At 31.9% G+C, this 131198-nt stretch overlaps 2 protein-coding genes, 1 long non-coding RNA gene and 1 pseudogene across 3 annotated transcripts; 3 read left to right on the forward strand and 1 right to left on the reverse strand.

Annotated features, from left to right (window-relative positions):
* The first annotated feature begins 53454 nt into the window (after nucleotides 1-53454).
* On the forward strand, nucleotides 53455-83167 carry LOC136982103 (glucose dehydrogenase [FAD, quinone]-like; annotated as a pseudogene).
* Nucleotides 83168-96305: 13138 nt separating this feature from the next.
* LOC136982111 (protein toll-like) lies at nucleotides 96306-98384 on the forward strand. Its single transcript, XM_067278532.1, has one exon. It carries the CDS (start codon nucleotides 96337-96339, stop codon nucleotides 98155-98157), a length of 1821 nt encoding a protein of 606 aa, XP_067134633.1. The 5' UTR covers nucleotides 96306-96336; the 3' UTR covers nucleotides 98158-98384.
* An 8111-nt stretch (nucleotides 98385-106495) lies between these two features.
* LOC136982112 (uncharacterized) lies at nucleotides 106496-106747 on the forward strand. The gene is made up of 3 exons (XR_010881850.1): nucleotides 106496-106509; nucleotides 106577-106630; nucleotides 106696-106747. It is a non-coding gene; the product is annotated as an uncharacterized lncRNA (long non-coding RNA).
* A 1566-nt stretch (nucleotides 106748-108313) lies between these two features.
* Nucleotides 108314-109360, reverse strand: LOC136982104 (uncharacterized protein F54H12.2-like). The gene has a single exon (XM_067278525.1). It carries the CDS (start codon nucleotides 109358-109360, stop codon nucleotides 108314-108316), a length of 1047 nt encoding a protein of 348 aa, XP_067134626.1.
* Between the last annotated feature and the right edge of the window lie 21838 nt (nucleotides 109361-131198).

Below are 131198 nucleotides of genomic sequence, written 5' to 3' on the forward strand. Positions count from 1 at the left end.
CGTACGATTTGCAAACTTCAATATTTGCTTTTCGGGCTTAGAAAACATCAAAACAGTAAAAGCAAATACTGACGCTGTTCCAGGTAAGGGAAGCAGTGTTAATTTTAGTGAACAATATCCCAGCGAGTGAAAAATACATTTGGTCAGTTGACTTATATAGACGTATAAATAAATCATAATCCCTTATGTCTTTTTACAATATGTGTCTTATGAGATAATACGACACAGTATTTTTAGTCTCTGGGTGTGCTAGCCTTCAACACCAACTGAAAGAAACTGATGGATGTATATACGGCATTCGATTTGCAATTCAAAGCAATGTTCAATCTCATGTTGAGTGGTACCAATTGCTCGGTGAGCTTGACACTTTAACACGTGACACTGGCATTTTCCAGTGTCACATGTGACGATCGGGATATTGTGAACTTTATCATTTATATGTACCTTTATAATCTTTTAACTATATTTTATACAAAAACGGAACGAAATAGACCAAAAAGGGTTAGTTAAACGGGAAATCAACTGATAAATTCTGTTGATAAGAACAGTTTAAACTCGATTCCCACGAGTTGAGTTCCTTGTTAAGATGAGTCAAATTTCGGTGACACGACTACGTCACCAATAATTTTATTGGTCCAAGAAGATCATCTCTTCTGACGAAATCAAAGAAGGGCCTGCAAACTCCCTCCCCATATAAAAAGGGAGTACGATGAGTAAGACGAAGAAGTTGTTACTGACCGTGTGTTTGTGCGCTCAAAAGGATAGTTACCTGTCGCCGCCGATCCTCCCTCATCATCTATATTCAAGTCGAACTGTCATCGTTACACTTCCTACCTGAACAACTATTACCTGTTAGTGGACAGAGTCATTACCGACGATCTACTACAAGATCATCTATTCTTAGCCCGAACGCCTACAACGGTCTACAAGGATATCATCGATTATTACATCGACATCCGACTACATATCTTGAGGTATTTATCCTACACGCGAATATTTGTAAGCTCTCTCTCTCTCTCTAATCCGCGTAGAATTTATGTTCGCGGATCGTGAGCCATGTACCTTATCACGTGTCTCTCTGTAAAGTAATCGTTTGTACCTAATTAGTCCTATGGAAAAAATAAACGGGTATATTTTTATATATAAATCTCTGGGTGCGTTCTTTTCGTCATCCTCTCCACTCGCTTCATTCCGGGTCTAACCCATACGTAACCGCTCGCGCAATTGATTTTCTGTATCAATCTAAGGATACAGTGGTGTCATCCTGACGTGGTATCAAAGAGATACCGGCCCTATGGTCACACACATATTGACGAAATTGAAGGTATTTGTTAACAAAATACTGTAGCTGATAATAAAACACAAACAGATACAATGAAAAGAAACAACTCTCGTATTAATTATTATTTATTTCATAATCTCCTCCAAATAATACATTGATTTAACCACTACATTTTATTTTCTTGTGAGCAATACATTTTGTAAATAAAGTGTTTGGGTGTTTGATTCGTATATTCAATATATATAGGTGTATGTATTAAGTAATTAAAATTAAATATAATATCGAATAATGCAATACAATTAGTATCAAAGTACAACATCAATGACTATATCTAATACAGAGTATCTAATTTTAAAACATTTTTATTTTCAATTAGAATGATTGTTGAGCTTTCGATGAAAACATGTATGAGATAAGACAACAAATCTGTAAATAGAGTGCCTCCCGGGAGGACTTTCGATGAGAAACTGGCCCCTATTTAGGTATTAGACACGTGAAGAAAACCCAGAAAACTCCACGTGGCCAGCTCGTTGGTCAAGTGCGGACTGACCAAAGATTAAGAACCTGACTCCTATTTAATCTATGGTAGTTGTTGTTGTATTGATGTTGGACTTGGCTATATCATCCCCCTAGATTCGCTGGTTATGTAGTGCTTTCCCTAGTAGTCGTAATATTTTAAATATTTGTATTACGTATATCTTAGTATTACTTGCTTCGAACTGAATGCAGTGACTGATTTTCGTAATGTCGGCATTCGTAATCTACTTGTCATGTATGAATCTATGACAGTCGTTTTTAGGATCATAGTGCCCTCACCAGTAACTGGCGGAATCAGGCTACTCCATTAAAAGAGTTCACTTCCTTCAAAATAACAATTCTATTAATTTTTAAACATTAAATCGATATTAAATTAGCCTTTAAATTTGATAACGTTAATAGTTAAACTGATGTGTTTTAAGCAATCTGATAAATAATAATATTTTACTAAATAATTCACGATTTTGTTATTTTTAGGCTCCAATTTAAAAAAAATTATATACCTATAAATTTCGTCTATCTGTCTGTCGTCCCTTAATCTTGAGAACAGAGTAATACAGATGAAAGCCGACAGAAGGAATGGAAAGCTTCGTGTACAAAGTCTCGATAAAGTTTACAAGAATTTCGGATACAAACAGGAAGTGATGTTGAATAAATTTAGTTTCCTTACTGTTCTTAATCGTACTGTATTATAAATTGTCTACGTGGTCTTAACGCAGACATGGCATGCGGCTTTTTTTGAGTTACATGTGGCTCTTGCCGAAAGTGTTAATTTCTGTTTTTTATTATTATTTTTACAATTTTATATGTATAATTTTGTGAAAATATGTTTATTAAAAAAATTCAATATTTCTTTTACTGTATATTATATTTATATTATATAATAAAATCGCGCGCCTTACCATACTATCCGCCACGACAGTACAGAACTGCGGCTCCCATGCATTTTGCAAAACCTACATTTCGGCTCCCACTGAACTCTTGCTTGCCCACCCTTGTCTTAACGTATTAATAGGACTTTACACCGGTGTATTAGTTATCAACACAAGGAAGAGTTCATAATCAGAAAAATCAAAAAACCTTCTTTTTATCACATGTAGTAGTTTTTCCTTCATTGCAATAATAACGGATGAGAAGTAAATTTAAACACAATCAAAATTAAGAAAAAAGAAACCAATAATTTAAAACGACAATTATTTGAACACAGCTATATGAAAATGCAATGCAACAGAATTAATAATAATTTAGGACGTGAAATCCACCAATCACGAAAGAGCATAATGAATGGAAGAGCATAATGAATGGCGTAAAATTTTAGAATTTCGTGGTAGTAATACTTCTGAAGAGAGGCCAGTTAACCCGAAACCCGTATGTTATGTATACAGGAAAAACTACTACAGGTGATAAAATAAAGATTTTTTGGTTTTTCTGATTATGAACTCTTTCTTGTGTTGATAACGAATACATCGGTGTAAAGTCCTATTAATAAGTTAAGTTCACGTAGACAATTTTATAATAAATGAAATGATGTTTTTCAATTAACAAATTTTCCCCTGTCAGGTGTTAGATAGATGACCGGCACGACTTTATTGTTAGAGGAAAAGCGTAATGTACAGGAACAAGCCACTATTAACTTGAGACGGAGAGCATATATTTTAAATTAAATTAAAAATATGATTACAAACTGAAACCCGGCATTGTAATGATGTTACAATATATAATTTCTTTTTATACAATGTAATAACTTTGATTCTGTAATAGTCAATAATGAAACAAGCAAACCAGTATCATTAATTAATTTGGAAATATTATATACTGTGAGAAAAATAGTGTACATATTATTTTCTGTTAATAAGCTATAAGTAAAAGATATTGTTAATACTAATCACGTTTTCTTTAGCGTTTATAATACTAAGCAACTGTAATTAGTCCGTTTCTATTATTAAATGAACTATCAAAATGTCAATTATAATTATGTAATTTAATTTTATTAAATTTCGATATCCTAAATATATACTTTAATTATTAACAATAAAAGTTTATTAGAACTTAAAAAAAGCATTTTTAAAATCGACATGGCGGATTTCACTAGTCGCTAGGTTCCAGAAGATGACCACATGAAAACCGATTATAAAATCATACAATTTGATTACTATCAGATTTTATATGTTTAAATATAGAAAGTTCTCTAACGAGTAAGCTATAAATTTCAATAAATTTTATATACTAATTTAAAGTTAAAACGGATTAGTTATTTGTGTTTTATCTGCTATAGATCGTTGAATCGTTCTAAAATTTTATAAATGTTAAGGTCAATATCATATTTGTTAACAATACCTTCTATATATAGCCTGTTAACAAAAAACATATATCCTATCTTACATTATTGAAAATGTATTTATTTATTAATAATAAAAATAGATTATATATATAGTTAAATGTAATCGTCTACGATCCTTACTGAATAAATTCTGCAAAGAAATAAATTGTTCTATCTGTTACGGTAATGGCACTACGAACACTTTTCAAGAGCCTGAAATCTGGTCCTTAATCGTTGGAACCAACTGCCAAAGTTAAGATGTTTTGCCACAGGGTCATTGTTAGACGCGAATACTTAAAACTCTGCAAAACCATGCAAAGATGAAAATGAACACAAATTATTTTACAATTTATAAATAGACTGAAGTAACTGCAATGTGCAAAAATCGTTTTTAACTTTATTCTATAAGTGTTAATGTGTGAAAAATTCTTTATCCTGTATTGTGTCATACGCTATTTCTACTCTGATTTAAATTGCTGCTGTAATTTCTTTTTCGCTTGAAATTATATACAGGGTGGGCCAACGAAAACGAAACGGCAGAGTGTTCGTGTTCGTCCAAGCAAATCGCTCGGACAGGTCGATTTTATTCTCGAGGAGACATCTTTTGCAATAAAGTTTTTGCGATTCTGAATACAACAGACAACAAAAAATTTTAAAAACTCATTTATTTTGTATTAACTAAACAAACATTTATTTCGAAAAAAAATGTTTGTTTAGTTAATATTCAGATTCGCAAAAACTTTATTGCATAAGATGTCCCCTCGAGAATAAAATCGATCTGTCCGAGCGATTTGCTTGGACGAACACGAACACTGTGCCGTTTCGTTTTCGTTGGCCCACCCTGTATATACAATGGTGATATTCAGCGAGTTCGCACAGGTTCGGCCAAACCCGTTGTTAAAATTTTCAGTTTTCCGAACCTTGTTAAACACACGGAACATTTTTCAGTCGTTTTGTTTTTATTTAAAAATATATTAAAATATACGTACAGGTAGGCCTCCTACAACGCGGTAGATACGTTCCTTGAAAATACCGCGTTGTGGGAAATCACGTTATAAGAGACACCAACTTAATACAAAAACTGAGATTCGGTTCTAAAAAGAGGAAAACTGCCTTTTATGGTGTAACATTTTCGTCATTTTTTAAATTTATGTACATAAAAAGCTTAAATAAAATTCAACATCATATAAAAACTAAAAAGATTATGATTTCAAGTCAAAATCAAAAAGAAACATAATGTTATGCTCAAATTCAGTTCTCATCGTCACTTATTATAGTTGTTCGAGAATGTTTGACTGGCCTTATTTCAAGATTTGAGTTTGTTCCATCAAGTTCCACTGCACTTACGTGATCCGTTGCGATTTTTCTGTTATGTGAAAGATAATTCGTTTCTAAATACCCTAAACCGCGTTGTAAAAGTACCGCGTTGTAAGAAAATTTCCGCATTTTTCCAACCGCGTTGGAGCGAAAACGCGTTGTAAAGGTACCACGTTGTAGGAGGCCTATCTGTATTATACTCTGTAATACTACTAAACTAGAGCCTTATACCCCGTTCGCACCGAGCATTTCAATCTAGATTGTGAGCAAGGTCGGGGACTATGTCTTGGTGTGATCTCTCTCGACTGTTTTAATCTCGACCGAAACGAGGTTTAATCGCGATCGATTCAAGAGAGTTCTTGAAACTAGATCCAGCCATAAGAGAGATCTCACACTCTCACGCGCGCGAGATAATACAAGATGGCTGTGGAACACGTGTCGGGCTATGGACAGCGAAATAAAAAAGGATATTGTATTTCGAGAGATGATGACATCTGTCTATTATCAGCAGTGCCATTCGGGGTGAAAAATTTCTCTGTCTAAAAAAAAAAGGTCGACAGCAATAATATACTATTGTTACCTGGTCTTCGCCCAGGGCCCCTTACGTTCCAAATACGCCACTGATTATTAGATATATCGCAAGAAAAGGTATTGTATTTATTTCTAGCCAAAACTTCCATTTTGTTTGTCGGTGATTGTCAGGGAAAAATTTTCTGCTAGCGAACCCTTTGTTAACTATTTCGAATATCACCACTGTATATATATTAATATTGTATATAACCCCAATCAATGACGCATTTATTATTTCATAAATATATGTAATATAATCATGAAGACTTTGAAAGGATATTTTTCTTGTGATGTACGAATCGCAAAGACATCAGGCACATTTTCGTTTGTTTTGTTCCACGCTTCTCAAATTCAAAAGGTTCGAATATATCGAATATATACAATTAGCCATCTGTAAATAGACATAACATTTATTTTGACATCAGTTTAAAAAATTAATGTATCGCTTTTATTAACGTTGCTAGAAATAGAATAGAATATACGGGCCTAGAACATTGCCAGACCTTCAATGAGAGTCTCACCAGCTGCCGTTCTCTAATTATCAGATTAGATTTGATATTAAATGATAGAAAACGTCAGATCTAAAAATAAATATATATAAATGTACAGAAATATTTAAATTAGTATTAAATAATTTAATTATTCAAATATTTCTAGAAACAAAATCTACTGTATTATTTTACCTAGGTAAAAAATTTTAGAAAATTCAAAGTTATAATTAAATCCTTAATAAGTTTGTTTACGTAATAAGCCCAGGGCCGGATTAACCCACTTTGGGCCCGTTGACATTTTCTTCTTACCAGGCCCCCTCCCTCTCCCACAAATCTTAAATATTTTTTATTAATAAAAATTTAATATACAACAATAAATTTTAGTTTTTTTAGAAAAGTTTGAACAGTTTGTTTATAAATTTAAAAAAATTGAAATTTATTTTATTGAATGTCTAACAAAAGTTGTTATACAATAACAATATTATCTTAAAATATTGTTTAATTTAACCTTTTTGGTTAATATTTAAATAATATAATATTTTACCCATGAAAGATAAATTGAATAATGAAAAAGATAATTTAAATAAACGCCAAGACAGTTTAAAAAAAGTAAGTATATAAATATGGAAAACCTTTATTTAAAAATTCAGAAAAGTAAACTATCTTATTTACAAATCGTTTCAAAATAGACAGTTTGACCGGGCCCTTCAAAAAACCGGGTCCTAGACATTTATCTCATTTGTCTATGCGATGATCCGGCCCTGAGTAAGCCAGATTGATTTCAGCAGTTTTTCTGTATGTACAGTACATTCTATTTATATTCTACATTGAATATGTATATGTTATCGATCTAATATTATAGGATGATAAGTATTTATAATATATTATTGACTCCTGATTTCTAATGTGATGTAGATTTCAGAATTTATCAAAGTATTTTAAATTAACCGCAATTACTTGCTTTTAAGCAAATTATTAGACCAGATTAAGCAAATGGCGTCGACAAAATTCCCATAGTAGTTCAAACAACAAAGACAATTACATAAGTAGAAAGACGAAATTCGTAAACTTATGTGAACTACTAACTCGAAAAAAATTTTGTAGAACGAAATAACAATATTAATTAATCAGCAGCTTAGTTTAAGTACAGTTTATAATCAATTCTCTCGAGTATTGGAAATATATATCCAATGATTACTAAGCTATAGAAAAAATAGTATTTATCACATCGCGGATATTTCTGTGAGATTTCGACCTCTTTTTGCTTTCTACTGTTGTTTTGATCAACGTTAGTTGAATATTCAAGGTTATAATTAAATATTTAAAGTAATATTCTAATCTAATTCTAATATTATACCCGAGAAAAGGGCGACCGAAAGGTCAAGCGGTAAAAAGATGACGAAGTGGAAAAACCCACACATCCTTTCTGTTGCGATTCTCTGATAGATAAAACCGATCAAATATTCCTCCAAGACAACAATCACTACGATGTTTAGACTTGAGTTACATCCTTAATCAAAACATTCGATTACTAATGATAGCAACCTGTCAAACCGACGGAATTATGAGATAAGACAAGTAACAATTACAATTAATTCGTCAAAACAGCCGATTCTTGACAGCCCGTTTCAGCAAAACCCGGACCCAACTCGAACTTAAAATGCATTTAAATCAAAATAATTTGAGATCATTCTCACGCGGGACGCTTATAAAAAGGGCTCGCACCCGATCATCGGGGCAATCGTCGATAGAAATTTCTACTACGAAACCTCTACCGCAAGCCTTAACCTCTCTGTCTCGGAACTTCGTCGTACAAACAAGAGCAATTAGAGGTATTAATTAAAGTTTTATGTAAACTCTCCGTCTTGGTCAACTTAGATTTTAAATTAGACTTAGGTTTAAGGAACTAGCTATTTTCTTCGTATGCGGACGTGGCTTTGACCGCTCGAGTAGGGTACGGAACCTCTGTTATTGTTATGTTTCCTTACAAAAGTAACGTAGTTACATTGGGTTGTAATTTTTCCTTTTCTTTTGTAATCCATTTCTGTATTAAATGTGTTACGTTTATTTTGAATGAGTGTCATCCTTCGTGCGTTGATGAGATGTCGCTAACTCTCCCATCCTCCGATACCGTGAGCGGGACTCACCGTCCCGAAGTCGGAGAACGGGTTAGGTATCGCGCCTTAACTCCCGACTTCTAATATTTCTATACAATTATATCTATATCTCTTTTCCAGAATGTTTTTCGACAGATATCAAATTTTATAATGTACAAGGCCTAACGAATACACGGCTGATGCAGTCTAAACAACAGTCGAAATTTTGCAGTGTTGTTTCTATTGTTTGCAAGCTTTTCAATTTTAAAATAATTTTGCACTTAATCACACCACTATTTGTTCTATTCGAATAACACTATATATCAATACTGTATCTATAAATTTCGAAACGAAATTATACACTAAAATTGTTAAATTGATTTAATTTTTGTAAAAATTTTTATGAATTCTATTTTTATATAAATTAGGTGCACCCAGTAAAACATTGTTAAATTACAAACAAATAAAAAAAATATAAAGAGAGAAAAACAATTATTCATATAAAACTAATTAACGTAAAAGATATAAAATTTTACGTATGCAACATTTTTTGTGTAAATAATTTACAGTTCGGTCTCCAATTTTTGTGTGCAAATTTAGTTGATGGTCTTCAATCGAGCGTTTAAACGACATTCACGTTTCTTTTCTCCCAGTTATAATAGTTTATATTTTTTTTAGAGGTAATTTAGTCGTAAACCAAGAAATATCGAAAAGAAATTACGTTAGTCCTCCTTTACTAAAATCTAATTTACAATAACGATTAAGTTAAATACGCAGAATCAAAGATAATAATAGTAATAATCGAAAATTAAAGAAAGAGCCTGATCGTGAAAAGCGATTCTGAAGGAAATAAATTCAATAGCGCGAACGGCAGCAGGGATTAGACTGACAAGAGCGAAATTGGGCACATATTCTCTTCTATCTATTTTAAATATAACTGAACAACACAATAAATGTAATAAGCGAGGATTTTTAAATTAAAAAAATAAATATTATAATGATGTTATGTTACATTAAAACGTTTTTACCTTGATTGGAAATTTCTTAGTTATATAGAAATAGTCCTTCATAGAAATAAGTAACGAAGCTTTCCCGAATCTCTTCATAAAATTTAAAATCTGTAATGAAAAAATTTATCCGGATATTGCTACTACAGGTGATATAATAAAGCAAATTTTCCTGAATTAACTCTCATTACTGTGCCAATCCTAAAACACCAGTATAATGTCCTATTAATAAATAACGTCCACGTAGACGACTACAAATAATAATAAATGTTAAGGACAGTAAGGCATTTCTAATTAATAAAAAATTTATATATTTAAGAGGAGTATTTTAGTCATTACTGGCATGATTTTTGCAAAACTTAATTAATTTATGCATTTAACAGAAGAAAATATTTTTATCCGAATTCTTACTTTCAGCTTTTGTTCTAATGTCAAGTTACAATCAGCAAATCTTCGTATATCTTAGAAATTGTTCTGCATCTAAAAATGAAATAATTAATAAAGAATAATTATTAATGAAGCAAAATGTAATGATTTAATACTTACAGCAGCAGTAAATCGGGACAATAAATAAGCAGCAACGAAGCAAGCCATACATAATATATAAGTAGTAAATAAGAAGATAATTATTATTGCAAAATTACTTTTTATGAATAATAAAGTGTATGTTGATAAACATGTATTTAGTAACAGAAAATAATAATTAAGAATATGCGATAAACCGTAAGTGTTGTTTATATAGTTAGAATAAGTCCAGAGTTGATCATGACAAATTATTATGGAGTCTATTTCATAAGATAATTGTCTATTATTTCTTTGTAGTAATAAATGTTCTTTTGATAAATTAATAAATGCAGTCTTTACAATGTAAAGGATTATTGCAAAAATTAAAGAATTGTGATACAATCCTCCCATTAAATAATTTACAGTAATTTCCCATACTGTGGAGCAATAAAAAACTTCGCAAGAAGAATAATATCCTTTTTCAAATGAAGAAAATATTATGAGTGCTAAAAGAGGTTGCATTGCTATAATCAAATAGAAGTAAACAACAATCTCAAGAATGCAAATAATATTTATCATGCGATCGAAATGCTGTTTTTCGGAATTAGAAAAATTTCTTAATCTAATTATTGGATTAAGTTTATTTCTTTTCGCAGAACTGTTCAGCGACACATACATGAATTGAAAAATAATGAAACATACTTTTACAAAAATAACTTCGTCTCCGAATACGTTGAATGCACCAAGGCAAGGGACAATCTCATTGATAATCGGTATTACAGAACTAATCAGTATAGAGAGATAGGTCCAGGAAATATATTCGACTAACCCACAATAAAAAGTTTTAAAATACTTCTTTACAAAGATGGACCTACTTCGATATTGACAGTTGCATTCAAAGAAAGGATCCACACCAAACACTAAAGCAATCGATAGACACGGTTGAAGTAAACATCTCAAGCACACTTCAGTTAATTCTTCCATTTTCTTTTCGTTTTTTTTTCCTTTTCTTTACTTTTTTTGCTGTCGGGATTTAACAAAAATTAGTTATTTCTGTAAATTAGATGACTGACAAACCTTTCGCAAAATTTCGTTCAAAGGAACTTCGTCGTTGTGTCTAGGAACAAATGCGAAACAAACGCGATTTTATAATGCTATTATTAGAAATGTGCGTTTTCTGTAACAATACTCAATGCGGCACGCATGCACATATTGAATTTATAGATATTTGTAGATATATACAAATATTTATAAATTCAATATGTGCATGATTGTTGCATTGAGTATTGTTACAGAAAACGCACATTTCTAATAATAGCGTTATAAAATCGCATTTGTTTCGCAATTGTATATATCTACAAATATCGTCTTGATTAGATCTACAAATATTGTCTTGATTAGATCTACAAAATAACATCAAGTTATTAATAATGCTAATTTGTATTGTGGCAATATATTTTGATAAATCTGACTCTAATTGGAAAAATATTATTGAAGATAAAATTACATCCAAGTATGAATACAAACTGCTTGATATTCTGGAAAATTAAAACATTTATGGTATGTATAGAATACGAAATTGACATATTTATTATGACAGCTGTAATACGTATCAAGATGTATGTTGCTTTATATCTTGTCTTAATTGAGACATTTAATAAGAATAGATAGATAGGCGTAGTATTTGTTTCGTAAACTACACGAGATTTTGAATCAAAATTAACGAAGAATTTGACATAATATTTATTCTGTTCATTTATTTATCACGAGAAGTTTAATTAATCTTTTCCGTTTTATTTTATACTAGCAGATAATCCTGGAGTTGTTCGGGCAAAAAGTAACGGTACAGAAGATTAAAATTATTACATTATAGCCAATCTTACCCGTTTTCACAGAATGCAAGAATTAGGTCCCCCTGTTTCCAGACTAATTAGAAAATTTTTAGATGGGTTTAAAAACATGATCGATTTCCCGCAAAAAACAGCATCTGCGCCTGTAAATCTTACACACCGCTTTCTCTTAACACTTCCATTGTTAAGGAATAAACTTCTTTCATCCCCACGTGGTATTCTAGTAAAATGCAGTCAAAAACAAAAAATTGCATCTAAAACAGTACAGTAGAAGCTGAGTTCTTCAGGATAAGCTATAATCCTGTCCCTCTCCCCCGTGGAGAGGAATTTCGAAAAATCCCTTCTTAGTGTGCGTTCTCGTGACGTACCTCTGTGTACCAAATTTCAACTTTCAACTCTTAACCGTTTGGGCTCTGCGCTGGGTCCAGAACATTCGAGAGTGTTTTGGAATGTTCCACAATTATCTGGGATGTTCCGGAATGTTCCCGAACGTTTCAGAACATCCCGGAACACTCTGGAAGTTGTGGATTGCTCTCGAATATTCTCGAATGTTCTGGACTGTTCTAGAAATTTCTAGAGAGCGAAACTTCCAGCTTTTATATCTTCAACAGCCCTCCCTTTAGGTAAAAACGGGAACCTTCTTTATGGATGGGGGATAGAGGGCTACCACACCATATAACTCCATTGATCGTACTAGGACTCGTTTTTGAGTTTTAGCGGCACGCACATTGTACACTTACTTTTATAATATATATTGATTTTGTAACCTTACATTTAGAATAAATGAAACGGATCACTTAAATATTAAGAATAGCAAAGTATTAGAGTAATTAATACTTAATTCTGTTCTATTAACATGGTTGAATTGAAATTTGCCTGCCTAAAGTTAGCATGCTTTTGTATGATGATACGATAGTATACGTTAATATGTCGTATGCACCATTTATTCAACGACAGCTAGATAATGAGACCTGTGCTCAGGGAAGTAGAGCTAACAAGAGTGGTCATAACAATTCGATGCCGATAGGGAAGCACGGGGCAACTTACTTGTTAGATAATTTCTTTCTGTTTATTATTTAGTGGTATCGTAACGTTGTGTAATAACGAAAAGTACAATTTAATTTCTTTTTTGAGATTTTAAGTTTTAAAAATATTGTTGAATAATTACTGTATTAAACGTTCGATTGTAGACACGTAAATTATAAGTTTTATTTGCACTTCTCATTTTATATAGCAAGGTAGAAGTTTGTACAAAAAACTCACAATTTACAATTTTTTAACATTTAACTCTTTAAAATTCTCTCTGGATAATGACATAGATGTATGCAGAAAAGCTTTGGCTGATTTATGGATTTGATATAGAATAAAAAGAAGAGAGATATGAAACTCACAAAATGTTTGTATTTGATATATTTAATCAAAATGTACCAAATATTAACTTTGAAATTATTAACATAAAAAAATATCATATTGCTGTTGTTCAAAAATATAACTGATGTCATCCTTCGAATAATTTTGTTTTGTTTTTTTTTACAATTTTCGTTCACATTGAAAAGAATTTTAGGCATAATTTTAGGCATATATTCAATTGTCACTAGCATACAGCATTAGTTGGTAGAATGCTTCAATTTTACAAACTTTACTTACATTTACTGAAAATCTTATGATTGATTCTAAATTGGTACTGTATCAGAACAACTACAATATGATTTTTATTAATTTTTTGTAATCTTTACGTTTTGTCCTTTCTTTTGGAATTAGTATAGTTTTTTTAAACACCGTTTTTTATTATCTTCAGCCATACGACAAAGTTCGTGTGATTTTCATTTTTGTTTTGTATCTTACTTTGTATATTCTCTATTGTTTTTATATATTAAAAGTTTTGATCATCTATTTGTTGTTTTTATTACATTATCCATTCAAATGCTGCAATTTTGTTCCAAAGTGGTGTAAGTCTATGAATTGAAGTACCAAAAGTACTATTTTCTTTGTCTCAGGATTTTTTTACTGTTAAATCTATATTCAGAATATAAAAATAAAGCTCTGTACTAATAATTAAGTTTTTACCTTAACGTTTAAAGCAATTATTTTATTGAACATAAACGTACTCTGCAAAAATATATATACTCCAATAACCACCACCTTATAAGTTGCTGAGGGAATTTTAATTAAGAAAACTAACGTTTTTGATCTATTCCATAGATCATCCTCAGGTTCGAACTGACGAACAAAAACAAAAATAATTCCAAAGAATGGAACACAAAATATTTAAATTCAAAAAAACCGACAACGAAGCAACTAATTAAAATTAGAATTAAAGCGCAAAAAATACATAAATGTAAACTAACAAACATAAAACAATACCAAGGTTATTAGTACACGCTAACATCATTTAACAGATAATAAAATATTAAAGTCCTCCAAATATGAAACACATCGCAAGTCATGAGCCATTTGTAAGTCTCTTAATTGCAAACTTCCAAGCCGACGGTAATCCCTCAGCGTCCCTGGCGTTAATGCATCTGTTGTCGAGTCTACTCTTATATATTTCTATTTTTTCCGCCATCCTTGCTAAAGTTGGAGAATATATTTGCTTGACGATTTCCGCTTCTTCCCATCCAACGACGGATCCTTCGGCCTGGGCCATCTGGGCCAGAACAGTTGCGTTAGAACTTTTCCTTACATCATATTTATGCTCTTTGATTCTTACACCTAGGTTTCTCGTTGTAACCTCTATATACTCCTGTTTTAGACCTAATTGCTGGTTTTCATAAGGGATCCTATAGACCCCAGCTTTATCCTCTTTCTTCATTTCTTCTTTATCAGTTCTCAGAATTTTTGAAGGAGATAGCGGACATTAAAAAATCAACATTAATCTTAAAACGAGCCCCGAACCTCTACAAAATTCTGAGAACTGATAAAGAAGAAATGAAGAAAGAGGATAAAGCTGGGGTCTATAGGATCCCTTATGAAAACCAGCAATTAGGTCTAAAACAGGAGTATATAGAGGTTACAACGAGAAACCTAGGTGTAAGAATCAAAGAGCATAAATATGATGTAAGGAAAAGTTCTAACGCAACTGTTCTGGCCCAGATGGCCCAGGCCGAAGGATCCGTCGTTGGATGGGAAGAAGCGGAAATCGTCAAGCAAATATATTCTCCAACTTTAGCAAGGATGGCGGAAAAAATAGAAATATATAAGAGTAGACTCGACAACAGATGCATTAACGCCAGGAACGCTGAGGGATTACCGTCGGCTTGGAAGTTTGCAATTAAGAGACTTACAAATGGCTCATGACTTGCGATGTGTTTCATATTTGGAGGACTTTAATATTTTATTATCTGTTAAATGATGTTAGCGTGTACTAATAACCTTGGTATTGTTTTATGTTTGTTAGTTTACATTTATGTATTTTTTGCGCTTTAATTCTAATTTTAATTAGTTGCTTCGTTGTCGATTTTTTTGAATTTAAATATTTTGTGTTCCATTCTTTGGAATTATTTTTGTTTTTGTTCGTCAGTTCGAACCTGAGGATGATCTATGGAATAGATCGAAAACGTTAGTTTTCTTAATTAAAATTCTCTCAGCAACTTATAAGGTGGTGGTTATTGGAGCAATTATTTTAATTTTACGGTTTTTGGATATTTGTATTTCCTGGAGATATTTTACTTTGGGTATAAACTCTTAAATTGTCCGGTCTCCAAGAAACGAAAAATAATTGAAATAGAAGACTTTATTGAATCTGTTCGACTACATTAGTGTTTTTACGACAAAAAATGTCATGTATAAAGATAGTGTATTTAAACAAAGTTTATGTGCGGCCATAGGTGCTGAATTTCAAATAACAAGTAGGTCTAGTAGAATCGATATATAGTATTTAGATTACACGTTTTTTATTTCAATTCGGAATACAAGTCTATTAATTTAAATTTTTTAAATTATAGCAGAGGCAGCAGGGAAAAATAGAAGGTACAAAGGGATAGATATATGAGAAAAAATAAAATAAAATGTAACACTATTAGTAGCAGTGGTAGTGCAGTTGTAGTTCCGGAATCAAGAATTAAATCACGTTCTCGAACTAGTTTTCTGACTTGCCAGCGTCTCTTTTGGCTTTTTTTTTTTTAAATAAAATCATTTCTTAAAATCATCAATGTTTGAGTGAAATAAAACCATTAACAAATAACAACATCATATACTGATGCTGCCATTTTAGTAAACTTACATGACGTTGTTACATTTCTGTTTCCTATTTGGCGAGAATTTTTACGCATTTGTGTCTGGCATAAAAGCATAAAACAGAAACTGAACCGAAAGATGATTTCTGATTCAGTTTTCTGTCACACAATTTTACACATGTAAATTCTTGGCCTTACATGTTTATGAAGCTTATAAACAGGTTGAGAACTGAGCCATTTTTTAACAACAGCTCTAGGTAAATTTGAAAGTCTAACTAATCTACTTACTCCTCCCAATACAGCAGAAGATTTTGTATTGTAATATAAAGATTTTAAAAATCTTTCTATCCTGGTGGAGTCTTTTTCTTTCTTTTCTTTTCTGGCCATTGAAAAAATACACGTGGCGAAATCGTAGAAAATATTTCCTCAGGACTCGATACAAGTGTTGGTTGATACTTTCATCCTTCACCAATATCAAGTAAAGCTGATAAACTTTTGTCGTCGATCCATTCTTTAGGAACATTTATATTCTTCAAACCTTCCTAAAATTCATTAAAACCAGTAGGAAGGAGTGCGGTTTTTCTATTTCTCATTAAATATGAAAATAAATCCACTATGTTACATCCAGAAATCAGCTTACCATTAATTTTTAATTCACCTTTATAATTCCGTCTATAGTGATTTTCTTTCAATTTTGAAATTAAATGCGGAATACACTTTTGATATAATTGTGCAACTGAAACAGTTATTTGTTTTATTAACGAATCTTTTCTTTCTCCTTCTTCTCCTCCTTCCTTTTTACATGGCATTTGTTCTTTTTCATCTTTTACTACAGAGACTCTAACAGGTTCCTTAGGTGAATTGTTTTCTGGTATCTTAAAATTAGTTGACTTAATAACTTAACTTTACTGTCATCCGATAAATCATTGTTTTCCAATAAACTTTCGATATTATTATCAATTTTATTTTCAGATTTTCGATAAGCAGCTAGTAATTTGGCAGGAATTAATGCCATTTGTTTATCCATTAAATTGCTTTACCAGTTGCTTTATTAATTAATCCTCCTGTCATGACAAAAATGGTTCAATCAAAAGAGATAAAAATCCATCAGATTGATTTAACAAAATGTTATTCTTTGTATTTTTAGGTGTATGTTTGTCATTCAATTTCCTAATAATCTTATATTTTCTTAACTTTTTATTGTTAACAGGAACATTTACTCTTAATATGTTATCACATATTTCACATAAAAGTTTAATTTGATCGAATGATGCTTCTTTTAAAATAGCTCTTCTTTTCGTTGGTTTCGCTGTAGTTAAAAATGCTAACATATGATAATTTTTTAAAAAAAATGTTTCTCATTTTAAAAGCCTATATATCCAATAAATACCTTGTTTATCTGGAAAACACGAATCTCTCACAGAATACTTCCTATTCGTTTTAGGATGAAAATCCAGTAACAAATAACCAAAATCTTCTTAGTAGCTTCCTTATATGCATCCAAAACTAAGAAACATTTCCGGTAAAAGCATGCTGTTCAAAACTAGGGTTTCTCAAATGGGATCCCGGGATCCCGGTTGTTTTTTAACCCGGCAAATACCCCGGGAAATCCTGCAAATTTCTTAAAAATTCACTTTTTTCTTTTGTGTTAAAGTTTAGGAAATTTTGCAAATAGAAAGTATAATTAAGTCATAAACTGTCCGAATAAATTTGTATTTATTAATTTTAAACCGACTTATTAGTTTTTAAAATTTTTGCTTGTTATGGCATGTTACAAATGGTGAATAATCAATGCGTAGCTTATTTGTGGCAGGACTCTGAAAATTCTTTACTTGTCAGAACCTGTAATATCTGGAATAATTGCGCTTACGCTGTTTTAGTTTTTAACCATGCCCAGTAGTTTCAATAAGTGTGTAACGCCAGGTTGTGCAAATTGGGCAATGATACAAACGAGTACGAAGTCTGAAAGTATGAAGTTTTTCTTCATAAACCTAATTATTAAAGACAAACAAACTGTCGAATTATCGGGCTACAAGCTTAATACCGCTATTAAAGCATCCAAAGTAGACAAATCAAGAATATTAGAGAGCAAAAGAAGTACTACAATCTCGAAAACGAACTAAAAATCTTCCAGGCTACAGGTGAAAAACACATAACGTCTGTTTTCTCTTAAATGCATTAAACACGATTCCAATCACATCAATTGAATCGGAAAGGGCATTCTCGGTAGCAAGACTTTTCATTACTAAAATAAAAATTAGATTGAGTGATCGGAGTATCGACCATCTTTGCTTCTTAAAATCTTATAAAAATTTACAATAATATTTTTTATTATGTTTTATTTAAAAAACGAAAATTACCTTCTAAGTTAGAATTTTGATCTAAATTCATTTTTTCTTTACATTTTCAACTCAATTCAAAGTCACATTTGTTTATTGTTGTATGCAGTTTCCAGCAAACTTTAATAAATTTTTTCTATTGGTGAACATTTCTACGTAATTGAAAGATAATTTTTAATACATATCTTACACATCATTATTAATATGTTTTCGAAGGTTGCAGAACGTATTAAATTACTTTAAAAAATGAAAAATAATTATATCATTTGATTTCAAGATATTTTGTATATCTTAAAAATAATTAATTTTATCCCGGGATTTTCCGTGAGCCCGGGAAACAGTTCACTTTTATCCCGGAATCCCGGGACAAGCAAAAAACCGAGAAACGAGAAACTCTTTCAAGACAATTCACTTGACTTTTATTTCGATTATTTTTAATGAAAATGGAAGAATTACTACTTCAAGTAAGGAATTGTATGATTCGTTTGATAATTGCGCTTAAAATATGGAAGAAATTTATTTGCAAAAGAACTCCGAAGTATTAATGAAATATCCATCAGAAAAAAATTATTGAAGAAGTTTAACAAAAATTATTAAAAAATGAATTTTAAACATTCAAGTACTTGTACAATTGTTGGACCATCACAGATTGGAAAAATTATTTATGGTAATGTACACGAGAGAAACCATTGAATAAAATTTTTTAATGCTATTCTGTTTTTCAGACTTTTTTTAATATAGAAAAGGATATTACTTTTATTTATAGTCTACCTAATTGTGTACGTATATGGGATTTAATAACAATTGATGATTTAATACATGAATTATCTGTGAAAACTGCATTTTTATTTACAACTGAATCTCATCATTATAACGTAAGTGCAAAATTTATTTCCTAAAAATAAGGTTATGAGAGATATTAATTTAAATACACATTATTTAATATTATTGGACCATCACAGATTGGAAAAATTATTTATGGTAATGTACACGAGAAACCATTGAATAAAATTTTTTAATGCTAGGTAACCCATTAGGAACATGGGTTGAAAATTATTTGCAGTATTGATACAATTATGTAAAGACTTATAAAAATTGTGTGTCAGTCTGTTAAGAGTTTACACTAGTCATAACGACTAGAGTAATTGCATTTTTGCGTTTCGTATTATTCGTTTTTAATTTTGTTTTCTTATTAAAGATAATAACTTTTAATTTTCGTTTAGGGAAAAGTTGGGGAATGAGGCCCAGTGGGTAACGGGGCCCACTTGTTTTTGGTTAAACGGATCAGAATTTTCAGTCCCGACAGATACTTGCAACTAGCAGCTTCAGAGCAAACTTTGAATTTTGAATATGGTGGCTGTTCTGTGCACATGCTTGATTGTGTAATGAAAAAACAGTTTTGTGCATCTTTCTTCTAATTAAAACACTATCATTTGTTCGAATGTAAGTACCCTTGTATATATCTTATTGTTTTAATAATATATATTAACCCTAACTATTCCCTCAACTATTAAAATACATATGAAGAAAGAATTTCACTATATCCCTTTGTGTCTAGTCAATGTTGGAAACATAAAGTGGTATAAAGGGGTAATGGGGCTCAACCAGAATCAAATGATAATGAAGACGATGACATATATGCAAGCAATGCTAATAATACCTGCATCACCTGAAGAGAATTTGGGCGAAACAAAGAATTGTGGATTTGATTTGCCAGATCATTACATTTGTGAAAACTGTATTGAATAACAAAAGATATTTAGTTTTTTCATATAATTATTAATTTTATATATATACAGTAGAACCTCTATTATTTGGACTAATTGTGGATGAAGGTAGTCCGGATAAGGAAAAATCCGGATAATCGAAAAAATAATAATTGACAGTGCATATAGTATGAATAATTTTTATTTGTCTAGATTTACATATGGCTTCAATATTAAATTATTTTTTATTAAGAAATTCAATTAACGATTTTTGTTTAAAGCTAACTGTTCTTTTTGAAGCTGCTAAATCGCGAATACTTTTAAGCTTTAAGACATATAAGTTGTTCTGGGTTACACTCTTAGCTCTCAAACCACTTCATGGCGACATCTACGCACTGAAAAGCTTCAGAATATGTAGGACCAATATCTCTTTGTCTTCTCGGTCTTGTTCATCTAAGGCAGATATTTCTTTAATTATTTCCTCATCATTCAAAATTTGGAATCCAGGATCGTTCGCATCGCAATTTAACCACTCGGTTGCATCTTCTTCGTCACATTCGGCCCATATTGAAATTTGTGCTATTACTTCCGCAATGTCTCCTATACTACTTTCTACTGTGTTACTGGAATTTACTAATGGTCTTTTCAAAATTTTGTTCCATGCATTCGATCGCGTACGTACAACAGTGTCGCAATTCGCCAAGTGCAAATCAGCAAATTCGTACAATTTTTGTTTATTTTGAACAATCCGGATAATCGAAAATCCGGATAATAGAAGTCCGGATAATCGAGGTTCTACTGTATATATATTGCTTTTAGCATAGTTTGTGCTATAAATGCTAAGTACGAGCACTTTAAATAAAAGTTTTCTAGTTTTTGAACAATCATTTCTAACATTTCAGTCTTTTTTTTATTGTTTTTATATGATGGTTCCTATTACCTATTACCTACATGGTTAGGTAATGAGGCTCAAAGTAATGTTTTTTTTTGTTTTTTATAATTAAAACAATATGGAGAGGAATACTAACGTTTTTACACATGCACTTTTTTTGTACGCTGTTTGTACCATTAAAAAACTTCTTACAATATTGTTAAGTTTTCTTTAAAATATGTAAAATACCTTAGATGAGTCTCATTACCCTATGCAGTAGAAGGAAAGAGTCCGAAACATTTTAAAAACACTGGCTTTAGATTCATAAGAATATAAGAAAAACTAACCAAAATTATTCATAAAACACATCGCAATGAATACTATAATAATAATTTGAAAAACTACGAAATAGCGCTATCTAACAGCTGAGTCCTTAGTGAGTAAATATACATATGAAATCACTGAACAGTAGGAGTTGGTGGTAGTTTGGAGTTTTCCAGGTTTAATTCGCGTGTTTAACACACAAACAGGGAACACTACTGGAGTTTTCCTTTTGTCAAATCTGACAAGGAGATGACTCCATGTATTATGTTACTTTACTTCATCAATTTAGTTTAATCTGCCAGCCGACAACATCGATCTCACTCAAGCATTTCGTATCAAAACGTTAAACTGTCTTTATCGGTTGTTTCATGATTTTTGGTGTTTGTTAAAATGGTTAAAATAACGAATTTCGAATAAAAATTATGTGAATAACTGGCATTAAAATCTTATTTCGATACAATTACTTTATAAATTATTCAAATTCCGAACTATACAGTCCGATTTGAAATAGGTTATATATTTTAAGTTAATTATTTGAATTAATTTAAATGAACTAAAATTTTCCAGATACATTAAATAATTATTCGATAGTTTCTATTCCTAGAAACAGTTGTGGTTATAACATAGTAAATGCTTTTTACTGTCAAATATAAATAAATCAAATAATTGTCAAGAATAATAATAATTTTATAGATAATAATAAAAAGAAATTTATGATACTGTTTTATTTAATATATAGCCCATAAATATAATTGCATAAACAACACGTGCAGTTGCTTAAAAAGTGAAGAAAAATTCATTTCTAGAGTCTAGGTCCTCAAATTTTGAAACTCAATGTAATCCACTTTTAATTAGATAACGTTCTCAAAGTTCTATCTTAAGTTCTATGACAATACATTTTAACGATGTTTTAGGGTTGGCTCTACCCGAAACTGAAGAAACATAATCAAAATGTGAACTTAATCTGTAATTTCATATTTTATATTTGTGTATGTAAATGCATTGTAGTGATGATCATGCAGGAAGTAGTTCCAACCTCACCATATCTTTTCAATCTCTAAAGACATGACGAAAATATAATTTAATCAGCAATCATATTTGTAAATAATATTTCGCGTTTGTTTAATTACATTGTAATGATGCAATTTAGTTTCTGGTTTAATTTATATCAAAACTAGCTGACCCGGCAAACGTTGTTTTGCCATATAAATTATTTCTAGGTAATTTCTAACTGACCCGGCCACGCGTTGTTGTGGCCAGTGGCGTAGTGTAGTGGGGGCGGCAGGGGCGGCCCGCCCCGGGCGGAACTTTTAGGGGGCGGCAAAATTTCACAATAAATAATAATAATATCTTGTAAAAATTTTTGTAATAAATGTGATTATTATGTTGTAAAACATATATACATGATTTTTTTATTTGTAACATGTACAATACACAATAATGATGATTGTTCTTGCCGAAAAGTTCTTTAGAATTACTGTATATTTTAGTCTTTTAAATTGAGATACCTAAATAAGGGGGACGGCGAAATTTTCCTCCGCCCCGGGCGGCTGACACCCACGCTACGCCACTGGTTGTGGCTCAAAATGTATCTATTATAAATGTATAACACTTCCCCCGTGGGGGAATTTCAAAAAATCCCTTCTTAGTGTACATTCTCTTGACGTATCCTATTAAAACGCAATCAAAAACGCATCTAAAATAGTATAATAAAAGCCGAGTTCTTCACAGTAAGCCTTAATCCCGTCACTTTTCCCGCTTGGGAATATCGAAAAATCCCTTTTTAGTGTATATTCTGTTGACGTAGCCTATTAAAACGCAATTAAAAACGCAAAAAACCGCATGTAAAATAGAATAAATAGAAGCCGAGTTCTTCACGGTAAGCCTTAATCCCGTCCATCTCCCCCAGTATGGAGAATTTCGACATGTATATTATATAGAAACACGTGCGTATTCGAATGCAACGTTGTGTCAAAATTTCAAAGGAATCGATAGGAACAAACGAACGTTATATTTTATTTATACTTATATTATACGTTATACTTATATTATACGTATTATACGTTATATTAAATATTTTATTTATATAGATAGATAGAAAATGATCTGCTTCAGTCCATTCTCACAGAAAAGCAGAATGCCTCACAGAAAAGCAAACTTAGGTCGTCGGAAGGTAGCGCCATCTGTTGGACATAAAAGCCGTAATCCATATATAAATATATTTTTGAAAGGGGGGAAATGGTGTAGGGGTATGAAAAATAGATAGTAGCCGATTCTCAGACCTACTGAGTATGCATATAAAATTTGGTAAAAATCGGTAAAGCCGTTTCGGAGGAGTACGGTAACAAAAATTGTGACACGAGAATTTTATATATAAGATTATTATCGTATCATCATTTTCTTGCATACAGGAACTGATTATAAATGATAAGGAAAGAGAAATGGTTGTAAAATGTTAATTCGGATATTTAGATTAACTTTTTTTATGCAATTTTTAAATGTATATCACAATATAAATTTCTTTTTATTTATTGATATTTTCATTCAACAAATGAATCTGAGAAAAAACAATCATAAAAGTCTACTTTCAAAACTATTGCCGATCAATTTTTAACGGTTTTTTAATTTAATTCGAGGTTACTACTAAGTGAAAATCGTTATTAATATAGACAATAAGTAAGTGAAAGGAAAACTCTATTAATAGGCGCTTTTCAAAGTCAATGCTTATGGTACGTAGGTCCCGTTTCGTCTATCATACAGTGTTTACGTTGTTTAAAATTGCCTTTTTACTTATTTGGATAATATTGAAATGCCGGTTTAATTATTGTGTGCATTAGTGTAATGCCAATAATAAAAATATCTTCTATGTTCACAAGTTTCCGAATGAATCAATAAGAAAAAAACGGGAGTAAAGACAAAAACTCGAAAGAAAATCAATCAATACACTTGTATTAGGCATTTCGATAATGATTACGAAATTTTAGGTATGGGCAAGTTTATAGAACACTTTCTAATTTATACGTTTTATGAAGTGTTACTTCGTATAAGTAGAATGACTTATTTGATAAAAAGTATATGATGTATTGTACATTTACTGGTAAGTGCTTCTTACTTATAATTATTTATTATGTATGTCGTCAAATCTACGTCTAAAAGTGCAAAAGTTCTTGTCAAAATTCTAGTTAAACATACGGACTACTGACAGTATTTTGTATTTTATATTTTTTTGTTATTAATTACTTTTGTAGCCTATTAATACCTCAATCTTAATATCAAGCAGATTTTATAATGGATTTTTATCGCATTTTAATAACGTTTTTTTTTTTTTATTAATTATGTTACGCGTTGCTTGCATTCAGGTATAGGACGACTAGAGCAAGATCAAAAACTAAAAGCGTTAGTGTAATACTTTAAGGTTGTGTACCGTTTTGAAAGTTCTGCTTTGGTTCTTGTCTTGATAGTTATTCGAAAGAGTCTAGTGGAATAAAAAACAACAATTGTGTATATTACAAAATAATGTTTCCCGCTTTCAAGAAAACCTTCGATTGTATACAAGACATCTAATTGCATCATTCTCGGATGTAATGTCGCGAATATATTTACAACTTCATCAATGTTAATATAAACTTCGTTAATATATTTACAATTCCCCTACGTTTTAGCTCTCTAGTTCTTTCATCGAAATAAATCGCTCGGGACTGAGCGAGTTAATGAGCCCTCTCAGGGATGCTAGTCGCAATTTTTAAAAATTCATTAAAAATTTAATTTTCATCAAAATAACTTCAAAATACCGCAATAATACATTATCTTACGAATTGTATAATACTGTGAAAAGTTTTAATTTTATATACGAGTATAGGTATGTATAGAGAACTCTCTAACTTATACTTGTATCACCATTCATCGAGTTAGTAATCAATGTTTTTTACACAATAAAAACAAAATTCAAGCTTTAAAATATCATATTTTATTTTATCGTTATACTGTATAAATATCAATCTGTCGAGTGAGCCCAACTTTGTGATCCTACACGGCGGTTAAGGTCTACAGACCCATTCAATCTCCCACTGACGAAGCGCATGTCTTTGCCCCTAATCCTTTTAATTTCATTCTTAATTCAGCAACTGTTACGTTCTGAAGATATTCAAAGACATATTATCATTAATATATTATAGTAATATATGTATCAAAGTTTAGAGTATTGTTCTGTAATTGGAAGAATGGCGACGAATTTCAACTCGTCTAATTAAAGATTGTAGTTTACTTTCTCTTTTAGAAAACCTTTGTTTTATTTTCCGAATTGTTACTATCTCAGTCACTTTAAAGTTTCAAAAAATATATTAATAAATAACGGTTAAAAAGAATAATAATCAATTTTTAAAATAACAGGAATAAACTAGACACATCAGGATTTTAAATATTTTTTACAGATTAATTCTCTCATGTGTAGTTCGAAAACTATTAATGTTTAAAGGTAAACAGGGACTTTACAGATACTCTGTATAATGATTACTAAACGTATTATTTTATATATTCAGGCAGGAAATGATATTGACGACTGAGACCAAGTGCGTATTATCAATTAAATCATTTTATGTCATTATTTTTAATGAAGGCAAAATATAAAATTTGGTTCTTTTATGATCTTAACAAATAGATTATCTTCACTAAAATTGCATATAATAATAATTGTACAGATTTATTGTAAGGCTTGTTCTTAAAGTTAATTAATAAATCTACATTAGAAGAAATTTAGATTCCTCGTAAACTAGAATTATTTTCTTAACAAAGTAATTACTGAGAATTTGTTAGTAGACTCAATTCTTTACATTTCGATTTTTAATTTTGTAATTTTGTAAATTTTTAATACGTTTTGTACTTGAAAGTAATCGTATTGAATTTGACGTGATTTCCGCATTTTTATAATGCCAAAATATATAGCTGATGTTGATAATTAAAACAGCTGAGTGATGATTGATTTAAACAAATTAATTTTAGATACTGGTAAATAGAACAGAGTTATTAGTTATTTAAAAGTAGTTTAAATATTAGGGTAAACCTAACTCGTACTTGCGCCTAAATCGTACTACTACTGTTTCTTAAAATTTATGGCATTTAGGGACGGCATAAAAGAAGTATAAAGTATAAAAAAAAATACTCAGCCATTCTGTTTGAAAGCAAAATTGTCGTCAAAAAATGACTTTTTAAAAATTATTTAAAAAGTGAGGTTTTTCTCACATTTTAGTAAAAGTTTTACTTGTTTCTTAAGAGTTTTGATCAAATAAACGAAAATTAAAAGTTATTATCTTTAATGATAATAACACAATTAACAAAATTGTAGTTTATTATTAATACAATTGTGTTAAAATACAATTTTTCGTATTGTGCTTATGTTTACGTTTTTATAAATAAATTTTATTTTTAAATAATTAAAAATTAATACAACAAGTAATATATAAAAAATTTTTTTTAAAGTCAATTCCTACTTACGTCAACAAAGAAAATTTTATTTTATTTTAGTTACTTTTTATTGAATAATTACAAAGTTCGCTTTTCTTCTCCTCGCGCCCTCTGTCGGTCCGAATCGGCATATTGCTGACGGGCGTCACAGTTTAAAATAAATTAATTAATGAATTAATATTTGAAAAAACTGCATTAACATCACGTGTCATCCATTACAAGTTTTAAAAAATGTATTTGAACTTGAGTGGATGAATAAAAAGAATTTTATTAACGATTGAAAATTTGAACAAGATATATAAATAAATAAATATATATACGGAGAGTGTGAACTAATAGTAGGAATTTAAAAAAAGATATTTTATTGAATTATTTTGTCAATTTTGAATAAATTATTGTATTTTTCGGCACATGAGACACGACTTATATTCAAAAATTAACAAGTTGCAACCACCCATAGACTAATGAATTGCCCAAAACAGCCTTTAGTAGGCTACAAGTAACCTCTATGTGGCCCAACTCTTCAATACAAAAGCTATTGTTTAATTAAATATATTATTCTTTGCTATAAATAAGCAGGTTTCGTGTTAAATATTTGAATGGAAAATTTTCATTGTAAATTACGATGTTTTATAATTTATTCTTTACACCGATAAATAAGTGCCGGATGACCGGATGGCCGAGTGGAAAGATGACAGCCTACCTCTCTTGGAACCCAAGAACGACCTTGGACGGGTCGAAAAATCTGCAGGAATTTTTCAGGAGTTTTGCAACCGGATATGTCGGACTCCCTGTCCTTCACCACCCAGACCCCATTGTGGGTTTGGCAAACCATTAATGGGCTTTCTATAAAAGACCTTCTTAGTGCTCACAGAGCAAAAAATAAATAAAAGTGTATATTCTATTTTTTTTTTGTAACCAGAATACAGTAAAAAGAAAATTTGAAGCCGAAGGAGTGGGATGGCTTACATTCACATTGTTTTACCCTCTTAAATACTCTGTGCTGAAATAGGGGTTCGTGTTATAAGCAGTAAAATTCGGAATAACTAATTTACTATTTTCTATAATAATAAAATTTTTATCGGTTTAAAATAATGTCATTCTTTTCTTATGAAAATTCTTTTCGAATAGAAATTATTCAGAAACGCCAATAATCATCTTCACTGAAAAATAGAATTATTCTTAGTACAATATTTTGAATACGTTTCCACATTGTGTCATTAAAGATGAATTGCTATATCCTCTTATTTCAGTCGCGGGATCTCTTCTAGTTTAATATTTAATTAAATATTACACTTTGATAAACTTTCAATTTTAACAAAGTTAATTTAATTACTAAGCAATTATTTACTTACCAATACGAATTGATTGATTTCTCAGCTGGCCTGTCGTACTTTAAATATATAATAATAGCTTTTAGCTATAAATTTAGTGGATAATTATTGCAATAATACTTTACTTGTTCAAATCGAATCACTTTTATTATCTGATATAAATTAATCGCACATCTGTGTTTTATGTATTCACTTTGTATAAATAGAGTTAAAAAGATCAATTCGAAGACGCCATCTTCGAAGAATCATACTTCATCAGAAGACTCAAAATGAATTATTTTATATTGATTTTGGTTGCAGCTCTATTAATATTGGGTAAAAATTTTCTTTATATTTATATTTATTTATTAAAAATAAATACGGAGTGCTATTAATTAATTAATAGTTTTATAAAATGAGTCAGAAAAATGATCACACAATTGATCACACTGTATGCTGACGCTATTTGATATATTTTACTGGAGAGCAGTTTGGAGCAATAAAAGAAATTTTATTTTTAATATATTTAATTACGCTAGTCTTGCAAATACTTTTATTCCTTCATCCGTAAATCAAATAGTGTTAGAGCACCATGAGATCAAACGTGCAGATACTTATCTGATTCAACCCGTATAATTAAGGTAAAAGCAATGATTATACTTTAAATGTAAAAAATCGTTATATATTTATTCAGATGTAAATTGTAAGAAAGACGGATATCCAGTTGAACACAGTGGTTGCAAATATATTTGTTGGAAAAACGAATACTGTGACAAAGTCTGCAAAGACCTGAAAGGGGAAGGTGGATATTGTTATATAAATCTGACATGTTGGTGTACAGGTCTTCCTGATAACGTACCTTTAAAAACAAACCAAAGATGTAACGGTAAAAGGAAGTAAACAAAATCAACTTTTGAAAGAATATTACGTTGTAATTTTACTAATATAGAAAAATAAATCTTATGAGAACATAATTACCGGTGCTTGTTATTTATTTGTTGAATTATAGTTTGAAATATATACTGTATATTTTGTAAAACTTTCGCTCTGTGGGCACTAAGAGCACTGTTTTTTTTTTTTTTTTTTTTATAAAAAGAGCATTATGGGTTTTGTCGATCCAGTTTTTCGCCACGCGATCAGACTCACAATGGAGCGGTTGATTTGTGAGAAAAGGGACCCGATATATTCGAATGGATCACTCTTTGAAAAATTCCTAAGATGATTTCGAGGCTGCCATCGTAATCGCTCGCCATGCGAATGTCGCTAGTTATAAGAGTCTGTCTATGGGAAGAATCCACTTGACAGAAAAGTCACGTATGTTAAACGAATCACCACATTCCCTGATAATATCAGATTTTTTCGCTTAATATGTCAGGCAATGCGTGAATTTCATTTTATTTTCTCTCACTATATGGCAGAACTACTTTTCCATTAATTGTGTTCATTTTTGTAGCTTGCATTAATAGTGAAGAGTCATGCGTTTTTAGCGAAAATCCTTGAATTTTAATACCAGAACGTGAGGCTTACGTAAAACTGTTTATAATGGCAGTGACATGTTTTACAAATGAGGAAGAAACCGGATGTAACTTGCCACAAGATCAAAGGCTGATGGTCATTGGTTCATACCCAAGTTGATTCTTTCCAGAAACAGACTGTAATAAAAGCATAATAAACAAATGTGCTATTTGCGTTCAAAACACGTTTTTCATATAAAATACGCACAAACACGAAATTTTCTTATCTGACCAGTTCACTCCATGTTGTCAAACTTTCACCTTTTACGAAGTTAATTTTATTTATAATTGTCAGAAAACGTTTTTCGGCTGACGTAAACTCCCAAATAAGACCGAAAAATATGCGATAAAAATTTAAATAGTAAATAGACGTTATAGCAACTTTTTCATATACTTTTATTTTACTAACAGTCGCTAATAGTATTGTTTTTATTATTATTATTAGCTGTAGAACCCTGATTATACTTGGTGCTACTTCGGGTAATATTGTAATAAACCGGGGTAATACCGTGGACCAATGCTATCTCGAATAACTGAAGATTAGGATAAAACAAGTTTAAATACTTCACGACGTAATATTTTATTTAAAATGACAAAAAAATAAATACACCAATTGTTTTTTTATGATAAAAAAGCATGCACTTCGATGCTTTCTGTCCGGTCCCAGTGCAGAAAGGAACACTGATTTTTATTACTTAAAAATAACCTAAGATAACAGTAGATTGTTGTGTAACTTATTTTGCTTTATGGAAGTATTATTTGAATTCAGTTATGCAAAAGGTACCAAACCTCAACAGTCCTAAACTGAGTAAATCGGTTAGTTTCTTATTTTTAAAAATCACAGCTCAGAAAAATTTTCACATATTTTTCCATACAGTAATTTCGAATGATGTTTTTAATGTGAAGCGATACTACTTTTTCTCCGAAAGAAATTGTATAAATTTTGGGGATTGGTAGGATTCCATTTTGAGGAATTAATAATAATAAAAAAAAAAAAACAGTTGAATCGACAATACTAGCATACCTAAACAATTTATTTATTTTTATTTCAGAAAGGTGGAGAATAAATTAAGCCTTAATACTGTCCCTTCCCCCGTGCAGAGGAATTTCGAAAAATCCCTTCTTAGTGTGCATTCTCGTGACGTACCCTAACTGTGTAACAAATTTCAACTTTCAACTCCTAAGTGTTTGGGCTCTGCGCTGATTATTATTATTATGTGTTCGGTTAAGTGAGATATACTCGGTTAACACCGGTGGCTGTGTACTATGCCGGACCAAAATCAAAGCATAGTAACCAAAACAGAAATTAAAGAAGTGTATCAGTGTGTGTGTCTGTATTCAGGAATTTTCTCACAATATGACATGTATTCAATATAGTGGCCTTGTGTAGTGTGATGTACGTGTTTCTATTCAATTGTAATGTGCCCAGGCTTTTGTGTAGTGTGTGTGGTATGACACCTGTAGAGGAGAGAACAACAGGTACAATAAGCACCCTATCCATCCTCCACAGATGCCTTATTTCCTGGGCTAGTTCTGTGTACTTGCTAATTTTTTCAGTGCATGCGTTTTTGTATATGTGAAGCTTCGGAAGTGGCCTACTATTTGTGCAAATAAGAACATTTTTTGTAATTTTTGTATAGAAGCAAATAATAATAATTGTTGTTATTATAAATTAACATTGTAAAAAGAAACCGTCAGACAAGAAAAAAATAGTTAAACGAAAAGTGAATATTACATGTCCATAAAAGGACATGTCTGTAGAAATTTCTGAGAAAGTTATTCTTCTCAGGTTGAAACAATAGATGAATTTGAGTACTTAGATCGAACATCTTCGGTAGGAATCGAATTGTCAGTCGATGTTGACTCATCCGACGACCGGGGTTCCGATCTCGTTACAATGCGTAACGAGGGGGGACCAATTAGAGAGCGGAGGCAAATCGACATCGACCTATCGGAATGTTCGATCTGGGACTCAAAAGAAAGTTATAAAAACCCTGAGAAAAAGGGATGTGACGTTCTCTCGGTCATTAGTTCTCTCGGTTCTTGGCTCTTAGAGCTTTGTCTCGCGATTTTACGACGGGGTATTTTTTCCCGTGATCTTCGGCAGTTGGATTACATCTCTTTTGGAAGGTCACCCACTCCCTTGGATTTGTCATCTGTAATCGGAATCGTCCCTACGTCCGGAACTTTCCCTCGAGAAGCTGAACAGTGCGCCCGGGGCCATCATACTCCTGCGAAACATCGGAGGACTTTTCTTGTGGACTTTCGATTCCGAGAGAAGGCCCAGAAGACTCGAACGCCGCCGCTGATAAAAGTGTATCGTAGTTGTAAGCACCTTTTGTTATATAAACGGGTTACGAATGAAAACCTGTCTCTTGAGAGTTTCTTTCACTCCCACACGTGGATCGTGACCGCGCGACATTCTGACTAACGCAGTCGTTCGGCAAACCTCACATATATTATGAGTGTTTGGAATGGACATGTCTATAATGTATGTGATTTTATTGTGTTTGTCAATGAGTGTGATGTCTGGTCTGTTGTGGTGAATTGTTTTATCTGTGATTATGTCTCTGTCGTAGTACATTTTGTGCGTGTTGTTTTACAATACTGTCTGTGGAATGTATTTGTAGTATGGTTTATGGATGTCTACTAATTTGTGTTTCTTCGCAAGCTCTTGGTATATTATATTTGCTACTTGATTACGTCTGTGTAAATAATCTGTCTGTGCCAAGAGCTTGCAACCAGAGGTGATGTGTTGTATAGTTTCTGGCATGATGTGACATTTTCTGCATGTGTCATTTGTGAGTGTTGCATCTTTGAGTATGTGTTTTCTGTAGTTTTTAGTATTTATGACCTGATCCTGTATGGCGATCATGAATCCTTCTCTCTCCCCAAAGAAGCATCCCCGAGCTAACCTTCCCTTTACTCTCCGACTTTTATTCTTCGCTCCTTTCATTTCTCTAGGGCTAAGTCTGTCAGCAAGACAGACAGCTCTCTTAAACTTTACTCTAATAATAATAATAATAATAACTTAAAATATAAACATGTTTAGATTAAAATATTATCATAAATTTTTACACAATTTTAAAAATATTGTCACAAGTTTTGAAGAAACTTCATAGAAACACGTCATAATATGTAGAACATATTTTCATAATGTAAAGATTGTTTTTTTACCTTACAAAGCTTTTTAAATGAAAAGTAAATCTTTGATCGTAGTTAAACAAATAAAATTACAAATTGTTTTACATTTTGTTGTACGATTACTTTGCTAGTCATCCATTATCATACAGCTTATTGAGTAATCCCCTTTCTTAATCTAGTTTCCGCAATCGGTCTCTACAGTCTCAAAGAGTACATATTTCGTTTATAAATTTGTACTTTATTGTGTGTAATTTCATTTGAAGGATTCGATGAACAGATAGTCTTTTTACGAATGAACTTTAAATTTTTGGTACATTATTTCTATAATTTTTGCTGATTTTATTTCAATGTTCTATAATATGAAAGAGATGAAAATTCAAACAAGTTGTCAAATTTGAGTTTCCTTTACATCTTTTCTTTATACAGGGTGCATAAGAAAGTTTCTTTAACCGGAAATTTTTTTTGAACGGAGAGAGCTACAGCTATCAAGTGAGATAACGGCATAGTAAAGCGACTACGCCCTACCTAATTCAAACGACAGCAGCACCCTTAGTGGCGAACTTTCAAGATAGGCAGTGCAAATCGAAAACGAAAACAGATAGAGCAAACTTTCCAATTAGAAAGTTTCAGAGCATCAATTAGTTAGTACGAAACGACATGTGGTTCACACGATAAGAGAAATTGTCGACTGTATACCCAAAAATGTCCGAAAGCGATGCACGCCATTTTGTGTAACGTTTGAAAGGAATAGCTATAACTATGAAGAAATACGCACAATTTATTGCATAAAATACGTACTCATGTCAATACAATTTGATAACATCACACAAAAAACAATGGAAAGGCAAACTGTCACACAGTGATAACAAGTTAATGTCGACTAAGTTCAAAAAATTGATTTGCACTCGATTTGCAATTCAAAGGAATGTTCAACCTCATGTTGAATCGTAACAATTGGTCGGTGAGCTTGACACTTTAACACGTGACACTGGCATTTACCAGTGTCACATGTTGGTCAAATTGAATGTATTTGTTCACAAAACAGTCTAGCTGACAATAAATCACAAACAGATAAAACGAAAACAAACCACTCTTGTATTACTTATTCTTTATTTCACAATCTCATCTAAATAATACATTGATTTAACCGCTACATTTTATTTTCTTGTGAGCAATACATTTTGTAAATAAAGTGTTTGGGTGTTTGATTCGTATATTTAATATATACAGATATTATATTTAATTTTATTTAATTAATACATATATCAAATAATGCAATACAGTTAATATCAAAATACAACATCAATGACTATATCTAATACAGAGTATCTAATTTTAAAACGTTTTGATTTTCAAAGAAAATGATTGTTGAGCTTTTGATGGAAACATATATGAGATAAGACAACCAATCTGTAAATAGAGTGCCTCCCGGGAGGATTTTCATTAAGAAACTGGCCCCTATTTAGGTATTAGACACGTGAAGAAAACCCGGAAAACTCCACGTGGCCAGCTCATTGGTGAAGTGCGAACTGACCAAAGATTAAGAAACTGACTCCTATTGAATCTATGGTAGTTGTTGTTGTATTGACGTTGGACTTGGCTATATCATCCGTGTAGGTTCGCTGGTTGAGCAGTCCTTTCCCTGGTAGTCGTAATACTTTAAATATTACCGAAAAAATGTTCGTATTATGTATATCTTAGTATTACTTGCTTCGAACTGAATGCAGTGACTGATTTTCGTAATGTCGGCATTCGTAGTCTTCTTGTCATGTATGACAGTTAGTTTTAGGATCATAGCGCCCTCACCGGTAACTGGCAGAATCAGGATATTCTATTAAACGAGTTCACTTCCTTCAAAATTACAATTCTATTAATTTTTTAAACATTAAATTGATATTAAATTAGCCTTTAAATTTCATACTGTTAATTGTTAAACTAGTGTGTTTTAAGAAATCTGATACATAATCATATTTTGCTAAATAATTCACAACTTTGTTATTTTTTGGGCTTCAATTTTGAAAATTTGTAAACGTATAAATTTCCACTGTCGCGTGTCTGTCTGCCACCCCTTAATCTCGAGAACGTAATAATACAGATGAAAGCGGACAGCAAACATGGAAACGTCGCGTAGAAGGCCACGATTAACCTCCGACCCGACAGGATGTGGTGTTATTTCAATTGAAAAATTTTCCCCAGTCTGGTTTTAGATGGATGACCGGCATGACTCTATTGGTAAAGGAAAAGCATGATGTACAGCAGTGGTTCCCAACCACTGGTCCGCGGACCACCAGTGGTCCGCAAGAGCTAAAATATGGTCCGCGAAAAATTTAAAACTTTTATTAATTTTGAGTTATTATTCCCACATTGATACAAATTGAATTTAATTTTTACTAAAAATGATATGTTTTCTATTATAATAGTACTGTTAAAGCATGTTACTCTTGAGTTTAACGATTACTTATGTTAAGTTTTGATTAAAGTTTATTTTTAGATTGACACAGTTTATTTTTCTTAAACCTTGTGGTCCCTGCTAGCAACAATGAAATCAAAGTGGTCCCTGGTCCAGAAAAGGTTGGGAACCGCTGATGTACAGGGTCAAGCCACTACTATATTGACACGGAGAGCACATATTTTAAATTAAATTAAAAATTTGATTAAAAACTGCAACCCAGAATAGTGACAATGTCACAATATATAATTGCATATTATACAATGTAATAACATTGATTTTGTAATAGTCAATAGCAAAACAAGCAAACTAGTATAATTAATTAATTTGAAAATATTATATACTGTGGGAAAGATGGTGTACACATTATTTTCTGTTAATAAGCTATAAGTAAAAGATGTTAATACTAATCACATTTACTTTAGCTTTTATAAAACTAAAACTAAAACTTTTATAAACCAACTGTAATTAGTTTGTATCTATCTATTAATATAAGCCATTGATTGCTCTGTTTATAGGTTTGTCTCGGTATGCCTAGAATGCCCGCTAGGGCACCCCTAGCTATTATTTAAATTAAAAATAAATTATTTTTTATTTGTAATTGGAATTTATTATTTATATTACGGTATGACACCGCTGCTGCTAGAACACCCTTCCCGTGAGGGGAAGGGGTAAACCTAACCTCTTTCCTCACGGGGGAAAATAAATTATCCTCCCCCGAGGAGAGAAGAATTTCCCCCACGAGAAAGGAAAAAATTAGATATAATCTATAAGGACATGTTTCTTCTTCCCGTGGGGAGGGGAATTTCCTCCACGGGATACGGAAAAAATTTCCCTTTGATATGAATTTATTATTTATGCCACGGAATGACACCGTTGCTGCTAGAATGCCTACTAGAGGGTGGGTCGGGCTACTAATTATTATATAATCTATCAAAACGTCAATTATAATTATGTATTTTAATTTCATTAAATTTCGAAATCCTAAATATATGCTTTACTTTTTAATAATAAAAGTGTATTAAATTTAAAAAGGGTATTTTTAACATCGACATAGCAGATTTCACTAGTCGCAGATTTTATACGTCTAAATACGGAAAGTTCTCTAAGGAATAATATATAAATTTCAATAAATTTTATATACTAATTTAAATTTAAAACGGATTAGTTATTTGTGTTATATCTGCAATGGATCGTTGAATCTTTCTAAAATGTTATAAAAGTTAAAGTCAATATCATATTTGTTAACAATATCTTCTATTTGTAGCCAGCCTATTAAGAAAAAATATGTACCTATTTAATATTCTTGAAAACGGATTTATTTATTAGTAATAATGATGGAAGATTATATATAAATAAATATAGAGTTAAATATAATCGTCTACGATCCTTAATGAATAAATCCTGCAAACAAATAAATTGTTCTATTTGTTACGGTGATGGCGCTACGAACACTTTACAAGAGCCTGCAATCTGGTCCTTAATCATTGGAACCAACTGCCAATGTTAGATGTTTTGTCCACAAGGTCATTGTTGGACCGGAGTAAAACCCGAATACTTAAAACACAGAAAAAACCTTGCAAAGATTAGAATAAACACAAGTTATTTTACAATTTATAAATGGACAGGAGTAACTGCAATGTGCGAAAATCATTTCTAACTTTTTATTAGATAAGTATTATCGTAAAAATTTCTTCGTCCTGTATTGTGTCATACTCTATTTCTACTCTGATTTAAATTGTTGCTATAATTCCTTTTTTGTTTGAAATTATACATATAATATTGAATCCTATACAATTACGCATTTATTATTTTATAAGTATATTTAATATAATCATGAAACATTTGAAAGGATATTTTTCTTGTGATGTACCATACAAATCGCAAAGACATCAGGCACATTTTGGTTTGTTTTGTTCCACGCTTCTCAAATTCAAAAGGTTCGAATATATCGAATATATACAATTGGCCATCTGTAAATAAACATAACATTTATTTTACACATGTTTTATTGAAGCTTTGCAAAATGTAAGTGAAATTTGTATTTTATTTTCACATTAGTTAAAAAATTAATTAATGTATTTCTTGTATTAACGTTGCTGGGAATACAATTAATATACGAGCCTAAAACACTGCCAGCCTTCAAAGAGTCTCACCAGCTGCCGTTCTCTGATTATCAGATAATCGTTTGATTTAGAAAACGTCAGCTTTAAAAATAAATATATATATAAATTAACAGAAATACTTAAATTAGTAATAAATAATTACAGTATTTAAATCCAGCTGATGAGCCCGGCGTTGCTCGGGCAAAAAGCAACGATAGCAAAGATTCAGATTATTAGATTATAGCTTATCTTCCCCGTTTTCAACGAGTGCAAGAATGAGGCCCCCTCTTCCGAGACTAATTAGAGAATTTTTAAATATCTGCTTACCACACAGGAATAACAATAATTAAGACTCACTGCAACCACTAATTGGTGCGTAGTGCCACTAAATGATGAATAACGAACGTTTTCGTAACCCTTTCTGAGTTATTTTTAAGTTTACTTTATATAATAAGTCAGATTCATTTCAGAAGTTTTTGTATATGTATACTTTACATATATTCTACATTGTATAGCGACTTAATACTGTAGGATGGTAAGCCTTCATGATAAATTATTGGCTTGCGATTTTTAATCTCAGGTAGGTTTCAGAATTTCTTAAAATACTTTAAATTAACCACAATTACGTTTTTATTACAATTAGCTTTTACGCAAATTATTAGACCTCCTTAAGCAAATGTCGTCGACAAAATTCTTACGGCATTCAAACAGCGTGTATCGTATACTTCACGTAGCATTTCAAATATCAAAACAATTACATAATTAGAAAGATAAAATTTATGAACTTGTATGACCTATTAACCGAGAAAAATTTTGTGGAACGAATTAACAATATTAATTAATCGGCCTCTTAGTTAAATATCTAATTACCGTATTTTACGGACTATAAGACGCACCTTAATTTTTAAGCGATTTTAAAAAAAATACGTATAAGACTCTACGGACTATAAGACGCACCTGAATTTTGGAGGCAATTTTTCGAAGAAAAAAAATGCGTTTATAGTCCGTAAAATACGGTAGTTCTCTTAAGTATTAAAAATATGTAACTAATCTATAGAAAGACAGTATTCAATTATATCGCGAATTTTTCTATGAAATTATTGTATATGTATATTTCATTTTCTGTAGGCCAAAATGAGTTTTTCGACAGATGGCAAACTTTATATTGTCTAGGATCTACCGAATACATCGCTGCTGCAGCCGAAATTTTGTAGGGTTCTATTGTATATAATTTTCTATTGTTTCCAAGCTTTACAATTTTAAAATAATCTTCCACTTAATTATACCACTATTTGTGTTATTTTATAGCACTATATAACAATATCTATAAATTTCGAAATTAAGCCATGCACTAATATTGTTAAATTGATTTAATTTGTATGAAAATTTTCATGAATTTTATCTTGTTTTTATGTAAATTAGTTGCACTTAGCAAAGTAATTGTTATTAAGTTACAAATGAATAACAGTATAAAGAAGAAAAAAATATATTTATATGAAACTAATTAACATAAGAATTATAAATTTTCTCGGATGCAACATTTTTTGGGTATATAATTTACAGTTCGCCTTTTGCAGGCTGATTTAGCTGATGATGTTCACTCGAGAGTTTAAATGACATTCTCGTTACTTTTCGCCCACTTATGAGTTAATCTTTTGTTAGCAGTTATTTATTCTTCAGCCATGAAAATTTCAGAGAGAAATTACCTTAACCTTAGTCCTCCTTACTAAAATCTAATTTACAATAATGTTTCTCTTACAAACGCGAAATGCAAAAAATAATCGAAAATTAGAAAAATATGCCTGCGAAATGGGTTTCTATATTAAAGGAAATAAATTAAAAGCACGAATGGCAGCAAGGATTGGGGTGACCAGAGCAAAAGTGGAAACATTTTCTTTTTCGACTATTTCGAGTATAACTGAATAACAGAATAAATGTAATAATTAACGATTTTTAAATCAATAAAATAAATATTATAATAATGTTACAGTTAAATGTTTGTACTGTACCTTGATTGGAAATTTCTTCGTTATACAGAAATAGTCGTCCATAGAAATAAGCAACGAAGCTTTGCCGAATCTCTTCATAAAATTCAAAATCTGTAATGACATGTATTTTAGTCATTAATTGCATGAATTATGCAAAAATTAATTAATTTATGCATTTCATTGAACGAATTCTTACTTTCAGCTTTTGTTCTAATGTCAAATTACAATCAGCAAATCTTCGTATATCTTGGAAATTGTTTTGCATCTAAAAATGAAATAATTAATGAAAAATTCAGCATAACGTAACGATTTTATACTTACAGCAGCAGTAAATCGGGACAAAAAATAGGCAGTAATGAGGCAGGACCAACATAAAATATAGGTAGTAAATAAGAAAACAACTTTTATTGCAGGATTCATTTTCATAAATAATAAATTGTATATTGACAAACATGTATTTAGCAACATAACAAAATAATTAACAATAAACGATAAACCGTGAGCGTTATTCAAATCACTAACATAAATCCAAAGTTGATCATGAGAAATTATTATAAAGTCTATTTCATAAGATAATTGTCTATTATTTCTTTTTAGTAATAAATGTTGTTTTGATAAATCAATAAACGCAGTCATTCCAATGTAAATGAGTATTGCAAAAATCATACAATTGTTAAATAATCCTCCCATTAAATAATTTACAGTAATTTCCCATACTGTGGAACAATAAGATACTTCAAAAGAAGAATAATATCCTTTTTCAAATGCAGAAAATATTATGAAAGCTAAAAGAGGTTGCATTGTTACAATCAAAAAGAAGTAAACAACAATCTCAAGAATGCAAATAATATTTATTATGCGATCGAAATGCTGTTTTTCGGAATTAAAAAAATTTCTTAATTTAATTATTGGATTAAGTTTATTTCTTCTCAGAGAACTGTTTATCGTCACATATATAAATACAAAAATAACAAAACATAATTTTATTATAATAACTTCGTCTCCTAATACGTTGTATGCACTAAAGCAAGGAATAATCTCATTGAGAGTCGGGATGAAAGAAATAATCAATGCAGAGACACAAGCCCAGGAAATATATTCCACTAACCCACAATAAAAAGTTTTAAAATACTTCTTTACAAAGATGGACCTACTTCGATATTGACAGTTGCATTCAAAGAAAGGATCCACACCAAACACTAAAGCAATCGATAGACACGGTTGAAGTAAACATCTCAAGCACTCTTCAGTTAATTCTTCCATTTTCTTTTCCTTTTATTTTTTCTTTAATTTTTTGCTGTCGAAGTTTAACAAAAAGTCTGTTATTTTTGTTAATTTTTGTCTGTCTGACAAATCTTTCAGTAAATTATGTTCAAAGGAACAATGTAAGAGAAATGTTTTGCGAAACGAATGCGATTCTATAATGCTATTATTAGAAATGTGTGCTTTCTGTCAAAATACTCAGTGCGACCACGCATAAACATATTGAATTTATAGATGTATACAAATAACGTCTATTGATTCTTAATAAATATCTACTGTATTAAGAGCAATATATAAAACAACATAAACCATTACAACCGTCGTAATAAATATGACAAATTCGTATTCTGTACGAATTTGTCATATTTATTACGACGGTTGTTATATATTGCTCTTAATACAGTAGATATTTATTAAGAATCAATAGACGTTATTTATATACATCTATAAATTCAATATGTTTATGCGTAGTTGCACTGAGTATTTTCACAGAAAGCACACATTTCTAATAATAGCATTATAGAATCGCATTCGTTTCGCAAAACATTTCTCTTACATTGTTCCTTTGAACAAAATTTACTGAAAGATTTGTCAGACAGACAAAAATTAACAAAAATATATATAAATAATAATAAATATGACAAATTCGTACAGAATACGAATTTGTCATATTTATTACGATTGTATATTAGAGAATTGATGAATTATTAAAATGTGTCAGAGTGGAAACTTGGTATGATAAACTTTTACGTAAGATGGCCTTTGTAAATATAAATCAAATGCTTTAATATAATATAATGGAAGCAATAGAAGTACGAAATAATTTTAATCTTTGCTCTTTTTATTTATTGCCAGATCAACTCCGGGCTCATCTGCTAGTAATTATTATTTTACTTGCTCTTTAGTTTATATTGTTATAAGTAAGTAGCAAGATATTGTTTAATTAAAGCTTAAAACTCAGAATTACTAATATTAATTAAATAACACAATGTTGTATAAAAGCAACATTTTTACGCTTTGTTGCTTATTTCTATGAACGAGTATTTCTGTATAACTAAGAAACAGTGTTACATTTGACAGTAACGGACATACAACTTCCACTCAAAAACAACTTTTTTATATACTACTTTTGGTCATTGAAACTCGGGAACAATCGTAAACTAATAGAAAGAAGCGATTATTTAAGTGTTTCTACAAACAATTTAAATGAAAAATTTTCATGTTGATCTAGTAATAGTCTCTTTAATCCGAAAACTATTGACGGTAGATTGCCCCACAGCTTAGGCAGTCTAACGGCAGACAGCTCACAGCAGTCTACCGTTAATATTTTTCGGATTGAAGAGACTATTACTAGATCAACATATAATACGTCTACCATAGGAAATTTAATAATAAAAATTTCCACGTGATTTCTAAATAAATATAAATACAAATTCAAACGAACACCAAACAAAAACTGGAGGAATATATAATTCATCCAACACAACCTTAATTACTCCAGTTAATCGCGTTCATAAATTTTAAACGTTTTCGACCCATTCTGGGTTTTCCTCAGGATATCGTTGTAATAAATACACCAATGTGTGAAATGGAACATTCAAACCGAATCCAGTCCGATTCAAATTACGTGAAAACGGTTGAGCTTGATAATGGAACGATTCTCTTGTGTTACGATGACGGTTTCGCGCGTGAGAAGATTTTGCTGCAATTTGCTGCATAACCGTTTACTCTATCTCTTAAGACGCAATTACCGGGTGTTCTCCCCCTCATAACAGTACTTCCACGCTTGTGAAACGTTAGCTGCATCTTTATAATTAATGCATGTGCTCCTTAATCCCGCTTTGTATATTTCGAGCATCGAAAAATGTTATGCATGGCCAAATAAAGTCAGAGTTTCATCTGTAATTAGTAGAATGCAAATCGTGATCTGTATTCTGTTAATTATACAAGTCTATTATTTAATCTATCAAACCGAAATTGCGCCCGTTATTTTCTTTGGCTTTGAAGATCGAGGATTTCAAAACATTTTGTTTTAAAAATTTGTTTTAATCTGTATATGTTGTGATAGCAATTAAATATTTATTAAATAATTTTTAAATTACTTTTGTGTTTATGGTTGTTTCCGATGAAAATGATTCCTATTTCGGTGGATGATAATTAATGGCGGCGTATTTAGTTCCGTTACAGTGGGATTTTATTTTACCTGTATTCGCTGATTTATTTAATTTCTGTTCTGATTTAAGTAATTGATAAGTTTAATCAACTTTTGTATCTTAATCCTTAGTAATTTCGAAGCATGTCGTGTTAGGAGCGGGCTTATCCGAAATTATTTCTGAATCTCGTCGATATAAATTCCGACAAATCGCATGTTTTTCATTTAAGTTTAACAAAGGTTATAATGCTAATATAATGCTTAAAATATCATGGAAATAAGGTACGTTGATATAGAAATTATTTATCGCACATGTACTATATATGAGCTTCAAAAATAAAAACAAAAATAAATAATAATAATAAAAATAAAAATAAAATAAATAAATAAATAAATTAATAATAATAATAAAATAAAAATAAAATAAAATAAAATAAATAAATAATAATAATAAAAAATAAAAATAAAATAAATAAATAAATAAAATAAATTTTATCAAACGATGAGATCAGATTTGTATCTTGTACAATACTTTAGCCTATATCCCTAAGAAAAATACTGTAGATCTACGGTAAAATAAATTTCGTTTTCCCACAGTTAAATTTCGCAGCTAAATTGCCGTTCTGATAAACTATTTTCACTTTTTCTGATAAGTTTAACACGATCTTCTAACGACAACACTTTGCATTTCTTTCAGTTTCCGACAATTTAGAACAAACTGAAATGAATTTTCTTTGTTCCTAGACTAATTCATTAATAGCTGCACCTAGCTTCAAGGGTGGGAGAAGTGTCCGAGGTGGGTTCGAACAAGAGTTTAGACTAATTCATTATATTAAGAGGGGGGAAACGTTGTTGAGATGGGTTCGAACAATAGTTTAGACCAGATATATTCGCGGAAGTGGTCGCTTATTACAGTTGTTGTATGTTGTTTCGGACCAAAAATCGATGTCCGCGGTCGCATTACGCCGGTAGTCGTTTAATACGGCTAACTTATACGAAGACTATGTATAAACTATTCCGTGCCAGAAGTTTTTTCCCGTTTTGACAAGTGCCTGTCGAATGCTGGCGGTCATCTAGGCAATTTTCACTGTACTTAGAAATATAAATATATATACTAGAAACTGTACAACCTATTTCTATCTACTTATTTAAAAATAAACATATCAGGAAGTGAGTCAAAATATTAATGAAAAACAAAAATTAACTTTAATGTAAGTTAACAGAAATTTTCTTTTGTACTCACTCTATTTATTTTCGACACATTTCTTCTAACTTAAAATATAGAAATTTTTGAATTAAAAGATTATCATAAATTTTTACACAATTTAAAAATATTGTCAAAATTTATGAAGACACTTCATAATATGTAGAGCATATTTATTGTATTCATACCTGTTACCGTTTGATACGGTATTAAAATCATTGTATTCACATTCAGGTAGAAATACTTAATACTACGTTTGATTATTTAAATAAAACATCAAAATAACGTTTGATTTCTACTTTAATGGGCAAAAGTTACAGAAATATTCCGACATTAAACTTTTCATGAAAGTTATTTCGTATGATCTGCAATATGACCTAAATATGTAACTCAGACAGAAAATAATTTTCGAAATAATCTAATATTAGAAACGGAAGTTTTTAACTTTCTATTTTTGCCTGAATTAATCTTCATTTTAATATAACAATTACACTAAAAGATATTAAAAATCGTATAAACGAAAAATCTATTCGAGAAATACAGTAGAGCGTCGTTAATCGGAACATCGATAATTGAAATGGCCGGAAATCGGAACGATTTTCAGTCGGACTGTGTCGTGCTGAATCGAACGTTTTTGATACTAGATTTACTTCTAAAGTATAATTTTCATGTTTTTATATTCTTCGATATATTTATTTTGTTTGTACAAAATGCAGAAATAATTTTTAACGATACGATAGCCTCGATTATTATTATAAAAATTTTCGTTAGGCTTAAAATCGACGAAAATTCAACACGAAGCGACACGCAACGGAGAAATATTTGAACATCGGACAGGTTAATATATTTTTTCGTACAAAGTCGGAAATCGGAACAAATGACTAATTGGAACAACCCCAGTCCCCAATTGACTCCAATTTTCGACGCTCTACTGTATTTAATTAATAATTTAAATTAAATTTGGGAATATATTTTTATACGTAAATTCTTTCGATATGTATAATAAAACCAATTAATTGAAAAAACAGAGGACATCTTTGTCTTTCTTCATGGATCAGATTTTGTAGATTTATATTTGTGCGTCCGTTCATAGATTGTTCGATAAGGAAATATATTACGCAAAATGTTTATTTTTATTCGAATAATCTACTAAAATGCTGCATCAAAAATATAATAATCGAGATAAAGACATTATAAATGAATAGTTACATATTTATTATTAAATTTCCTAAATTTCGTACTGCAAAAGTTAAAAAACGAAACCGATAGTAGATCAAATTACAATAATTAGTACAGAATAAAATCTACATACATATAAAAGGAATGAGCATCGAAAAATGTTATGCATGGCCAAATAGTGTCAGCGTTTCGTCTGTAATTAGTACAATACAGATCACGATCTGTATTCTGTTAATTATACAAGTCTATCATTTAATCCATCAAACCGGAATCGCGCCCGTTATTTCTCTCTGGCTTTGAAGATCGAAGATTTCAAAACATTTTGTTTTAAAAACTCGTTCTAATCTGTATATATTATGATAGTAATTAAATATTTATTAAATAATTTTTAAATTACTTTTGTGTTTATGGTTGTTTCCGATGACCTGAATGACGAAAATGATTCCTATTCCGGTGGATGATAATTAATGGCGGCGTGTTTGGTTCCGTTACAGTGTGATTCTGTTTTACCTGTATTCGCTGATTTAAGAGTTAAAATCGCCAATAGTCATTAATAGCATCAGTTTAGAGCATTAGTAGTCGAAATTATCTCTGTTCATCTGCGAAAAAAGTGAATAGCGAAATTTATGAAAAGTGTAATAAATGTAATACAGAATACATCCACAAGAGCCGAATTATCGGGCTAGAGTCGGCTATAATAAATAAATAATTAGTAAGACAATTTGGCACTAGAGCTTGGCGTTAGGCGCCATCTCTTACTAAACTTAATAATTATAATTAAATTAAATAAATAATTTTAATAATTTGGAACTGGAGGAAAAGCGAGTCCTGCTTTGGGCCGATTTCTTTTCCTCCAGTTCCAAATTATTAAAATTATTTATTTAATTTAATTATAAATATTAAGTTTAGTAAGAGATGGCGCCTAACGCCAAGCTCTAGTGCCAAATTGTCTTACTAATTATTTATTTATTATAGCCGACTCTAGCCTGATAATTCGGCTTTTGTGGATGTATAGCTTTGTAACGGGTTAGTCGTTGTTTGTTTATATGTAATACAGAATATTCAAAATTAATAAATGCATCACTTCAATCACCTCTAAAACGTTTTGCGTACTATTTTTTGTCTTTTTTATGACTTTTTGAATTTTTTATAACTGTTAACAATCTCGAAATTCTTATCTGATTTATTCCAGTTGATAAATCAATTGATCAATTGAAGCAGATCGTCGTTACATGATTAATAGCAAGTACAAGAAAATTATATGACCTGTTAGAGTTATACTATATTTTTAACATATCATTAATGAATGAATCGTTTCTGCTACGAATAAATAATTTGTAACTGTGCAGCACTACACGTTTTCTAAACAAACTCCGGATGTTACCAATTTTTCCATTCATATATATGAGAGAGACAGGTTGTGTATATTACAACACATATATCGGTCTTATATAATTATTTTGCATAATCTGAAGTCTATTAATCCCCATCTCAGGTCCTGTGCAAGAAAATTATGACACCATAACTTAAGTTTGTGCCATCTCACATACTGCTCTAAGCGCCGATTATAAAATTCTCTAAATACTCAAGTTAATCAAGCATTGAATTTCTGAATATTTAGTCAACCGGAATACTATATTTATCATCGACAAATACGAAAGTTTCAAAACCCAATAACTAATTTTGATTTAAGTAAATGATAAGTTTAATCAACTTTTGTATCTTAAACGTTAGTAATTTCGAAGCACGTTAGGAGCGGGCTTATCCGAAATTATTTCTGAATCTCGTCGATATAAATTCCGACAAATCGCATGTTTTTCATTTAAGTTTAACAAAGGTTATAATGCTTCTAAGAAAGACAGTTTTAACTATTGTTACTTTTTTCACGATTGTGGATCGTAAAAGAGAGAGCGGAAATACGTTCGAAGATGAATATGATTATATTATCGGTGAGCTTTTTGAACTTTTGTTGTTTATAATTTATAACATCAACTTTAATCAATTTTGTCATAATTGATATTGTCAAGCTCGAAAAAATTAAGGAATAGGAGATTTCAGAGTTGTAATGAAATCAATAGTCTATATTGCATTCGATTTTAGTGTTTTAGAATCTTTGCATATTATACACAAAATGTCTTTTTAATTGTACTTTATGAAATATGCACTAAGTTATAAGCTAGGCTAGGCACTAAAAATAGATAATATTTCGTAAAGTTTTGTTTCACTTCGCACGTTGTCTGTTTTATTTTGATGATGTGTGTAGTGGACGAAATGAGAATATACTTTTCAAATATGGTCTGTTATTTATACTTATTGTCCCGGCTTTTTTATGAATTTAAAAATCATATAAATAGGAAAAATAAGACTTAAAATTTCAAACCGAGCAAAGTAGTAGGCATTTACACTGAAAATGATTAGTAGGCAATATTAATCAAACTGATTTGAAGAATAGTGTTTACAGATTATATACCGACAATTAGTGAAAACAGTAGTAATTTGTTTTACATATTCATCCATAGAATTTTTGTGTGTCGCTTAAAGGCAAAAGTAGGTTTAAGAAACATTGGAAACGTCTGTACATATTTTACTGCATGTACTTGAAAATTAGCTCTGCATTACAATGTTATAGTGAGAATTTACAAGCATTTTCAAACCGCGTCAGCAAAATTCGCGTCGTGGCTTTTATGATATTTGACCACGACGCGTTGTGGTGATTAAGAAAAGCCATAAAGCGTTCTGAATGTTAGCTGATGCAACCACGATAGAGGATCATACGACGCACAGCGGTTTGTAACTTTAAAATATGAATTCTAGCCTCGAAACATTTTTATTTACAATTTTCAATGCCGAACAACATTAGTTCTTATTAGTTCTTATAATTTAATTTTCATACTTAAAAAAATTTCAAATAAATAAAATATATGGAGAGAAATACACATTTGTTTCTTTTCTTTTGCTAAAAAGTGCTAAAGGTCTAACTACTTGTAGGTGCTTGATACACGATGAAATAAAAATCAGCTGCTAAAGTTAAAAACCACTGTGCGACAGATTTATCATGATTAAAAGCCACCACACGTTCTGGATGTTAACTAATAACGAGGTGATGATAAGAAAATAAAACTTTCTTTTTCACTATGATTTATTTATCTTCAATCATCTTATATAAGTAGGTAACAAAATTATTCATCACATACAGAAATGTAACTTTGTTACTTTTCAACATTTAATTATTGTGGAAAATCTGTTACGGTGCTCGAGACGTCAACGTTTTCTAACAACTAATTTAATAAAAATAATTAGTTTGTCAGGAACTTTTATTAATAAATAAGTCATTTTTATGAGAATCGAGAATGTTGCAGAGTTATTTTCGCTGATTGTTTTTGAACGGATTATCGACTAAAACCGAGGTATCACTGTACAGTTTACACCCATGTACCTAGCATCAATCTGCATCATTTCCTTAGCTTCTGTTGTCCTATCCTAAAACCCTCCAGTTATAGAGAAAAACAGAATAGTTTTAGGCTAAAACTTTTTCCAGCGAAACTTGTGGCGCGATGAGTAATAAGACCACAGAACACAGAGTAGTTTTACCCTGGATTTACCCTAGAAACGACAGCACTGGTCAAGAATGAACACAATACAAACTCCACAAGTGTTTGCAATGCGCCCGTTGACAAGTTACAATCTATTCTTCGTATCGTAGTTGCATCAGCTAACATTCAGAACGCGTTATGGCTTTTCTTAATCACCACAATGCGTCGTGGTCAAATATCATGAAAGCCACGACACGAATTTCTCTTTGTGGTCGTTTTGAGTTAGCCACACCGCGTTGTGATCGGTTTTTTTTTTTTTTTTTTTTTTTTTTTTTTTTTTTTTGCTCAATGAGCGATTTCGGTCTTTGAGCTTAACATTTTTTATGGAATATAATACATAAAATATATATATATATATTCTCTATCTTAACTATTTAGATATTTAGAACAGAGATAAACTTTATAATAAACATCACAGAAGAGGAAATCCTTTTTAATCTTTAGGTTTTCCATTTTGTTATAATATACTGTCAGTTTTCTCTTCATGATTAACTAATAAAATAGAATATAAGGTCATACAGAAATTGCGAGGTTGAGGCCGAAGTTTTCAACGCGAAAACGTGTACGTCGGACGTTCAGCGCCGCTTTCCTGTAAGCCTAGAAGTTTGGCAATGGCGTTTGGTATGTCGAGCATGATTCCACTTTCCAAACGCCATTGCCAACCTTCTAGGCTTACAGGAAAGCGGCGTTGAACGTCCGACGTACACGTTTTCGCGTTGAAAACTTCGGGCTCAATCACGCTAATAACTTTCATATAAGATATGTAAAATTTTCAATAGCAATTAGAGATTTCGACTTTCTGTAAAACAAACTCATTACATATGGTTGAAATATTTAATAAAATATTTATACCAATATTTTATTAAATATTTCAACCATATGTAATGGTTGAAATATAAACGTATTTAAAAAATTATATAATACGGTAGTCTTCTATATATATCGAATTAAAATTCAATAAACAAACAGTAATTATGCATTATTATAGATAGAAATTAAAACTATTATCCGAATTTACAGAACTTTATAATAAACCATAAAATACACGCGAAACTCAAAACATGTTAAATGTAATTGAAATTCGTGATTCATATAAATACACATTTCAAATTCCTAAAATTTCTGGACTCTACAAATTCGGTTAGAAAAATGATTTTTTATTTTATTTTACTTCAATGAATTTTATTGACATTTTTACATAATTATTCAGTAAATTAAATTCAAGTTTTAAATATCAAACAAGCTTTATTATAACAAAGTTTACTTTGAATGAATGCATACAAAATTCAAGCGTAGTTTAAACAAATCACAACAATAAGTTCATCTATTCACCAAGGATAAATTAGAATCAACTGAAATTTTATTAATGATAAAGTAATGACAATAGTAATAAGTCATAGCAAAGGAACAATTTCCTGTGCAATAACTCTACTTTTTAAAGGAACCTTTATCTTATAGAGCTCCTTCCTCGCTTGGATGCGGCGATACGGTGTGGGGATGCATGTACACACTGTATACTATCCTGCATCATAGAGACATTTCTGGAAAATCCTAGCTGTGTGCGCCGAGCATTATATCATTGAAAAAGGTTGTTTGCAATCCTGACATATAAAGAAACATGTTGAGGCTTAGTATTTCATGAACGTACCATTGTGCTAGAATATCCATCGTATCACTAAGGATATTCTATCACAATGGTAAGGATGAATATATAGGAGATGTCTCTCCAGATTAGAGGAGCAATATGACATTCAACATTAAGGTAAGATTTAAGTGTCACCAATGGGTCTCAAAACATACAGTGGTCATCTGTTTGAAACAGAACCGAGTTTCAATGCTTTTCAGTCACCACACGAAAATAATATATTTTGAGACGAATTCCCCAAACATAGGTGAATTCGAGATGGCGCAGTCTGACATACAGAAAGATGGTTCCTCTAGGTGTAACATGTTTCTATTGCGTCAAGATTTCCTTTCTTACTCAGTCCTATTTTATAAGCGTTAAGTAACATTTGGATCATTCTGTATTTTGGTTTATCTAGATAGTATTTTATATCGTTTTTTCTGATTTTATACTTTCATGTGTTTATTTTGCATGTTTGTATTCTCTGTAATAATAATAGAGCCTATATGTAATGAATTTTTCTTGAATAAATTTAATCAGTGTGTCAATACTGCGTCGCCATTTGAAATTGTTGTGTTTGTTTTCATTGGTGCATATTATGTTGTATACGTTTTCGTAAGTAATAGCTGTTGACCTATTATCAGTGAGTGTCTTGACTGATCTGATCAAATGTCTGTAGATGTTGATGTATTTATTCTTTTTCTCTCGCAAGTTTTTGTTTGAAATGATTAAGCATTGTTTATGGAATAAGGTTGTTACGTGTAGTTGTGGCACACCAGTGGCCAAGCGGTTCCGTTCCCTGAACACTGGGAGTTTGGCCGTCGGTTTGTGCCTCGCCAGGATGGGCTGGCCCGGTGGACTTTTTTCGGATTTTGTCCACATCTGTCACGCCTAAATAGACGCGTGTTAACCTTGGAAAACCTCCCGAATGCATGCCCTCTTAGATCGCCCATGTGTTGCCTTGCCGTAACCTAATAAAACAAACAAAATAACACATATACAGGTATACTCCTAACTTCACTACCGAGTTCCGTTCTGACGACTACGTCGTTAAGCGAATTGGTCGATAAGCGTGGAGCTTGCGCCGGGAATATAGGATCATTGTAAAATTATACAAATTATGCACGAACTTCAAATTTATTCATAAAAAGACATGCATATGTACAGTACATATTATTATTTGTTTATTTAGTTATCTGGAGCTATAGAGGGTCCAGGTAAGGGAGATGACGACGATGAAAAGTTGTACCTTCAAGGGCGGAGGTTCTGGATGTAACAGTCGAAAAGAAACTCGTGTGGTTTGCTTTGTAATCTATTTTTCTTGATAAATTTCTCTATAGCTTAAAGTGCAAGTTCACTCATCCCACGTTCAACTTTACTAAAACGTTCAGTATTTGGATCCATATCCTCAAGTTCCAACATAGGTGCATTAATTTTGGAGAACACACCAGCTAACCCATGTACCATGAATTTCTTTCTCACTTCTTCAGTTCTTTCCTGTTCTTTCTCTTCCAAATGCCGCATCGCTTCTAACTCTATTAAATCCTCATTTGTTAGCTCTCCATCGGCATAATCCACGAATTCAACGATGTCTTCCACTTCAACATCTAAATTAAGCGCATTGGCAAGGCCCACAATTGTTTAAATTACATCAAACTGACTAAAAAGTGTATAGTAAGCCTATAGTATGCTCAGTTCGCATGTCACCAATCGCCACTGATCGATACCCATTGTAAGGTCGCCGACAGGTGGGGATAAGTTAATCACGTGTCAGGATGAACCTAAGGGACGTTTGCATGTGGGTGTGGCGGAGGAGGCAAATGATGACAAGTGTTTTACATAAGGAAACCCGTTTATTGGAGAACATATATGCTTACATCCACAATAGACAGTCCACTTCTCTACAGTCTTTCGGAGTGGCAAGGATTTCCCTTCCGTCGAAGCCCCGGGGCGGACGAGATGAGATCGCTGGACCGATGCTCGCAGAGGTGCTGAGGCGTCGTACGTCGTTGGCGGCGACACGACACAACACAGATCACGGCTCTTCGCAGGATGCGGAGGAGACTCTCCTGACCTTCGGGATCCCGGGTTTTTATAGTTCTTCGCTCGCTATTCTGATTTCCGATTGGTTCCTCATCCCCTTTCCCGTTTTCCGATTGGTCTTTCCCTTGTTTCTAGGCGAAACTCGGGACGACCCGGGTGATGGGAAAGGTCCGACTCGGAGTGTCCATCTGGCGTCTTTTTGACCATTGTGTTCGGAGACTGTTGACAAATTTACATGACTCGAACTCATAATTTAGCCCGTTAATTGCGATTTCTGTCATCTAGGAACTTTTAAGATTCAAGCGCTATGGTTTTCTATCTATTAAACTGCCCCCTTCCGAAGTTGTCTTCTTAGATCGACTATTTATGAGCACTCGAGTCAGAATTTCACCTATTTATGAGTCTTTATGTCATAATTCCATTTATTTATGGACTTTCGTGTCAGAGTTCTACTCTTCCGTTTGACATAGATGGATCGTTTTTAACACGTGTTTTGGCACGTGTTCCGACACTCGTTGGTTACATCTTTGCGCCGCGATGTCTAGGTCAAGAGTTTTTTTTTTCTTTTTCTCTCTTTTTTATATAATCTATTGTTGTAATTTAAATGGAAGAATTTCGTGATTTACGGACCTTGTCTGCAACCTCACACCATGCTGAGAAAGGGAATTCTCCGAATTGCAAGTCGAAACTCGATTGGTCTTATGTCCCAGTGGTCGTTAAGCAGATAAGTCGTAAAGTGAAAAGTACCTGTAGTTGTTCTTTTCTGATCAAAAGCTCTTTGCTCTGTAACAGGGAAATCTGGACAGTTTCGTGTGATGTCTTGTAGTTTTGTCTTGTAATGCGTGCGTCTGTATGTTGGCATGTGTGTTCTAGTTTCGTAATAGTGTAGTGGGTACGTATAACGAATTCGTTCATTTCTTGAGAGCACATTATTCCATTCAGGGGCCTTGATAATCAGTGGGTAGATTGCCGCTGAAACACTGGTGAGTATGCTTGTGCATATAAAGTAGAATAATAACTCAGCAGCTCCTGACATGGAGAACAGACGCTGTTTGTGGGTCTATCATTTTTTATTTCATTTCTCCCTAGAGACCCTACAAGAAGCTTATGCTCCAATCGGCATCGTTCTTTGGTTCATTGGAATTATTGAGTGTTCTCATTTCGACAAGTTGATAACTAAAGACAGAGTTTGTTATTATTACTACAATTATTTTAGTTTTAAACAATTTAAAATTTTTATTATTTATTTTTCAATGAACCAGTCACTAAAAAAAACTAATAACTAATTTAACTAACACTTACTGTCATTAAGAAACTATGAAGTAAGTTTGTGTATAATTATTGTATTAGCATATAATCACAATACATTGCACTGTAACTGTATTTCGTTATGAATAAGATATAATAACTTCAGGAAACATTTTGTGAAGTGTCAGCATATTACAGGTTGACCGGTATAATTGAGATCTGTACGGTGCGCGGTAGGTGATTTTAGCCGGATTATTAATGGTTAGGCTAAAATACAACAACAAATACCCAATAATACCCAACAAATAACCATTTCATCCTACTCCTACGTTTAAAATACCGTATAAACTGGTATAAGGTGGTTAATAAAAAATATGCAAACATTAAATAAAAATTATTGTCAAATCATTTTTCATTTTCTTGTTATCTGACAATGTTGAGCATCCCGGTTGAGTAAACAGAAACGGCACGGAAAATTTTAAATTACGCTAACCGAAAGTAGTTCTGAATTAGTAATGGAACGAGATTACTGATGGTCAACCTGTATTAAAGAGATAATTTGAATATAAATGTTAAGTAGAAAAATATTTTACATTACGTATAAATTGATAATTAATATAAGTCATTGTAAGAATTTATATTATATTCAAGCGTTCTAGATGGCCGAGAGGTAAAGTGTTAGGCGGTTCAAGTGTTCTCAATTTCATGCTCTACGTCAGAGGAAATCGCAGAGACTACGACAATTGGGCTCGACAAGGGGCTTATGGTTGGAGTTGGAAAGACGTCTTTCCTTATTTTCTCAAATCTGAAGATAATACTGATATACGCGTACTCAATAATGGTAAATATAAAACTTAATATATTTCAATATGTAGCAAACTTTTGATAGTTAAGGCAAAGTTTAATTTCTTGATTAAGTTAATGAAATCAAATGTAGAAGCTTATTCTAATAATTAGTAAATTGAAGATCAGCATGTTGCGATTGAATGTTTAGAAATACAAATTGAAAAGTTTTAAATTCTTATTAATTAAACTTTATTGCATAATTTCTTCAAGGTTTTCATAGTACGAGTGGGCCTCTAACAATTTCTTCGCCGCGATATGCAAGTCCTCTTCGAAATGCATTTTTGGAAGCTGGTCAATTACTGGGGTATCCTATAAGTGATTATAACGATGCCATTCAAACAGGTTTTTATATAATATATTTTTATAGTTTATTTTTAGTCATGCAATAATTATACAAGCACTTTTAGTTATTAGACAAATGCATTTTGTGGTTAGCAAGGCGTAATAAACTAATGATTATATTATTAAAATATATTATTAATCATTATATTATTAGTAATATTATTACTATAATAATATTAATACCATTTTAATAATTTATTATAAATAAAATTATCAAAGTAAATCTTAGTATTTTTATAATTAATTTAAATAGATAAGAAAATTTAAATAAAAAGATCAGATCTGTTAAATCTCTTCATGTAAGGCCTCAATATCTGGCTATCAGTGTTACCAAGAACAAATTGCGCTGCTGAATGTACACTTGTGTTAAATTGAAATTAATCAAAAATTTAAAGATTTAATTACAAATCATACTAAAATTTGTTAATTATCAAATATTATTACGTTGTATCTATTGTTATGAATTATTTAATAAATTTTTGTCAAAATCAATTTGTTTTCAATAATATTAGTATTTTTAAAAAGTTGAAAAAATTTTACCTTTGCCACACTTAATAAAACATTTAACATCTTGTATCGCTGAGAATACTCGATAAATCGGTTTTATGCAGAGCATAGATTCGATCAAAGCTTCGTAACAGGATTCTATTCTTATGGATGGATACAGGTTTTCAAAATCCATAATTGACTCAACCTTTTCATCAATTAAACTTAATTCTTGTAACTCTTAACTACATTGGTCAGGTTATGTGCGGATTAATGCTTTTCAAAGTATTGTATTGTACAACAAATACAAGCACACGCATATACCATGCTCTGTTAAAAAGGCTGACAAAAAATCTATAGCAGAGACATACGAATGCCTTCTCTCTGAACTCTTCCCAAGGGACCATGAGGACATTGACAGCCGCTGTCATGCGAAGGTTAGGAAAGAGTGCCTTCCCGTTTTGAACACTGACACAGACAGGAACTTTAGTCCCAGTTAAATTGCCAAATTATTTCAGGAAAAAAACTGGAGGAAAGCTCCAGGCCTAGACAAAATTACGGAAAACTTTCAATGCAATTCCAACTACCATGTTATTAATTTATAAAAAATGCCTTCAACTACAGTATTTTCCCAAGGCCTGGAAATGGCTGAAATCAAGCTCATAGCTAAAGAACTAGTGTAACAGCAAAGGACTTTTGCTCTATATCCCTACTACTAATCTTTGAAAAACTCCTCGATGCCTTAATATATAAAAGACTGGAATTTAAAATGGGAAAAACAAATTTTCTCCACACGAACCAGCACGGATTCCGTAAAAACAAGAGTACGATTGCGGCACTGCACCAGGTGATCGAGGTGATAAGGATCGCAAAACAAAACGACAGACATATAATGGCAGTATTAATCAATTTTCAAGGGGAGCGTAGTGGCCGGCTATCCTCTCGGAACTAAAAGACGCAAATTGCCCTAAAACATTTACGGACTCTAAAAGAGTTTCCTTATGGAAAGAAAGGCAAGCATAATGCTCGGCTCCAATGTTATGAAGAGAGATATAGACATAGGGTGCCTCAGGGCTCTAGGTCTGGGCCAATTCTGTGGCTTGCACAATGATATTTTCAAACTCAAAGAAACCTCCTTAGCGGACACCACTATCGATATATTAGGATTTCTGATGACACGATAATACTGATAACACGCAAAAACTCAAGTCTTACACGCAAGTCTTACAGATTCAAATGAACAAACTTCTAAACAACGTAAACCTCTGGACCGAAAAGAAAAAAACTGATAATCAACCCAGATAAATGCGCAAGTATACTTTTCCCACGACATCAACCACTTAATAAGAAACTAACAATTGAACTGTCTGGGCATAGGATTAAATATAACTTTGACATAAAATACATAGGACTGAAGATTGACGAAACTTTAACATAGAAATCACAATTCAGCCACATCCACAACAAGGCAGTTACGATGTCCCACTCCCTACGCTGCATCTCTAGAAACATGTGGGGAATAAATTTTAAGACCAGCCAATCTATAAATGTGCAATCGAACCGGCCATTATTTATGGGGCAGAGATCTGGGGAGAAGCTGCCAACAATCAAAACATTAAGAAACGTCTTAACTCTATCCAATGAATGGAGTTTAATATCGATAGCTAAAGCATACAGAACAAGCACGACGAACGCGTTGCAAGTAATTTCAAACATTCTACTATTAGACATAAAATTTTTTAAAATATACTGGAAATACCAACTTTTAGGTCAAATGGCAAAGAGCATTCAAACTCTCATTGTCCATGCTTCCATGGACGAACTTATAGAAGACATTCAGAACTACGGCCTGGACTCACAGCAAAATACTAAAATAGTTCACCCTGCAGAACCAAACCGGGAAATTACTGAGGCACCAGAAGTAAATGACAAAACGTACAATGTGTTTATTGACGGATCGAAGTCTGCCGAGGGCGTTGGGTGCGCATGGGTTGTTAATAACACCTCTGGAAGATCAATTTACCTGGCGTACTTCAAGCTAGGAACGCAATGCTCAAACAACCAAGCCGAAAGTTTGGTTATTTTGAAAGCGTTGCAATATATCAGAGACAAGCCGATGTTCAGAAACAAAACAATACACATCAACAACGATAGCAAAACGGCCCTAGCCCAAATCAGGAAACTACGCACAAAGCTAACTATAATTCAAGAAACTATCAACCTTCTGACACTACTTAGAGGAAAAGGGATAAAAATCCTCTTAAACTGGGTCAAAGGACATGCTGGATAACTGGAAACGAGCGAGCTGACCTACTCGCAAAAAGGCGGCTAAGGCTGACATGCCAATCTCTCTCAACACCCTTCCATCGAGCTTGGTGAAGTCCCAGCTAGACAACATCATGACCCAACTCTGGCAACAGAGATGGGAAGCAGAAAAAACAGGCAGACTTTCCTTCCAATTTTTTCCAAGCATTCAGGACAGGAGGCACATGTCTTTTTACCATCCAAACTTCATTACCACTCAAATCGTTACAGGACACGGGAACTTCAGGGTATACCTAAAGCGTTTCATGAACAAAAGGAACAGGAAATGCCCTTGCGCCCTAGCTGAGGATCAAGATATGCTATATATATATCTTTTTGTTCACTAAATCAGTGGCGTGCCGTGACATTTGATAATAGGGAAGCTGTGTTTCTGTAAGAAGCCGACTTACAGGGGCAATCAATTAATTGCGCGTGAGAGCCCGTTCGTATTCGTTTGTTCAGTATGCCAGTAAAAACCGCATACTTCTTTAAATGTATTTTTAATAGATTATCTGACGTACTTAATAAATAAGAAAGTTCAATATAATTACCTCCGTTATTAGATTCAATAAATTTTCTATGCCCTCTAAATGCCAATTCTTGCTTTGAGAAAAAACATATAACATCTATTAATTTAGATATATCTATTAATCGTAATTATCTTGTTATAATTTTCAATATTTATTTTATATTGTCTACCAATGTTAAATTCTATTCCTCTTTGATTTCCAAATTGCTTCAATTTTACGAAAGAATCGTCATTCGTCATAAATTTTATCGTCAAAATGTCGAAATTTTATTGTTGACGTATTTATATTTAATTTAGGCATTGGTCTTTCTCTTTTAATAATGTTTTCTTTTTCATTATACGGTCTTGAGCCAAAACTTTTTTAAAATAAATTTTTGAATCACTAGCCACGATATAACGGCTAAAATTAAAATTATAAACAAAAACTTACTTAGTAAAACAAAATGTGTGATGAATATACATACCTAGTAAAAAAATTTTTCAATTGTACGAATATACTTTTAAAGAAACTTATAATTAAATATAACTTTGTGAAGAAACGTACATAAATATAACAAAATATTCTTACTCGTTCGTTTTCTAACTAATTCGTTTTAGGACCAAGTGTTCACGGAAATTTCCAAAATTTACAACTTTTCGGTCACTCTCATTGAACTGGAAAAATTTCTGTCTTTACTACATCTAATATTACGAAGAGATCAGACCCCACTGTACTTGGCAAGAGATTGGTTCGGTTAAGCTTCTGTTTAAGTAAAATTTCGGCTCTTTCATTAGGGTTTTATTTATGTTTCTAATTCCCTAATCGCTTAATTATTTAACTACTACTTAAGTAGAAATAAGTTGAAACCGGTTACTTTGTACTTGAATATCTGTAGTCTTGGGAAAGAAGTAGACAGAAATTTTTATGACAACCGATACATAAATCGTAAATTTAAAGAAAATAAATTCTAGAGCTTTTTTTTGTACCATTGTACGTCTCATTCATTAAATTTGGTTGTAAATGATGCTGTCAAAGTAACAGTTAATTTTTTATCACTGTACTAGAATTGTACACGTTTTTTCTGCATCCCCTTACAGATGGAACATACTAAATCGTAATATCACCGGTTTAACATTGAAATCCGTAAGTAATATAAGATGGGAGAGCAGAATAAACGTAGAATAAATATATTTATTATTTTTTTTTAACTCTTTCTGCCCTGTGGGCACTAAGAGGGCCTCTTTTAGTAGGCCCATTATGGGTTCGGCCAGGCCCACAATGGAGCGACCGGGTGATGAGGGACGGGGCCCAACATATCCAAACGGACCACCCCCCGAAAAATTCCTGGGGATTATTCGACCCGTTCGGATTCGATCCCGGGTCCCCCAGAGCGGTAGGCTGCCACCTTTACCGCTCGGCCATCCGGCCGTCAGAATAAATATATCAAATATTTTAATGGGTTTTTTTAAACTCCTGTCAACTATACAGAACTATCGTAAAAACATACCAGTAAATTCCTATCGGTTGGGTTAAGTTATAAATCTAGTCTAGGGTGGACAACCTTTTTTATAACATGGGCGAGAATAAATTTTACGTTTTTTTCCGCCGGCCGTAGTAGTTAATTGACGCCTTCTTGTGACTTGTAATTTTTTTAGTCTGCAAATATGAAATAAATAAATAAAAAGTTAATTACTACATTTATTTCTCTTATCGTTTTCGAAAATTACAAAAAATTGGAAAAATAACTATTAATTAGTTATTTTCCAATTTAATAATCTATTAAAGATCTCGCGGGCCGGATAGAAACTTTTTGCGAGCCGTAGCTGGCCCGCGGGCCGGGGGTTGCCCGCCGTTGATCTAGTCTACTCGTGATTCACATAATCGGGCGAGGGCGGCCAAATATCTAGCAGGCAGGCGGCTAACAGCCCACAACCGGTCCGGGATATAAAATTAGATGCTTTATGCGTGTGTCGCTTCTACCAGCTAAACCGGGTGAGGTTGGTGCTCTGTAAACCGCATGTGCCAGTGCCTATATAATCTGGCTGATTGGAAACTGACCCGGTTTCGACATTCCTTCCGCCACCGAATTATTCGAATATACAATAGCAATCTTATCGTTTTTTTTCACATGTAGTATAGAAATTTGTAAAAGATACATAATGCAGTTATAATAAAAAATGAATTTTAATTAATGCATGTACGTTAAAATATGAAAATTTATATTTTATAAAATACAAGGGAAGGTCATTGGAAGATGGAATCGGCGCTTCCATCGCTTCCAATGACGGCATGCCACTGCACTAAATACAAACCTGAAAGACGAATTTTAGCGAGCAGATTGAATGACCACGGTTTTCACTGGCCATGCCAGTTGAAAGCCTTTTTCACCAATCAAAAGACCCTACAGGCTCTTGAAACTTTTATCAGAGCTACTGGCATGCTGGACTGCCAGTTAGGCGAACTATCCAGCGGTTCCCCTCTCGTTAGAGAGGGTTGTTCATACGCTTTTTGTTTTGGCCCATGGCAAGTCAGCTGTTGAGGGGCTCTTCTCATGTACTGGCTGTATTGTATATACACGACTGTTTTCTTTTGATACCTCCAATGCCATGGAGGTCTTGTCCTTTGTACAAGCGCGTCTATTTTCTTTTATTACCTTTTAAAGCCAGGGAGGGCTTTGTCTGTTTTTTCCCCAAGGGGGTTGTTCATACGCGTTTTGAGTGTTGAGCTCCAAGGCAAATTAGCCGATATGGAGCTCTTACCTGAAGTTGCAGAGGCAGTTATTCTGTATACAACTGTAATTTTGTAATTTCTATTCATTGGTGTTAAATAATTAGCACTCAGCTGGGTGCTCTGAGACCTCATATTTCACACGTTCCTGTTATTCTTTTTCTTTTCTTCATTCTTCTCACTTCTGCTATAAACGTTGATATTTCCTTTTCCAAGGTTATACTTATTGGTGGAGGCTTTCTAATTAGGCTTACCATAATATTTTTTTCTCAAACCGGGTCAATTTTGAGAAAATACTCGCAACAGAAAATTAAGCCTACTGGGATAAGTACAGTACCTATGATTGAAAAGGCTAAATAAAGCAGTTAACAAAAACAACAAGTTAAAAGCAATTTTTAATAATTGAACTAAACATATTTTATTATTAAGAAGTTATTAATGTTTATCACTAGTGTGAATATTATTGTGAATTTAAAAATTCTTTGTCATTTAAATCGGTACATTTAAAATACAACAATACATTTGAGGAAGTTCCTATTGATTGCCTCATGTTTCGCACATTTCAAGTGATTTTTAATGTTTGAATGACCACTATGAGTTATTGAAATTTCTGAAAAACACAGTTCATATTTCACTTGGTCAATATAATCACAGACTTTTTCAATCATCAGAAAAAACAATTTCTTTTGGCATTTTAGAGATTAAATGAATTTAATGTACAGTACAAAATAATCGCAAATACTGACCAGCAATTTGAACTGGATTAAGATATGACACGCGCAGCAATGACGTGACCAGTGTAAGTTTCAGTGTTGCCAACTCGAATTGAAACAAAATATATAAAAAAATGAAATAAAAATATGTAGATCTCATAGGCTACGTGCTGTTATAAATTCTGTGAGAAAATAAAACATCTAAATTCATTAGGCCATATGCTATAAATTTTGGGGAAAACATCTAGACAACTTTAAAAGTACAGTAGAACCTCAATTATCCGGACCTCGATTATCCGGATTGTTCAAAATTAACAAAAATTTTACAAATATGCTGATTTGCACTTGTCGATTGCGACGCTGTTTATGTACGTGATGGAATGCATAACTTTTTTGTCCCAATAACGTCTCACCCGGCACAGTGGTCCTAAACTTTTTAATACATTTTGCGTCGTAATAAAAATATAACTTGACATACATACTGTAGTTTGCATTTTTATGAATAAAAATTTGACATTTTCAACTGCTTTTTATTTTATAAAATCCGTCTTCTTGCGCCACCAGAGGGCCTTTAAACAATAGGCAGGGTTATTGTTGGTCAGTAGTAGTACAAATTCAAAACGAACGTTTTTCTTGAAAATTTGATCACGATTTAAATACAGTACAATATTTTTTTCGATTATCCGGATTTTTCCTTATCCAGACTACCTTCATCCCCAATTAGTGCGGATAATCGAGGTTCTACTGTACTTAGATCTAGATACGAAATATTTAGATTGGCAACAGTGAGTGCAATTGCCAAATCGCCATTTTACCCGAGGCTTTACTATTTTTACTTCATGTACTGTATATTCAACACTTTTAAAATTTTACAAAATAACCGGTACAAAATGACCAATTGCCCGGGACGCTGGGACAACATCGTCAAACCGGGATAATCCCTGTCAAAACAGGACGTCTGGTAAACCTATTTCTACTCCTTTGGTAAATGTAAATGTAAATGTGGACGTTTTTGTGTGGTACGACTTTGTTTACCCTCTCCGAAGCTTAATAATTTCTCGTATTTCGTTAAAAATTTTTGAAATATTCCAGGGAGGTTTGTGTATTAGGGTAATTAATACTATTAAATTTTGGTGGTAAAAAGTCAAGGTATAAAGAGGTAGAGGGGATCGTGTTTGTAAGGTCGCCGACCGGTGGTGATAGGGAACTTGAAAGCCTACTCCTCGGCATCAATGTACGGTTGCTGTCTTTTAGGTGGGGATCAGTTAATCCCGCATCATAATGAACCTAAGGGAAGTTTGCATGTGGGTGTGGCGAAGGAGGGAATTGAAGACAAATGTTTTACAAAAGAAAAAGCCGTTTATTTGGTAACACTTATGTGACAGTTCAGTTCCACTTCTTTATCGTCCTTCGGGATGGCAAGGATTTTCCTTTCTGTTGAAGCCTCGGGGCAGACGAGATGAGATCGCTGGGTGTTGGGGATGATCGGAGAGTCGCAGAGACGTCTTGGGAGACGACACAATTCACTATATAAAGCACACGGTGAGCTTAATCCAGAAGAGACTTTCTTTCGACCTTGAAATTCCGATTTTTTAGTTTTTCTTCCACTATCTTCATTTCGGATTGGTCCCTCGCTTTCCGATTGGTCTCCCCTTTGTTTCCAGGGGAAAACCGAGACCAACTCAGGTAACGAGAAAACTCTGATTCGAGGTGTCTATTTGACACCTTTTTGTCGACTATGCTCGGAGATTGTTGATTAAACCATAAGACTAGCGCTCATAATTTAGCCCGTTGTTTGTGATTTTTGTCGTTATGGAACTTTGACGATCATACGCGATGTTTTTCTATCCATCAGATCTTTCACCTTTTCCGAATTTGTTTTCCTAGATTGATTATTTATGAGCGCTTGTGTCAGAGTTCTACTTTTCGATTTGACATTGACAGATCGTTTAACACGTGTTGGAGTCGTCCTAGGACTCGTTGTTTATATTTTGTGTCGCACTGTTTAGATCAAGAGTTTTTTTTCGCTCTCTTTTATATAATCTATTGTTATAATTTAAACACAAGAATTCTGCAATTTACGGGATTTCGGACCTCGTCTCGGACCTCACATGTTTCATATCTCAAGTAGGGTCGAACTTAATGAAGATTTTACTCGCAATTGTCATATATATATATATATATTTTATATATTTATTTTTTATATGTATTACATATATATAGAGCCTATGTTTATATATATATTTTATTGTCATTCATAACTTTTTTCATATAAAACTCATCCCTTCCTTCAAAATTAAGATTTTTGCCATTTTATGATAATTAATTATATAAAAAGATTTTAACCGAAATATCATAACAGATGGTGCCACACGCATTTTAAATGTTGTTGCCGGGAAAGGTAAGTAACTGGTTGCAGGATTTTTTACTTTGCGAGGAGTCATTGGAGTGACTCTGGATTATTAAGTCAACAAAATGCCACAGTTTAAAGATAGAGAATAGCTTGTGCAACTGCGATATATATTAAACAAGTGTCTTTTTTTAAAAAAAATATTTGTGTACTTTAATTAAGATATAACTTTGGTAAAATGGCTTTTGATTTGAATTTACATATTCTTACATTAAACAATATAACGAATAATGTACAGTACATAGACGTGATGTTTATTTTTATTTCGATTGGATGTAAAAACTGTATGAAAGAAATCTATAAAGAATTACAAATAAATGAATAATAGATTAATAATTAAATTTTAAAAATTCAAATGCAATTATACAAATAATGATAGAATGAAATAGAAATTCTTATGCTTTTCGAAATTGGATTTCGAATCTTAGGAATGGTGTAAGTGTGATAGATTTCAACAAATCTTTTTATTGCAAATTTCAAAACGTGATCTCTGTTGTAATTGATAAACTATGTACTTTTAAGTTATAATTTTCAGTTTTTGCCACAAAAATATATACATTATATATTAATAGGTTTCTATTATCCATTATCAACGACAAGATTTGGAAGGCGATGCAGCACCAATAAAGCATTCTTGAAACCAATTCAACATCGTCCTAATTTAGATATCTTGCTGTTCTCCTTCGCAACTAAGGTAAAAGCATAATATTGGGATATATATATATTTATCAGAAATTCGTAGAGTTTTAAAACGAACTCTAAAGATTATTACTGTGAGAACTTATATAATACGCAAACCCACGTAACGGAATTTTAACAAGGGTTTTACGGAAAAAGTCAAAGTTTGACTCTAGCACATATTGAAAGAACAAAATTTTAACGAAACAGAACAACGAAATAAAATTTGACGAAAAGAAAATGTCGCGCGAAAAAACTAAACTTCCTAAATATCAGGAGAGAAAACATTATAATCTAATTTGTAAGAAACGAGCGAGAGTTTAGGTCTAAAGTTTCTAAACAACTCGCGATAGAAAGTGAAAATGCTACTATTCACCAATGTAATTGGTAACACCCCGCTAAAACCCGTTTTTCACTTTGCGTTTCGGATTTCGGCACGATTTTAACTTTCCCGGCTGTTATACAACAGAGGAAAAAATCGAGCAACAAGTTACTTAACTTTCCCGGCAATACTTAAAATTTGGCGTGTGGCTTTCTCTGTTATGATATTCTATTATTAAAAATTATTTGTAATTTTAATTATTGTAAAATGACAAAAAAAAGCTTACTTTTGAAGGTAGAGGTGAGTTTGATAAAAAAAAAGAAAAAAAATTGTAACTGTTAATACCGAGTGAAATCGTCATTAGGTCCGACCCTAGTCGAAATACAACACACGATTTTTTATATCTCCCCATCCCCTCGACCTTTAATCACAAAAAATGAAAAAAAAAACCAATCCATCTGTTACACAAGCCTCTCTGCAAAATTTCAAAAATTTTCGACAAAAGGCACAGGAGTTATAGCTTCAAAGTGGATGAGAAAAATCATACCACCACATATAGTTAAATCCTTTGAGTCCATAAACGTAAAGATTAGGAAGGTACATTTGTTGACTGATTGCCATAATTTTCCCCTGTTATAACAGTCAGGAGAGTAAAATTTATTTTATACGTTTATGTAATTAACTTCTTGCAAACTTTTTATTTCTTTGGTCAATATATTCTACACGGTAATCGAAAAGTCACGCGCAAGTGTGTTAGGAATCAATTTATTTTGTGAAGTTAATGTAGAAAATAAAGTAGGTAGTAAAAACAAAGTTCTTAATCTGATCTTTAAGGAAAGCAAACTAAAATAGCGTTATTGCAACATACGTTCGAACTGACCTCCCCGTTCACGATTACAGGCTCAAGATGTTTTATCACGTTTGATACCATGTTGTGAAACACTAAAAATTGATACTGGCAACCAGAATTATAATGTTTCTCTTCAGGAAAGGAAAAAAATCTCTAGCTGACAAATCCGACAAGTATGGCAGCCACAATTATTTCTGATGAAACTCGTCTGAAACTCATAAAAATCAGAGTTTCTATTAGTAGTCAGAACGCATTATAATGACATCTTGTGGAGGAAGACAATAAAAATAACTCGACACAATTTACACAAAGTGATGTGTTGATGTGCGCAGTTTTTCGATCAACCTGTGTAATGTATTATATTTAAGGCTTTATCTGACATTGAGGCTATTTAACTCATTTACTACATCAAAAGCTATAACGATAAGTAACCATTTCTTGATATTTTTTAATTTCTGAATTACATTTCGGCTGTATTACTTCAGCCCACTTTAATTATTATGGTCTAAGAAATTTTATATCTTCACAGGTTTTTAAAACAAACCCATACCGAAATTTATACAAGTTTTATTAAACTATATATATAAAAAGAAATGAGTGCGGAAAGGAAAACTTTTTTATTTTTTTATTTTCGTCCATTTTATGACCGATTAGAATGTATTTCAATAACGGTAGAATAATGATTGTTTTCATTATGTTTGAAAGGAAATACAATAGAACATGATCAAGACATGAATTAAATCAGTAAACTCAAAACACAAAAAACTTAAGTTGTGAAATTAACACGTGTTCAAATTTCATTTGAAAGTTTTCATCAATTTTACTTGAAAACGTGTAATGAAAGCTGAAAATATCAAGCGAAAACGTTTTCAAGTTTTAAAATTAAAGCTTTTCTTAATCTAGCAACGTCGGTAAAAGTACTCGTAGTTATTTTTATTAAGAAGTATTAGCTTTATCTTAAATTCAGTTTTCATTGTGTGATTCAATGCTAATGAATTTGAGCAGTCATGTATTGTTGATGAAATCTATCATATATCTATGCATATCTACGTAAGTATGATAGATTTAATAAATATGCTAAAATATATGGTGAACAATTTCTTCCATGATTAAACTTAATAATTTAAATTTTACAATTTAGCATAAAATATTTCATTTCTAGATTATTTTCGATGGATATAAACGAGCTAAAGGAGTTCAATTCGATCGATTCAAGAGATCTTATACTGTTTATGCAAGAAAAGAGATAATTATATCAGCTAGAGTCATCAACTCGCCTCAGTTGTTAATGCTGTCAGGGATTGGCATTAGAGAACACTTAAATAAATTCGAGGTAAGTGTAATAAAACTCTGAGATGAAATTTTAAACAATAATAACCAAATATATTAATGAGAGAATTAGGGAGAAATCCAAAAATTTAAAATAAATATTTTCCTGAAAAATGTGTGAAATTATCCAAAATATATTCTAATGGTTAACTGTATATACTTTATATATGTACAGTATATTACCTTAACAATAATGCATTGAGGATGGCTGAATGAATAGCAATACTTAAATATGATTTGGTTATTTTCGATCAATCGTAATTAAAACTTTATATCTCTAAACAATGTGCGTTGATATACAGTTTTATTTTTTGAATTTTAATTGAATGTGTCTAATAAAATCTTTAGAAGGGTACTGAATGAAAATAGTATGCCCTAAAGAATTTTTGCTACCTGAGGCTCTACTCGAGAAAAACCCTCAGAAGACAGTGCAGCTGCGCCTACGTATCGCCTTATTCCGCCTCTGGGCTGTTATCTATATTGTGTGGATTTGTTTATGTAATCCAGAGCAATTAGTTATTTTAACTGACAGGTATGTGACACCACTTTTTTATATCTCTATCTGTAGATATAGATATAACAAAGTGGTGTCACATACCTATAAATATAACAAATGTTTAATTATTTATTTGTAATAATATATTTTACCCAGCTAAAAGGTAGCGATAACGTCCAACAAGAAAACTATTTCTAAAATATTGAGATAAATCGGTTAATGTTACCTTAGGTAGCCAAGATGGCGGCTCGTCTCTAATTCCAGCAAGGAAACAGTGGGACGCACGTTCTAACGTAACCTAACATAACCTATTCTAATAATTCGGTTGTCAATAATTATCGTAATTTATTAGAATAGGTTAGGTTAGGTTAGGTTAGGTTAGAACGTGCGTCCCACTATTTCCTTGCTGGAATTAGAGACAAGGTAACATTAACTGATAAATCTTTCATTTGACATTTAATATCTATATTCTCTCGTGCATACAATGTATTTTAGTTTTGATACGCTAAATTTTTAGACAGAAGTTTTAGACTTACATGAAATGATATACAATATTTCTATTTATTGTAATTGCTGAAAAATCACAACAGATAGGTTAATGAAATACGGCATTGTTTAAATAGCAAGTGCCTTCTAATAAACAGCGCAGTTGCCAACTGAAAAAGTTACATAAAGCTCATTGTTTATTTGTATTTCTCCCAAAAAAAACATGAATTTAAATAATCTCTGCCAACAAGAATCTTTTGACGTTATCGCAATTGTTTCGCGCAACTACGACATCGCGTCATCATTTTTCGTTTTTGTAGAGAAGACTAGTGTCAAAAATTAAGATTGACTTATACAATTAGTATGGAAAAATTGTCTTTGTTCTTGATTCCCGTAGTTTATGTAGGATTCGTAGCTGATTAATAGGGTTTCAATTGGTTTAGATCCTTCTTCCTCGTTTTGTAATTGTTTTCCCATATTTTTAAAATAAAAACTATATTTAAATAAAACTTCCCCAGCATATAATTCATCACCATTTTTAATTATTTTGGACAGTCAATACGGATAGTTTATTATTTAACTACATGTTATATTATAGAAAATAACCTATTGGTACAGGTATGGATTTTTAGTAGAATAATCTAACCAACGACAACTGAGTCTTGGATTTTACTAAGATATGATTACGAATATTTTATTTCGGTGGATCCCAGCTGATGTGAACTTAAATAAGCTAAAGTATGACTAATAGATTCAAAATTTTATATTTCGTTTTGTCAAATACTAAAAAAGTTTCTAAGAAAGTATCAAAGAAAGTAATTGTAATCTGATAGGAATTTACAATATATGTGAAAAAAAGACAACTGCAGGATATTCAGTATAATGCATGAAACACTACTACAAAATCGAGATAACAACTAAATCAATTGCCGGTAGTGACTAAGATTTGATATTAGGTTATAACCTGAGTAATAATTGTTTAAATTGGAGAGACATTTAATCGGTCTCGATAGATGATATCGAGAAATCGGGAGAAACAGGTTGTGTGTGGGTTTCTCCGTTAACCTTTTCCTCTCCGTTTTCTGCTATGCATTAATATAAATTCTTCATTATTTAATTACTTAATTACTTTCATATTCCCCTTCGGATTCTCACAATATACAAAATAACATTACGTAATTATGATATATCAACCATATTTAATTTAAATTATGGTATAAATATGTGAGTACTTTATGAACGGCCTCAAAACTGCAAATTACGAAAGCATTTAGTGATCAGTGAGTGAGATCGGCAGTTATAAATTATGTTCCAGTCTAAATCTATAAGAGATGGGTAGATCCGGTGGGTACCGTTACAGCCCGAGTTCGTAGGTAATTTGTCTGTCTGTTACCTTTTCACGTCTAAACCGCTGAACAGGTTTTAATAAAATTTGGCACAGAGGTAGCTTACATGTTGGAGATGGACATAGATATTTTCTCGCGGTAAAATGTAGCCTTACTCCCATGAGAAAATTCGATATAATGTGGGCGAAGCTGTGGGTAGACAGCTAGTGACAAAAAGAATAAATTATTTTTTTACATTTATTACCTTTAAAATACAAGTCTAATAATAATGAAAATAACATAAGGTTATTTAATTTTAATGTGACAAATGTGCACGATTTTCTTTGCACAACTTTGTAAAATCTGGTTGCTTTTTGGTCAACTGTAGTCTCAAGTCATCTTCGAGTTGAAGTCGGTAATTTCGCGAACACGAATTGTGTTAATTGTACAATTTTTGTTTCTTGCGTAAGAATGTCATTTAGATATTGTCACAAATGCATTTTTTGATGAAATTTTAAGAATATTTTTAGTTATAAATAAACGAATTTGTGCATTCGACATCATGTTGTAAATTGCCGAATTTTTGATGGTCCACCCATTATTCTTTTGATTGCTTCATCTCATTCATTTAAATTTCAAATCGACCGATTTTAGATTGCCGCGCGTACCCCTTTATGCAATTTTGTGTACCCCAGGGTTACGCGTACCACTAATTGGAAATCATGGGTCTAATCCAACAGACTAAGCAATTTCGACGTTACGTAATGAATCCGAGGAACAGCCTAGCTTAACAGTTGCGGCAGAGCCGTATACCTTAATTCAGGGGTCCCCAACCTTTTTGTACCTAAGAGCACATTCTAGAATACCGGCCGGACGGCGGGCACCATTTATTTTTTCAAGGTGAATTTATACTTGGACATAGTTAATAATACATACACATAATGTACAGAAAACATTTAATTCCAAAAATGTAATAAAACATATACAAGACTATTAACAATAATTTTTACAAAACAAGCAATTACTAAACAATGCATACAAAATCTACAGAGTATAAAAATTCTTTATAAAAAATATAAATCTGAAAGTAAATGTGATTTTTGGCATTGCATTTCATTGGCCATTGCTTTGTAATTAGGAGAGTATGATGATATTCTTGCTTGTAAGCAATCGTCAAGGTGTAAGTCGTAATCTGTACTTTGATTTTATGATATTCAGAACGGACCGGTTTATTTCATTTCAGGTATGGGAGATTTGGCGGAGGGGAAAAAGAGATCGGTCGCATTTCGCTTTGTGCTTTTATCTGTGTTGGACGCCATTTCTACTTTTGAGTGGTTAATCATTAAAAACGAAAAAACTTTTACATAGCATTTTATTGAAACAAAAACGAAATATTTTTCTTTGTATTGTGGTCTCACAGCGGCGGGCACACGTAAAACGATCGGCGGGCGCTATGGTGCCCGCGGGCATAGGGTTGGGGACCACTGCCTTAATTGATTCGAAGAGCCGTCTAGACTAATTGGTCCGATTCACTGTCTAAATCAACTGTTCCTAGGAGCCATGTAGCTTAACTATTTCGGGAAACTGTCTAGCTTAACGGTTCCAATGAAACCGTTCCTGTCGCAACAGTTTCGCACCGAATCAGTTCCAACAGTTCCGGTTTTACAAGCGGAACTGGATTGCCCACATCTGAAACCTATTATGTCATATAGTCCGAATCGAATACTTTGTCGATATCCCTACCGACTTAAATACTAATATTTCAATGTCCAGTAATCTGGCTGATTATACATTTATGAATAAGTTCTAATTTTTACTTATTTTAGCCAAGTCTTAAGCTCTTATCTGTAGGTCTTCTTGAATAATAAATTATCAAGTAATTATTATCATATAGATTCCAGTCGTGTCAGATCTTCCAGTAGGTCTTAATCTTCAAGATCACATTTTCCCTCTTGGAATGGATTTCTTAATTGACAAACCAGTTTCTGTCATCACCTACCGTGATCTAACTCCATTCAATGCTCTACGTTATTTCAAATATGGTTCTGGTAAGACTTTTATCGATATGTTTATTTGAACAGACAATAGTGTTTGAATAATATAATAAAGAAACCGTTTTTACAGGACCGTGGACCATACTAGGTGGGGTCGAAGGTTTGGCTTTCATCAATAGCCGTTTTGCGAATTCTTCTGATGATTATCCAGATATCGAACTGTGTTTTGTAACTGGCAGTCTGACTTCTGATGGAGGAGAAATTCTTATTCCAGCCTTTGGCATAAATAATGAAGTGAAGTATTGAAATTTTATTTTGTATTTTTTGATTCATACTTATTTTTAATTACATACAATACTCTCTTCAAAAGTACCTTAAGAGACGAATTCATAAAGTCGCATAAGACTCATCTGTTTTTCTCTTAATCAAAAATATAGATTTATAAATCTTGAATCTATACATATACACAATTTTTTAAAAATACGCGCAGACCTATTCCGAAATGCTCTAAGTATGATATTTGTGTATAATAGTTCTATAATCTGGAGTTTAAGAACAAAAGTGTAAGAAATTATCTAAAATGGCGGAGTACTGGACGTTTTTGTATTGTCACAAAATTCGATCGGTTAGGTCTATATATCATCTACACATTTCAATTTTTAATGTACAGTACATTTTATACCAGCGCACGTTTCTGTATGCTTACAATTCGTTTGCATACTCTCTTCTTTCATTCTGTTAATGATACTGTTTACGACTATACTTTGTTAAGATTACACTGCTCTTTATTCCACGTGGAGTTGACGCCCCAACATGTAGCGTCGAATTTGGCCGCATTGACATCTTTGCCTCGATTTTTCCGCGGTTTCTAACTCATCTTTAATGCATCACCTATTCAAAAAAATTTCGATTCGCGGAATACAAATATACTGTAGTATTATTGACAATTTTGGATTATCGGATACTTTTCAGCAGTTGCCAGAGTACCGGATATTCCAGATTATCGGAATCTAGATTAACGAACTTCTTGGGTATCGCTGTTATTTTTATACTGTAGTTCGAAAACGTAACGTTTTAAGAATAGTCTCAAAGTCAATGGTCTATCGGATGGTAATCGGCAACCTATGGCACGCATGCGAAACTTGGCACGTGTGAGACGAATTTCATTGACACGCTGATTGAATATAAATGTAGTAAAAGTTGCATTTTCATTATTAATTAGACATTGAAATGAAATGTGTAGGCCGTGATACAATAAAAATCTATATTCTGCTTGTATATTTATGTTACAGCGGATGCGTTTGCGCTCCGTGTCGTCATTTACGTGTTGTGAATACACCTCACGTGTAAGAACATTTCCATTAACAACGTAACTTCAAAATTACATATTTTTGAAGTCCATTATAACTGGACTAATCTTATAATATATATAACAAAATTCGTAGAATCATGTCAGCACGTGGAATAACATCATCATTTATGTTCGGCACAACATCACTGAAAAGTTACCGACTCCTGCTCTAGGACACTTACAAGAAAAAAATAAGTACGACAAATTTTGTTGCCTTCAAAAACGTACATAAGACAAACTACATTGATCTCTATATCTTGATCTCTATGACACAAATCTACCAAATCGAGATTTCTAAGACCATGCAGTTTAGATGGACATAACTTGAAGACTCGAAGAACTTCACTACTACTTTCAAAGCGTTGACTTTCAGAATTCAGCAATAAATTGTTGAAGTATTAACTGTCATCGCCAAGATTTATGACTCCTTAGGTCGTCTAGGACCAGTTATAATTCAAGCAAAAATCTTTCTAAGAAACTTCGGCTCAGTAAGCTCGATTGGGAGGATTCCCTATCTAAAACCCTCAATTGTAAATGGGTGAACCTTGTATCATCCTTGAAAGCTTGGAAGATCATATGACTGCTACATATATTCTGGCAGTTCCCTTCTAAAGGACTGCATGTAAATGTAGCGGAATTAACGTATTGAGCAGTAGTGTTGTATTGCGTAAAGGAAGATTATGTAATAGGCCTACTGGCAAAACATAGTATCTTGTTATTCCTCTTAAGGACATTTTAATCCCTCGATTAGAGCTGTCAGCTTTTCTTTTACCGTCTCAATTGATCGAAAAGGTACGGTTATGTTTTGAATGGATATAACTGAAGTCATCTTACACACAGATTTAACTATTGCAATTGCTTGGATCAACACTCCGCATATCACTTGAAGACTTCTGTTGCTAATTGATTAAATGCACTGATGCTGTTGAATGATCTAATGTTTTTCAGCAAGACGTATAATGAAATATTTCAGTTGTTACATCGCAAAGTGTACTTGCTACTCTTCTGGAAATGCCAAAGCGGTTAGCTAATGCCGGAAAGAGCATTAATTTTCTTATTATGTAATAAGTCGTGAGAGACATTCCTGAATTTGGTTCAAGAGCGATTGGTCAAACAAATATCAGACAACCTGATAAATGTGGCGTCAATAACTTATTCCAGTCATGGATAAGTTTTATAAAATCGTTAGTAAAATTTTTACATTTGGCATCAATGGAAAAAAGAAAAATAGATTTTATAGTGTAAATATAAAGTGTGGTTCATGTTATTTAAAAAAAACAATCCACGGTCCGCAATTTTCTTACAAAAAATCAAAATGAAAAGACGTTTTTGAAAAAAATATTGAAAATTGTTCACCTTTAACAAGAATATTGTTAGATAGTATGAGACGGGGTTTTCGAGTGGTTAAGGTGGCAGATAACTCTGGAGGACTCAGGATCGAATTCGGAAGGGTCCAAAAGCCTCAGAAATTTTTAGGTGACTAGTCTCTGTCCTAATATGTCAAGTTAACTGGTCGCCCTATTGCGTGCCTAGCCAAACCCATAAAGGATTTTTTAAAAATAGCCCTCTTGGTGCTCATAGGATGAAAATAGCCTTTAATATCTAGTAAACGTATTAGTAGCTACTTCCATTTAGTATTTCGAAATCGTCAATATGACATAAAAATGTTGAAAATTTATTTTGCCCGCTACAGTTCGTGATGCAAATAAGCCTATATAGCATTAGGAAAACTCAAACTCATTGTGTCGTCACAGAAAAGTTGTTACACTTCTCTCTAGCGACACAATGCAAATTAATGGAAAATTCATAATATTGCCAATACTAATCGTAATTAAATTCTCGATAAAATTAAAAAAAGCAGATGTCTCTTTAGACCAGTGATTCCCAAACTTTTTCGATCCACCACCCCCTTTGTTTCATAAAGTTATACCTTACACCCCTAACCCATTTTCTCTTGTGTAAGAAAAAATTGGAAATATTCTTAGGAAAACTTTTCTATGAATATCACACTTGTGCCCTTACCGTACAGTACATTGTTCTCAACATCTGGAAACCATTAAATGCAATGTTTTCTCTTATCAGTTTAACAGAGGAAAGGGAACGGCTGTCAGTAACCCCAACTTTTGCCTTTGGTCACCGTTTAGTACCCTGTCTCCAGTGCCCCCTAGATTTACTCACCGCCCACAAGGGGGCGTTATCGCCCACTTTGAGAAATGCTGCTTTAGACAAATCTACAGATATTTCTAATTGCGAAAAATGTGTATGCTTCATGCGATATGATACACAAAACACTGCTGAAAAAGGCAATTTAAATTGTAAAATACTAGATGCTAATACAACTAGAAAGACCCCGCTTGACGCGGGGAATGCGTTCCTAGACGACAAAGCGCTAAACGAAACAACGTTAAACGAGGTCATTTTAACATAGAGTAAATAGGGATAGGGGAACACGCGACCAAAAATAAACAAGTTTCACTTTAATTTAAAGTTATTTTTATATTATTTAACATATATTATTATACAAATTAACACAAACATATGCACACAGAAATGTGAAGTTTATTTTTTGTGACGAAGGTCCTGACGTTTTTGAAATTCTTTTTTTTTTTTTTTTTGCAATAAAGTCGTAATGCTTTATTTGTCGCTTTTTTCTTTCCTTAAACAAATGTCGTTAGCAGAAGATCGCATCCAAAACGCCTCGTTTTGCTTTTGCACTCCTTTCAAAAATCTGGATCATTGGCTACAATTTGATCAACGATTTTGGTAATCGTTATTAAACTTATACTAAGGAAATCTCTAGAAAAATTTTTTGGGTTCTTCGTTTTCTGAATCTCTATTTTCCAGTTCTACATTAATTCCTTGTTTTTCCAGTTCTTGAAGGATGTCGTTGGTAAGATTCTCACCAAAAACTTACTGTAACTCCTAGCTCCTCAATATCCTGCTCGTATACATCTCCTAGTCATGCTGTATCGATTAGGTTGATAATTTGGTCAACCTAACAATACAGCGATAGGCTTTTCTCGTTGAAGGTTCTTGGATACCTTCAGCCATAACTTCTACCACACTTCGTTCATGCATTTATCAGTTAATTCTTGTCATGTCAAGTCGATATTTCCTATGGCTTTCGAAAATTTTTTCGAAAATTGCACGAAACATAGATTTAAAGAAAGTACACCATTTTGCCACCTTTTGCTGTTTGCTTCGTGTTAATAAATAATCGTATTGTAATAAATAATCGTATTGTGTCCGGTCCTGGCTATGTCCGCCACGCAGATGGTAAAAGGTAGCATTGGTGGAGATTGCCGCATATATACAGTGCACCTGGAGATGGCGCCAGATACAGGTCACCTGACTGACGGCCGGATGGCCGAGCGGTAAAGGTGGCGGCCTACCGCTCTGGGGGACCCGGGATCGAATCCGAACGGGTCGAATAATCCCCAGGAATTTTTCGGGGGGTGGTCCGTTTGGATATGTCGGGCCCCGTCCCTCACCACCCGGTCGCCCCATTGTGGGCCTGGCCGAACCCATAATGGGCCTACTAAAAGAGGCCCTCTTAGTGCCCACAGGGCGGAAAGAGTTAAAAAAAAAAAAAAGGTCACCTGACTTGAGGTTTCGCCTCCCTTTTATCACTTTAGGATGACGAATCTGCAGATGTGAAGTGATTGGTTACCGTTGCTGAAGCTATGACGTCGACCAACTGCAGCTATCATGTCCCTAATTGGTTCGATGTCTACTACTGACTCATTTGTCAGTCGACTTTCTCCTTCTCTAACAGCAAGTTGTTTAATTTCACACTCGAATGTCATACTTATCAGCCAATTGTTGATAGTACGGGTGATATTCAATCTGTTTTTGTGCGATGTTTTCCTTACGATCGAAACGGAAAAATAGGCTTAAGTCAATTATTATGCCTTTGTGTCCTTTATCATAACTTAAATTTATCTTTGTATACTAGTACATTTATCAATTAACAGGACTTATTATACTGGAAAATTATGGATGCAGATATTTAGTCTTACAGATCAGAAATAAATAACAGGTGAACTAAATAAAAAATATTATTTCTGATCTGTAAGACTAAATATCTGCATCCATAATTTTCCAGTATAATAAGTCCTGTTAATTGATAAATGTACTAGTATACAAAGATAAATTTAAGTAAAAATAGGCTTAAGATTTTCCTTAAATTTTACGCAAAATCGGCCCGGATTCTCAAAGTATTCTATACGAATCAATGAAATTCTGCGGTAGTTTAAATCGGCGAAAATCTTGAGCTTTTTTAAGACTTCGAGCAGATCGCGTTATATCGAATCAGCGTTAAGCGAAGCAGAGTTAAGCAGAGTCTTACTATATTTATATGAGTTGAGAATGTAGAGTACATGTAAGTGTCATTATGTCCGAATAAAATGCAAATAATCGAGAAATTTATTAATCGCATTAATGAAGTGATAAATATAGTAGGTAACCTGTATAGGCTATAGCGGAAACCTGTGTACTACGGAAGAGTTGTTCAGTTTCTTAGGGTTCTGTTATAGACAGGGTTGACTGTATTAAAAATCTTTCATTTAAATATTTCTTTTCATTTTAGGTTAGAAAATTATATTATGGGCCTATCTTAAATCGGAATATTTTCACCATATTTCCTACTCTAATTCATCCAAAAAGTCGTGGTTATATAAAACTCAGAAGCACTAATCCCTACGATCATCCTGTTATCCAACCGAATTATTTAGCTCATCCACAAGATGTCTTGACTCTTATAGACGGTAAGTAAAAATTATTTTGTTTTGAAAATTTCATTCGGATATTTAAAATTTGTATAATGTAAAGAAATTATATAAAGTAAATTTATTAAGCTAAGAAAACATTTTATAGTATTTATAGCCATTTAAATATTCTAACAGTCAACAAGAAACATATCTATCTATTTAGATAAGATTTGTAATTGGTTATATATCATCTGGATACAACAAATGGGATATTTTATATTATATTCAAGTTAAAATCCAAGCTACTGTAATACCCTGACGGTATGTTATAAATATTTTTAAATATCTACGTGTTCATTTCTGATATGTATTCAAATATACTGTAATCAGAATCGGCACTAAAAGTTAACGTTTAGTCCAATTAGACTGCAATAATAGTTATAATTCTTTCGCATTAACTTGATTATTATAACTAACTGATAAATTAAGTTAGATACAATAATTAGTATTGTGATAAAATCAAAAGAACGCATTTAAATTTTCAGTGTAATCACACGTCAGTAGCAATGTCATTATGATTTTACTTGTACAAATTTCGTTATATTGATTGTATTTTTATGTGGAAATAAATTTGAAGTTTCAGCTTCAATTGAAATTATTAAAATTTCTTTTTTGGAAACTTTCGCTGTGATGAATAGTATACATCATTTAGTCACTCATTTAAACATTTTACTATCGAGTTATATTTAAGAAACTACGTTGTAGCATTTAATTTACTAATATTTCTATAGCAACTTATCGATGTTTGCCTTGTCAAACACTTTTATTTCACAAATGCAGTCTAATAGTCAAGGGATACGGAAATTAGACAGTTGATTGCGAAATAAAATCGTTTGTTTGACTAGGAAAGCGTTGACATGGACTAATATTACTTATTACAAAAAATTGTAAAAGTTTTACTATATTTAAAATTCTACAACGTTATATTAATCTTATAAACTAGAATTGTAATAATAATTTAACGTTGCAGCAATGAAAATCACGATACAAATTGGTGAATCGAAACCTTTTAGAAAGTTCGGATCTCGATTATATTCGACTCCTGTTCCAGGATGCGAAAGATTTTTAAGACTCAGCGACGAATATGTCGAATGCGTGCTTAGAACTTTAACTGCCACTATTTATCATCCCGTAGGAACGTGTAAAATGGGTGCTGTAGACGATCCGACAACCGTTGTGGATCCCGAATTGAGGTTTGTATTCTAATTATAAATAATAATATCATGGACTCAAGTAATTTTCATAGTTTCAGGTCAAATAAGTAAGACAGACAAAAGTATTGGTATTATAAAGATTGCAAATGTTATGAATTGTCACGTAGTTAATTGAAACATTGATCCTGTACAAAACGCTGCCATTGAATGCTAGCCAAACGTTAGATATCAAGATGGACATAGTCTCAACATATACTGTTATTGAAAATCCTGACAGAGTTTTTATATGTGCTTTTGATAAATATTATTGATTATACAGCAAATTTTATTAACTATTTCTTAAAAACACAAATGAATCAACGTTCTGTTTAAATGTGAAACATTGTAATAAGTTTGACTCCCTTGACGAGTTCCCATTCGACGAACGTGATAAGAGAACTGAATAACGATAGGCTATAAGTTCATAATTTTCGATTCCACATTTTACAAATGTTTTGTCTTTAATAATAATAAAGTTCGAAAACCACAAAAGGACAGTATACTCTTTCTGCATTCGGACTCTCCTTTTTCCGGACGGATCAAAAATAACAAAAATTTTGGAAAATATCGTACACTATTCTGAATCTCACCTTTCAGTGTGTACATTTTTAAATTTTTTATATTAAGATCGAAATTCAGATTGGCTTTAGAAGGGCACAGCGTATCAATCGCGGCAGACGTGATAATGAAGCATTGAAGTATAGCTGCTCGTCAGGTAAACTTGAACAGTAAAAACAACATTAACACAATACTCTCAAAATTAGGCTAATTGTAATTGTAATTGCCAAAAATAAGCATGAAAGTCAAAATAAAAACATTTTTATACATACACTAGCTGACCCGGCAAACGTTGTTTTGCCATATAAATTATTTCTAGGTAATTTCTAGCTGACCCGGCCACGCGTTGTTGTGGCTCAAAATGTATCTATTATAAATGTATAACACTTCCCCCGTGGGGGGAATTTCAAAAAATCCCTTCTTAGTGTACATTCTCTTGATGTACCCTATTAAAACGCAATCAAAAACGCATCTGAAATAGTATAATAAAAGCCGAGTTCTTCACAGTAAGCCTTAATCCCGTCACTTTTCCCGCTGGGGAATATCGAAAAATCCCTTTTTAGTGTATATTCTGTTGACGTAACCTATTAAAACGCAATTAAAAACGCAAAAAACCGCATGTAAAATAGTATAATAGAAGCCCAGTTCTTCACCGTAAGCCTTAATCCCGTCCATCTCCCCCCACTGGGGGGAATTTCGACATGTATATTATATAAAAACACGTGCGTATTCGAATGCAACGTTGTGTCAAAATTTCAAAGGAATCGGTAGGAACAAACGAACGTTATATTTTATTTATATAGATAGATAGAAAATGATCTGCTTCAGTCCATTCTCACAGAAAAGCAAACTTAGGTCGTCGGAAGTTAGCGCCATCTGTTGGACATAAAAGCCTTAATCCATATATAAATATATTTTTGAAAGGGGGGAAATGGTGTAGGGGTATGAAAAATAGATAGTAGCCGATTCTCAGACCTACTGAATATGCATATAAAATTTGGTAAAATTCGGTAAAGCCGTTTCGGAGGAGTAAGGTAACTAACATTGTGACACGAGAATTTTATATATAAGATTAGTCATATATGTTAAATTCTTATTTATAAAGTATCGCACTTTCTTATTAGGACTTATCTAACATCCAGATCACTCCCGCTACTGTATATGCCAGTCTACTGTATATGTACGATTCACTACAAGAATAAACGCTTGGAATTTAGCATTCGTTAGCATTACTAAATTCCAGTGGTTGTTCGTAAAGACTTATTTGAATGACAAAGAATTTAAATTGAATTCTAATTAGTTTATAGTTTATAATGTATAATTTAAAAATTTCTATTCTTTGGATTATGATCATCAGCATTGTAAGTGAGACTTCAAGAAACTTTCATAACGTAAAAATTGTTTTTTACCTTACGAAGCTTTTTAAATAAAACGTAAACTTTTAATCGTAATTAGATAAATAAAATTACGAATTGTTTTACATTTTGTTGTACGATTACTTTGCCAGTCATCCATTATAATACAGCTTATCGAGTAATCCTCCTTTCTTAATCTAGTTTCCGCAATCGGTCTCTACAGTCTCTAAGAGAACATATTTCGTTTATAAATTTGTACTTTATTGTGTGTAATTTCATTTGAAGGATTCGATGAACAGATAGTCTTTTTATGAATGAACTTTATATTTTTGGTACATTATTTCTATAATTTCTGATGATTTATTTCAATGTTCTATGATATATAAGAGATGAAAATTAAAACAAGTTGTCAAATTTGAGTTTCCTTTACATCTTTTCTTTATTTACAATAAATAGGAACAATTAAGCTATCGTTTAAAAACCAATTCGCTTAACAACCTCGTCGTAGGTACGGAATTGTGTCGTTAAATGCGGAGTGACTGAATAGTCTTTTCGGTAATATAAATTGACAAAATGATGCGCATAAGTTAGAATTGTTCAATCATATCATTTCATTTCCAAATTAGACAATTTGTTATTTTTCTCTTATTGAAACGATTTTGCGAAATTGTCCTGTTTCTAATACTATTGTTAAGGTGTAGACCTTATGAAAAAATTCTAAACACTACATATTTTTGTAGCGTAAAATATATTAATTATAATTTCTTTAAACAGCCATATCACTAGAAATGCTTATTATAATAATAATTTAATGTGAAATAATTCACCAATTTTTTTTTTTTTTTTTTTTTTTTTGAAAAATGAACAGAAGTAGAAGAGTCAGTGGCGTAGCGTGGGTGTCAGCCGCCCGGGGCGGAAGAAAATTTCGCCGTCCCCTTATTTAGGTATCTCAATTTAAAAGACTAAAATATACAGTAATTCTAAAGAACTTTTCAGCAAGAACAATCATCATTATTGTGTATTTTACAGGTTCAAATTTTTACAAGATATTATTATTATTTATTGTAAAATTTTGCCGCCCCCTAAAAGTGCCGCCCGGGGCGGGCCGCCCCTGCCGCTCCCACTACGCTACGACACTGAGAAGAGTGCAGCTTTTATGCAATAAAACAGAAAGTCAGATTTATACGTTTATTAAATTAAGCAATAATTTGCTTTTGCATCTTGGATTGTAAAATTAAATTCTTTTTTACCAGTGTACGAAAGATTATGATGCATAATAATTCTTGTTGCAACAACATTATAGAATAGATGGACGTACAACAGTATTTTCGAGTATTTTGAAAGCCGAAATTCAGTTGCGAATGTACTTCGTTTGAAATTCATTAAAATACTGATACATATAAAAAATATTTTTTCTGAAATTGAGACTTCATCTGACATAAACAGCATTTTCTTTGCTTTCTCGGTAGTTAGTGTAAAATTAATATAGGTTTTAAGTATAAATTCTACTATTGAGCCTTCTGCTTGTGCCATTTGTAATATTCTGCTTGCCATTTTCAAGAGTAAGATGGGATGAAGCAGATATACTGAAGCAAATACACTCCCGACCTTGGCAAGAACGGCCGAAAAATTAGAAATCTATAAAAGCAAGCTTAAAGGGAATTGCATCAACGCAAGAGATGCCGAGGGGCTTCCTTCCGCATGGAAGTTTGCAGTTATAAACTTCAAATAAGAACGGTAGCTTTATTAATATGTATAGTTAAATGAAAAACTCTGTACAGCTTATTAAGCAATGTTAATATTTAGTGTTATTAATTTGTTTATTAAGGCGGAGGTATTAATATTTTGTATACACTATTTGTTTGTTATATATTATTATTTTATTGTTAATTTTAGCAGCATTTTTACTAATTTGTTGATATTTAGAAACGTTATTGTGCTGTTAGTTACATATTGGTTAGCCGTTATATTTTTTGTATTTTGAACTTGTTGTTCTATTTTTTGTAATGTTCTAATTTTACCTGATGATGATCCATTGATTGGATTGAAAACGTTTGTGTTAAGAATAAATATCTCTCAGCGAGTGATCAGGTGCTTGTTTAGTTTTTGTATTATCTTCTGCTGAGCACGCTGTAAGTTGTTTATACTTTTCAAGCATTTTGTTTATGGAATATTTGTACTATTTTCAAATTCAAAAATTAATGTTAGATCATTTTTTCATTGTATATTTAAAATATAAATGTTAACTTATTCTTTAATGTTTATTTTGCTTTCTGAAATATTATGAAATTATTTTCAGAGTAAAAGGAGTATCGGGATTAAGAGTAGTCGATGCTTCCGTTATGCCCCACCAATGCTCCAACGATTATGATTGCGGAAAAAGCTGCTGATATGATTTTGGGCGTTGAACGTAATATGTATTTTAAATAAAGATGAATAAAAAATTACTTTTTCAATTTCATTTAATTTTTTTAAATCCGTTGTGATCTTTCTTCTAGACGGGCTTTCAATGTTTCAAAGAACCGTACCGCCAGATTATCATTTGTTGTTGTCTATTCAATTTTTTTCAGTAAAACGTCAATTATTGCTTCGGCTGTGAGTAACGAAGAGTTTTATCTGCTTAAGGCTTCTATAGTTATCTTAAGTGGCTGCAATAAAGTAACGAATGACTGCAAAAGAAAAAGTTTGTCTTCGTTCCATTTGTCTAACATGTTTAAATCAATCAACGCTTTCTTTACGCAATTTCTGAGCTTCAAAAATTTTTCTGCCATTACAATTATAGAATTCCACCTCGTTTTGACATCCAGTAGTAAACTGAGTTCTTTTCCAAATTCTGATTGAACATATTTCTGTAATTGGCTGTTTTTCAGTGGACTCTTTCTAAACAATTTCACTAGGAATCGAGTTTCATCAAGCACTATTTTAATTTCATCAATTTGTTGTAATGGACAGTTTGTTTCGTAGCTGGCATTGCAATCTTCTTCTTCATCAGAAGAGTTTTTGTTATCCATGATTTCATCATCACTATCATCAGTATCTTCGGAGGTAGAAGCTGCGGATGTGGCAGTAGCCTGATTTTTTTTTTATAAAATGTGCCTACAATTCCTAGATGTATTGCGTGGTTCAAGCATAGGATCATCTCGCCGGGGCTTTCCCTTCCAAACTTCTTCATTACGTTTGGACCATCGCTGGTGGTGGCCACAATATGTTCTTCAAAATCCAATTAAAATCTATTCAATGTATCTTCGACTATTTGTCTGGTCTCTTCGACACCGCACTTTTCGAGTATATACACTAATCCCAAATTGAAAACTTCTCCGTTCCACACCATGCAGACACAAATTAAAGTACCTCTGGTTTCGGACACTGGTCCATTCGTCAACTGAAAGACTGAAACGTGTTCCAGAAGCGACAAAATCTTTTAAAGTCTGAATCATTTCTTCTTTTCTCTCTTCATAATAACTCAATATGATTTTCATGACATCAGTTTCGTTCTTAGGCATTTTATAACCTCTCTGGATAATACTTTCACGAATGAATTTACTTTTTGTGATTGCCCTTATTGTAAGTCCATCCTATGCCACCAAGCGGAAAATTATTTCAGGCAAAGACTTTTTTGCAACATATCCTATTATTGTAGACTGCTTTTCAGTTTTAATTTTTTTTAGATTTCGGTTCGCAAGATGTCCCAGGCTGTATAACTGATTTTGATTCTTCCGGCTGATTTACAAAAATATTGTGAACTTTTTTAAGGTGCCTGTCAAGGCCTGTAGTATTCTACCCTTTGCATGAAATTTATTTTGGACATAATGAGCACTGTGCGGTTGATTCGTTTATTTTTTTATAATGTTTCCACACTTTTGCTATACGTTCCATATTAAATGAATAGGTTGGTATCTATTTAAATTTGTTGACGATCTGTAACAATAATAATAATCCAAAATTAATGTTATATCTTTGTTTACTGAGTATCACTATCATATGAATTATTTGTTTTTATAAAATAACAAATCTCATCCAAGGTAAACGTCTAACTGAAGTAAACGAAATCTAGTGTTTGTTACTTACATGAGATGGACGTCGTTTCCACAAGAGCGTCGCGACACAACCGCGCACAGCACTTCACCTCATGAAGTGAAATTGACGACTGACCGAATGAGCTGACAATGCTGACACAGACAGTTACAAATATCACGATCTCATAAACAAACGTTACAAAATAACAATATGGCGGCGAACGTATTTATTGTGTACTCACTCAGTAAGTAACGTTGGTGTATCAAGTAATTACTCGTTAAGCTAACAGATGGCGCTCCCAATGACGGAGTGCGGGAAGCTAAAATAAAAAATAATTTTATATAATATAAAATAATAAAATTATTACAATACGATTTCGACAAGCGTGTCTCGAGTCTTGACCAGAAAGTCCCGGGACCCGAAACAAATTTAGAAAAAGTCTCGGGACTTCGAGACACGAGACTTCCGTGACCCAAACCTACTCGGTACTCATGCAATGCAGGTTATCAGGAAGAGATTTACAAAGCAAACTTATTCTATATTTTCACTAAAATATGGCGCTGTTCAGTCGAAAACGCATGTTTCTGGCTGTGAGTTGATTTAAAAGATCATGTTTATCAGGGACGTGAGAACTTTTTCAGGGCTGAAGTCCAGCATATTACGACGTGTCTTTTCGATATCTCCCGAAATTTTATGTGCGGCATTGATAACACGGTTTTGCGATTGCCGCATGTGGTGAAGAGAGAAGGATGTTACAATTAGCACATACTGTAAATGTGTAAAATGTAATTTTATTATCCTAGTAAAATTTTGCTCACTTGTCTTATAATTGTCATTCTTGCAGCGCCACATTTTTTTCTGGTGGTGAAAATTTCAACTAATTTTTTCTATATAAATCTATTCTCCATGATCTTCATTGCATGTGTACCGAGTTTCATTTAATTCGATTCAGTAGACTCGGTTCCACTCGAGTTTAAGTACCGTTAGTTTAATTATAACTACCCTACATTTTAGTATCATCCGTCTTCTTGCTGATAATATTTATAAATACCAATCATAATGTTTTTAAATTACATATATCTTTATCAAGCGTACAAGAGTATGCTTAAGTACCTGATAATGCTGTTCAACCTCGGACAGTCTCCATTTAAAACATGAAAATTAAATTTAAAAATAAAATTGAGTTACAAAAATTTTTGTGGGCACACAGACAGAGTAAGTTAATAAAAAACGTGTAAAAATCAAAAGAAAATAAATATATTTGGTATGACTGATATTATTATACAACCAATTTCTAGTTATATAAATATAAACTTAAAATTGGCTTAAATATTAAATAAATAATTTCATTAAATATACTAACAGTTCAATATATAATGAAATTAATACAGTAGATTCTCAGTTAACCGCCAACCATGGGGTTAACTAAACTACATTTATACGGAATCTGTAGATTCCGTATAAATGTAGTTTGGTTGCTTGAGGGTCACTATTCAAAAAAGGTTTAATTAAAATACTATACCCACTGCCTTGCCATACTATATCATAAACTCTGTATTGACTTAATATTGAAATAATATATTTAAAAGCAAATTAAGACAAATAAAGGGAAACTTAACTTAATGCATACAGTTTTATTATAAAAACAGCTCGGTGAATGCAGTGTGCAATTATAGTAAAATTGTAGTGGGAGAAAAACACGTGGAGCGCAAAGTGTGAGCTTGCTTAGGGGCCGCAGCGCAAATGTAAACTTACATTTCCGCTATAAATTGATTTCATTTTTATTTAAAGTATTATTTCTTCGATTTTTTGTCGGTTAACAGAGAGTCTTCAGTAATAATTTCTTTAATCAATCATTACTCATATGTCTTAATAATCAACACTTCATAACGTTTTCATTTTAATATTATCTTAATATAAAATACTGAAATAACGTGAAATTCACTTAAAATGATTCATTATTTCAAATATAATATTTATTAAAAATTATAAAATTACGAAATTAAAAATCGAAATGTAAAGAGTCTACTAATAAATTCTTAATAATTATTTTATTAAAAAAATAATTTTAGTCTACGAGGAATGTAAATTATTAATTAATTTTAAGAATAAACATTGCAATACATCTGTAGAATTATTATTTGATTATATACAATATTAATAAAGATACTCCATTTGTAAAAGTCATAAAAGACCCAAATTTTATATTTTGTGTTCATTAAAAATACTTACATAAAATAATTTTATTGATAAGATGCACATGGTCTCACTCGTGAATACAATTTCCTGTCTGAATATATAAAATAATAAATTTAGTAATGATTATACAGAGTATCTATAAAGTCCGTGTTCACTTTTAAATATTAATATTATTGGAACTGTACGTGGCAGAATTAATCTGTAAAAAATATTTAAATCCGGATGTGTCTAGTTTATCCTTATTATTTTAAAAATTGAATATAATTCTTCTTAACTATTACTTATGTGTTTATTTATGTTTAGAAACTTTAAAATGACTGATTTTCTTTTCCGAATTATTATTATTTCACGGCTTTACTAGGAGAAAAGGTAAAATGAGTTCATTGATTGAATGAGCCGAAATCTGTCTCTTCTGTCTATTGAAGGGTCTATGAGTCAATAATAATTAAAATTTATAAAAACAATACAAGTTTATTAAATAAATTAAAATATTATTGGAGTTATTAAGCAAAATTGTGTTTATTAATAATACAATATAATACAAATATATATCAATTAGTACAGTATTTTAATAATAATATATTATCAACGATGAATAAATATGGTAAACGATACAAGAAACGGATCTAGAAAGAACTAAACATTGTTTTGGAAGAAATTAATGCATTTTCTTTCTTTTACTTATTTCCTATATTAATAATAACTTTTTCTAGCAGTAGTAAACTGGAATTATTTAAAAAATACTGTTAAAATAATGAATCATCAAAACGGTTATGGCTAATTCACAACTCTCGTCCGAACGACTCGGGTACGAATACCAAAAAACCATCCACACTCTTGCCGAAACGTCTCGACAAAAGTTGAGTACCGACGAACAATATACTTTATTAAATAAGGTATATTTGTTTTGTAGGCCTTAGGACAGTATTTATGAAATTAGATTGTTACGAAAACTGAGGAAGGCACAACAATTTTTTACTGGAAAAGAAGGGGAGGATGTATAGTTAGTTCAGTTTAATCTATACGTCCAGCAGACAATAGTATTCTCTTTCTAAGAAATCGCTGCAGCAAGTTCACACTAACGTATTAAAACAAAAAAAAAAGAAAGAAAAAAAAGAGATGTTTAGTTCTTAATCCGCAACTTTAAATCCAAAATAATCTGTACTTTTTTCTATAGGTTTTTACGTCATTTAGGTACAGAATAATAACCATAAATATGCAAAACGATGGTTGGCACACTTCCGTGACATGAAAGAATGACAAATTGAAAGAATGCCAAATGTAAACAATGGACAAGAGGGATACTGGAAATCAAAATTCAAGTGAGATTTCAGACTATGAACTAAATTTAGGAGGAGAGATATGTTCAAATTTAACATCAAATGCGTGTTCGACTTTCAGAAATAGTTGCCAAATAATGGAATAGGCCTACATCAGTAATTATTCTTACAAACAATTGTGCTATTCAGACAGACCGATTTAAAAGTGCATTTATTTTGACCTTAACTAAAAATAAAAATAGGTCCATTGTATATTAATGCAAAAATGTAGATTAACAATGCTGAGTAGCATATCTGGTTGTGATCACTAAGCATTTTTAAAAAATTTTTGAGCATCGGAAAAAAATGCTAGGTCTTAATCATTATAAATTACATAAACATAACATATCTTTTCTGTTTCAAATCTATCCTTATCCTTTTTTAAAATTAGACTTAAAAAACATCAATACAATCTATCAATACGATGGCATGAAATAACCTGGTACACTCCAGGATGGCGCAGACTGAGGGTTCAGTGATAAAATGGGAAGAGGCAAATATCATTAACTCGGTACACTCACCTACATTGGCACAGAACGCTTTAAAAAATTAAAATATACAAAAGCAGGTTGAAGGACAAGTGCATTAATGCAAGAGAAGCCGACAGCTTAGCAACGTCACGAAAATACATTGTACAGAATAAGTTGTTAGAAAGTCATAATTGCTTCATTTCTACTATACTTTCTTGTATATTTTTGAGTTATTTATTTATATTTGTTTGTTATTTATTATTTATATTAATTTTTAGGTTTTTTGGCTTTATATTTAAATGTTTTTATTATTATTATTATTTTGTTCTATTTTGGAATGATATTTAACGGTAAAATAGGTTCCAAGAAAGATCTTTAGACTGAAGATGGCCTATTAGACTAGGTTGAAAACGTTTTCTAAATAATAGCAAATTCCAGCAGTCTAAAAGATGTTTGTTGATTTATTTTGAATTATCCTGCTGAGGTTGATTAAGATGATTAAAGTATGAATGTTTTAAAAAAATTATCCAAATAAAATTCTTCAGAAATGAAAATATTATCTCACGGAATGTTATTTTTAACGAATGCAATCTTAATTAATATTTTTCAAATTTATATCATTTAAAGGAACTTTACTCGTTTTCTGATTTTATTTTATTATCCAGATGTCTTCTATTTTAATGATTAATATTATATTACATTTTGATGAGTTTTCAATTTTCAGAAACTCTGTTTAACTGATATTTAATTATCCCTCGACTTATCAGACGACATATTGCATATAACAATTTAATCAACGAATGTTTTCTTCAAATTTATTGGATAATAACAGCAATATTTATTACATGATATAAAAATAGGGAGTACATTAAACATATGCGCACTATGTATAAATAGAGGCAAATAAATTTAAAAATTTAATCCGAAAGGAGCTTCAACCGGAGAATTTAATCAGAAGACAAGAACATGAATTCTTTTATATTGCTGTTTGTTGCATCTTTCTTTATTTTGGGTAATATTTTTCTTTTAATAAAAATAAATATAGAATATTAATATAATTCAATAGTACAATTTAAGTACAAGCAGTGATTATACTTAAACATATAAAAATTGTTTTATATTTATTCAGATGTAAATTGCAAGAAAGACGGATATCCAGTGGATGCAAATAATTGCAAATTTGAATGTTGGAAAAACGCATACTGCGAGGATCTCTGCAAACGCAAGAGAGCTGAAGGTGGATATTGTTGGAAATGGACTACGTCGTGTTATTGTACAGGTCTTCCCGATGATGAACCTATCAAAACATCCGATAGATGTTACGGTACAGGGAGATTAAATCCAACTTTCGAAAGACAATAATCTGCTTTTCCTAATATTATAAAATAAATCTTTTGAAAAAATTATTACTAGTACTTGTATTTGTTATTTATTGTAAAATTATATTTAGTGACATGTTTTTAGTAAAATATAAATCCAAAAAAAGACATCTGAGATGTAAAAAAATTGCTCCAGGTGAAAAGTTATCGCAATTTAGATGACAATCATATTTTTTTCTTTGGAAAAGATAAATTTGGCGCATGGAAGCGAAATGTAAAAAACAATAATACAGGTATAAATCTTATGGTTAGTGCTTCTAAGCTCCAAGAAAAAATTTGATTGTCTTCTAAATTTTAATGATTGTTTTACTTGGTGCAATTTTTTTTTACATTTCAGATGTGTTCGAATGGATATTAATTGTTCTTTGGATGATGATTATGTTATTACATCAACACCGAAGACGATGACGTATTGGATAGTTCAATCGGTCCGTTAAGTAAAATAGTTATCAAAAGAGTTAATTCGCGTGAATATAAGCTTTTGTTATTCTAGATAACATTTTGAATGAAAGTCATCGTGTCGATGCAATTTTATCCTTTTAAGCATAAAATTAAGCCACAAAAGTAAAATAACATTATGGAAACCTCCGTGAACTTTCAGCTATTGAACCGGAAGCTTCGTCAGCAACTCACTGATAAGAAGAAAGACTTAACAGTTATTTTTTGTATAAGTTACTATAAGTATATTGTGTTACAGGCATATAAATAAACGTTGTTATCATATTTAAATTGGTTAAAGATAAATGCCTTATTTTTCCTAAATTATATTATCACTATTACAATATAACATAACTTTTAAAAATTGAATTTCTGAAAATTTTTAATTGATAATTTACAAACATCAACTTTCCATAGTATTAAACTTTATGTGATCGTCTAGAAAAATCATAAACCAACGCATAACTTCATGCAAGAAGATTTTTTATTCAACGATATGCATTTCGAGAGTTTTAGCACACTTCTGCCTTCAGTTATCTCTATTACAATTTTTAAAAATCACATACTAATTTTCCAATTTTTAAGGCATACACTTTAGATTTACCGATCTTTTAAAAGTCTTTTGCGCATATTTATTGTAATAAATTATTATTAATTTTATTAACCTATTATAATAGTGAGTAATTTTTAAAATTTTAATGCAGATGACTAACGAAAAGTATAAAACACTCGAAATGTATTTCGTAAAATAAATAAATCTGTTGCATTGAATGATGCGTGGATTTCTGGTCTTTCTAGAAGAACAACTAAAAAAGAAATAACAACTGACAATACTTTTCTTCACAACTAAAATTTCAATAAATTCTATATTATTATATTCTACAATTGGGAGCATTTCAATATCATGTCCGAAGCTTTCTCTGCAATCATTATAGTCGAAGCATTTGTATTACCAGACACGATATTTGGCATAACAGAAGCATCCACAACCCGCAGACCAGTTACGCCCTTCACTCTGGGAAATAAAGAAAAACATAATTTTATTATAGTATCTTTTTTACGATATTAATAGTTGAAAGATTTATTAATTGCTATGATCTTTATACAATTTCTTGTCGCGAATTACCAGTCTACAATCTAAGTATTCTTAATAATTAGGCCTTTGTAAAATAACCAAAATAAATCGATTTTCGTTATTAATATTTACTTACTAATCATAGTTTAAGCGGTATTAACTATTTTTATAAACAATAAATGCGGTATTATAAATTATGAAAGACATTTTTAACATTCTTAATTAAATATAATTTAGTAACTAAACGAATTTATAATATCAATTTTTTGTATAATAGTCATAAACTTATAAAATTCAATTTATGCATATTTCATGTATAATTAAAAATTTTTTTTAATTATACAAACCTTAACTGGAGATCTACTACAGCTGTTGGATCATTAACTGCACCCATCTTGCATGTTCCAACGGGATGATGGTAAGAGTACTTGATAAGTGAGCGTTTTCGGCAACAGACCTCTATATTTTTGGATTTTTGGAAATACGTCAATTGAGAAAAATATCCCAGTATCACCAAATGTAGCAAATATATTTATTCCTGTTTCGGAACTACATACCTGTGTGAATTGGCATTTTCATACTTAAAGTTAACGAAGACTAAACATTCTGTCCTGACTGATTCCCATACTGAAGAATCATTATTATTATCTTTGTCAGGATATACACCTAATTATGTTTCCTTGGTAAGAGACGTGCAAACTCAGTCCTCCCATTAATGTAACGTAATAAAATAAATTCTAAATCTGTCTTTATCAGTAGCTAATTTGAATTAATAAATATTGTTAATAATTACTCGTGTTGTTTTAATTCCCCTGGACGTGAGTTTTTTGGCCCGTTAAATAATTACGTTGTTTTTTACGTAGGTAGATATACAGGGTGTTTCAGTACAAAGAGCACTCCCGCGAGCTATTGATAGATTAGCAAAAAATAAGTCTAAAAATCTTATATCATTCTTCCATGATAAATTTTCCTCGCCCAAAAACAAATCGCAAAGGTAAAATCTTATAATCAAATTATCAGCCGTACTGTGCAGTTTTATTTCAATTTTTTCAAGTTTACGAACAAATAGTACCACAATTTATACATTGTAATTGATTTAAAAAAAATTAAATTATATTTTAAGTTAATAAAAATCTATCTTAAAAGTGTGGAAAAATCGATTTTTTTAGGTGCCGCCTGTACGGAATGAACTCGTAATTGCAAATATCAAAAGTTGGGTCTAGAAATTTATTTTCTTTATGAGCTTATATCTTGAAAACTTAATAAGTGATTTAAAAAATAAAAAATAGTTTTGAACATATATTTTCCGTATCTACCCATAGCTCGCGGGAGTGCACCTCGTACTGAAGCACAGTGTATAAACATAGTATGTATTTCACACCCCCTCGCCACTTAGACTATGCCTACGACAACAAGTCGATCGCGACACATTTTTAAGATAAAAAGTAAATTTTATGTACACAAAAGTTGGTCACCCCTGCTGTAGAGGACTCAATCAGATTGTAAAGTTGGCTCAACTACACGGTCAGTCCAGTCTCCGCACTAACCTGTCCCTGAGATGTTTACCAGAGGAGAACACTCTCTCTATGCTCAGGGGGCTTCCCAAGTGCCTGAGAATACCGTATACCAGTCTCTTGCTTTTCTCCCCTTTTCTCTCGCACGTCTTACTATTTAAAGAGTTTTTGGATGACAACTTCCGACCAATCATGATTCTTCCTTTTATCGGAAGCTTTCCAAAACGTCGGCTGTTCTCCCGACGAAACCAGCTCACTATAACGTCCTATAACTTGTTTACATTTTCTTTCTAGCAAGCTAACACGTGGCAGACGCGTTGCCCACCCTCACGCAAGTCCAATAAACAAAGACGGTGCTCCTTTTGTTTCCCCACCTGTTTACAAATACAACACTGGGTGGGACCAATTCACAAGGTCGTGTCACTTTTGTCCCTACACTGTTAAAAGCAATCCTTTACAGATATACTTCATATATTCCGATTTAAAGAGATATACGTCAAATACCGAGTTTATATTTTATCTAAAAGAACTGTAACGACACTTATAGGACATGAATACCTTATATAAGTAAAGCCAATATTTGCAAAAATTAAAAATAATTTTCTGTATTAACAAATATTTATTTGCCCACTGTGTTACCGAAATTGGTTAAAATTTGTAATAAAATAAGTCACTTGTTTTATCACACATTACACAATACACGTTCATTTTCACTTCGTTGAGTCACAAGTGAAGACAGAAACGGAAGCTACGTGGACTTCCTTGCAACTTTTCCGGCGACGTATTATACCACGTGATATCAGTTATATTGTGATTTAGAAGTTACTTTTGAATGAATGTATTTTTCTTAAATGTTTAAAACACACTTCGTGAGTAACGTTTTTAATAATAAATGATGACCAAAACGTTTGTACAGAAAGCGGCTTTCACATTTCTTTCTCAATGTTTACCAAATTTGTAAATGTAGTCAGAATCTGTTATAAGCAGTGAAGAAAATGTTTATATTCGGAATTGTCTAACAGAACTTCATATAAATTTTCAGAGTACTAATATATAATATTTTTTTGTAATTATTTTGTACTTGAAATAAAGTAATCTGTACATTATATAAGTTTGGTGCAATGTTCTGCAAATAAGTTTAGAACGGAAGAGATTACGGCTTTTACCGCTAACTGCAAGATGACTGCCTCCTGATTATCACGTGACTTAAAGTTCTATCTCACGAAAACACTATAAAAAATAGATTTTATTATCTTTATCTGAGTGACATTTATAATTTGAAATAATCAAATGTGATAATGAACAATTAAAAACTTCTCCAAATTCGATTAATTTAGTAATTAGACTTTTAAATCGAAAACGTTTTAAATTTATCGTAGAATAAGAAATTACTTATCGCTACTTCCATAAAAAGTCTTCCGATTATCATAATGATAATGTTAGAGTTATAGTGAGCTAAAAGGGACAAAGCTGTTATAAGTGCAGAACAGGCAGCACGTTAAGCAAAAGTTATGCCAAGTTAGTGAGTTGGGGCTAAGAGGACGGATGGGAGCCCAGGAGATGTTCTCGGCGCCCTAACTAAATAAAATAAAAGAGTCAATGAGAGACCAAGGCCCATGATTAAGGCATAGTCTCTAAAACCCCGTAGTGCCTCGAGGCGGAGCAGGGGGAAAGAGTTACCTTATGAGGCTGCTGATAACGTAATTTATTTTACAGATTTAAATTTTCTTGTTGTCTAACAATATTTACGTCTCGTCTGTGATGACATGCAATACACATTTAAAAAACAGTTCTACGTAATAAAGACAATAACTACTTATTGAAGGATCAGTCGTAAGGTGAAGAATTACCGATAGAAACTGAATAAAAATTTAAATCTAGATATGACTGCATTTACTACAATTATTTCCTTATCTTTTAAACTATTAACTTTCCGTTCTAACGTTTATTTTTCTGGATATTCCTTTATCAAACTTCAACATCCTTTCTATATACTTTCGTTGGTAAAGTTCATTAACTTTAGATGCAAACTTCCTCAATTTATTTAAGTTTCTTGCTCGAAGATTAATTTATTTTTATTTTTCAAATATTCGTAAATTATTTGCCAGAGTTTCGCATTTACCTTATACTTTCATTAACTTGATTGAATGCTTCAAATATTACAAATGGTCGCAGTTTCGTTGACACAGGAAATAATTTCTGTTCCGTTTGATTATTTTTTGCTGTCTTCTTTACGTATAAAAAGAGGGCATTTTTATATTCTATTGAGTTAGAGAAAAAAATAATCAATAATCGCAAGAAATATTTTATGTTTTGTCAAAATATGATTGAAATTTCACCCAGTAAAAAAGTTTCCATTCGAACGAATGTAAACGAATACATTTTAAACTTATTTTATATTCAGTGAAGAAATTTTTGCTATAATAATTTAACTGGAGTCAGACAGAAACATTATTTTGTGTCACAAAAAACAATTGATTAAGACTATTTACATACGTCTTTCAGAAGGAAAATAAATAACATAAATATTTAAAATATCAATTTTTTTTAAACAAACAACTCTTAAAAAATGTGCAAAACAAATTTTTTTATTCGTAAAACATTCAGTTTAAGTTAATCCAATATTGTTTCTTCCAATGCAACGAAAATAAACCAGGAAATTAAAAACTGTATACGTCATATTTCAATTGGAAATGACGATTCAATGTCACTGACGTCATAATTTATCGTGTTGTCAAAGTAGCAACAGTAGAGATATCGATTGGGAGTTCAGAATTGTGTTTTATTGTTGATTCTTTTCTACGGATCTTCTGAAATTCGTTTGTCGATGTAATTACAACACTCATTGGACGAGATGAGGTGGGTGATCTTTTTTCAATTCCTATTTCTAGTAGTTAATTCCTGTCAAGAGTTTTGGCAACATTGGGAAAATGTTTCTTGCTCGTCATCGGCAGACAGTTGCTACGAATCACAGAACTTTTCCTATGTTCGTATAGACGGTCAATCTTTTCGGATCTATTGCGACAGTGAAACGATTGACTCTCGTATAATGCGATGCATGAATGTTAAACGTGTAAAAGAGATAACATTCAGAGATTGTAATCTGTCGGGGTTTGACTTTGGAATATTTACTTACGGGTATGCAATTGAACACATCTGGATATGGTACCCATTCTCGTATAAAAGATACTTAGAGAGCCCCTCGTTTAATAACATGTCCTCTCTGCGATCTGTCAAAATATTTGACGTGAAGACGTCGGAACTTCTAAATTTAACATTTCATAATGTTCCATCGCTGACGTCATTGAAAATCGAATACTATAACTTCACTTCATTTCCGAACAGACCTTTCCAAGAGTTAATTAATCTTTCCGAATTATACATCAAGTATGGAGAATTAAGAGATTTACTCGAAGATCTATTTTATAATCTTCACAATTTGACAAAACTAGACTTAAGTTACAATAACATTGAATGGATTCATCCACATGTCTTTAGAAATCTCACCAAACTCGAATGTTTAGATTTAGGATTTAATCGAATAAAGGATTTGCCCAGTGACATGATAAAAGGTCTTTTTAATTTAAGGACATTTTATATTTATCGAAATGATGACTTATCAGAAATTCCGTTCAGATTCTTTAAGAAACTGTACAACTTGACTAAATTTGATGCAGGGAGTTGTTCCTTTTCTTCACTGGAAGAAGATGTATTTTCTGACTTAATTAATTTGAAAATCGTCAATTTAAATTTCAACAAAATTGAACATCTCCCGCCAAATCTTTTCAGAAATAATAAACTGCTGACAAAGTTTTCCTGTTCGTATAATAAAATATCGACGCTCCCAACAGAATTTTTTCATGGACTTTCTGAACTGCGAGAGTTACGTTTGAGGGAAAACTGGTTAGAAAATCTCCCCGAAGATGTTTTTCATAATTTGTCGTCATTGCAGAGTCTCGATTTATCAAAAAATCGCCTGACATTTTTACACGAAAACACCTTCCTCCCATTGACTAGTTTAATGTATCTCGATCTATCTGCCAACAATTTAACTAAACTTACTAATAAGCATCCTTTTGGCATCAGCAAGCATCTAACTTCTCTGAAATTAAATAATGCAGGTTTGATACAATGGCCGGTGATAAATTGGACCGAGTACAACTTCACTGAAGTCGATTTCTCAAATAATCATTTTGAAACCGTCAAATTGCCAATTTACACACGAAATCGTGTGAAAATTCAACTGACTAGCTGTAAAATCAGAACAATTTACATTGATGACTGGAAATATGGATTTAAGATGCCAACTTATGATTTAAGTAATAATGAAATTACTTGTAACTACGAACTGCAGCAGTTTGTTTCTGCCATTAAATCCAATATAGAAGAAGCCATAAAAATCTTTCCAAATATAGAAAACACGAAATGTTACGGAGAAGAAAGAAATTTGCTTGATAATACAACATTCGTAGTCATAGGAAATTATTGTCCAATGAATTGCGATTGTTTCGTAGAACAACGTCACGTGATAGTGAATTGTTCCGGAAAGGAAATAGACAGAATTCCCGAAGTTCTCGTCCCGAATGCGGCACTTGTCGATTTGAGTAATAATTACATAAAGGAGTTGTCAAATGTCGATTGTGTGACGTGGAAAAACGTCACCCAACTGCGTCTTAGTAATAATTCAATAAGTATTATTTGGGACCGTGTTCTTTTGCCAAACCTCAAATTCCTGTGGTTGGACGGAAACCGGTTAACCGAATTATCTTCCGGTTTAATGAACTTGATCGACGTTTCTCCGGAATTTAAGATTTACTTATCACGAAACAATTTGAATCGCGATTGTCACTCGCAATTCACTCAAGACTGGTTTTCTAGAAATAAACAGAAGATTGCAGATTTTTCCAATATTTACTGCACAAGAAATTCGTCTTTTCTGTCTTTCTCCGAAATTGTTTTCAGTGATGGATTCACACAAATTCCAGAAAATAATATGACATCTTTAGTAAATGATTCTTCTTCGAACGAAGATTAATTGGATGAAGTTAGTTCTGTTTTTGAATGGAAAATCGCATTGCTGTTCTTACTTCGCTAATGTTATTCGGCGTGATTATTGTTGTTTCCATCGTTTATTGTCCCAGAAGACGAAATGACAAGAAAGAGCAAAAGACACATCAAAACGATGTGATTGATTACAATGTTTACACTTGACGAATTCTGTCATTACGACAATTGAAATGTATCTACTTTTGTCAATTTAATCAATTTCTTGCAATTAGTTGTTATAATTTTGCAACTGATACTACGGAAATGAATTTCGTTTATTTCAATAAAGCTGTATCAAATATTAATTTTCTGTACTTTTGCAATGAATTTGACTATTTTTATTCTTATATGTAGAAACATATAAGAATAAAAAAATAAAGCTGTAGATTAAACACAATGTCAGTTTTGAAATTAGTTTATTATAATTTAAATAAAAACACATTTTTTCCCTCACGTCTGGCATTTACTCCTTCCTCTACGGTACACTTGAAACATTCCATTTCATAACTTGATGTAATAATAACGGTTAAATGACTTGTAAATAAAAGAATATTATTTTAAAAAGGTTAATATATATTGAGCAGGTCTGACAACAGTCACAGGTCACAGGTGTATCTGCAAAAAAGTAATACCGATATAAAAATATTTCGTCACACGCTTCTTGCGATAAACATTGCAGCTGTAATTGAAGGTAAGATATAAGAACACAGAATGTTTATACTGTATTACGAATAGTTAAAAAAGGTATTTTTTACCTAGAAATAGTCATTTGAGTGTATATGCAAATTAGATAAAAATAAAATAAAGAAGAAGGAAAAACAGACGATCACCCGATATGACTTTCAACGACATTCTGAAATTTTCTCCAATTCATTAAAAATTGACGAATTCAAATGTTTAAAACACACTTCGTGAGCGATGTTTTTGATAATGAATAATAACCGAAAAGTTGATACTAAAAGCGACTTTCACATTTTTGTTTATTAATGTTTACCAAATTTGTAAATGTAGTCAGAATCTGTTGTAAGCAGTGAAAAAATATTCCTATTCGAAATAGTCTTAAGGAACCTTTTATAAATTTTTAAAATACTTTTTTTGTTTGATATATATAATATTTTTTGATATTATTTTGTTCTTCAAATAAAATTATGGGGATACTATAGATTACCACCTATGGAATTTCGGGTCTTTGAGTATATATCTGAACTCAGGAGACCGAGACGAGTTCAACGGCACACTACTTTTGGACCGGAGACGAAAAATAAAAAGTTATCATACTTTTTTCCAGAGATCGCGCGATGATAGGGAGTCGCGTCGCTCTCTCCGCTAAGTCGGCCTCGCTATCGCGATCGGGAATCGCGTCGCTTGCCGTTAAAATTGCCTTTAGTAGACGTTTCCCCCTATTTTACTTTGTTCAAGAACTACCGTGAATCGATCACTAGTTTAGCACATGGCGGCGTGTGGTGGCTCCCATACGAGAGGTCAGTCGGGCCGCCATGTTCGCTGCCATAAGTAACATTAACCGAAATGGCGATCGCGCGATGATCGGAAGTCGCGTCGCTCTCTCCGCTCTCGTATCGCGTGTTTAACCCTACTGGAGACGACCGTAGTCCGACGTCATGGTTTGCAGACTTTATCGCAAGATGGCAGTACTAGCAACTATGGTGCCGTCTTCGTGAGAGCATTAAAAAAGTATGGTAACTTAAAAAGTTTGATAACTTTTTTATTTTTCGTCTCCGGTTCAAAAATAGGGTACCGTTGAACTCGTCTCGATCCCCTGAGTTCAAATATATAATCAAGTCCTGAAATTTTATAGGTGGTAATCTATAAGTAGTAGTCAAATGAGTAGCACGAATCACAAAATTCCCATAGGATAACATGTATGAGTAGCACGAATCACAAAAATTTTAAATCCCATAGGATAACATGTATGAGTAGCACGAATCACAAAACTTTCTCGTACGATAACATGTATGAGTAGCACGAATCACAAAATTTTCCCGTACGATAACATGTATGAGTGGCACGAATCACAAAATTAGTTGATAATAATTTTTCGACGTCGATATAATTTTTAGATCGCTTACCGTTCGATAAAATTTCTGCGCGCGTTATATCACGAAGTGAGTGTGATTTGAAATAATATAACACTGGAATTATTTTGAAAGATTTTTATTTTTACAAAACGTTTACAATTTTTCTTTCAGTTTGTCTAAACAAAGACACATTTCTGACATTAAGTACAAGAATAAATTTTCGCGATTGCTAACAATGTATTCCTTGCGTAAATTTTGATATTTAATAAGATGACACCAAGAAAGTTTAGTTTGGAATTCGTTAATAAATTCTTCGTCAAGGGTTTGATAGCGAGAAACAAAAATCCAATTGAGATGGTCTTCGTATTTGACGTAAAGTCGATGTACTTAATTTTTGGTGTTTTAAAATTTTTTTAATATCAAATTTATGTACGAAGGCGATAATAAATTCTTTTGAAAGAGATTGGAATTCGGCGACTTTATTCCAATCAAGATGATTTGAAAAATTTGTAAGGAAAACGTCGTCTAATTGCTGATATTCGCAAATTAAATCCCATTTTGCATAATCAAGATGCGACGTAATAAACGTGGTAGGAAATTTGTAATTTTTCCATATGTGTTCCCAATTTAATCTATCCGCATAATCCGAAATAAACTTATGAGATAGATCGCGTCGTTTGCTGATTGTTCCCCAGTGTACGAAATTTTGAAATTGTGTTATCGTTTTCTCATCGATAGGCGATGATGAGAAAGCTTCCCAGTCGATGGGGGATGGTTCATTAACTACAAAGAAATAAATAAACATTGTTTATTTAATTACATTACTTGAGTACATTAATATAGAGTACATTAATATAGAGTACATGATTTAACCCGATTACAATCTTTGAGAAAAAACAATATCGTCACAATCTTCAAAACTTTGAGAAAAAACAATATCGGTGCATTCTCCAAAGCCTTTTTCATCTCTGTCAGTACCGTTCAATGAATTTGTTTCTAAAAACATAGGATGCAAGATTCTTTCAAAAATTAATTGTGCAATAGCTGCTCCAGGTTCAAACACAATAATTTCTGATCCGAAATTATATAACAGAACTCCGATATTTCCTCGATAGTCGGAATCGATAACTCCACCGTTTACTATAATTTTCTTCAAAGACAAAGAAGATTTTGGAGCAATGCGGCCATAACAGTTTTGTGGCATTTCAACAGCTAGATCGATAAAAACTAATTTTTGTTCATTTGGATTTATTTCAAACCCATCAGCACAGAAAATATCATATCCTGCTGCTCCGCTAGACATCCGTTTTGGAAGTTTTACATTTTTGTTTAGTTTTTTAAAATATATAATTTCTAGAAAAATAAAATATTTATTTAATATTACATTCCATACATTCGCATTTTATAAAATATTTATCGAAAACAGGTAAAGTTATCTTATCGTCTATTACAAAAAATTTACATCTATATGATTTATTATTTAACATTTTCAACGACGCCGCTTTAATACACGCCTGTTTTAAACAGGAATAAGTTTTACTACTAAAGCGGTGTATTACATAAGTATATTTTCTTTTATATATTATTAAGAACCCATATTGCGGTGATGGTAGATCTGCAAATTAAAAGTAGAAACTATAGTGACCAAACGATAACACGTCTATTCCATTATCTAAAATAAATTTTTTATCGTAAAAGGGGGAAAGGGAAATTTTATTTTGGAGATATGTTGTTACCTCATGATTTTTGCTTTTAATTCCGTATTGTCTGTGTCTTAATAGTTCTGTATTAAATAATACTTCTTTATATTTATCGTGATTAAATGTTTTTATAACAGATTTTTTAATACCTTTAGCAGTTTTTTTATTTTGTTTATCGAAAATATAAGAATACATTTTCGGTTTTAGCGAGCAAAATTCGATTATTGGTTTCGATTGAGTTTCGTCTTTAAAATAACCCAGTTTGTTTTTGTTCGTTTCGTTATATAATTTGTGAGTTTTAGGATAATTACTGAAATCAAAAATATCGGGAAATGATTTGAAATCTTCGTATACGTCGTTTGTAAAAATTTGAAGTGTCAGGGAATCTGTGTCTGTATATAATAAGCGTACGTTTTCGCCATATCTATTTTTAAATATTTTATAAAATGTTTGGTAAATATGCAATTTACTCAACTCTAATACGCAAAAACCTATATAAATTGGTTTATCCAAAATTAAATTAAGTTTTTTCAATTTAAAAATTGTGAGATTGTCATTTATAATTTGAAACTTTTCTACGGACGGCTTAGACAGATATCTACGATATTGATTTAATGTTGTAGCCGCTTTTAAATTAATACGCTTTCTTACATTTTGACAGGTTTTTCCGAAAAAACTATTATTCATTAATTTAAAAAATGATTTGTCGAAATCATTAGTTGATTCTTGTCTTTTTTTATTATTAAAATGAATATATTTTCTAAGCCATGGACTTTGACAAAACGCTAATACTCTATGAATTTTAGTTATTATCAATCCCTCTTCTAGATAAAATTTTAAATTTCTATAATGAACTACATAGTTTGTTTTATCGAAAAGAGTAGGAGTTAATTTTTTATTAGTATTGACATACTTTAAATTTAATTTTTTTAATACTGTTTTTTGATAATTAGATAATAAATCGTACGGGATCGAAATATGCTCTGGGGCAAGCGGTAAGTCATCGTGTCTATCATGAAGAGTTTCGGGATATTTTAAATCGACTTCTAAGATATATCCTATGCTACTTTTATCTGATATATTAGGTATGTCTAAAGCGTCTATTTCGTCTTCGTGTAGCCATCTAAAATTATTTACGGGTAAGTATGCGCTCATCACAAACCCGTAAAGATTATTTGCGTCTATCGACAGAATATAATTATGAGGCAGATTTTTATCGTATGTTTGCGGTATTAGCGGATTATTAGCTCGCGCAAATCTTTTCCCTGCCAAACTAATTCCTCCTCGCATGGCTTGTTCGATAAATTGATACTTTTCGATGTCAGTGAATAATTCTAATTGGATTTTTGTCATTTTTAAACCGCAATTCCATGTTAAATCAGGTGCAGTTATAAAATATACGGGATCTAAATTATAATACGTTAAACTTAATTTTCTGAAATTCTGGAATATATCCGCCAATAATATAGTATCGACATATTGGTATAATTTTAAATAGTCTTTAAAAGTTTTACAGTTAAATTTTTCCCAAACTAATTGGGCGTGATCGTAATCTTCGTCGCTAATATTTTCTTGCGATAACTCGTTATAAAAACATTTTTTAGGAGGCAATTGTTTTTCGTCTAATATTCGCTTATTTTTAAAATAGGAATATGGAAAAATTCCCTTTCTTAATAATAATTCTCTATATGTACAGCGACGAAAAAAACGATTAAAAATTGGGAAATTATAATTCGCATTTTTTAAGTTCTCGGTTAAAACGGCGAGGCTAGAATTTAAAAACTGGAAACTGTCAATGAATTTATAATAATCTAATGAAAATGTTGTAAATTTTTCGGAATTTATGGGGATAATTTTAATTTTCGAAAATAATTTGGAAGGAATATTTTTAAAAATTAAATGCGAATCATAACCCGAAAAATTATGAAGTATAATCGGGATAAATGTTTTTAATCGATAATTCAAATTGCATCGATTGTGGGCGTATCCGCGGATATCACCTGTCTGGTGATTGTGATCCAATACGCGCAGATCATCATCATTAAATTTTTCCTTACAAATATGGCATATATCTTTCGAAATATTAGAAATACTATTTAAATTAATTTCGACGTTGCGATTTATTATATCTAATAAATTACTTAGCTGGTTTTGGATATCGATTAGAAAATTATTAACGGCGTTATCACCCAAATAAAAATTGCTATATATTATCTTATCTTCGTTTTCGATAATTATAATAGAATAACATATAGGTTTATGAATTTGGATATTTTTAGTAAAACTAACACTCGGATCTATTTCATCGGAAGAAACCTCTTCCAAAATTGACTCAAAGTCGCAATAACACGCTACGGGAAAGAATAATTCCTTTTCTATCGCCCGGAATTTTACAATCGCATTCTCACCTTTTGGGGTTGATACTTTTTGATATTTATGATTAGAACAAAATTTAACGTGATCATTTAAAGTACACTCTCTTTCGAATCCGTTTAGACATTTTTTACAGTATTTTCTAGGTAAAAATTTATCGGACATTAATCTATTGAAGTTCCTAATCAAGAAATAGTGCGACTTATATAGCAATAAATTTATCTCTTTTTCAAATTGAAATTTGCTTATATAGATAGGATAAATTAATTTCTTTTCGTAGCCATAAACATTAATAGTCAGACAATTATTTTTTTCAAATATAGGAATATTTTTCACGATTACAGGAAATTTTAAACGATTTGTATTTAAATATTTTAAATATTTTCTATATAAATATACAGAATTTCTGTTTCTACCGGTTGCGGGATACAAATGTGCAATTATACAATATAGAAAACATTGATTGTCCGAACATTTTATATTTAATACACAACGCTTATTAACTAAAGATTTAGGAAGAATAATATTTCCGCAGCCGCCGCTTTCATTTTTATATATGCCAATATTAATATCTATGAATATAATTTCATTTAGTATCCATCCCGATCCATACTTAATAAATTCGTCGATATAATTTAGAATCGTATCGAAAGCATTAGTTAATTTATCGTTAATCATATACGAGGATAAAATATGCTCAACACGGCTGGAAAAATATACATCTTGATATTCTGCAATATCATCTTCTAAATATTTTAAAAATTTAGTTTTTAAATTTATCAAAAATTTTCTTCTACACACAAAATTATCGCTAGCTAAAATATTATAAACAGTCGGCGTTATTTTTTCAAAAAAGACTGCGGGATCAACATTTTCTGCAATAAACGCTCTGTATGTTTTCGCATATCCTCTAAAAGCTTTCTTTCTTAATATAAAATTAAACATTTTCGTCTAAATGTTCGCCCATTGCATCGAAAGCCTTCTTATATAATTTAAAATCCTTAACATTAATATTGTATTTGTTAGACGGATAGTTTCCTTTCGTTCTTGTCAGAGAAACATATGCAGTAGACTGAAATTCTGTAACCTCCATTACTTGATTTTCACATATTTTAATTTTAAATGGCCGAATTTTCAAAGTTTTACTATTATGCACGCTTAGATCTAAGTCAAATTTTTGCTTTTTCGACTCCTGTTCTTCGGTAATTTTAGGTTTCGGACCCCTCTTTTTACCGACGCTCTGTTTCACGGTAAAATCAAATTCATTTTCTAAATTTAAAATTACATACTATTTAATAAAAATATTTTTAAAATAATAAAAAATAATAAATTCTTACCAGCATCTGACGACATGTTTTCTTAGTTGTATTGGAGATACTTGTAGTAGACAAGATGTGTCGGACAGTCTCTTGGTCCTAGTATATATAGCAGTTAATCTAACCGGATTGTACCGGTTAGAACTGGAAAGTCGACTGCTGTCTATCAGGAAACTGTGTCGCAGAACTAATTTCGTAAGGCTTTTGTCCTAAAAAAAATCTAATTTAGTAAACCCTTTAGCCCCGGAAAAAGCGAAACTGTGTCGACAAACTAATTTCGTAAGGCTTTTGGCGAATTTTTGTCCTAGAAAAATTTATTTTTGATCGGGAAAAGTGTCGCCGAACTAATTTCGTAATTTATTTTTGACTAGGAAAGGCTTTTGGCGAATTTTTGTCCTAGAAAAATTTATTTTTGATCGGGAAAAGTGTTGCCAGAACTAATTTCGTAAGGCTTTTGGCGAATTTTTGTCCTAGAAAAATCTAATTTCTGACGCGGAAAAAGTGACAAACTAATTTCGTAATTTATTTTTGACCGGGAAACTGCGTCGTGTTAGCATTTTTGATAGGAAAAATAATCTAACCGGGTCATTCATAACCCCTTCAACAAATTTCTGCGACTTAACTGTGTTGTGTTAGCACAGGTTATAACCCTTTAATTTATTTTTGAGCGGGAAACTGCGTCGTGTCGACAGCGAAAATAATCTAACTGTGCCATTCATAACCCCTTCAGCAACCCGTCGACACAGATTATAAACCTCTAATTTATTTTCGACGTCTCTAGAAAGTTTAAGAGAAAGTTTAAGGAAAACGATCTCGGTTGCTAGAAAGTTTTTTATACCCTCGAATTTTGTATAAATACCGCTCGGAACCCAGAAGTTTCCATCAAACTTAAAGCATCTTAGCTAGAAGATGGCTTGTAAGTATATTTTTTTATATATCTACATTTAATTAATATATATTTTTTAAAAAAAGAAATATTTTAGATAATGTAAATTCTGCTATACCTGCAGTCCGCGATGGATCTTGCGATTTTAAATGTGAGTACTAAAATAAAAACAAGGTTTTCTTTATTCTTTATATAATATATATTTATATAAATTAGATTACGACTGGATAGATTCACATCCTGCGTGGATGACTATGCATCCACACCGTTTCTATACGAGGGAGGAGGAGAAATGTAATATAGGAGTAATTATAGATTTTGAGGTATTTACAATCAAGGATATGGGTCTTGCGTTCGATACATTATGTCGTCAGGTTGGGTATGTGGCTTGCAATTGGAACGAATTCGATATAATTAATTTTTATAATGAAAATATTATTTTCGAGTGGTTAAATTTTTCTAATCAAAAAAATGTAAGATTCGGCAACCATTTACACGGTCTTTATTTAGCATACGAAGAAGGGCCTTTTGGTGAGTGGGAGAAAAGTGAAAATGTTTGTCGAATTTTATATGATTTATTTTTAAAATATAAAATTTTTTATTATAAGGGAGGGAAAATTGAAAAAAATTTTTTAGATTTAACGAGTGAAATTTATAACGTGTATATACCATACTTCGATCTAGAAGATTTCGGCGTGCCGAAATCTTCCGACATAAGGGTTCCATGCCCAAACCACCTAAAAAAATACCCTCACAACTGCCCTCCTCCCAAAAAACGGACGAAGGAAACGGTGTGTAGTATTCACAGGATGGGTTATCCGCATGAATGTCGCCGGCCGCAGGATGGTGCCCCACTATTAAACATCTGTACGGACCATACCCGTTTTATCGCCCACTGTCCTCTGTGCGATGTTTTTTCGTATAAGACATACATGTTTAAACACAGTAAATATATTTTATTCTTATATAAAAATCGGTAAATAATATTATATTTATTTTTTAATTTCGGGTTTTTTTATTTACAGATATATGGCAATACCCCCACCTGTAATTTATTTTTGAAAAAATAAAGCAATTTTTTTACACTTTAAATGCTTTTATTATTTTTCATTGAATTACAGCATTGGTTATACGTTACAGTAAGTGAGCGCGCTAAATACAAACGGTGTTTAACAAAGTTTTGTACAAATTCGTCGTTATAGACTTTATCCGTTTTACTTAATTCGTTTAAACATTGGTTTCTATTCATTTTATATAGAAAATACAAACAAAAATAGCCGCAATTCGTCGAATATAAACTCTGATGAACGTTATTATTCCAGCAACAAGTTTTAGAATTGCGTGTTATAAAATTTATTATATTCTGTTTCGATGGCTTAATCCCATAACTATCGTAGTAAAAACAGATTTTTCCGTCAAAGAATACCGATATCCAGTGAGTTCCGGGTTTATTTCTTTCGTCTAAGTTAATTATATACGATTTATACTTAGCGATGCAAACAGGTAAATCATCCGATGCAAAAACTCCTCCAAAAGTTTCTCTTATTTTCGGATCGCTGGATGCGAGCCTCCACAGCGTGATGGTGTTCATTAGTAATCGACAAAAACAGTCCTCGAAGCATCGATTTCTAGAGTATTATTGTATTCGAGTAAACAAATAACGTTTACAGTTTCTAGTAATGCCGTTGCGAACTTAAATTCGATTGAGATGTTTCCTATTTGATTTATACTCTTATGTGATTCGGAGGCGGCTCGATCCTGTGTTAAGTCGAAACTGTAGAGAGTATATCCGTCTTTATACTCTTTGTAAGATATGTTAGTATATTTATGGTGATTAATACATCCTATATCTTCGAATAATGATATAAAATTCCTTCCATAGGCGTCTGCCTCCATAATTCGGAGAATATGGTTGAGGCGGAAACATTTGGTTGTCTTTTAATAAACATATATAATTTAAATTGTAATTTTTAAAATTGAAAGGATTATATTTTACATTTCCATTAAATGCAGTATTAGAAACTAGTCCGATAGTCATTCTGTAAGGCAGCTGGCCGATTACGGCGTTTGAGATATTAGTAGATTGTATTCCGCTACTTAGGGTAAAAACTTTTACATCCGTTCTTCGAAACGGCATTTTTATGATGCCTGTTTGCAGCGCTTTTTCTATTCCAATTTGAACAGACGAACTAACGTCTACTTTATTAATTTTTAAAGACGCGTTTTTTATAATTATTTTATAATTATTGCTGGTAGACATTAGAGCAAAATCGTCTTTAGATCTTTCTAATTTAATTCTTAAATCAACGTTATTAATTAACAATTTAGGTTGATTAGACAAATCGATATGAAGCCTTCCGATTAAATCTATTAATTTACTTTGTTTAGCAATATTAAATCTTTTAGCCAATCCTTCATTATTATCGTCTAACGAGTCCATATATTGCGCAGTATCTTTATAAAATAATGCGCTCGTTAAAAAAGTTTCCTGCGCATCTTTTGAATAAAATAATAATGCTTCTAAAATAGATCGGTAGCAGTAATTAGTCTGCGAAATTATTTGTTTATCATTTAAAAACACGCTGCATTGAGAAAATAAACTATTTAAAAAATAATTAACAGGTGCGACCTTTTCTTCGGCAGAAACGTCCGTTCCGTCGTTTTTAATAATTTTTGCTTGAACGTGGAGATAAATCGAATGCAAGTCGATATAATTTTCGCCAGAACCGGATATGTAAAATTCTATCGGGGCACGGCTATCCGATATTGTTGCTACGGGATGAACAATAACTTCTGTAGTATTGTCGATGGCCAGTTGCGTCGAAACGGTGCTAAATAAGTCGAGCTCGCTTTTGGTGCAGGGGCAGGAATTCGGGTCCATTTTTCTTATTCCGAAAATATATCGTGTACTTTCCGTCTTTTATTCTGCGTCTGCTTCAGTCTCTTCGGTCGCTTTCGTTTTATACCCGATCCGCCTTGCACTTTTTTAACTACATCATCTTTAATTTCAGAGCCAATATCCTTTAGATGCGATTTTGCCGATTCTTTAAATGATTTCCCCGCAATTACGTCCGATCCAACACCCGACGCAAAATTTAATGCTTTGCGCCCCAGATACGATCCGATTCGGCCCAGAATCGGTACTGATTTTCTAAAAAGATCGGCGAAGAATCCATACCCTCGCTGAATTTGAGGCCCCGCAAAATAACCTCGTCCCGTCAAATGTTGCCTCAAATATAAATCGGGAGTCCATAACGTACCTCCTGCTTGATTACAGTAGTAATTTATACAAGCTTTTGGATCGAGCTTCATTTTGCACTTCTTAAAGACAAACTAATGCTAGATATTAAACTAACAGGTATTTATAACTGTTTAAAAGATAAAATTAATATTGTTTTTCCTCCGAAAAAGACTATCTCTTTTCCGCTCGCAGATCTCAGTTCGATTTCGATTGTTTCGATAAAATTTTTCCTAATAGGAAAATACAAAGGTTTGGAATAAACTTTGACTATCTGATCTTCTTTCGTGCCCATAACGGGTATAACTCTTAATAACGGCGCTGTTATATCTCCTACGTGATGAGAAGAAATAATATTCGAGTAAATAAAAATTTCCGAAATTCCTGCCGACATTTCGATGGGATAGCGACTTATATATTCGCCGGGTGGAAATTTTGTAGCCGTAAATCCGAGAAAATCTTTCAATTCATCTCCAAATTCTACAGAAATATTCCACGGAACTTTTAAAATAATTTTATTATTAGGCAGCAATGCCAGTTTTATATACTTAAAAATGCTAAGAAATTTTTCGGGAGACGAGTATAATCCGATAGGAATAAAGATTTTTTCGTCTTTATAAACTTTCTTAATTACTTCTCTCTTTCTATTTTTCTCCACTAAATTAAAATATTCGTTAGAGTAGTCCTGAGTCGACAGTCGAAAATTATGAGTCGAATTACCCCTTAATACAGTATCTTCGTTAGGTAAGTTTAGCATATAAAGTAATTTCGACGAATCCTTTACGGTGATAAATAACTCGTGCTCGTCTTTTATATTTATATCCACAGTTTGATTATTTTTATCGAAAATAAATTCTGCCAAATTAGAATTTGTTAGACTAACTATGTTCGAATTTATTATATCAAACAATTCAGTTTTATCGCCTTTAATAGAAATTAATGGAATCAAATATGATTTATCCGGCAAAGGTTCGTCTTCTTCTTTCACGCTTTCTTCGATCGTCACAATATACTGATTATTATGATTAGATATATTAAACCAGTTTCTCGGAATAATAGCTTCGGCAAGACCGACGGTCCAATTTCCGTGTAAATTAATAGGAGGACTCATTTTCACTGTGAAATGCGACTGCGTATTCCCCGGAAACAGGTCCATACTTGCATTACTTATCAGCGTCACGAAAAAATCTGATTGCATCATTTTGTTACCTTTTGTAATTCTTCGGTATAAAACCTTCCTTCTAGAATCTCGTTATTCGCATCTTTTAATACGTAAGTCGGAGGATGTGATAGAAATCGGTCGTGAATAACAAATATTTCCTTCGTCCAGCCCGGCAGATATCCGCGACTAAATGTTTTACGTATTTTCGAAATTCGAACTAAATCACCAATATTAAATTTAAATTTACTTTTCCTTTTTATACCGTACAGCCTATCAAAAATCGAACCGTAATGCAAAAGACTAACTTCAGATGGAGCCATCCCGATACTTCTATGAAAACTATTATTATATCCTTTTACAATATCGTTTAATTTATCGATATATTGATAAGAATTACGATAAGTAATTAATCTATATATTTTATTTCGTAAAGTTTTATTTAATCTCTCGACCACCGAAGCCTTAGTATCCGAATGGGTCGAATAGTGATTAATTTTATATTTTTTAAACAAATTTTTTACTAATCTATTATAAAATTCGGTTCCCTTATCGGTTTGCATATTTTTAGGAACATTGCGTTTAAAAATAATTTGAAACGCTTCGGCAACAGACTTAGGTTTTTTATCCTTTATTGGCACAACGTAACAATATTTACTAAATACATCAATTACTGTTAATAAATATTTTATACCGTTATTATATCTAGAAAATTGCTTTAACACAATTAAATCGGCTTGCCATAGGTCGTTAGGATAAAAAGCTTTAGTTTTTCTTCGCGAATATTTAACCCTTACAGGTTTATGCAACGAATAAACAGGTTGAGAAGACAGCCATTTTTCGACAGTAGATCTCGGAAATTTAGAAGCTTTAACTAGTTTACTCACTCCTCCAAACGATGCCGAAGATTTGGGGTTATAATATAACCGTCTCAGTAGTTTCTCCATTCCGGACTCTTCTTCCTCTTTTTCGACGACTTTTTCCACTGGTAAAATACTCTCGGAGAAATTGTAGAAAAAATTTCTTCGGGACTTTCGACTTGTATCGGTTGATATCGCGGCTTTTCGCCGATTTCGGGTAGAGTCGACAAACTTTTATTTCCTATCCACTCTCTAGGAAAATTTAGTTTTCTTACAGCTTCCCAAAACACGTTAAAACCGATAGGCGCAATAGATGTTTTTCGATTGCGAAACAAATGAGATAACAGATCAATTATGTGGCTTCGTGGTACTGGAGTGCCGCTAACTGTTAATTCACCTTTTGTATTCCATCCGTAGTCGTTTTGTCTCAGTTTATCGATTAAATGAGGAATGTATTTTTGATATAGCTGGGGTACAGATATAGTTATTTGTTTAATAAACGCATCCTCACCGTTATCGGAGGTAGGTGGTTTTTCTTCGGGTAGCTCCGGCGGTTTTTCATCGGGCACAACGGATACTCTGACAGGCTCCTTCGGCTTATGGACGGTTCTCTGATATCTCGAAATCAACTGACTTAATAATTTAACTTTACTATCGTCGGATAAATCGGTACTCTCGAGTAATTCTTCGATATTACTTCCAATTCTTATTTCGGGTTTAATTTGATATCCTGCCAGCAACTCGGGAGGGACCAGAGCCATTTGCTTCGCCATTAGATTCTTTTTCCTATTACTTTACCGATTAATCCTCCTGCCATAGACAATAACGGCGCCAGTAGAAGAGGAAGGAATCCACCCGATTGATTAATCAAAATTTTTTTCTTGATATTTAAAGGAACACGTTTTTCACTTAATTTCCTGATTACTTTTTTATATTTTCGTAATTTATGAACGTCAGCAGGTATATTTCCTCTCAGAAAATTATCGCATATTTCGCACAAAACTTTAACTTGGTCGGAAGTAGCCTCTTTCAATATCGCTCTTCGTTGAGAGGGAGTAGTTTTGGCTAAATGCGCCAACATGTGATAATTTTTCTTTACGTTCTTCATTTTATCGGTAAGTATACCCAATAAATACCTTGTTCGTCCGGAAAACACGAATCCCGCACCGAAAGTTTCTTGTCTGTTTTAGGATGAAAATCCAGCAGCAAATAACCAAAATCCTTTTCTGTCGCTTTTTTATATGCGTCCATAAAAAAATTACATTTTCCTGCGAAAGCTTGGCGTCCCAAACAGCTTACTTGACTTTCGTCTCGATTATTTTTAAACAAAATCAAATAATGCGTATTTAAAGTAATATCTCTCATAATTCTATTTTTCGGAAACAGATTTTGCATTATCAGGATCACGCTTACATTATAATGGTGAGACTCTGTTGTGAACAGAAACGCAGTTTTTGAACTGAGTTCGTGCATCAAATCATCGATTACTACTAAATCCCATCCTTGCACAGATTCAGGTAGGCCGTACATAAATGTAATACCTTTTTCATCTCGAAAAAACGGTAAGTATACAGAATAACACCATAAAACTTTCTTTAACTGTTTTTCATAAATTTTACAACGAATAATTTTTCTTACTAACGTAGTCTTTCCACATTGCGACGGTCCGGCGATTATGCAGTTACTCGGGTGCTTAAAATACATGTCAATCGATTTTACTGACTTTAGCAAATTTATAATGTTTCAATCCGCAATTTATCTCTCTAAATATTAATATATTCTTTTTATTCTTTTCAACGTAAACTTCTCTCATAACATCCGAACAATCTTCGAACGAATAATATAATTTATTACTAACGTCGTTAATTCTTCCGTCTTCATCAACAATTACAAAACCGAACTTTCCATCTTCCTTCCATATATCTCCGTTAACTTTAAAATAACGCAGAACAACGGGAAAATTATCGGGAATATCGAGCGAAAAATTATTTACCGCAGCTATACAGGCGTCCAGAGACTTGTACAACCGAGGAGAAACAGAATAATTTCTGTCGCTGTCGTAGGTAAAAATAAAGCCGTATGCTTCCATGTTCGATCCTGGCATTAAAATAAATTCTAACGTATGTTAAAAATTTATATATGTCGACAATCAACCAATCACATTTTATAGTAAGTATGTCAAAAGGTATTTGTTATTAGAACGCGCGCAGAAATTTTATCGAACGGTAAGCGATCTAAAAATTATATCGACGTCGAAAAATTATTATCAACTAATTTTGTGATTCGTGCCACTCATACATGTTATCGTACGGGAAAATTTTGTGATTCGTGCTACTCATACATGTTATCGTACGAGAAAGTTTTGTGATTCGTGCTACTCATACATGTTATCCTATGGGATTTAAAATTTTTGTGATTCGTGCTACTCATACATGTTATCCTATGGGAATTTTGTGATTCGTGCTACTCATTTGACTACTACTTCTATAGTACACCCAAAATTATTTGTACATTTTGTAAGTTGGGTGTAATGTTCTGCAAATGAGTTTAGACCAGAAGAGATTACGATTTTTACCGCTAACTGCAAAATGACGTCTTCCTGATTATCACGTGATTTAAAGTTCTATCTCACGAAAACACTATGAAAAACAGATTTCATTATCTATCTGAGCGATATTTATAATTTGAAACAATCAACTGTTATAATAAACAATTAAAACCTTTACGAAATTCGATTAATTTAATAATTAGATCTTTAAATCGGATACGTTTTAAATTTATCGTAGAATAACGAATTAGTTGTCGCTAATTCCATACAAAAGTGTCGCGCCAGCTTTTCCCGCGCAACTGCATGTACTGTACTTAGGGTTTTTTATTTCCCAGTATTTTGCTTGTCCCGGGATTCCGAGATAAAAGTGAACTGTTTCCCGGGATACCGGGAAAACCCGAGATAGAATTAATTATTTTTAAGTTATACAAAATATCTTGAAATCAAATTATATAATTATTTTTCATTTTTTAAAGTAATTTAATACGTTCTACAACCTTCGAAAACATATTAATAATGATGTGTAAGATATGTATTAAAAATTATCTTTTAATTACGTAGAAATGTTCACCAATAGAAAAAATTTATTAAAGTTTGCTGGAAACTGCATACAACAATAAAAACATGCGACTTTGAATTGAGTTGAAAATGTAAAGAAAAAATGAATTCAGATCAAAATTCTAACTTAGAAGGTAATTTTCGTTTTTTAAATAAAACATAATAAAAAATATTATTGTAAATTTTTATAAGATTTTAAGAAGCAAAGATGGTCGATACTCCGATCACTCAATCTAATTTTTATTTTAGTAATGAAAAGTCTTGCTACCGAGATTGCCCTTTCCGATTCAATTGATGTGATTGGAATCGTGTTTAATGCATTTAAGAGAAAACAGAACGTTATGTGTTTTTCACCTGTAGCCTGGAAGATTTTTAGTTCGTTTTCGAGATTGTAGTACTTCTTTTGCTCTCTAATATTCTTGATTTGTCTACTTTGGATGCTTTAATAGCGGTATTAAGCTTGTAGCCCGATAATTCGACAGTTTGTTTGTCTTTAATAATTAGGTTTATGAAGAAAAACTTCATACTTTCAAACTTCGTACTCGTTTGTATCCTTGCCCAATTTGCACAACCTGGCGTTACACACTTATTGAAACTACTGGGCATGGTTAAAAACTAAAACAGCGTAAGCGCAATTATTCCAGATATTACAGGTTCTGACAAGTAAAGAATTTTCAGAGTCCTGCCACAAATAAGCTACGCATTGATTATTGACCATTTGTAACACGCCATAACAAGCAAAAATTTAAAAAAACTAATAAATAGGTTTAAAATTAAAAAATACAAATTTATTCAGACAGTTTATGACTCAATTATACTTTCTATTTGCAAAATTTCCTGAACTTTGACACAAAATAAGAAAAAAGTGAATTTTTAAGAAATTCGCGGGATTTCCCGGGAAAAGAAAAATTTCCCGGGGTATTTCCCCGGTTAAAAAGCAACCGGGATCCCGAGATCCCGTTCGAGAAATTTTAACTGTATTGTAGGTAAAGGTCATTATGTTCCGTAGTGTGACGTCATTACTATAAATATAAAAAATTTTCAAAACACTAAATTATCGATACAAAACTTACTTTATTTGTAAAGAATATCTAAATTTATAGTAAAAAATTACACATTTTAAAATTTATTTACAACTCTAAAAAATATTTAAACTTTTTATTACTTCATAACAGAAATTGTCTTGCGTATAAAGGTGTGCACAGAATTCGAAAATGACCATTAAAATGCTCGGTTAAGGTTACCTTAGGATCCAAAATGGCGGCCGGGGAAATTTTTCCCTACTTCGGAGACTGCCACGGGGAAAAAATTTTCCCCGCAATTCAAGATGGCCGCGGTTCCGGACGCCATCTTGAATTTCTCTGCAGACTCCGCGGATTTTTTAACCGAAATAAACAATAAAAAACAACAAAAAGAGGAGTTTTTTACTCACTTTTCGATTGTTCGATATTCTGAGTATGATCTCCTGTTTGGGGGTCGACGGAATTTTTCGAATAGTTGACTGTTCTATGTTCGACCGCTACTCCTTCTATGTCGTCAATGTGCATATATCCTTTCCATTCGTCCGTTATTATCGTACTGCCGGAATTCACGTATTTACAAACGATCCAATTCACAGTGTTTTCTGATCTGTCGTTCACCTGACATATGAAGCATTTCTTATCTTCATCGCAATGAATGCAAATGGACTCGGTCGGCTGTATGCTTAATTTTACAGCAAAATTCGATGCGTTATCGATACGGGGAGGCAAACCAAGCTCCGAAAAGTCGTCTTCCATTAACTTGTAGAAATCACGGGAAGTGCATCTCGACCAAAATTCGTCGTTGCAACTCAAATCGGCAAAACTAGTCATTATCGAACAATTGGCAATAAACTAAACGCGGGGAGGTAAGGAGAGGATAAAAACACGGTCTTTCCTTAATTTCTGATTACTTGGTTCTCTAACTTTTATGATTAAATTGTAAAAACAGAAAGAAAAATACTTACTAATACTGGAGGAATTAATAACAATACATATTCACAGATAGCAATTTGTGTGAAAATGAAATATCGTTACGAAAAAAAAACACAGCAATTAATCCAATACGTAATTAGTCGCAACACAGCAGTAAACGATTCCAACAGGAAACTAGTCGATTTGCATAAAATTGCCCACAAATGAACAAAATTCACGTCGCAGATCATGCATTTGCATATTCGTTCGTAACACCCCTACGAATTTCCCGCCGATTTTACTCTCGCACGTTGTCACGAAAAGGCTCCCTCTACCGTCGAAAATTTACACACTACAGTCTCTGTTTCGAGGTTACAGGATGCTCGGCAACGTCGAACGCAGGGTAGAAACCGAACGGAGGAAAAAATCCCCACGTCGTCGACGTCTCGACTCTAGGGAAAATTTTTTTCCCCGTGGCAGTTTCCGAAGTAGGGAAAAATTTCCCCGGCCGCCATTTTGGATCCTAAGGTAACATTAACCAAATGCTCTATCCCGCAAGGATTACATGTTACAGATATATTGCAGTATGTAGGGAAATATATACAATTAGTCAATCAATCCATTTTATTTATTGTCATACAATATATGTACATGTAAATAAGATACAAATATATACATAGAAACAAGAATTAAACAGTAACTACACAATAATTACATGGCACGTAGGCGAATCAAGTAGAGGAAGTTAACGGGAAGAGGACAGTCCACAGAACTTTTTTGCCATTTTGCAGAAGACACGATATATCTCGCCATTAGCAAAGAGATCAAAATAAACGACGTGGCCGTGGTCATTAAGGAGTAGTTTTATCTCCAGACAATCAGCTTCAAGCATAACACAGTCGAATATATAGTGACTGGGAGTGCCCTCCACCTAGCAGATAAGAGTTTGACAAGAAGGGTAGTTGGAGAACTGGGAAAGATAAACACGAAATCCACCATTTCCGGTGAGAAACTGCGTTCTAAAATAGTTTGGAGAGAACCAGCCAAATTTGAAAAACTCGATGATGTTTGGATGAATTTGTAGGTGATGGTAGGTTTTAACATCATTCCAGGTGGTCTGCCAGGTAGAAAGAATGTCCTTCCAGAGAAGCTGTCGAACCGTGTGTTTATTAGCTTTGTCATATATGATAGGGATAGAGTTTTCCCTGGTAGCAGCCTTAGACAGAGCATCAGCGCCGCTCGTTTCCAGGAGTGCTCTGATGAGCGCGAGTGAAATGTTACCAACGGGTCGGCGCCGATCGGAGATGCTTACGTCAGGACTGACACCATTGTGTCTTTTAGGGTAGACACAGAAAACTTGATGGTCGCTAATTTCATTTTTTTGCGCAAGCGGTCTCGTTTTGGAAAGGCTTTTAAGTTACATGCGAAAGGTCGTTATTGTGCAGGCTGGTTATTGGCAATAAGATCCTCTTTTCCCTGTGTTGATGTTTATCAAGACAACTTTCTAATACTTGTCAAATTTGGTTCCGAACTTGGTAATATTTTGGTGTGTTTTGTTTATTTTAGGGAAAATGAATGGCAGTCAATTTTTGATACTTTAATTGGTTTGATATTAGATAATAGGAATGTATTAATTGCCAGTGATTTTAATGCTAGGATTGGATTGGAGAATTTAATTTCTGACGCACTTTGCAATTCTTTTGGTATTGTTTGTCCTTTGCATAGGAATTCGAAAGACTTGATGATTGATTCTTGTAGTAGAAAGTTGCTTCATTTATGTGATGATTTAGATATGATTATAGTTAATGGGAGATGTTTAGGTGATGAAGTGGATGAATATTCTTTTATCTCTAATCGTGATTGTTCTGTTATTAATTTGGTCATACATTATAAGGGCTAACCCTTTGTGTCCTTTTCCAATCTGCCCCCGCTTATCAATCCTGTTTTTTATTTTGTGGGCGGACAGCTGTTTTTTACTGTACAACTGTTAATTTTCCGAGCATACTCTTCTCTGTCTACTACACGCTTATTTGTACTGCTCGCACCACTCTTTATTTTCAGGATTCCATTTAATTGGTCCTTGCGTATCGCTCTACTGTTCTCTCCTTTCCCCCCTTTTCTTTCCCCCACCCCACCCCATTCATTTCCTTCCATCCTTCTCTCATATCACCCCTTTCTTATTGGCAACACCTGTGGTACGTCGTTTCTTTCGCTCACTATCACTATTGATTTGGTCATAGTTTCTCCGTTAATTTGAAAAGATGTTCTGTCTCTTACGATGGATCGATTTTTGGATTCCGACCATAACTTTTTGATTTTACGACTGGCCTGTGGCTATGATAGATCGGTCTCTTTAGAGAAGAGGCAGAGGATTAATAGATTGTTTTGTGACGAATCTAGAAGGGATGAATTAATGTTGCCTATGGAGGAAATATTTATCTCGAATAAGTTTTATTCAATTGAAGACCTGAGTAATTGTCTTTTTAGTTTGGCTTATAAGTGTGGATTTAATAAAAATTCTATTTCATGGTTCGATTTGGACTGTAGGATGTTAATTAGCGCTAGGAATAGAGTCTGGAGATCTTTTAGGAAGAGTAACGATTCTAATGATCGTTTGCGTTATGTTACGAAGTTTGGCGAAGCGGTTTTGCATCGCGAAAAAAAAAATTATTTGCTTGTAAAATTCAGAATTGTTTTGGGAGAGATAATAAACTTTTTGGAATTATTTCCGACATGTTAAGCAGGCTAAGTCTTGCAATTTCAGCTTTATTCCTATTGATGATTGGTTTCATCACTTTTTACATTTATTTGGTTCCTTGGACCCTTATTTTGCTGATATTTCGATTTTTAATTATTGTAGGAATTGGTATGATGAACTTTTGGACAATGAATTTTCTATAAGTGAGCTTAATGATGCTTTGAGGAAGTATAAGCCAAATAAAGCCCCAGGTTTTGAAAGGATTCCAATGGAATTTTGAGACGTTGAGACAACATCTTTTGAGTCTTTTCTCAAAGATTATTGATACTGGGATAATACTGGAGTCTTGGAAGACGAGTATTTTAATTCCGATTTTTAAGAATGGTAGGAAGGATGTTCCTGGTAATTATAGAGGCATCTGGTTATCATCTTGTGTTTCGAAATTGTTTTGTATTATTTTGTATAGACGACTGACTCGATGGTTAGAAGTTAAAAATATATTGCATGAATAATCAGGCAGGATTCCGGGCTAGTTATTCCACATTCGATAATATTTTTGTTTTGTACACGGTTATTGAGAAAACTTTTTACGGAAACGTAGGAAGGTGTATAAAATTTTTTGTTGATTTATCTTCTGCGTTTGACAGAGTTTGTAAGAATTTGTTATGATCAAAGATGTTGCATTATGGTTTCAGTTATAAATTTATATCTTTACTTGTTCCTTTGTATGAAAATTCTTTGCTTATGATAAGAGTTGGAGGTAACTGTTCGCCAGTAATGTTCTCTAAGACTGGTGTTAAGCAGGGCTGTATTTTCAGCCCAATTTTTTAAATATTTTTTTGAAGAAACTCTTTGGTATTATTAACTCTTCCGGTGATGATATAGAAATAGAAGGTTTCGAAATTGAAGTACTGTCTTACGCAGATGTTATTGTAATCTTATCTGATTCCGTGGCTGGACTTCAAAGATTGATTGATAAATTGGCAATTTATTTAGATGAAAATGGTTTGAAATTGAATAAGTCTAATATTGTCGTTTTTCGAAGAAGAAGTTTAAAGGTTTACCAATTCAAGTTCTCTCTAATTACAAATATTTGGGTGTTACATTTTCGTCTAATGGTTTATTCCGTATGCATTACAATAATAAGAAAACTCATGCTAGATTATTGATAAATAAAATTATTCAGTTAAGAAGCTCTGCCAAATTACGTAATCTGATTGATTATTTACGTTTACTGAAAACTGTGGTTTTGCCTTCCTTGTTATATGCTTCAGATATTTGGGGTTTTAACTTGACCAATGGTGATGGTACACAGACTGAATTCACAAAAAGTTATTTTATTTACCTCGTTGTACACCAGATTATTTAATTATGATGGAAGGTGCTTTGACCCCTATAAAATTTATAATGTTTAGTAGGATAAGAAATTGGATTACTAGAATTTCTAATCTTAATGATTATCATCTGAGTAAGGTTTGCTTGAAATTTATACTTGGTAAAAAGTCTATAGATTGGACACGTTATTTTATTGATACCTGTAATAATCATGGTATTAATTTTATTAATGATGATTTGAATTTAATGGACTGGTCTCTTCTCCTTGTTAACATTTTTGATAATTTTTTATACGATATAAATGAAAAAATAAGTAATAGCGTATATAATTGTTGGTATAAGGATTTAAATGTCATTTTTTTTGATAATTCTTTATATAATCAGAATGTTTCCATTAATATTTTGTCTTTATTTAAACAGGCTAGGTTGTAATTCATTCAACTTTCTAAATAATTATTCGAGAGAATCGTGTGACTTTTGTGTTGAAAAAGAAATTGTTGATGCCTGGCATATTTTGACGAAATGTGGGAGTCATAAGATGCTACGCGAAGAAATTTTTGGTTGCGAAGTTCTTACCAGGTCCTTATTTCTTAAAATTTTATCAGTACCATGTTATCAATTTAAAATGTTTTATTTTCTAAGAAAATCTGTTGATCTTTTGTTTTAGGGGACGTGATTCCTCTACTATAAATTTAGCCTTCTTGCTGGTGGTGTTTGGAAGCATCTGTCAATGCTGTATCTTTATTATTAAGATATTTCTTTTTTTTATAGCTAAACAATTTGGTTATTTTTGGTTGTTTTATTTTTATTTATTAGTTTATTGTATTTTATTGACAGATTCTCCCAAACTTTAACTTTAAACTTTAACTAGTTATTACATTTGATTTTTAAATCTTTAATTTATATCTAAATTGTTATTTACATAATTTATTATTGTATAATTTGGTTTGATCTTATGTTCATTGTATCTAAATGTTTTGTTTTTTGAGAGATGGTTCTGCTCCCCGCATCAAAGAGTGTATCCAGTATGCATAATAAATAAATAAATAAAAATAGATAAATTAATTAATTAAACAATTTCTTTGTAAAGTAGAATTTTATACATAAATTTTCTTACATAAATAAATTGAACTTAGACATTTTTTTATACAATAAATTATAAATATATAAAAATAAAACTTTTTTACTAAAACTTATAACAAGAACTTCTTTAAACGCAATAAAGAATAAATAAATTTGAAACAAACATTTGAAAACACAAAAAACAATAAATAAATTCTAAATGAATTTTTTAAAACACAATAAAGACAAAATAAATTTAAAACAAACTTTTTCAAACACAACTCTTTAGCAGTATTTTGCAAAATCCAGTGAAAACAACTCCTGAGTTCAGAACGCATTTACAGTGACAACGCACAAGCAAGCTTTAGCGCAAGTGATTATAAAAATCTAACTGATTTAATTAGTGACTGATTTACAAGAAAAATGCAAGAAACTACCAGAAATGATTTCTGAACACATTTAACAGAAGAGCATTTCAGAGTGACAAAACTCGCTATTTTTGTTTTACTTTCTTTTACAATGGCATAATATATGCAAGACAGAATTTTTACTTTCTCAGCTGTTACATGGAACAAACGGAAAGTATGGCGATCGGAGAAAAAATGACTTCGCAAAATGTTTACATTTTGGAATTAGGACGCCTTCAAACACCGAGAAATGCAACAAAATCGGGGTAATTTCTGTATATATGATGTTAGTGTGTGTTGCACGATTTTTTCCGCCACCTTTGAAGCTTAATAACTCCTGTGCTTTTTGTCGAAAATTTCTGAAATTTTGAACGAAAGTTTGTGTGTTATGGGAATTGATGCTATTTAATTTTGGTGGTCGAGAGGTGGGAAAATGGAGGAGTCTTGTGTATGTCGAATAGGATCGGACTTAATGACGATTTCACTCGTTATTAGCATTTACAACATTTTATAAACACATCCGTACTGAGAGTACGGATGTGTTTTATAAAATGTTGTAAATGCTGTAAATGTTGTAAATGAAGCTTTTTGACATTTTATAATAGTTAAATATATAAAAAGTTTTATACAATGAAATATGAAAATGGATGGCGCCACTAAAATTTTAACTGTTGCCAGGAAAGTCGAGCAACTCGTTGCCCATTTATTTCATTAAGCTGAAACCAAATCAAAGTACAGTACAAGAACAGACTTGAGGCTCCATCAGATATGAGAAATCAACTTTCTAATATTGTTCCTGGCGTCAAACTAATTTGTAATTCAATGAATCAAAAACATCTACGTCAATAAAAACGCAATTTTACTAGTTTTATATGCTAATTTATTGTACTATTTTTGGTATGTTTTAAAAAATTAACATTTAAACAAATATTTGCTGTTTTTTCCTTGATGCTTAATTTGCTTATTCATTTTATTTATTATTTATATCTATCAACTTTACAAAATGACCGAGGTTTTCCATTAAAATTTCATGATGTGAAATGTTCTGTCGTAGGTAAACGCTACTGTAGCAGTGTTTTTCGACCACAAATCAGAAGAAGGTATATAGTTAATCTGGACCTCTTATCCCCCTAAGCTTTCACATCTGGTCTCGACTTTCATCTATTTAACTCCTTTCTCGAGATTAAGAATGGAAGGACAGACAGTCGGAATTTATTGGTTTACAATTTTTTTTCAAATTGCAGTCCCATAATTTTCTATAAACGCAATATTTACGAGAACGTAGTTCCACGTACTGTACTTTATAACAATTGTAAAAGCCTTACTGTCCTTAATTTTAATATTATTGTTAATTGTCTACTTGGACTTTACTTATTAATAGGACATTATACTGGTGTTTAAAGATTGGTACAATAATGAAAGTTAGTTTAGGAAAAAACAAATGTTTTTATTATATCCTTTGTTTTTTTCTGAACTAACTTTCATTATTGTACCAATCTTTAAACACCAGTATAATGTCCTATTAATAAGTAAAGTCCAAGTAGACAATTAACAATAATATGTACTTTATACAATTTGTTGTCAAATTATAAACACTTTATTATCACATAAAAGGAATTATTCTAGCATTTTTTACCAGATTTTTTTTTTATTGAAACCTGTTATAGGATGTCTTTCGGACGTTAAGGATAGCAACTTCGATCACGTGCGGGGCCACCACAACCTGCCTAACACGGATCACTTTTCAAATATTAATAGTAGACCGGTTTTATATAGTAGTCGTTAACCGTTCTCTCTTCTGAGAAGAAGACAACAACTACTTTTGGTCGAATTACTTCGATCCCCTTCCGCAACAGCTCCTACTTCCTATCCGACCAGCAATATGGTAGCATTCGAATAGGAAAATTACGTAATATGATGTTATCTGCCAACACAAAATTTGTTTTAAGCGGTTTTCGAGGATGCTGAGTTTAAATATTTGTCGTTTTTATGCGAAATTTCATTGGTTTGCAGATAACCGTTTCATATTCGGCTGTGAATAGCAGTTTCTTAGAGTTAAAATAAAAATATTATAACTGAAAAATTTTAAATATATTTTCATTTCCTGTCTACCTATCCATTTAATTTGTTCCATTTCGTACTATCCGAGTATCGCGATAAACGTGACAATGGCAGAATGAAATAACCAAACCCTTTATATGGTTTTCGTTTTAATGTTCCTTATATTATAGTACATGGTTTATATAACTACAAATGTTATCTTAGGAGAGAGTTTATTACATCCAGTGACCAATCTAACAGATGAAAAATTCTTTAAATTGCGTAACAAATACAGTCAAATGTCTTTACTTTGATTAAAAGTTTCTTAGTTATACAGAAATAGTCGTTCATAGAAATAAGCAACGAAGCATAAAATGTTGCTTTATACAACATTGTGTTTCTTTAATTAATATTAGCAATTCTGATTTTTAAGCTTTATTCTTTTTAATTAAAGAATATCTTTGCTACTTATTTATAAAAATATTGTGAAAGAAAGTAGAAATGTAATCCTTATGTGCTAAGTCACGAAGACATATTTTGTATTAGACGGCGCTATGTTGGCGAGCGTCACATTTTTTTGGTCTCAGGTCACCGTGTTCTTTCGTCTGCTACGTCTCTGTGTGGCATGCTGTCTCCCCTCGCCCAGCTTTTATTCGTGTTATATATAACTGTATATTTCTGTGCATTGTTAGATTCGTTTATTTGCTTCATTTTCTGACAAACATAAATTAAAAAACAAGTAAAATAATAATAACTGGCAGATGAGCCCGGCGTTGCTCTGGCAATAAATAACAACAGCAAAGATTAAGATTATTTCGTACTTCTATTGCTTCCATTATATTATATTATAGTATTTGAGTTTATATTTACAAAGGCTATCGTACATAACAGTTTATCATACTAAGTTTCCACTCTGACACATTTTAATAATTCTTCAATTCTCTAATGTACAGTCGTAATACATATTAAGATTTATGTTGTTTTATATATTGCTCTTAATACAGTAGATATTTATTAAGAATCGATAGACGTTATTTGTATACATCTATAAATTCAATATGTTTATGCGTGGTCGCACTGAGTATTTTGACAGAAAGCACACATTTCTAATAATAGCATTATAGAATCGCATTCGTTTCGCAATACATTAGTCTTACATAGTTCCTGTGAACAAAATTTGGCGAAAGATTTCTCAGTCATCTAATTTACAGAAATAACTAATTTTTGTTAAATTCCGACAGCAAAAAAGTAAAGAAGAGAAAAGAGGAAAAGAAAATGGAAGAATTAACTGAAGTGTGCTTGAGATGTTTACTTCAACCGTGTCTATCGATTGCTTTAGTGTTTGGTGTGGATCCTTTCTTTGAATGCAACTGTCAATATCGAAGTAGGTCCACTTTTGAGAATAAGCATTTTAAAACTTTTTATTGTGGATTAGTGGAATATATTTCCTGGGCCTTTCTCTCTGCATTGATTATTTCTCTCATCCCGATTCTCAATGAGATTGCTCCTTGCCTTAGTGCATTCAACGTATTAGGAGACGAAGTTATTATTATAAAATTAGTTTATCTTATTTTTTTATTTATGTATGTGACGGTAAACAGTTTTCTGAGAAGAAATAAACGTAATCCAATAATTAGATTAAGAAATTTTTCTAATTCCGAAAAACAGCATTTCGATCGCATAATAAATATTATTTGCATTCTTGAGATTGTTGTTTACTTCTTTTTGATTATAACAATACAACTTCTTTTAGCTCTCATAATGTCTTCTGCATCTGAAAAAGGATATATTTCTTCTTATGAAGTTTGCTATTGCTCCACAGCGTGGGAAATTGCTATAAATTATTTAATGGAGGATTGTATCACAATTTTGCAATTATTGCAATAAAAGTTTACATTTTAATGACTACATTTATTAATTTATCAAAAGAACATTTATTAATAAAAAGAAATAATAGACAATTATCTTATGAAATAGAATCTATAATAATTTCTCATGACCAACTTTGGACTTATGTTAGTGATTTGAACAAATCTCACGGTTTATCGTATATTCTTAATTATTTTTCTCTATTGCTAAATACATGTTTATCAATATACAGTTTATTATTCATAAAAATGAATTCTGCAATAACAGTTGTTTTCTTACTTACTATCTACGCTTTATGTTTGTCCTGTCTCCTTACTGCTTATTTATTGTCCCGATTTACTGCTGCTGTAAGTATAAAATCATTACCTTATGCTGGAATTCCTCATTAATTATTTCATTTGTAGATGCAGAACAATTTCCAAGATATACGAAGATTTGCTGATTGTAATTTGACATTAGAACAAAAGCTAAAAGTAAGAATTCGAATTATCATCGAATAAGAAATATTTAGTTCTGTGAAATGCATAAATTAATTAATATTTGCATAATTCATGCAATTAATGACTAAAATACATCTTATTACAGATTTTAAATTTTATGAAGAGATTCGGGAAAGCTTCGTTGCTTATTTCTATGAAGGGCTATTTCTGTATAACTAAGAAATTTCCAATCAAGGTAAAAATGTTGTTCAATTATATTTAAAATAATTAGAAGAGATAATGCGTCAATTTTGCTCTGGGCAATTTAATTCCTGCAGCCATTGGTGCTATTGAATTTATTTCCTTTAGAATCGATTTTTACGATCAGACTCTTCCTTTAATTTTTGATTATTTTTTGATTTTGCGTATTTAACTTAAACGTTATTGTAAATTAGATTTTAGCAAGGAGGACTAACGTAATTTCTTTTCGTTATTTCTTGGCTTAAGACTAAATTACCCCTAAGGAAAGATAAACTCTTATCAAGTGGGCGAAAAAATAACGCGAATGTCGTTTAAACGCTCTATTGAACACCACCAGCTGAAGTTGCATACAAAAGTCGAAAACTGAAACTGTAAATTATTTACAGAAAAATTGTTGCATGCGTAAAATTTTATATCTATAACGTTAATTACTTTTATATGGATAATTGCCTTTTTTCTTTATATTTTTTATTTATTTGTAATTTAACAACAAATATTTTGATGGGTGCAACTAATTTATATAAAAACAAAATTCATAAACATTTTTTCAAAACTTAAATCAATTTAACAATATTGGTGTACAGATGCGTTTTGAAATTTGTAGACATTGTTATTTAGTGCTATTGAAATAAGACAGATAGTGGTATAATTAACTGGAAAATTACTTTAAAATTGAAGTCTTGGAAACAATAGAAACAACACTGCAAAATTTCGACTATTTGTTGGACTGCAGCAGCCATGTATTCGTTAGACCCTGTAAATATAAAATTTGATATCTGTCGAAAAACACACTCTGGAAATGAAATATAGGTATAATCTAAATAGACATATTCGCGATGTGATAAATACTATTTTTTCTATAGCTTAGTAAACATTGTTTATATATTTCTAATACTCGAAAGAATTAATTATATACTGTATTTAATTAAGCTACCGATTAATTAATATTGTTATTTCGTTCTACAAAATTTTTCTTGAGTTAGTGGTTCATACAAGTTGACGAATTTCATTTTTATACTTATGTAATTGTCTGTGATGTTTGAAGTGCTACATGAAGTATACGATACACGCTGTTTAAATGCTGTAAAAATTTAGTCGACGACATTTCTTTAATGCAGTCTAAGAATTTGCGTAAAAGCAAATATTTGTGGTTAATTTAAAGTACTTTGAGAAATTCTAAACTCTACCTGAGATTAGAAATCACAAGTCAATAATTTATCATGAATGCTTACCATCCTACAGTAATAGATCGATAACATATACAATATTGTATATAAATAGATTATGCATACAGAAAAGCTGGTGAAATCAATCTGGCTTATTATGTAAAAAAACTTAGTAAGGATTTAATTACAACTTTGAATTTTTTTAAATTTTTCACCTAGGTAAAATAATACATTGTATCTAAAATTATTTGAATAATTTAATTAGTTATTACTAATTTAAATATTTTTGTTTATTTATATATAATTATTTTTAGAGCTGACGTTTTCTAAATCAAACGATTATCTGATAATCAGAGAACGGCAGCTGGTGAGACTCTCATTGAAGGGCTGCCAATGTTTTAGGCCCGTATATTAGAGAGGTTGCGGCCGAAGTTTTCAACGCGGAAACGTGTACGTCGGACGTTCAGCGCTGCCTTCCTGTAAGCCTATTAGTTTGACAATGATGTTTGGAATGTCAGTGGAATAATGCTCGACGTTCCGAACGCCATTGTCAAATTTATAGGTTTACAGGAAAGCAGTGCTGAACGTCCGACGTACACGTTTTTGCGTTGAAAACTTCGGCCGCAAAATCTCTATTAATTCTATCCCGTGAAACCTTAACACAAGCATACAAGCAATACATTAATTAATTTTTTAACTGATGTGAAAATAAAATACGAATTTTACTTACGTTATGCAAAGCTTGAATAAAACATGTGTAAAATAAATGTTATGTCTATTTACAGATGGCCAATTGTATATATTCGATATATTCGAACCTTTTAAATTTGAGAAGCGTGGAACAAAACAAACCAAAATGTGCCTGATGTCTTTGTGATTTGCACATCACAAGAAAGTACATTACAAGATATCCTTTCTAAAGCTTCATGATTATTTTACATATATTTATGAAATAATAAAAGCGTCATTGAATGGGGTTATTCTCAATATTATATATATATATATAATTTCAACGAATAAAAAATTATAGAAACAATTTTAATCAGAGTAGAAATAGGTTATGATACAATACAAGATGAAGAATTTTTTACATTAATAATTATGCGATAAAGTTAGATTTTCGCACATTGCAGTATCTTCAAATTGTAAAATAATTTGTGCTTATTCTAATCTTTGCATGGTTTTGCAGAGTTTTAAGAATTCGGGTTCTCCACTGGTCCAACAATCAACCCGTGGACAAAACATCTTAGCATTAGTAGTTGGTTCCAACGATTAAGGACCAGATTGCGGCTCTTATAACCTGTTCGCAGCGCCATCACCGTAACAGATAGAACTATTAGTTACTTTGCATAATTTATTTATTAAGGATCATAAACGTGTTAATCGGCTATAAATAGACGATATTGTTGATATTGACTTTAACTTTTACAACTTTTTAGAACGACTCAACGATCCATAACAGATAAAATATAAATAACTAATTCGTTTTAAATTTAAATAAATGTATAAAGTTTATTGAAATTTATATCTTACTCGTTATACAGATTTCTGTATTTAAACATATAAAATCTGATAGTAATCAAATTGTATGATTTTATAATCGGATTTCACGTGGTCATTTTCTGGAACATGGCGACTAGTGAAATCCGCCATGCCGATTTTAAAAATAACCTTTTTAAATGCTAATAAACTTTTATTATTAATTACTAAAGCATATATTTAGGATTTCGAAATTAAAAAAAAAATTAAATTACATAATTATAGTTGACATTTTGATAGTTTATTTAATAATAGAAACGGACTAATTACAGTTGCTTAGTATTATAAACGCTAAAGTAAACGTGATTAGTATTAACAATATCTTTTACTTATAGCCTATTAACAGAAAATAATGTGTACGTTACCGCTAAAGCTCGAAAGCCGTTAATGTATAAATTACCTAGCTAATCTCCAGATTAACTAGGTTGATCCGTTAACATGCGGAATCAAGAGTTTTCACATTAACGCCTTCCGTATCATTAAAGTTCAAAAGTTTGTTTCTCTCATTTCCTTTCCCCACTATTTCCCGAAGAAGACAGAGCAAAAACTGATGCACGCTCAATTTTAGCTGTGGTTCTTAATAAAACAGAGGATGTCTTTTACTTAAACGGGTATTTTAAAACAACTGTATGCAAAATCTGAATTCAGTGTTTGTAAAGAGAGATTTTTAACGAAAGAAGATATCCCTGCTGTAGAAATATTTTTTCGTCAAACAGCAATAAAACAATACCTTGGTACTGGGATGGGTTTCAGAAAATGTGACTGCAAATCTAAATGTACCAGAAATAGGTGTGCTTGTCGCAAAAACCAATTGCTATGTAACTCAAAGTGTCACCAATCTTTAGATTGCACTAATAAGTAAGCACAATTTTATCATACTTTTTACAAATTCACTTCTCTAATTATAATAATACTTTAAACCGGTTGATTTTTTGTATTACAGTTTTGTAATTGATTGATAATTGATTCTTCAACTAATTTGTTGATTGTATTAACTTGATTCTTTATATATCAAAAATTAAATAAATAACATTATGTTAATTTAAGCGTACAGAAACGTTGCTGTTGTTCCAGCAAACATCTTATTTTCACTTTACCGAGTGCCTAGTAGGTAATGTGCGAATTAACTACATCATCTGCACATTACCTAGGTAATTTGAGAAATGGAACAATCTTCGAAAATTTAACGGATTACCCTAGTTAATCTGGAGATTAGCTAGGTAATGTACACATTAACGGCTTTCGAGCTTTAGTAAAAGACTATTTTTCTCACAGTATATATTATTTTCAAATTAATTAATGATACTAGTTTGCTTGTTTTATTATTGATTATTACAAAATTAAAGTTATTACATTGTATAAAGATCAATTATATATTACGATATCGTCCCAATACCGGGCTGCAGTCTTTAATCATATTTTAAATTTAATTTAAAAAATATGCTCTCTGTCTCAGGTTAGTAGTGGCTTGCCCCTGTATATCCTGCTTTTCCTTTAACAATAGAATCGTGCCAGTCATCTATCTAACACGTGACACGGGAAAATTTTTGAATTGAAATGACAACACTTCCTGTTTGTACTGGAGGTTCTTCTATATTTTATCGAGGCCTTGTGATCGAAGCTTTC

The sequence above is a fragment of the Centruroides vittatus genome, unplaced genomic scaffold (genome assembly GCF_030686945.1).
Source record: "Centruroides vittatus isolate TY-2023 unplaced genomic scaffold, ASM3068694v2 contig_808, whole genome shotgun sequence".
Taxonomy (NCBI): domain Eukaryota; kingdom Metazoa; phylum Arthropoda; class Arachnida; order Scorpiones; family Buthidae; genus Centruroides; species Centruroides vittatus.

Excerpts from the sequence above, each read along its gene's own strand:
- LOC136982111 (XM_067278532.1), top strand. The coding sequence starts at position 96,337 with ATGTCCTCTCTGCGATCTGTCAAAATATTTGACGTGAAGACGTCGGAA.
- LOC136982104 (XM_067278525.1), bottom strand. The coding sequence starts at position 109,360 with ATGGACCCGAATTCCTGCCCCTGCACCAAAAGCGAGCTCGACTTATTT.